At 36.5% G+C, this 144,179-nt stretch overlaps 1 protein-coding gene across 5 annotated transcripts; it reads right to left on the bottom strand.

Moving 5' to 3' along the window:
* Positions 1–32,874: 32,874 nt before the first annotated feature.
* GABRB2 (gamma-aminobutyric acid type A receptor subunit beta2) lies at positions 32,875–142,236 on the bottom strand. 5 transcript variants are annotated; one of them, XM_014061465.2, is made up of 12 exons: positions 142,096–142,236; positions 140,903–141,120; positions 140,639–140,730; positions 139,639–139,706; positions 100,230–100,450; positions 83,856–83,938; positions 61,239–61,376; positions 58,707–58,859; positions 55,673–55,917; positions 48,747–48,857; positions 40,966–41,016; positions 32,875–36,984 (listed from the first exon to the last, which is right to left on the bottom strand). In XM_014061465.2, the coding sequence occupies exons 2-12, from the start codon at positions 140,977–140,979 to the stop codon at positions 36,637–36,639; spliced, it is 1,587 nt and encodes a 528-aa protein (XP_013916940.1). In that variant the 5' UTR covers positions 140,980–141,120; positions 142,096–142,236; the 3' UTR covers positions 32,875–36,636. The 5 variants fall into 5 exon arrangements, with proteins under 5 accessions (XP_013916940.1, XP_013917083.1, XP_013917162.1 ...); XM_014061608.2 differs by having other exon boundaries at positions 140,903–141,140; positions 142,096–142,184; XM_014061687.2 differs by lacking the exon at positions 40,966–41,016.
* Positions 142,237–144,179: the final 1,943 nt, after the last annotated feature.

Below are 144,179 nucleotides of genomic sequence, written 5' to 3'. Positions count from 1 at the left end.
TAAAGTAATGCCATTGGCCAGCCAATAGTTCTGCTCATTAGATGAATAGAATGGCTTTCAAATTGTCATAAAAGCCTCTCTTAACCCACTTTTAATGAGGCTATTTCAGTTCTATGGGTCTCCTGCCAGATGCAAGATAGGAATGTAATATGTTCCATGAATCCACTTGCTGGTTTCTTATGGAAGAAACAAAACAGCGCAACTATCAACATTTCAGAATATAGAATGGACTCAAGCATCATATCCGTATCTATGCATGCAACATTATGATTAGTTTTCAATCCAGATTGTATAATTCTCTTACTGTGTTACCACATCGACTGAAAATAATGATAAACAAGTTGTTTTGGTATATCCAGATGAGGTTAATATTGTGCAGTCACCCCATCTGGTTGATGTAATTCAACAGGAATAGGAAAAACATCATATGTATTTTGCCAGAATTTTTTTCCTTTTTTAGAACAAAACTTTGACCACAAAGGAAAAAAAGAATAGTTGCCTAACATCTATTGACTTATCATGCTAGAATCCACCTTACCTAACTAAACATCTTAACTGGAGTTTAATTTTCTTTCTTTTTTTTCAGAAAGTTTCTAACTGTAAGAGATCCCTTTCTTTCTTGAAATAACCAACAAAACAACATCTGGATGGTCACAGTGATTCTCACCAATTATTCCAAAAAGGCTTCCAGGCTTCATTTGCCAACTGTTCACATTAGGAGGCTAAATTGGATTTAACAGATTCATCTAAGTCTTCTTTCTACTTCTTAGGTGATACTTGACATCACTGTAGGAGTCCTGAAAGTACCCCCTCCAACTTTCTATTTAGTGTCCTTAGTGCTGGAGATATTAAAAAAAATAACCTAACAGAGAGGGGTGAAGAGGGGTTATATTGGGACTGTTCCTATGGGATTGGAAGTGCATGGAATTGGAGATGGAGACTGGAAAGCAAAAAATTAAATTCTCTGTTTTGGAGCTTGTTAAGTGTGTGAGAAACAGGCACATCCCACTCAGTACTTTGGTTACTGAGTTAAAAAAAATCAGTTTCCTGAAGAAGGCAGCTTTGTTATTTTTTTAAAAAAATCAATTCCATTGTGAAAAAAATCCAGTTATCAAAATAATTAATGAGAAAAAATGGGATATATAGGCATTGATTAAATTGCTGGTTGTTTTAAATCCGCACTGCCTTGAGTGATAATAGTAATAACAGGGTGCAAATAATGAGCAGCATCAGATAAAACAATGATTTTTGAATATTTAATTATTTGAGTCTGTATTCTCACACACAGACATGCAATTTTCTATTATTAAGCAGATGAAAAAGATAACAGTATAAACTGTAAGCAAATGAACAAGCCGACAAGTACTAAAGCATTTATCCTGAGCTTTACTAGCTATGTCAAACTCTAAAATGTCCTCTCTTCTTGTGCAGTCTATGCATAGAACAGGAAGAACACATGATGCAACAGACTGGCTCCAGATCAGCAAAGAAGTGAGATGAAACTGTATAATCACCCCTTTGTTTATTCAACTAGATGCTGAATGAAATGAAGGACGCTGCAGTGGGAGAAGATAAGCATGGGTTTGCAATTGGATAACAACAGTACTATAGCACTTAGACTTACTGTATATGACACTTCGTAATGCTTTATAGCCCTCTGTAAGTGGTTTACAGAGATAGCATGTTGCCCCCAACAATGAGAGTCCTCATTTTACTGACCTTGGAAGGATGGACAGTTGAATCTACCTTGAGCTGTTTAGAATCGAACTCCTGGCAGTGAACAGTGAGTAAGCCTGCAATACTGTATTCTAACCCCTGCACCACCATGGCTCCTTGAAGGAGAAAATGTCAATAACTTGTACCATGCTGGTGATATTATTCTGATCTGGAAACTCTAGTAATGAAAGTCAAAGAGCACAGTGAAAAAAATGAGACTATAATTAAATACAGAAAGAAATAAAGAAAAACAAATTAATGACAACAGGTATAGCAACCAGCCTTAGAATTGACAATGAAAGATATTGAAATAATAGACAGCTTCTGCCTTTAGATGACTGACTGTATTAAAGGATCCAGCAGTTGGGGCATACCCCACAAATTAACCATATTAGGGTTAGCAATGAAGGCCTTGGAAAAGATAGTCAGATGTCATACTTACAAAGAGTAGAATCATATAGGTAATAGTTTTATTCATGACACTCACTAGATATGTTTGTTTTACTTTGAAGAAGCATGATAGAAAGAATACCAATGCTTTTGAACTCGGGGAAGATTTCTGAGAATAGAATGGATAGCAAAAAAAAAAGGATCATAGAACAATTCAGAGTTCTCATTCAAAGGACAAACAACTAGACTCAAATTATCATATTTTGGAGACATTATACAAAGACACAGCTCCCTTGAGAATCGCATAATGCTGGGAATGGTGGAAGGAAGGAGAAATGGTGACCAGAAGTCAGATGGGTGGGCCTGATTATGATAAGAATACTTTTTTTAAAATTGAGATATGCAGTATCTTCCTAGAGAAAATAAAAGGTGTGGTTGAGGACAGATTATTTTGAGGCAATTGTATCTATGAGACTGCTAAGAGTTGACAGCACCTTGACAGCATTTAATTGTTTGAATTGATATTCTAGTCTGATCCAGAGAACAAAACAATTTTATATGAGTTTGGAGATAGGCAATATTCAAAGATGTTTTTGCCCTGTGTAATAAAGTGTTAGTAAACACCTAATAATGTTGATATTTTTGGAAGAAAGCTACATTGCATTCTATTCTCTAATGGCAACCAGACTGTTGCCTTTTATCATTCTCATCCCTACCAACAAATCTACTCTCAGTTGAACAGTCTAAATTTCTTTTATTTATTTATTTTGGTATGTTTGATAATTTTTCTTTCTTCTCATGCATAGTTAAAATGCATAGACTAGATGTGCAACATTTTAAAAATCCTGCAAAGGATCTGCTCTTAATCTAAAGCTCATTTGAATGCAGGAGTGTCACTTTGGAATACAAATATATATTGGATACAAATATAATCATTCAATGGTGGTGGCGGCGATGCATGCGCATAATAAATCCTTACATTTATTGAGTCCTGCTGCGTTCAATGGGGCTTATTGCCTAGTAGGTGTGTTTAGGATTAGAGCCAGAGCAACCCTATGAATTTGTAATGCCAATGGTCCATTAGCATTGGTGTAACTAAGTCAAGATTGTGTTTTATTTTTTATTAGGAAGTGTATATTCCTCCTTCCTGTTTAGGTTCTACGTATTCCCCACTGTAAAGGTGAAAAGGCATGTAGCAATACAGACAGATACCTTCATCCCCCAAAGCATATTGCCCTGTTTCCCTAAAAATAAGCCTTCCCTGGATAATAAGCTCAGTCAGGCTTTTGAGCTCATGTGCTAAAATAAGCCCTCCCCCCAAAATAAGCCCCCCAAATATTGTAACACAGCAGCAGCCATTAGGTGACCACACTCGCCGCCTTCTGCACCTCAAAAATAACAAGACCTATCCAAAAATAAGACCAAACGCTTATTTCGGGGACGTCAATAAGATCCTGTCTTATTTTTGGGAAAACATGGTAGTGGCTTCTGGAATGTTCTAGCTGTAGAGTGACAAGCCAAATCTGCTCCCTCATTGCCTTGGCATGGAAAACAACAACAATCCATATTACTATGAGGGAATCTTTGTGCTCTCTGAACTTGATTGTTTACTTGCAGACATCACTCAAACTACGTAACTTCATCAGTGCTAGAAGGGAGTGAGGTTTGCTGTCATTTTATATTGGCTTTCCCTGTCAGTGTTGGTGGGTGTGGTCTTGGTAGTTCTTTCATTGGGCTGTCACTAGCTTGTTTGGCAGTTCCTTCATTGGTATTGTTTACTTCTTGATTGTTGGTCTGATAGTAACTTTGGCGTTAATCTATGCTCCTCTGGGTGTTGACTGTTAGTGGGGAAGTATTTTAGTCTTTTTGTTCCCTTTTGGCTTGTTGATTATCTCTTTTGTACAATATGTCAATATTTTTCATGTATATGTATCTATGGCCAATTTGTCAGAGTGCCAGGCTTTCAGGGATTCTCTACTACAGTTAGTTCCTAACTTACATCAGTTTGTTTAGTGACAAAGATACAATGGCATTGAAAAAAGTGACTTATAACTGTTTTTTCAAAATTATGGCCACTGTGCCGTCCCCAAGGTTACATGATCAAAATTCAGACACTGCAATTGACTCATCTTTATGATGGAAGTCAAATGGGGAAGCCAGGTTCACTTAATGACTGTGATTAACCTAACGATTGCAGTGATTCACTTAACAAATGTAGCAAGAAAGGTCATAAAATGAGGCAAAATTCACTTAAATGCCTCACTTAGCAACCAGACATTTTGGGTTCAATTGTGATCGTAAGTTGAGAATTACCTATATATTTGGATTTGGCTTGGTCTTGGATGGTCACAGTTTTCCATTTGAAACTATGGTTAAGTCTGTCCATGTATTGTGCAATTAAGGAGTTTTCATCCTGTTTGTGCTGACTGCTAGTTGGTGTTCATGGATGCACTCTGCTAGTGTTCTGCTGTTTGTTCTACATTGTGGCTGTTGCAATCTTTATACTATATGTTGTAGATCATTTCTGGGTTTTTTTCTGGGGATCCTGTGTCATGTTATTGTCTTTCACATACTTAGCTTTACCTTCTGGACACATAGATTTCAGATAATATTCTTCAACTATCTTGTTATCTTTAGAATGAGTTTCATATTTTACCTAGCCTACGGACCTCTGCAGATATAGAAGCTGGAATTTATGATATTTTCAAAGCCTGTAAATAGGACTTTGACAGGAAGTCACATAGAAAAAGAAGATTTTACTAGGATATCCTGGCTAGCTAGGGTAGTAGGTCAATTCCAGTGGAAAATTGGGGAGGCTTTCCCCTCTTCACAAAGTCCATATGAATGCTTTGGCACTTTCCACAATAGGTATCCCCACTCTTTCCATTTTTGCTTCCTTGGGCTATTGTTGTTATCACAACAACAATAACCAAAGTGATTTGAAACCATGATAGTAGGTCTCCTTATCTATGCCAGTCAACAGAGAAGAGACAGACTCAGAGACATAGTCATGGAGAATGGCAGAGAACACTGGCCAGTCTTTGCTCCAGAATGCAGAGCCTCATTCTTATGATGGTTGCAACAAGCAGAGGGTTGTCTGTGTAAGTGAAAGGCAATGGCTGTTGCATTCAGTCATTTTCTACTGAACAGTATGAGCAGCTTATATGAACAATATAGTCTCAGAAATAGGACTACCAGCCTTTGATACTAAACTGGATTTCTGTGCTTTTTAATGTCACAAGGTAGACAGAAGAGAAACAGAGAAAGCTTCCCCCCCCCACTCCTGCTGAGGATGAAGTTACTATTACACATCTGTCTAATGCTTTGTAGAGCTATAGATAGCAATAGCAATAGCAGTTAGACTTATATACCGCTTCATAGGGCTTTCAGCCCTCTCTAAGCGGTTTACAGAGTCAGCATATCGCCCCCACAGTCTGGGTCCTCATTTCACCCACCTCGAAAGGATGGAAGGCTGAGTCAACCTTGAGCCGGTGAGATTTGAACCGCTGAACTGCAGATAACAGTCAGCTGAAGTGGCCTGCAGTACTGCACCCTAACCACTGCGCCACCTCGGCTCTAGATATCCAGTTAAAAAAAAGAAATTTGATAGTTTCAATAGGAATGCATAGATAATTCCCAAATTGAATCATCAGTATAGAAGGGATATTTCTGTGGGTCAACCAAACTTAAACACCAAGAAGAGAACTTGTATGTGTATGTATATTCTATTAATTTCTGACACTGAAAGCCAGTGGAATGTCAATATTTACCTTTTTTCTACTTTTGACACACACTTTGTTTCTCCTTCCCTCTGCCTGCCATCATTCCGAGTAATTAAATCAGAAAGTCAGGAGTCTGACAACATTTGAAGCAGTGGTGGAATTCATTTTTTTAATTATTATTGGTTCTGTTGGCATAGCTTGGTGAGTGTGGTTTGGTGGGCATGGCAGGGGAAGGATACTATAAAATCTCCATTCCCTCCCAATCAGCGGGGACTCGGGAGGCAGAGAATAGATGTGGGTGGGGCCAGTCAGAGGTGGTATTTACTGGTTCTCTGAACTACTCAAAATGTCCCCTACAGGTTCTCCAAAACAGGTCAGAACCTGCTGAATACCACCTCTGGTTTGCAGGTTCAAGAGAACCTTTATTGAGTACATTATACTGGCACTTAGAAAGGTGAAGCTAGCTCTAAATTATTCTAAGGCTCACGGATAGTTAAAGAATAAGATTTCCCCACCCTCCTTTGTCCCTCAGGTAACATGGGACAATCAGTCCAGCTATAGGTTTCCACTCAACTTTGACAAAAGTTCATTGAAATTGCCTTGGTTCACATGTTAGCTGGGAGATGTTGTGACTAGCTGGCTGAGGCACCACATTCCTGAGTCCCCATCCCACCATGCTCTCTCCCGTCCCCCTTGAATGGCAACCAAGAAATAAAGCAGAAGTAAGCGTGACTTCAGCTGAAGTTGTTTTACAGGTTGACACTGCCCATACTAGACTGTTGGAAAAAGGACTAACTAATTGCTTGTGTTCAGCTAAGAGTCCTCCACTTCAATTTGCACCCAGCAGAACTCAGCCTCCTCCCCAATTTGGTTTCCTCCAGGTTCTTCCAGTTAGTCATCTTTTGCTTCAACGCCCCTTCCACAAGGAGCTGGACATTGCTTCCAGGTGAACTCCAGGCCATCTCTAGTTAGGAAGCTGTCATCCAGCCGGCCTTGCTTAATGTCAGCAGAATAGGGCATGAGATGATTTCAGATTTTTCTCTGGGTTGTATTACCTTACTGCTTATACAGAGGCATGCAACAAGAAAATTAAATGTTAATAAGATGTGCCTTGAGCGGTATAATTAAAACTTCAGAGCATTTTAAAGTCTGCAAACTGTCAAGCAGTTCTGTTGTAAGCGGCTCTGCTGGTAACATTTGGGCTTTAAAGAATGTATTCCAAGGGGAATCAAAGGTCCCTTGTGCTCTATAAGCATAATTCATGACAGGAATGAAATAAAGCAAGCCATGCACTGAGCTAAAATAAATATGCCACTTGTAAGTACAAGAGAATTACACTAAGTAAAATTTGGCGAGTAATTAATGCCCACTCTTTCTAAGTAAGACCTTTTTCAATATATAAATTGAGAAAGACTTATATAAAAATGCATGTGTTGCAGACGGTTGCTGGGCATATCCCTTGCTTGCTAATGAGGCTAAAGGTACCAGTGTGATCAGTGTTGTCAAGGAAAAGGTTGCTGGGTAAGAGATAGCAGTTCTGGATTGCTTCTGGAGAGGCAGCAGGAAAATGACTGTTCAGAGTAGCAAACTAGAATTCCACTGTCTAACTTGAAGCCAAAGTGATCACAGGGCTAATTTTAATAACAGAACACAGTCTTCCAGGACAGATCAAGAGCAGAGGCTGACAGGGACAGAACAGCACTTCAGCTGACTTGCTGATCTGAATGCTGCTGCCATACATTGACACAGAGACCCTAACTCAATTGCAATGATTTTTAGTTCCTGATAATAATTTAGAAAATCTGCCACAAATATGGGGGAACTGGCTGCTTGCCCAGTACATAAAACTTAGCAGTGATATGTTTTGCATTTAATTTATTTCATTTCTTCTCAGGAGAAAGCAATGTGATTTAAGAAGGGGAAAACCGAAATTCACAGACTAAGAACTGAGTCCGGCCTGGCCTGAATAGAATAAAATATAGGATTAATTTGGTTGCTAATTTAAATTTAATTTTTAAAATTTTATTGTAAATATCAATTGGAGGTTTTTTTGGATACTTTATTTAATATCCCTTTTAATTTTTGTAATATGTGTTTCCTTTTATGTTGTATGCCGCCCTGAGTCCTTGGGAGAAGGGTGGCATACAAATCCAATAAACCTCTAAACCTCTAATCATCATTTAGTACAGGGGTGTCAAACTGGCCGCCTGTGGGCTGGATGCATCATGCGTAGGCCATGCCCACGCCAGCTCTGCAAAGGGAAAAAATGTTGTCAAATGTCATGTGATGATGCGGCGAGTTTGACACCTGAGATTTAGTGACTGGTTTTTTTCTAGTAGATCCTTAACATTTGTCAGCAGCCAATTCACACATTACAATAGTACTGCTTGTGAACTAATCTTCCTTCCTTCCTTCCTTCCTTCCTTCCTCCCTCCCTCCCTCCCTCACTCCCTGCCTCCCTCCCTCCCTCCCCAAGCACGGCTTTAAACTGACAGATTGTTGGACACCTACCAGCCATTAAAATATGACCTCCCCTCTCGCAAAGGTGTCATTTTGCCAATGTAAGAAGTAGCATAATTTAAATCAGTGTTTTTCAAATTGAACTGTATGTGAACTTCAACTCCCAGAATTCCACAACCAGCATGATGGTTGGGGAATTCTGGGATTTTAGGTTTTACGGGTCTTAAAGTTGCCCAATCTGGAAAACAATGAGTTAAAGGTTTCAAATGACCTAAATACCAGGAAACCAGATGCCATCAAGCTGATCAAAGTGGCTCATTCCTGCTGTAGGGAGTGAGAACTGAAGCTTCAAAAATAACAAGCAGATTTATATAGATTAATGCACCTTAATTTAACAGCAGCTCTTAAACTGAATTTTCAAGCACTTGATTGCCCTGAATCAGTGTTGGTTTTGAGCATTTTCCATCTTTTAGAACTCCCTAGGTTTTCTTAGGAGAAAAAGGTAACCTTGATTAAAGCAAAAGAAAAAGCAGAAGAAACACGTAAGCAATAGAAGAACAGAGATTATATAGATAAAATAATCGTTCTGGAATACATAAATCCAAAAATAAGTCCATCAGTAAAACTACTGCATCTCTGCAAAAGTCCTTACATAACAGCTCCACACAAGGGAAATGATTGCTTTGTGTGCACAGAACAGTTCGTGCATTTCATAATCTACAAAAAGTGCTTTGGTTAAAGAAGTTGATGTCCCCATTTATACAACCGATCAAAAACAAAAAGAGGGGGGAAAAAACCAATCCTAATTAAATATTTTCCATATTCAAATAACTTAGTGAATTTCAAATCATATTGACATGTTTGAACTGCAAGCAAGTCAAATCATGGTTTTTATCATATTCCTGCTGGTTGGGTTCCTATGGCAACAACAACAACAACAACAACAACACAACCTGAGGATAAAAGGCTAGGGGAAATATTCTGGAAAAAAGGGACTAATAAATAGTTTCATGGACTGCCAAAACAATGGGCTTTAAACACAAGTAGAGCCATGGCAGTTCTACACAGTCTGAAACATATGTAGCTGAATCCAGCCCATCAGCCATACAAGAGGCTTGGAGAGACTGATGCACTGAAGTTATTGGAGCAGAGAAATAATATGTTGTGGGGAGGGGGGCATTCCTCCAGACTATTATAATGGCCTGATTCCTACTGAATATCAAATATTTTTGCCAGATTGCTGGAGGCTGTCATACTAGGACTTAATTTGAACCAGCTGGACAGGACAGCTGGGTGAGTTGAAACCACTCTTATTTATAAGTCCAGACTTCCTCATCAGTTAGAATTCCAAATGCACCCCATCTCTGCAGCAACTTTGTAAGAACTACACTTATTCATCTTGGAGACCTCCAAGTTGGATGCAGGATAACAGATTGCACAGGGGCTCCATAGGATTCAGCTTTTGAGACCATGGTCTTATGTAGACCTCCTTGAGAATACATCCCTGGAAGTCAATATGATTATTTCTAATAGACAGGTATAGATTGCCTTGTACATTACCTTCCCTTCTAAGATTTATCCTCTGTGTCTCCAGAAAATAGGACTGTGCAGGCTTTAAATGAGATTAAGAAGAAGTGCTCTGGACCTGTGGACAGGCATAAGCATTTCTCTCTATTATTTATTAAAGCACACAGACATCATCTTTCAGACTTCCATGTGAGTCTGAAAAAGAGCCTCTTTTTAAATTAATTGGATAATTAATCGGATCAAACCCTTAATGAGACTGTTGAAAGAATAGCAACTTTAGGTTTGTGCTGAAGAGCAATAGCAATAATAACAATGAGATGAGGCTGTTTGAATGGATCACAGAGTGATGGCAGTGCTGAGGGACCTCTTTCAAAAAACCTCTGAAATATACACAGTCCTATGAGAGGATACTTTTTCTTTGATGAAACAGCCTACTCCCCTCATTCCTTAAACAATAAAGGACTTCGCTTCTTTCAGAACACTATCTATAATACATATATTGTATTAGGTTCCATGATCTCAAATAGAATGAATGGTACTGTACACCATCTTCAGTCAGTACAGCAAAATAACAGAATAGCAGAGTTGGAAGCGACCTTGGAGGTCTTCTAATCCAACACCTCCCCCCTGCTCAAGGAAGAAACCCTATACCATTTCAGATAAGTGGTTGTCTAATCTCTTTTTAAAAACCTCCAGTGTTGGAACACCCACAACTTCTTGATGCAAATTGTTCCATTGATTATTTGTACCAACTGTCAGGAAATGTCTTGGTTGCTCCTCTCCTTCATTAGTTTCCATCCATTACTTCTTGTCCTGCCTTCAGGCACTTTGGAGAATATGCTGACCTTGTATTCTTTGTGGCAGCTCCTTATATATTTGAATACTGCTATCATCTCATCCCTAATCATCCCTAGACATACCCAATTTCTTCAACCATTGTTCATATGTTTTAACCTCTAACAATCACAGAAGTTTTAATTCAACACATTTGGAGGACCCAGGAAGGGAAACTGTAAATTTTCAAATGCCAGAACAATTCATTTCATGAGATAGATTAGAATAAGGCTGAAAAATAAGACTGAACTTTTGGGGAAACTCCTGCATGGATCATTCGTACCAAAAACTTTCCCCGTCTCTTCCCTTTGTATGATAAGCTAGTACAAATACATTTGTGATACACAGCACTGTAGAAAGGTGTTAGGCAATGTTGCAAAAATGCTGTAAATTAAGAATGCTTTCAGAAATAGAAGTGTTAATAGCGTATTTTTATCAATTAACACAATGGAAAGTAAATAAATGGAAGAGAAATCCAAATCAAATCAATATTTGCTTTGCCTTCAAAGCAGCACCAATTCTTCTAGGTACACTTGCACACAGTCCAATTCAAAATAGAGGACAAATTACCAGCTTAAATAATTTTAAAGAATATAAAACAAATGGCAAAAAATTAAATAAAAATTTAATTCAAGAAAGTTATAAATGAATTAAGGGACCCAACGAATTTGGAATATTAGAACTTTTGCTAAGACTTTTGAAATAATTAAGGAAACAAATTATGTTTGTGGGAACATAAATGATTTAATCTATCAGGAAAGAGATGACTAGTTGAAATTTGATAATAAAGAATAAAAGAAATTGAAGATCTTGTGATTAAAGAAATGGGACACTAGAATCCCAATTCGGTTGAGATGTGCAGCTACAGAAATTGATTACATAAATTTAAATGAGCTGAGGTGGCACAGTGGTTAGGGTGCAGTACTGCAGGCCACTTCAGCTGACTGTTATCTGCAGTTCAGTGGTTCTAATCTCACCGGCTCAAGGTTGACTCAGCCTTCCATCCTTCCGAGGTGGGTAAAATGAGGACCCGGATTGTTGTTGAGGGCAATATGCTGACTCTGTAAACCGCTTAGAGAGGGCTGAAAGCCCTATGAAGCAGTATATAAGTCTAACTGCTATTGCTATTGCTATTGCTAAATAAAATAAAATGAAGTTCCAGGCAGGGAGAAAAAAAAGGAAACATGCCCTTTATTCTTGAACTGAAAATGTAACAGTGAAATTTATAAAATGACAGACCAAGATATGACACTTGAAACACTTCAAAGGATTCTTGAAAAACTGAGAGAGAAACTTATATCTAAAGTGACAGCGTGCATTTTTGAAGTGAACTCTAAAGAAGAAATGAAAGATGAGAAAGAGAACAATGTAGAAGAATTTATAGGCCAACAAGATGAAGAGGTGAAACAAACTCCAGCTGATGTAGAAATATCAGAAAATAAAGAAAGTGTGGATTATAAGGCAGCAATGACAGGCAGAGTGGGAACAGAAATGGTAAGCTGAGAAAGAAAAGCTGGGCTTAGAGTAGAGGGTTTCTATGGCCTTGAAGAATTTTTTGAGACAGGAGAAAGAAAGTTTGAGTGGATTTTCAATTTTACAACACCAACAGGATGAAATAAAGATCAAGATTGTTAGAAGCACAAAAAAGTGGGGGGAGGGGAATATAAAGTCTGATTAGTATTAAAATAAGAAATATTTCTATAAAATAGACTTTTTGATGATTTTTTTGAGTTTGAATGGCTATAGGAAGAGGTGAGGTCTGTATGCAGTCATATAGGGCAGTGGTTCCCAAACTTGGCAACTTTAAGACTTGTGGACTTCAACTCCCAGAATTCTCCAACCAGCTCTGCTGGCTGGAGAATTCTGGGAGTTGAAGTCCACAAGTCTTAAAGTTGCCAAGTTTGGGAACCACTGCTATAGGGGATGGGAAAATATTACGTTTGCCTATACCTGTTTCAAGGAAGATTGAAAGTCACTTCTATAAATATTCTTTAGTCCATTCTATTTATTTTCTTCTATCTTTTTTGCAGTTATTTATTTATATCCTGCTTTATTATTTTAATAGGCAATTCAATGCAACAAACATTTGTAATACTCCTTCCTATTTTCCCTGAAACATGAACCCTTTGAGGTGGGAAGGGCTAAGAGAGAGTGACTGAGCCAAAGTCAGTCAGCTGGTTTTCAAGGCTAAGGTGGGACTAGAACTCACAGTGTCCTGCGTTCTAGTTTGAAGCCTTAACTTCTAGATCAATATTCTGTCCTTTTCTGATTTCATTTTGTACTAGCTGTCCCTGGCCATGCGTTGCTGTGGTTCAGTCTGGGCATAGTTGGGTGACAGGTGGGTGCCGCTGTTGGTCAGGACTCGGGGCTGCTGGGCTGGGTGAGGCTGGTTGGGGGAGATGGCGCCGGGGCTGTTGGCCTCGTGGAAGTTGTTGAGCATCTCCTCGGAGGAGCTGCACTTGGGCTCCCCCAAGTCAGTGGCCTGGGAGAGTGAGACATCCAGGATCTCAGAGGAGGAGAAGTCCTTGGTGTGCTGCCTCATGGGGCACCCAGGGGCTGCCCCAGCCGTGCTGCACCTCAGGCTGATACTGCTACCGCCGGAGCCACCTTGGCGAGGCCGTAGTTGGCTTGCTGTGAGGGGTGGGTGGGTGGAGAGTGCATGTGGCCGGCCAGGCTGAGGAGACACTCCCCCTCCGCCTCCTCTGGAGCTCTGCTGGGTTGCCCGGGGGTAGGCCGGCTTAAGGGCGGGTGGAGGCGGACGAGGGATGGCTCAGGTGGCACCCCGCTGCAGACAGCAAAGGCCTGGCAGGAGAGAAGAGAGGGGAGGGGGAGGCTGAAGGGCTTCAGCTCCTCTTGGTGTAAATGACCAAAGCTCATCAGAGGAGGGGTGGAAAGGGGAAAGGGTGCGGCCGCAGCCCAGCCACACATATAAAGGGACCGTCAGGACGAAGCTGGAGAGAGGCCAAACTGTTCTGAATATACTATGGAATTGGAATCATGAAATATTTAGTATAGCGTGTGTTGCTTTTATGTCCACCAGATGGCGCTGGAAACATTGAAATGGAATCTTGAAATATTTAGTATAGCTTGTGTTGCTTTTATGTCCACCAGATGATGCTGGTTTTAAAAAAAAGCATGTTTTTACAAAAAATCATGTTTTTACCTATCACAGGTATGACATCTATGTAATATACATATATAAAAACATTCACGTATTCGAATGCAACGCTGTGTCAAAATTTCAAAGCAATCGGTGAAGAACTTTAGGAGATTAGCGATTCTGAACAAACAACCATTACATTTTTATTTATATAGATTATCTTTTAGCATTATTAAACAATTCAATACTTTTTTAAAAAATAGAACCCATTACAATAGTCCAATCACGAGGTGACTAGGGCATGAGTCACCATGAGGAGAGCCTCCTTATGTGCCAGAGGTGGCACACAGAGCCTCTCTGTGGACATGTATGCCATCACCAGGTGTTCTACTGGTTTCTTGCATGCTGGTCTTCGTGGGCACCGGAGCACCAGCAAATGGCCTGTGAAGTAATCTATCCATCACATTTCCAAAATGATTAATACTATCTGCCTAGAAAGGCAATGCTCGGTTTAGTGACACCATTCCCAAACTATTATAAATATGTAACAATGGCATGTCAATAATATAAGGGTAACGTCTTACTCTATCATGTCTGAGAACACCAAGTTTTACAATGAGCAAAAGTGGGGAAAAAATGTCGCCTTCTGTCCCTCACCAAGAAGTTTAAAGTTCTGCAGCTGCTTCTGGAGCACATCTCCAGAAACGGGGAAGTTCTTGCAGATATCCTCAGCTGCATAATATCCAAAAACGTGAACACATTGATGTGAATCTAATTTGGAAAAATGCAAAGCATATTGACTACTCTGTAGATCTCCAGGAAATACTGAATTACAACTTCCCTATTGAGTTGCTCTATTGAGGTTGCCTAATGGAAAAGGTTACTGGTGGGAATTGTACATACCGGTAGTTCAAGCCACATCTGGTGGATCAGTGTTTCCCACCGATGCTCAAAGGACATTGCATTCTGCATTAGGTAGAACTTCTGGGATATCTCAAGGATAACTTCATACAGAACCTTGTTCTCTTTGTAATTCAGTATTCACTTAAAAGAGAGTTTTTAGCTGTTGTCAAGATGGTAGATATCTTCTAAAATGACAAACATCACCATGGTCACCATCATTTCCTTTATTGTTCTTTTGACATCCTCATATTACTAGAAGCCTATTCTGCTGGGCTTAATTGTCTCAGTACTTAGCTACATATTCTTTTTGGATGAAGAAAAGTGAACTGAAAAATGTATTTTCTTTAGATTAACCTTGTGGGAGGCAAACCAGTTTCTTTCTCCCTTCATCCAGCAAGGTAAAACATAGCTCTGGGTTTTCAAAATATGAGCAAGCAAAATATTTGGTAAATGTTATGCAATAGCTGTTGCTTAGGCAACCACCACCTTGATACACGCAATGCAGTCTCAGCATGTTTATTTTACATTTGTTTTATCTCGTGTGCTGAAAAGGGAAAATCCTACCTTTTAATAGAAAAAAGCGAAGAATAATTGAACATTTTTAAATTAAGTTCCCCCCCACATTAAATTCAATGTGGCTGTGGGCCCAAATTGTATTCTTTATCATAATCATCTGCAGAGCTCAGCCATATATGCCGAATGAAATTACATATAAAGGTACTAGCGGACCATAATGGACCCTGCCCATCAAGGTTATATCTTGTGACCGTTGTAAGGGCCGGTCACATGATTGAGCCAATTTTACACTTCCTTTTTATATTGTAGTTTTTAATCTGGAGCATGTTTCCTCTAAGAGAAGAAGAAATGCCAATCTCACTTCCCTCTGCAACTCCCTCTTGAATCATTAAGTACATTAAGTAAATCTCCTTTGTTTTAGAAAAGTTGGAGAAATATACCAGTAATTTGACTGCAGTGGGAATGTGGTAGTTGAGAACTGTGAATGCTAAAACAATGAGGTAGGTAAATTAAGAAAGAAAGAAAGAAAAGAAAAGAAAGAAAGAAAGAAAAAGAAAAAAGGCAGCTGAATGAATCCAAAGAGAGAAACTACTGCAAGAAAAATAGTAATTTAGATTAATCAAAAACAAAAAATGAATAAAGATAAACAATTGCAAAACTAACATATAAAGGAAGGGGGAATGGGTTTAGTGGAAGGGGAGGAAACCCTAAGGAATTTCTGTGGGAGGTGTAGTAATCTAAATATGATTTTGCAAAAGTGGAGCCTTAAACTGCAGCAAAGAAGAAAGGTACTAGTTAGTTGATTGATTTCTTGCAGTCTTTGTGGATAAGGAGACAATGGTAGATTACCCACATATGCTCTGGATGGCTGCTCTCTGTGAGGAGACTGCAAAACAACAGATTTGTGGGTAGAGCACTAGGAGATGATGGGATTAGCAATCTTGCTTGCAATCACAGAAGAGAATTTGTCTTGTCTTGGATTTCCAAAACATCTAACATGATGGGTAGATTTGGCATATACTGTACAATGACAATAACATTTACTTTTTGATTCACTCAGGTTGGAAAACGATTTTATACTTTGATTCAGGGAATACTTCTTCTTTCTTCCAGTAAGTAGTGAATAGCACACTGGAATTCATTTACCACCTGCTCCTCCCCAAATTATAAGACTTGGTCATGCAAATATCACAGGTTGTTTTTTTTTTGTTAGCAGCTTCAAAACAAGAAAAGCAAAAATCTAGATCTCAGAAAGGATAAAAGCCTGCCAGATAGCTCGTTGCCAGGGAAACAAGGTAGTGTCATATTTGCGATAGATAAATATATATCCATCTAACTCTTTAAGAGAATCACTGTTCCACAATTTCAAGACTATAAATGGTTGTAACTTGCCAATGTGCAAGTTACACATTGGGACAGGCTATAAATATTATAAAAACAAACAAACAATTTTATTATTTACTCTTATTCCTCCTGATGTACATTTCATTTATGGATCAAATCTCATACTAGTATGAGAAGTGTTTTCTGCAATGAAACAGCTACTTGCTCTGTCAGATGCAAGTAGTCATTGAGTTGCCTACTGATAAGGAAGAGAAAGTTAAAAGGACTTTAAGAAGAGAAAAGAAACAGGAGGTGAGTGGGGGAAGAGGAGGAAAAAGAGGCAGCTGACATTTGGGCAAAGCAAAGGGAGGGAAAACAAAGGAATGGAAGATGATCAATATAAAAGAATATAAAGTCCCAGTATCCCCTGTAACAAACTCAGCAAAAAGTTTGACTTTTGTTATGTATCTTTTTTTATTTAAAAAAGAGTGGATTCCAATTACTTCTGTTTACCGAATGTTACTATGAAATAAAGTTTTATTGTCCATATCAACCAAACCTCTGAATAAATGTGAAAAGTAATATAATGCTCTCTAAGATACTAAACTACCAAAAAAGGAACTGACAAAAAGTACAGGTAGTTATCAATTTACAACCATTCATTCAGAGACTCTTCAAATTTATGACCGTGCTGGAAAAAAAATGCATGAAAACTTATAAAGAGCCATCTCTTTTCATTAACATAGTTGATCTGCAGATCATATTCAGAAACTGTTCTCCAAATGTTCCTTCTTTTGAGGGAAGATATAAAGATATAAAGCTATATCATCATTAGATATGTGCAATTCCCTGTCAACTTCCAAATAACTAATATACTGTAACTCATCACAGGAGGAAGACCAGACTAATCTGTCCATCCCATGAAAGCATCCCCACCATTACCTCTTAAGCCAAAGTGCGTGGAATCTTGAAAGGAACAGAAACCATGGAACTAGTAGGGTGTTCCTCTTGAGTATCCCAGTTTCTTGTAATTGTAAATCAATAAACATAGAGATACTGTATAGAAATGACATGCAAAATCAGAGGAGTCAGCTTCCTGACTAAAAAGATTTTCCACTTCTGAATATACAATGTTCTTAAATTAGACTCTGGAAAAACTTCCATGTTGCTTAATATCATTGCAGCCATCTCCCTGGTTATAGCAACTGATAAAATCATCTAATCTTTTCATGTCCAACCATATCTTGTAGAATTCCAGATTTTCACCACATGTCAGTCTGAATGAAAGCCTGTCATTATTTAGAACATTTACTTCATATCCCCCTTGTTTTGATGTCCACTGGATTTTTGAAGAGATTTTATCACTTCAATTTTATCATGTTTTATCATGTTAAAATGTCTTTATTTTTTCTTAGCCTACTAGGAAGAAAGAAGGCTCAAAAATCTTAAAAGGCAATCGACACATTTTCTACAAACTCCTGAAATTTTCCTTAATGTAATTCACAGCCATGTAATTTGCATGGTATGTCTTGGAGCCACATTTGGTTATTCCTTCTCAGTCTGAATTCTTAGACAGGAATATGCTAATGTGCATTCACTGAAACGGGTAGAAATATCTTTCCAATAATGCATTTAATAGCTTGGTTTTGTGCTTGATTCATTTAATTAAATTGTGTCTAAAAATGCAGACAATCTAATGTTCTGGAATACAGTTAATTGTAAGATATAAAAGCAACATAAAGAAAGAAACGTCCCAAGTTCCTACAATTAGGAAACAAGAAGGTAGAGATACTTCAATTTGCTTTTAAGAAAAACTCCAAATTCCATTTTAAAGCAGTTCCACTAGTTCTATGAGTTCTAAAAAAATCCTTTATTCAGGAAATAGAGGAGAGGGAGGAAGAGGATGAAGTTCCATGTATAGCTACAGTCCAAGCAATGGAGTAGAACTTGCAGATTAGTTGTTGGAAGGACAGTAACCATAAAGCTGGTTTCATGGTTTTCAGCACCTAAAAATGATGGTTAGTTGGCCTTTCTCTTTTGTGCTATCCAATTGCCTTTACTGATCACCACAATTGAGTTTTTTGACTTTAGAATCAGCTAAGGATACTTCATGTTGCAGGTCAAAAAAAATCACACAATAAATCAAGAGCCACTAAACAAATTACAATTAAGAGTTGAATTCATTTATGCCAGTGAACTTATAAATGATTGATTTATGCTGTTGATTGTAGCATATGTGTATGGGTGGATGTTTGTAATACCAGGCAGCATTTGTAAATTTGTGGGTGGTGTTACCTGGATACATGTACTGTCTCTGCTTATAGCTGTTTTAGTTAGCTGGTCAGATTATAAAATCTTGTCTTCAATGTATAATATTTTCTGGCAAGTTGTATTTTAATTATATACTAAAATTCATTGTAAAGTGTATTTTGCTATAGAGGAAGCCAAATTTAATGAAAACCCAGATCTAAGTAATCTATATAAATAAAAATGTAAATGTTCGTTCAAAATCTTAAATCTCTGAAAGTTCTTCACCAATTGCTTTGAAATTTTGACACAATGTTGCATTCAAATATGTGCATGTTTTTATATACCTATATTGTATAGATGTCACACCTGTGACAGGTAAAACATGCTTTTTTTGAAATCAGGGCCATCTGTTGGACGTAAAAGCAACACACGCTATACTAAATATTTCATGATTCCATTTCAATGCTTCCGATTGCATTGTTATATTAAATTTTCATAGATATATTTTCATTTTGATTTAATTATTTCGTGTGACATTGCGTTGGAATTGAGTGTGTCATTTACCATAGCGTTCATTTCATGAGTATAGTATATTCGGAACAGTTCGGCCTCTCTCCAGACAGTGACTTTATTTATGTGGCTGGGCTGCAGTCACACCCTTTCCCCTTTCCACCCCTCTTCCGATGAGCTTCGGCCATTTCCATCAAGGGGAGCCTCCCCCTCCCCTCTCTCCCCTCCCCTCCTGCCGGGCCTTTGCTGTCTGCAGTGGGGCGGCACCGGCGCCATCCCTTGGCCCCCTCCCCCCACTCTTAAGCCAGCCTCCTCCCACCCAGCCTGGGGAGCTCCAGAGGAGGCGGAGGCGGAGCATCCCCTCAGCCCACCCGGCCACGCGCTCTCTCCACCCCTCTTCACAGTGAGCCAGCTACGGCCTTGCCAAGGCAGCTCCAATGAGGCACATGTGGGCTGGGTGTCCTGTGAAGTGGTGGCTACAATGGCGGCAGCATCTCTGGATGTGGACACAGCCAGCGGGGGCTGCCTTGCGTCACCAGGAGTGGCTCCTTCCTCCTCCTCCTGTTCCTCAGGGGACACCAGCTGCCTCCTCTCACTGCCGCTGCTGAGGGAAGCCTGGTCGGGGGCGGCGGCTGCCTCTTCCTCCTCTCCTCCTCAGTCCAGCCAGGCCAGTACCTGAGGGATGCATCGTCGTCATCAGTGGTGGCGGCAGCCCATCCTCCCCGCCGGCCACAATACAGCAGCAGCCACAGCAGCCGGAGCAGCAGCAGCAGAAGCAGCAGCCTGACTCAGCGGCAGAGGCGTGGGAGGGGAAGAAGATGGCGCAGCCCGCAATGCTGCCTTGGCAGGCTGGCAGCCGCAGCAGCAGCAACAGCACTGGCTTGGAGGACTTCCCGCATGGCCTGCTGGCCTACCTGCTGCCGCCTCCCCCAGCTGTCTTTGCCTCCATCTCAGTATCCTCCTGCCCTCCTGGGGTGCCTCCACCACAGAGCCTGGCACTGCTCTCGCAGGGAGGAGGATGCTGCCTTGGAGGGCTGGCAGCAGCAGCAGCAGTGGCGCTGGCTTGGAGGACCTCCTACCTGGTCTGCTGGCCCAGCCACCGCTGCCTCCCCTTGCCTCCTCTGCCACTTCCGTCTTGGTCTCCTCCTGGGGTGCCTCTGCTGCAGAGCCTGGCACTGCTCTCGCAGGGAGGAGGAGGCATTGGGGTCCGGTGGGACTACTCTCGCAGGGAGGAAGAGGCATTGGGGGTCTGGTAGGCGCCCAGTTGAAGAAGAAGAGCGGCTTGCAGATCACCAGCATGACCCTGGCACAGATCTCGGCCAGCCTCAGCTCCAACAGCAGCATCGCCAAAGAAACGGGGAGCTACGATGACCTGGACGAGTGTGCACACTGAGGACTTCTCCTCCTCTGAGATCCTGGACGTCTCATTCTCCTGGGCCACTGACTTGGGAGCCTGAACTTGGGACTTGGGAACCAGTGCAGCTGCTCCGAGGAGATGCTCAACAACTTCCAGGAGGCCAACAGCCCTGGTGCCGTCTCCCCCAACCAGCCTCGCCCGGCCCAGCAGCCCCGAGGCCTGACCAATGGCAGAACCCACCTGACGTCCCACTACGGCCATGGGGGACACCCCCAGCCGCCCTCCCACACTGGGGTCCCCCTGCCCATGTCCGGAGGGGCCCCAACCAGCCCATCGTTCTGGAGACTGCCCATCACGGGGAGCTTGGAGGGCCCCAGCAGGAGCCTGTGGGGGCGTCTTGCGTGGTGGCTCTTGCAGGGGCCACCGTGGCTCACTTCCATGTGGGGCCACCTCTGCCAGGGGAGCCGTGGCTGGTACAGCGAGTGACAGGGCCAGCCAGGTGGGCAAGACACTCACGAACCTTGCCGCAGCTGGCAACGGCATGACCCTGCCTGGAGGGAACCACCCTGGGAATGTTTCTTTCTTTGCATGCTATTGGTAAATGTCTTTCCAGCAATTGAAAATTGTTTCTCACATGGACAATTATATGTTGCATGTTCTAGAGTCGGCAAACCAGACAATCTCTATATCTGCACAGACAGTGGAAGAACAAAAAATATTGTATACCCACATGCATTGTGAAATTAAACATATTAGAAACTTGCACTTTCTCTTTCCTTTCTTTTCCATTTAACCAGATTGGGCCACAGCAACGTATGCCAATTCAGCTAGTCAGTATTCATAAAATACTGATAACCGTAACCAGCTAAAAAGTGGTTCACCGACAAAAGGGCAAACGACAAAACCACGCCTGACTAAACTGCGGTGACAAAACCGCGTGTTCTAAAGCGCTCCAACGAATGAGCGCTGAATTGCGCCGACAACAGCGCGGCAACAGAAGTGCCCTGTAAACTAACCCTAACCCTAACCCTAACCCTAACTCTAAATGTAACGCTAAACGTAATGCTAAACGTAACGCTAAACGTAACGCTAAACGTAACGCTAAACGTAACCCTAACCCTAACCCTAACCCTAACCCTAACCCTAACCCTAACCCTAACCCTAATCCTAACCCTAAACCCAACCCTAAACCCAACCCTAAACCTAACCCTAAACCTAACCCTTACCTTAAGTTAAATCGGCTTTTTGTTGTAAAGCACCCTTCTGTCTCCGCGCTGTTGTCGCTGCACTGATGACGTCGCGGTTTTAGCAACGCGGTTTAGTCGGGCGCGGTTTTGTCGTTTGGCCTTTTGTTGGGTCACGCTGAAAAGTGTTCTTAATTAGTAAGATAGACCAGTTTATAGATCATACAGATAATAGATAATACAGAATAATAATCTATAGATAATTGTGGAAGTCATAAAAACAGCATACCAAAAAAGTATCTGCATGCCACAAAAACCAAACATCAAAACCAGATGAAATCTATAATGACAACGGAATTATTCAGGGGCAAAAACCTAGGTCAGTCTAATGACATTTTCCTATAATAATGTTAGTGCTGAATTGGTCTCTCATATTAATATTTCTGCCTTCCATGTTTCACTTGTTTTTGAGCATCTAATCACTTGAAAGCACTCATAGTTCCAAAGCAAATTTCAGTTTTTAGAAATATGAATATAAACAGCACCCGTTTGTCTTCTGCACTTTACCCTATAAATGACAATGGGAAAATGGAGGTCTCTTTGATAGAAATCATAATGAACTCAGAGGCTAGTCTAAACCCTTTCTAATTTCCTTTGGAATAAACTCATATTGAAATAAGTTATGCCACCAATATCTACTATTAATTTATAAGTTCCCAAAGACAATCTGCTATCATCTAATTATATATTTCTAGAAACTTTTATAGCTGGCATAGAAAACTGCCCATTGACTTGTTTGTCTCAAGAAGTGCAAATAGAGGAGACTTGGTTCCATTTTTATAATGCAGTGACAATCCTAGCAATGGACTGAACAAAAAGTTTTAATTAACGCAACGTAGAAGAATCTATTTAAAACAAGAATATTTTTTAAATATTTTGAAAGATCCATTTATATACTAAAATTCAGCATAAAATGTATGTAAATGTAGCATTTTGATTTCATGTCAGTTTTTGTGGTTTTAACAATGGACCAATTGGAATAAATGGAATTTTGTCAGTGAGATATTTTACATAAGAGAGTATCTTTATCTCTTATAGACTACTTCTAGTGTGGATAAATGAAATTAATTGAATCTGAATTTGTCTCAAGACATTTTGGTGTATTCCCTCCATCTGCTTTCCTGCTTCAATCGTTTCTCCTCCTCCTCCTTTTGATTATATTGCTACCTTAGGGTTGAATAAATTCTTTTTGCATTTAGCTCATTTCTACATTTATTCTTGTGTTCCTTATTTCTATTTCTTCTTAATAATCCTACTATCAGGTTTGATCTGATAGGCAGCCGCATTTTATTTCTTAATTCAGTTTTGACGAACTCGGGTGAGGGATAAGAGCAAAAAGGAGAGCAGAAAACATAAAGAGAGAAATGTGAGATGCTCCAGTTCAATTACATTACTAGGTGAATACAGTATTTAAAATTAATTTTCATCCAGTGTTAGCTAATTCAGCCTTTGTAGTTTATAGACCATAGTTTGTAGCAAACAAATAGACTTGTGTGTAAATGTTGCTATACAAGCAGTCCTTGTCTTATGACCAATTGTTTAGCAACCATTCAAAATTACAATACACTTGAAAAATGGGATTTACAATCTGGATTCAAAGTTCTGATGGTTCGGCATTTGGCATTTTTTTTACAGTTTTGCTGGAAACAGCACTTTTGGCAAAACCTCAACCATAACAAACAATTGGTTCATCGAATGATCACATGTTCACTTAAATGGTTGCAGGAATTGGGTATGTCTAGTTTAATAGAAAGAAGGACTAGAGGAGACATGATAGCAGTGTTCCAATATCTCAGAGGTTGCCACAAAGAAGAGGGAGTCAAACTATTCTCCAAGGCACATGAGGGTAGAACAAGAAACAATGGGTGGAAACTAATCAAGGAGAGAAGCAATTTAGTTAGAACAATTAATCAGTGGAACAGCTTGCCTCCAGAAGTTTTGAATGCTCCAACACTGGAAGTCTTTAAGAAGATGTTGGATAGCCATTTGTCTGAAATGGTATAGGGTTTCCTGCCTAGACAGGGGGTTGGATTAGAAGACCTCCAAGGTACCTTCCAACTCTGCTATTGTATTGTAAGTAGGGTGAGTCACATTACTGACCCATTTTTTGACTGTTATGACATGATTGTATTGAGCAGGCTCCTATGATCGTATGTTGAGGACTTCCTGCATATTATTCTCTATATTGTTACTAATATGCATCAATGTTTGTTTCTTAGCTTGTCACAAGGAAGAGGGGGTCAACCTATTCTCCAAAGTGCCTGAAGGCAGGACAAGAAGGAATGGATGGAAACTAATCAAGGAGAGAAGCAACCTTGAACTAAAGAGAAAATTCCCGACAGTGAGAACAATTAATCAGTGGAACTCCTTGAGCCCAGAATTTGTGAATGCTGGAGGTTTTTAAGAAGAAATTGAACAACCATTGTCTGAAATGGTATAGAGTTTCCTGCTTGAACAGGGGTTGGAGTAGAAAACCTCCAAGATCCTTTCCAACTCTGTTATTCTGTCATTCTGTCTGTCTTAAGTCCCCCTCTCAGGGATTTCTCCTTTTTCTGTTAATGGCTGACATGTAGAGCCCTTGCACATTGTTTTTACATTATGCTCTGTTTTGCTGGGCCTCTATATTTCTTTTCCTCTCTTTTGGACAGTCTCCTGCTTATGAAGGAAAAATGCCTCCTTTCCTTTGGCTGCTCTACTCAGTTTGCTGGTGGCCTGCAGAGCTCCATAACGTACCTCGGCTTCTTTCTGCTTCTACACCTGTGTCAAGATCGCTGCTTCATTGACAATTCGGCCTGCTGAGGGAAAGGCTCAGATGGGAAAGAAAGAAGGCAGCCCAGGTGCCTGCAATTGTGCCAAGCACCTGCTCTTCCACATTTCCCCCTCCTTTTCCATGCTGCCTTCTCACTTTATTTTCTGTCTCCTCTTAATGTCTTCATTCATTTTCTTTTTCTGTTTGTTTTCTACCTATGATGCTTTGCTTCTTCTTTGGTATTGGAAAACATTTGGCCATGGGGAGGTTGAGCCCCTTCTTGTGGGGAGCTTAGAATGAATCGTGCTGTTCAAAACTCCTATCTAATCTGGGTGGCCTGGGTGCCTTTCTGCTTTGAAATACTTTGTAAATAGAGTGAAAGAGAGAGAGTGAGAGGGAATGAGCAGGATAACAGCTTTCCTGTGCCATTCTTGAAGAATACTGGCTGATGTTGTAAGGACAGAGTCTGCCTCTTAGAACTATCCATTAAATCTACCATCAGGGCTGCAAAATATGAAAGCTCAGTAGATGGCAGCAAAGAAATATAAAGAGTTCAAACTGTTTGCTGCCTTCTAGTGATCACATGGAGTGCTGTAACCTAGAGCTGGTACTTTCAATTTAACATTGTTCTAACGTTCTTTGGCTGGCTGTCTCATGGACATATCAGCTGCCATTTTCGGTCTGAAGGTATTGAATGTACATGTCCAAATATATCCTATATTCTATCTTTCCTATTAAGCAGGGGTTCCCTTGATTGGGCCACAGAGTTGGAGGTGAGGTGCACATGAGAGAGCAAAACTGAAATCATCCCTTACTTGGTCTGGGGAAAAATGTTCTTCCACAAAACTGGTCCCTAGTGCCAAAAAGATTGGGGACCCAGGCAAGTCTCAGCATGAATTTTCACATGTAAATCCAAAAGGGAAAAGTTAGATTGATATTTAATGTCCCACCATTTGCCTGGGAGTAAAATAGAGATTTTTAAAATTATATGCTGTTGTTTGTAATTTAATAGAATGTGGGTTTAATTATGAAATGTAATGCTGGTTGGCTTTATAGCCCACCAGATGGTTATGTCAGTTGTTTAAAGCATAAGATTCCCACCCACTGCTTTAAATGTTCTCATAGGTCTCTTAACCTGGTCTGGTGTTACTTAAGACTTTTTTTAATTCCCCAGATGTTCAGCAGTGTATGAAATATTTAAGACCAATTCTTGCTGTTGAGACAGCGGGTGGCAGAGCTGGGAATATGCAACCTGTGGTTTTTAAACATGGCTGTACTACAATTCCCAGCATCTTTTCCATTGATCATAATTAATGGCATTGCTGCAAAATGGTATATCAACAACTGCCTGGAGAGTCACACGTTTCTAATCCAAATCTTGCCCTACATTAGGAAGATATCCCGGGATTGTAACATCCAGTTCCTTTAATAAATTTAAGATTTATTTCATACTAGCTGTACCCAGCCACACGTTGTTGTAGCCCAGTCTGGTTAAATGGAAAAGAAAGAAAAGAGAAAGTGCAAGTTTCTAATATATTTAATTTCACAATGCATGTGGGTATACAATATTTTTTGTTGTTCCACTGTCTGTGCAGATATAGAGATTGTCTGGTTTGCCGACTCTAGAACATGGAACATATAATTGTCCATGTGAGAAACAATTTTCAATTGCTGGAAAGACGTTGGACCGGGGACATTTACCAACAGCATGTGAAGAAAGAAACATTCCCAGAGTGGTTCCCTCCGGGCAGGGTCATGCCATTGCCAGCAGCGGCAAGGTTCATGAGGGTCTTGCCCACCTGGTGGGCTCTGCCACTCGCTCCATTGCCCACGGCTCCCCCGGCAGAGGCAGCCGCCGCATGGAAGTGAGCCACGGTGGCCCCTGCAAGAGCCACTATGGAGGACGCTCCCACAGGCCCCGGCTGGTGCCCTCCAAGCTCCCCGCGATGGGCAACTTCTGGAACAACAGGCTGGATGAGGCCCCTCCGGACATGGGAGTGTGGGAGGGAGGCTGGGGGTGTCCCCCATGGCCATAGTGGGGCGGCAGGTGGGTTCTGCCATTGGTTAGGCCTCAGGGCTGCTGGGCCGGGTGAGACTGGTTGGGGGAGACGGCGCCGGGGCTGTTGGCCTCATGGAAGTTGTTGAGCATCTCCTCGGAGGAGCTGCGCTCAGGCTCCCCAAGTCAGTGGCCCGGGAGAGCGAGACGTCCAGGATCTTGGAGGAGGAGAAGTCCTCGGTGTGCGACTTGTCCAGGTCATCATAGCTCTCCGTGTCTTTGGCAATGTTTTGTTGGAGCTGAGGCTGGCCGAGATCTTCGCTGGAGTCACACTGGTGATCTGGAAGCCGCTCTTCTTCTTCAAGAGACTCTGCAGCGGAGGTGCCCCAGGAGGAGACCGAGACAATGGCAGCGGTGGAGGCTGGGCCTCCAAGCCTGAGCTACTGCTGCTGCTGCCAGCCCACCGAGGCAGCATTGCGGACTGCACCATCTTCTTCCTCTCCCATGCTTCTGTCGCTGAGTCAGGCTGCTGCTGCTGCTGCTGCTACTGTGGCTGCTGCTGCATTGGGGCTGGTGGGAGGAAGGCCCGATGCCACCACCAATGATGACGCCTCCCTCAGGTGCCCGCCTGGCTGGGCTGAGGAGGAGAGGAGGAGCAGGTGGCCACCGCCCCCAACCCGGCTTCCCTCAGCAGCAGCGGTGAGAGGAGGCGGCTGGTGTCCCCTGAGGAGGATAAGGAGGAGGAGGAGGAAGGAGCCGCCCCTGGCGATGCGAGGCAGCCCCGGCCGGCCGCGTCCCCATCCAGAGATGTTGCCGCCGCTGCAGCCGCTGCCTCACGGGGCACCCAATGGTGGCAGTATCTAAGTGCTTTGGCTGATCTCAGAAAAAGCTAGACACAGTCAGACTTGATTAGTTCCATGATGTGAGACTTCAAGGAACTCACAGTGCCATGGACTAGACTGGAAAGTCAAAGCATTCCAACAGAAGAAAGGGCACATCGCTTCCATATTATTGCCATAATCATTATGTGAAATGTCCATATAGTCATGAGGAATCATGCTTGACTTAAAAGGAAATTTTTCAAAGGAAGCTCTTCCCTGTCCTTTGCTGTTGGCATTACATAGTAGGTCAGGCCAAAAAATAGATAGCATGTCTGCCTAAAATGATTTTTATGGATTGCCCATAGTATTAGAATCTTACAAAGTCTTTTTATAGATCACATGCATTAGGAGGAATTCCTGTTTGTTTTAATAACCCTCCCTTATTATCTGGACTTCTGCCATGTTTGTTTACTCAATGCTTCTCCTCTTTCTGTCTCCATCAAGGTAATTTTCTTTATTCTCTATAGCAATCATGTCAAGAAAAACTCAGCAGAGTCATGCTGGGTTGGATTGGATTGATTAGTAATCTAGGCTAGTCTGGGAAAGTAAAAAAAAAAAAGTGCAAACATCCTAATATATAGGAATCCACTTCAGTGTTGTTGCAAGAAAATAGCAATAGCAATAGCAATAGCACTTAGACTTATATACCACTTCATAGGGTTTTTAGCCCTCTCTGAGCGGTTTACAGAGTCAGCATATTGCCCCCAACAACAATCCGGGTCCTCATTTTACCCACCTCGGAAGGATGGAAGGCTGAGTCAACCCTGAGCTGGTGAGATTTGAATAGCCCAACTTCAGAACTGCAGTCAGCTGAAGTAGCCTGCAGTGCTGCATTTAACCACTGCGCCACCTCGGCTCTGCCCATCTTCCTGTGAAGTCACTAGGAATTGAGTTCAATTTGAGAGAGTTTTAACTTTTTTGGTTTCCTTTTAAATATTATCATGGAAATAAGATAAACTTGTGGAACCTCCTGTCAAAAGCAAACGTAGAATTGATTATGTTATTTTTGTATAAGCATTATGGGTTATATTAATAATTGCTTCTTATTTTTCTGTGACTATAACCTATTAATCTCACATTTCTTTGACACGATTTCTTCTTTTCCTCTAGATTCAATATTTGTAATTTCTTTCTTTGATCTTCATTAGCACGAGAGTAAATTCAGTTAAGATGTGTGATTGGCTGTAATTTAATATTATGCTTAATCTTTCTTAATGTGATTATCCTTTTTTCTAAAAAAAAAGATAAGTAGATTCCTTTCGGTTTATCCTTAAGTTATGGTAGTTAGCAGACACACACTTACAGAATTTTCACATGGAGAGGAAAGAAATGAAAGCATGAATATGCACCAATTATTTATTTGTATTTTGTGACGGGACATTAGATTTGTAAATCTGATTTTACATGGAGCCCGGACACTTTTGCCAAACCTTATCCATGTTATTTCTTTTCTACCCTAATTTATTTTTCCATATGACTAAATTTCAAATGGTAAATAATTCTGGGCTTCTGTTCAAGGTGACGTTACTGTGTCACAGGATAGGACTCAATTTTGATTTAATTGTGAATCAAACTTATTTCAAAATGATCCAGTTTAAATTTTAAATCAGGCAAGAAAGTGATAGGCTAGAATTTGATTTTTTTTCTTATGTGGAAATCTGGTTTCCTTTACATTAGTCAGTCACCTTATGTACCTACAGTTCTGTGAAAAAATATTCATTCTTTTTGATTTTTCTGGATTTTTGCGTACCTGTGCTACCAAACTATCAATATGTCATGTAGTTCTTTCTGATGAATAAGGGAAATCCCACCAGAGTTTGATGCTTGTTTCATTTATTTCATAAATAAAGTTATCCAACATGTAATACGCCAATGTGAAAAAAGCTAATGGTTTTCCATAGAAGATTATTTCTGTGGTTATTCTAGGTTTACTCTATTTTTCCCCACTTCTTTCTGCTCCATATACATTCCCTTACCCCTGCCCCAAGATTGACTATTAAAAAAGTATGAGTCACATTCAAAAACTTTCATCACCTTTTTTTCTACACTGATTGTGTATATCTTCATATGGAACCTAATCAACCATACTTTTAAGATTTATATTCATTCCTTTAACATATAAAGTTATGAATAGACATGTTTGAGCTACATATTTGAAACAGATTTTTGTGTAAGCACATACCATCACCAGTGTCATTTACTACAAGGTTTGCAAATGCCACAGTTCTTATGTCTATATTCACTCATCTCATTCTTTCCCACCTATTTTTTTCCATGGGTCACATTCATTCAAAATGTGCATTTTTCCCCAAAAATAATTTCTATTCCCTCCCCCCCCTTATCATTGTGGCAGCAACCTCTGGAATTCTGCTTTCATACTCACCCACAATTTAGATGATACCGATTCATACTTTCTGATATATATGTGTGCCCTTTCATTCACAATTAAACCCATGTCTTCAGTTCTCTACAGGCATTCATCCAATCAAAGCATCATTCTACAGATTTATTATACCTTTCTTTCACACACCCCAACATATCCATTTTTCTTTTATGCCTCTCTTCCATTCCACATAACAATCTTCCTTCCATATGTCATGTTCATCATAATGAACATGACATATGGTCACAGAGACATTTATTTGCTGCTCCTTCTCATGGCTTTGGTCAGTTAAAGTTTTCACATAACACTTTTTATAATACAGCAAGTTACCAGTTTTAGTCGTGCCACATGCAGCAGTCCTTATTAATGATAAGGACTATCAATCAGTTTGGGCACAATGTTCCACTTTGCCGCAAGGTAAGCCAAAACCTTTTCAAGCACTATTCTACACAAATCAGACTCTCTCCTATCCCCTTACCAGCCACCATACTATTATCCTTAAAGGTATATGCATGGGTAAAATCTTCATGGAAGCTGCATTGAATGACATTGTGTACACTGAAGAGAGTGAACAAATGAACTATTTTGGCCTTTTACTCGTGTGGGAAAACATTAAATAAAAAAAGTAAGCTCCTCAGATCCAACAAACCATCTTGGATTTTGCAGCAATAGAGTGATAGTTTTTTTTTTCCTAGCCATCATGGAAAGATTATATCTTATAAATATAAATAATAATAAAAATAAATAGATTCTTTTATATTTCCTTTATTTATATTTTTTAGTTTAAGAGTTACACACTAGCCAACATTATTATATATTTACATGCTGAAACTGGCTGTAATAAGTTTAGTTTCAAGAAAATATCTCTTATGTGCTATTCAATTTACAATAATCATTTTACTACCTCTATTATTCCAGAGGTTAGCAGTCCTTCTGAGAAAAAACATGAAAATCTGATGCAATGTTATCCACTAATATTTTGCATTTTCTAGCCATTGGAAAATGTGCATTATGTGCATATTAGAAAGGCTACAAGGTCATTAGTAAGTCTCATGATTACTACATTATGGAGTAAATAGTATTAGGTTAAAAAAAGAGGAAGAGGAAGGATGCAAAGACAGTACTAACAGAATCATTTAAACACCCATGCAAATTAAAATTGTGAAATCTCAAAACATGGTCAACTATGAGTTCTTAGATGTCTTAAATGCTTGCATGAACTAAAACTATATGATGGATCTTAAATGTATTCCCTGGTGAATCCTTCAATGGCACTAACAATGCAAACATATATAATGCTGCTGAATTTGAATTAGAGAACGTTGGTGATGAGCAAAACATTTAGAAGAAATTGAATTTAACTGTAGGTATTTGGAGTTAAGACTTAAAATAATAACATTAATATAGATTCATTATCAAAATACTTAATTTGACACATAAAATGTGTTGCATATAACCTGCAAAGTTAATCTACTCCACTTTATCATGAATTAATTAACTTGGATTATAAATACCATTGGTATAAGCTATAACATGGTAATTACTTACTAACATTTTATTAATTCCTCAAAAATTCTCTTGAACATTTCCTAGTGCATTTTTGTTAAACTTTACCTTTGGTGTTAAGCAATATATTAATAGAGTTCCCTTTAAATATATTTTTTAAGTAAAGATTCTTTGGCATTGGATGGATTGGGTTGGGCTGGAAAGGAACAGAATGCTAAACAATGACAGACAAATCTCTTTGTACCAGACAGTTTCTAAAAAACAGTGGGAATCCTCATGGACACAAGGAATGTGCATGATGTCTTTCTGAGAATAATATTACAGTCATGAGAAAACTGTAGTTCCTTGAATCTATGTTATATCCATTTCATTTTTTGGAAGAGGAAATCAAAGTATTATTACTGTGTCTGGATAAAAGACTGCCATTGTGGCCCAAACAATAGGATTTTCTGTTTCTCAACCTGAGCAACTTTTTAAGATGTGAGGATTTCAGCCTCCAGAATTTCCCATCCAGCATGGGTGGCTGAGAAATTCTGAAAGCGAAAGCGCACATATCTTAAAAGTTGCTGAGACTAAGAAGTAATAAGATATTCTATTAAGGACTCATGGTACACTAGACAGACTACTCTCTAACTACAAGTATGATCTCTTTAAGTCACTTGATAGCCCCAACTTTTTGCAGGAGTTCCTTTAGGTCACACTCCTTAGTTAATGGCAATTCTGAAGTCCTTTCAGAATTTCAGACTTAGTATTAATGGAAATTAAATAGGCTCATGAAAAACAAAGGCCGCAATTCTCAAACTGCATGTAGCTCCAATTTTCTCAAGCTGCTCTGCAGAATTAGCAGTTGCCTTATTCATTTCAATATCAGACGCAACAAAAATTCTTAACTTGCAGCACTTCAGAGAGGCTAGTATAAACATCATACCAGCATAGCTATTTTGAAGTATCCACATACCCTTGAATTTCTATGTGCACCAGAGTCAATGGATAATGGTACTCATTAAGCAGATGAACTGGTTACATTGAGACTGATTTAATCATTTAATGCCAATCTTATTATTTGTAATTTTGAAATTGTCCTCTGAAATCCATGTCTTATGCAAAAGGGTGTTTAAATTGTTCTGCTAGAAAACTGCAATTACTGTACTTATTTAAAAAAAAACCACTGAACAAATACTCTTTCTATTGACATCTCATTTACAGCTTATTTAAATATTTACATGATTTTAGGACACTAACCTAAACCATAAGTAGAATCAACTTTTTGCCTTACATTAAAGTACAAATTAGAAGTTAAAAATGTTAAGAAATCTGATAATATTTACAGGTTTTTTTAATTACGATTGCTCACATTGTATGACTTATGTACAAGATAGCAAAATGTTATGATCACTATTTTTAAACTATTGTACCGGTACCTTCTTGTTCTTTTCTCTCCAGAGAAATATGTCATAGTTTTGCTTTTCCTATCTAGGTATTAGGACTTTTAAAAAAGTTAGTAGAGATGCTTTTGTTGAAAAAAAAATAAACAAAACAATGTGAGAGTTAGCCTCTGTTGAGATGGTAGAAGATACAGTACTATCGCAATATCCACTGTGAAATGCTTCATAAGATTTATATGCATTAATCTGCTGATATAGAAATGCCCAGTTACCCTGTATAGTAAGATTTTAAATACATTAGTAATTTATGTTCTCAAAAATATTCACATATTAGTTGACTATAGAAACACAACTGTTATTAGCTTATTCCTTTTGAAATACCAATGCAAGATTCTAGCTCAAATCCAGGCAATTATGAGCAGTGCAGAGGCTGTAGGCCTGCAATGCTAATTAAAAAGGAAGTTGGACTGGACTTGATGACAATGTCTCTAGCTCAGCCCTGATCCTTCTCTCTGGAGGATAAAATAGAGACCACGTCTCTTAACAACTCAATTTCCCCTTTCTTGAATCTGCTGGTGGCATCTCAAATTACCTCTCATCATTCAAGAATGATGGCATCCTATTAAGAATGGGCAGGGGGACCTGGATGGAATCTGGGATTGTTGCTTCTTTCAATCACATACTGCTTCTTTTAACATCCCTCTATAGCACCAAACAGATGTAACAGAAGATGTAAATATGGTCCTGCAATTTTATTGTGGCTGCAAATGCTTGCAGGAAATTGAATTTTGAACTGTCCCATCAACATAAGAGGGACACCAGTGTCAGAAGCTGTAAATATGGAGACAGCTTTCCCCACACATTATTCAGCAACCTGCCCACTTGGTTTACATATCAATGGGCACATATCCATTTCTATGCACAAACTGGTTTCACTAGATTAGGAGACTGTGTAAAAATGCATATGTATGTGTGTGCATGTCTATGTATATGTAGGCACGCACACACATAAGATATAAACACATATATGTGTACACATTCAAGAATATATATAAACATGTGGAAATATGTCTTTATTTGTTTTATATATGTAGATAATGGTCTGAGCTTGGCTTATTTAAATTAATTTCACTAAGTGGGAAATTGAAATCTAAGCTTATTTTAAAAAAGAAAAGAAAATATATATTTTACCCAGCAGGCTCGTTTTCCTAGATATATTTAGCTGGCTAGCAATATGTACTTGCTCTCATCTTATCTATGCATTGTGCTTTTGTCTGGCTGATTTTATATATTAGAATGTAAAAATTCCCAGGTATGTCTTTCAATGCTATTATTCAAACTTTGCTGAAAGTGTTCAGGATGACATTGATTCTCTCTTCCCAGTCATTTAAGCTACCATGTCTATAGAAACATAGCTTTCCTTAGACAAACATAAATATGGCACATGAGTTTTAGTTGGAAAATGCATATTAAACTTAGTAGCAGTCATATACAGAACATATTTACAGAGCTTTAATCTGAAAGTTATGGTTAAAACTGTGCCATATTATATCATTGTAATTTTATGATGAATTTAATATATGAAGAAAAAACACCTTAATTGCTGGCTAGTATGCATCCAAAACCTGAAAAAAGTAATAATTAAAGGAATAAATTATTAGGCAAAACATGGTTCTAAATAAAACCAAATCAAAGTATATTTCAGATAAATTCAACGGTAATAGCTTATTTCAGTGTCCTTTGTGAAGTAAACTGTGTAATGTTTTTGTCTCTACCACAGGCTGGTATTAGAGGAGGTAAACCTTTTTGTGTTATCCTCCGTTTGCCCACCTTACTTTAAGCCTCATTTTAATTTAAGTTCCTCATATCTCTTTGAATTAATTTATTCAGAAATGTGATTTCTCATTTACTCCTGGAAGCATCTTCCACTTAATAACATAAATGACCTCATGGAGGTGAATATGTACTTTCTTTGTTAGCCCCCAGGGTAAAATTCACCCTCTCCTTGGAAAGGTTAGAAAATATTATGGCTTGTACTATAAACTTCCAGCTATGGTAAAGTGCAGTTTTAGGAGCTGATTCTGTAGTTTTTCTAAGGCTGGCTTGTTGAACCAATCTGAGAAGAGAAAAAGGATAGAAAGGATTTTCTTTTCTAATGTCTAAAAATCCCAAGGTTGATAGTTTTCACATTTTTTTATAAAATTAATGGGCAATTTCAACAAAAGAAATAATAATAATAACATACACATGTATGTAGCAAAACCTTATTTGTCCCAAAAGATGCTTCAGAAGGGGTCTTCTAAAACACTGCCTATCTTGTGGAAGAAAACATGACAAAAGAAAGTGTGCTCAGTGCTGTTGTGCCTGAGTCACAAGACTAGGTTTCACAAAGTGTGAAGTTCATAATTCAACCAAGTATGCTTGCAGAGAGCCTAGAAAGCTCAATTTTAAAGTATATTACAGAGAAATAAAAGAGACCTTTGTGCTACTGAAACCATCAGCTGGAGGAAATATATACATAGATACATACAAAAAAAATGTAATTAAAAAAATGAAACATTTCTGGTTCCAAAAGATACTCATCCCCAACTATTATAATCCATTTATTTCCTGAAACAGGTTGATCTTCTGTTCCAGGAAGACACAGCTACATTATATGAATCCTATGTAAGTTTGAATCAATTAAAGGATAAAGCTGAACAAATGAAAGCCATATAATTGTGAAATAATTATATGAGGGGGAAAAAAAGAGGTGGAGAGGTATTTCTTGAACTGATGATGAAAATAATTCAGTCCCTTCAGCTGGAAAATACATGAGTAGCTCTCTCCAATTCATTGTCCTCTCTTTAAAAAGTTCTAAAACTGAATGCAAAAGTATTGAGCGAAGAAGATAATCAGTTCCTTACAATAAGCTTACTATTTTGAGGTTTCTATGTGCATATCTAAATAAATATATGAACTATAAAAGTTATGATCTACTCAATCTCTTTTAAACATGAAGGAAATGCAACCCAAACTATAATTTAGGAAATATTTTGATGATCAAGATTTGTAATTTGCATGATTCTTGTGGTTTACTTGATCCTTGTGTTTGACAACATTTGGCACAGCTTTCTCTGTTGCAGAAAAAAGTACAAAGCACTGAGAGAAAACTATCTATGAAGAAACTGCCGGCCCACTCTCATTTGGCACTTATACATAGAAGGCTCCTAGATATATTTAATGGTATACTGTTGGACATATTGGCCATCTCCAAAATACTGTATCTCTATGGTTCACATCATGGTAATCAATATGCTGATTTTACAATATCTCAGTTAAACACTTCCCAAATATGTGTAAGTTGCTTTCATATTTTCCAAAAAGAACTCTTAATTCAGTCAACAACTTGATGCATGTCTTCATAGTATGATGGCAGGCATTACCGTAGCTTCAAATTAACATTAAAAAGGTAAAATATGAATATGATGTTGATTTTGATATAATATGACTGTATTCTTTCCATTCAAATAATGCTGTTTAACCCAGATGAGCATAGAAGTAGAAATTGCTCTGAGAATGCAAACCTAACTTTTCAGCATTCCCTTTTCAATATTATCCAAAAACGAAATGACCAAGTTTCAGGTCTGTCTCCAAACATCAAATGCAATTATATATCTTTAAAAGCCAGATTGTATACATTTGTACTGTAACTTGATAGGCTTCACATTTGTGCAAAAGAAATCCAAACATTACTGAATAGGTTATAGAGTGGGCCAGCAAATAAGGTGTTTTAAAATAATTTGTCCTGAATAGATTTTGTTCTCCCTAAGTCCCACATTTGGCTGTACAATCAATTTTGAAGAGAAATCCAGTTCTTGATATTTGTGTGGCTTTCTTTGTTTTTAGTTCACATAGTAAAGCCAATAGACAATATTGAAGAAAGAAAAAACCACCGGGAAGAATATGCGTGACCATCGATCTATGGCATTTACATCAGTCAAGTCAGGGATATTAATTTTCAACTGAGAAGCACGTCTCCTTAACCGGCTTTTCTTTTGGGCCACGTGCCGTTCCAGAGCATTACGGCCAAAGCTGTGTCTTGGTAAACCAGCCTTCCGATACTGGATACTTGAGGTATCATAGGCCAGCATCGTGCTTCTAGGGTCCCCAAGCCCTATAACAGCTTCAGAGGCAGCCATCTCGTTTTTAATTTCAAGCGTGCTCAACAAAATGTTCTCGTGTGGGTCCATCTGGAAAACAGAAGAAATTGTCTTAATGTGTGAAATCAGCTACCAAACTCTACCAATTATTAAAAGACTGGATCTAAGCCATTAAACACTCAGTGCTGATCAAAAGAGAAGCATACACAGCAGGGATACACGGTGCTTCAGATTTGAAGTCCACTAATGCTTTGGTGCATTAAACATTCAGTTTCTATCTCCTTAAAATAGCTACATCCTTTCTTGAGACAGCAGAATTGCCATGCAATTCCAGCAGTTTTAGACAAGACAAAATGTGTGTCTCAGAATTTCCCAAATCCCCTTTTGCTTTCAAATCTGAAACACTGCATAGTCAGAAAACGGACACAGGCTGGTAATTTTTTTTATAGCTCAGGCAAATAAATTATATGACACATTTCAGTAACTTTATCTAGTTACTGAATCTTAGAAGTTTGTAGATTTGCCACTGTGAGCTAATATTTATTGGCCTAATCATTTAGTTCTGAACATCTTAACAATATTTTTAATGAGCTCAAGAATAATGTAGCATGAAATAGTGCAGATATTCACCTACTTTCCTCAAAACATTTGTTATATTTGTTCTGTTGTTTGTATGCAGGGCTAACTCCATTGAAAATAATTTCGAAACATGCAGTTGGGTGGGTGGGGGCTTACAATGCTCACTTTGGTATAAAGATAATTAATTTTATGTTTACACTGGCACCATCAAAGTTTATTACGGAGGATATCATTGAGAAGAAAATAAAAAAAAAATCAATCCTGGATCATATTAATGCAATTGCTAGGCATAGCATTTAGTTGTAATTCAAAAACCAAAATAACCAGGCATTCATTTTATAGCAAAATCATATTGAAAGTTAATACTATTTTAAAAGTATTTTTAATTAAGAGAAAAGCTAGTTTGATGTAATAGTTAAGGTTAGAAATCAGGAGATCATGAATTCTGATCCTGCCTTAGGCACAAAGGTCACTTGGGTGACCAGTCACTTCCCCTCAACCCTAGGAAGGAGGCATTGGCAAACCACTTCTAAAAAACCTTGCCAAGAAAACCGTAGAGACTTGTCCAAGCAGTTTCTGAGAATCATATACGAATAACGGGAAAAATAAGTGAGGCCAGGATTATCAATATTTCTAGTCTCATGTTTTAGCAAATGCTACTCTCTGCTATTCAGAAGTAAATATGGGTTATACTTACATTGTCTGTGAGTTATTGATTAAAAATAGCACCAATCTTTATCCATGTTAGGAAGAAGTTTATTCTCAGTATGTAATAATTTGATTTCGTTATCTGAGCTTTAAATGTATTTTTCAAGTTAAATTTATATTAACCTTAATGTTGATACACTGTGTATCAGTTTAGAAAATTATTTACGTTGTATTTGAAAACAAAAGAATTTAGAAAGATTTTACAATGTTTGCAAGCCATCTTAAGAGATATCAAAGTGACTCACATGATATGCTACAATTTGGTGAGAATGGAGCAGTTCAATCCATTTTCCTCAAAACTATAGAATGCATTGCCTCTTAATTGGCTTGCTTTTTTTAGTATCTCAAGATTAAGAAAGAAAATAGTCAAAATTTTTGAAGGACTGTCTTTCTCCAATGGCCTTTACCAGTCAAATCAAGCCTGGCAGAAGGGGTATGCTCCAAATCCCATCTTTCAGCTAACGTCATTTTGTGGGACCCAGGAGAAACATGCCTTTTCTGTCACAGAACTTGCCCTTTGGAGATGCACACCTCTGGGATAGTCAGACAACTCTTACTGCTGACCTTTCAGGAAGCCCTTAAGGTTGTTTTCCCAGTCATGCAGGTGGGGAGATCAGGAGATTTGGCAAACACGTGATGTGCTGATCGATTGGTTCCCTTGTTTGTCATTTTAAGTTTCTAATACTGTTTTGTTATCTTGTTATTATTTAGTATTATTTTAACTTGTAAAAAACTACAGGCCCGGAGTTATATTTGTGAGATGGGCAGTCATACAAATCAGATAAAACAAATAATCTAATCATTGTGGACAAAATACCACTACTCCAATAATTGGCTCTAGGAACCCTGGTGATCCAACCATGCTGAGTGGATCCACATATCTAAACAGTCACACACATCTCAATTAGATATGCATCACAATGACAATGCTGTGTATCACCAGTGCTTTGTTTTTAAAAGGGAGTACATTGGGAAGACACATGGATGAAGGGACGTATGTTTGAAAAAATATTCTCATCCATATTCCTGGCAACCTGAAAACTTGAGATCTGCAAGCAATTGGTTTGGTAATAGATGAGTATGTCAACCTGCCTACTGCCGTAGGAGACAGTGGCATAATTGCTTTATATCAGGGTCCACAAAACACATAAACGTTGCATTAGTCTCTCAGAAATATTCAAACAAACAGTACTACGAATTTTACAGACAATGTTTTTCATGCATTTGCAGAAATGTGTACATTATTATTATTATTGGGTTAAATATGACATTGTCATTTATTAAATTGAATTTGATAATTCTAGTCAGAATGTCTGGGACTGTTCCTTTATCATTTCATATGAAACAAACATATTGAGAACCAAGCATATCATGTCTGCATTCCCTTAAGAAATGTATATGCATAAGCATAGCCAAGTCATTTTTCAAGACATTACTGCTTCATCCTTGAAACCAAAAGTTAGCTAGCCACTCCCAAACAGGTAAATGGGTAGGGATGATAATATTTACACAGTACACACAAATGTGCCCAGTATTTCCATGTGAATTTCATGGAACTAAACACTGAAGAATTCACCATTTGCCAAATGGTAAATTATTTAAAGTTTAAGTCACTATATTGAAACTGTTTAAAAGGAAAAAAGTTAACTCTGGGGTACAGTTGTGAAACAAATAACATTTTCATTGATATCAGAAATCATAAAAGAGGAGCATTGGTTAATTTGGGGAAGAGTGGTTAGGTTGTATGGAGGGAATCATACAAGCAGGGTGGGCAAGCTTTCTGAAAGTTTATTTTTATTTTTTAATTTCCAGTCAATGTCCAAACTTTTAATCAATCTTCAGCCTTCTTTAGATCTCATAGTAAAATATGTATATTTAGACAAAAAGGAATCTGAAAATTTTCATATGACCAGCTCTGAAGATTTGTATAGCTGCTACAGAGATGCAATTTCAGTTAACACAGTATGAAGCTGACATATGTTTAAATAATTTAGAAGACATTTTTTTGAATATCTCATTTTGTATGATTCATATTTTATTCTTGTAATCAATTTTCTGCAATCAAACATTTGTCAGATGATACTACTATTTAAGAAGGCTGGAGGCATCTACTTCTCTTCTAAAAACACACTGGAAATCATTTACTAGCAGAAAATTAGTAATGGATGAACTTCCATAGGAAGGTAGAAGTTTTGTGTTTTTCTTTATAAACATTAAGCAGATATCAGTTTCCAAAATAGGAAGTAAATTCAATTGATGAAAAACAAATTGAACCAATTTTTGAAGTTGATCTGTGTTTTTGATTAGGAAAGTAATGCTGAGTTTCAGAACAACAGAACAGGTTCACCCATTTCTAATGGAAATGTATGCTTGTAACAAAAAAATAAGCTTACAATACAACAGTGAAAAACATTAATTCTGCAGGCGCTTTTCATCCAGAAGGATCCCAAAGCGTTTTACAGACTTTAGAAAGCAACATCACTTCACCAAGTGCAGTCATCTGAGGCAAAAATGTGGACGCTATCTAACATTGCCAAACAATACAGTGTAGTTCAATATAGGAAATGAAGAATGCATTATCAGTTAGAACTAGGTGGTGATTGGGTAAATGATGTGGAGATGATTCAAAAGAATGAACACCCTTTGCAATTCAACCAAAGTTGGATAAGATCTTGGCATGAAGATGCCAGGTCACAAATAATGTGCCTTTGGGTCTGCAATGAGTTCAAGCTCTCAGTTTTACATCCCTAAGGATAAAACCATTAAGAAAACAATAAAATATACCTTTGTTGAATACATTTCTGGACAATGATATGTGCCAATTATTCTTCTGTCCTGTAAGTTAATAAAATCAAAACCAGTTTCCTTAGAAAAAAATCAGCTGTTAGTTTTCATTAAAAATTAATGCACTATAGGCTATTATTGTAAACTATGCACACTAATTAAAAGCACAGGGCAGTGTGAGCCAACAAGCAGCAGAAGTACTGTAGGTCCTTGTTTTAGAAATGCTGTTGTTGTCTTAGCCCTGACACTGTGGACAACATGTATTTGTAATGGAAGCAAATATAAGTGAGCGTATATATGCATGTATACACATGCACACATAGATATATCCAAACTGGTAGGCTTTGAAACCAGCCCAACCCTCTCCCCTCAACATATGAATTGAAATGATGTGAAAATAACATTATGAAAGTGCTTAAGGATTATACAGCAATAAAACACAGACTTTAGATGTAGCTTAGGATAATTCCATTGGAAGAAAGCTGAAAAGATAAAAATGAATGAATGGGAAAAACAAAAATGATGAAAATATAAAATGAATACTGTATTAATACTCAAATTACTAGTCATGGAAGCATCTTATAATCACCTTAAATCATTACATGGTAAATAGAACAAGTTGAATTTACAGATAGACCAAAAATCAATCATACAGTACTCTGAGGTACTGCTGATTTTTTTCTTTATATACTTACTTGGAAAGGCAATTCCAACCAGTTCCTAGAAACTCCAAAATGATGGCTATCTAAAGGAGTTGCATGTAACATTTTAATATATTGATGAGATGAGATCTAATATCTGAAACTATGTTCATTTATAACAAAGGGAAGTAATTATTTTTCTCTGGGAGTAATTTTACATAGACTATTATTTTCTGACTGGCTGAAATTACTGCACTGTTCACTTTCTTCTTTAGTATCAAATATGCATTACATAACTAACATGTGAACTGTACTGTTTTGTTGCTTGCTAAACACAGACTGAAAAATCAAACCATTCACAAAATTTCATCCTGAGGAAGAGAACAATAAAACATGTGGGAGATGTATGCAATATTTAAATTGCCTATCCCCTAATTCAAAGTAATAGAGGCCTTAACTCCAAATTGTTATAGAGTATAATTGAAGGTGTTAGTTAGTTGTAAAGTACTATGTAGCTCAAAGTGTGGGTATCTTTAACATTATCTGTTATAGGGAATGCGAGCTAAGGGTCTCTAGTCACTGAAAAATATAGCCAAAGCACCCCTACAGTCTCTGTAGGAGTTATCCTTCTGTGTAATGTCTTGTCCTCTGAGACCTTCCGGCCTTGCAGAAGCTGGCAAAGATCTGTCTGTTCTAGAACACCCAGTGACCTGAATTATTATTACTAAATGTAGTTTTAGCATAATATTATATAATATCCTTTTAATTATTATATTTATATGTATTCTATAATTTGCATTATTTCTTGCCTTTTACACAGCACAATGAAGCAGCTTTCTAAATAAAATAAATACAGAAATCAACTGGCCTTTCCTAGCTTTAAAAAAAATCTTCCTAAATGCTATTTTTTAAAATTCTAAACTTATTTACAAATACTATTTTGTTTGTTTTACTTTGCTGAACAGTTCTAGAACTGAATGGCAACTAGAGACCATTAGAATCAAAACAGCTTTTGTATTCCTTTTTTGACATCAGCCCAGCTATTCCTATCAGACAATTTATTGCAATACCCTTTTATGCATTACTTTACAGATTTTTGGCATAATTAAAATACACTTTGAAATAAAACTTAAAAATTTAAAGTCCAATTGCATCCTGATTAATTGTTCTAACAGTCAGGAACTTTCTCCTTAGTTCTAAGTTGCTTCTCTCCTTGATTAGTTTCTCCTTCTTGTCCTGCCCTCAGGTGCTTTGGAGAATAGTTTGACTCCCTCTTCTTTATGGGAACCCCTGAGATATTGGAACACTGCTATCATGTCTCCCCTAGTCCTTCTTTTCTTTAAGCTTGATCTTCTCTTTCCTCTTCCTTTCCCTTTTTATAAAAAATATACCAAACTATTGATCAGAGAAGATAGAAGGATTATCATAAAGACCACAATAGGTGTTATCTATTACAAACAAAAATAAAGAAACAAAATATGTCACCATCATAATTCAAGCCCTGGTTGTTTCTGCTTATGTCCTCATTTCAGAAACAAGTATATAGGTCACAGGGTATGTCTTCAAATGTTTTGCCACCCTTTTCCCCCTATGTCTTGTGCACTACTTATTAACATCGTACATAACAATGCCACTTTCATGATGTCTTTTCTGCTTAAATAATACTCTGTTAAGGTAACTATTTCTTTAGTTGATTTATTAAAACTGCTCAACTCAAAAACTATTTGGACAATATGTCCAATATGTATATTAAAACTCTATTAAAAACACATGACTGTTGGAACTGAAACAGCACTCCCCAACATGCAAAAAAACCCAAAAACAAAAACCTTGACAAGGCTTTCACAGAATCCTAAGCCTCATTCTGGGAACAGAACCAAGTCTTAAGAGACTTCTAGAACCCCAGGAGAATGGGAGCCATGTATATCTTCAGACAGATGCAACCAAGCAACCCCAATGACGGTTCTAGTCTCCTAACATTTGAATTGCTGTTCATGTTTAATTGTATCTGACTTGGCTTTGCCCTAACTACTAAACTGACTACAGTTCCATAAGACAAGGAGTTACACAAACAAACACACAAACAAACACACACACACACACACACACACACACACTGGAAGGTCTGTGCAAAAAACATTCTTGAAGGCACTGGATAAATTGGGTCCTGTAGGCAATCTTTCAGAAAAACAATTGTACCATCTAAATCTCATCAGAGATTTTTCTTTATATCACTATGCACAATTCTATGAGAACAAGCGCTAGACTGCTTAAAAGCAAGGTGATCAAGTGTATTAAGAGTTAAAAAGGTACTTAGATATGGATCCTGAAATTTGACCATAGCTGAGAGATAGAAGACATTATCGACTTTACTTCCAAAGAGCCTGAAGCTCTAAACAGAACATTTCCTGAACCTTTGAATGAGGAATATTTTTAAAATCAAGTTATTTTGAATTTGAAACATCATGTTTTCAGCATGAACCCCACTCTTATTTTAAGCATTTGGGAAGTGTACAATTCTCAGAATAGCAACATTTTACACTTGAAGCAGCTGTTTCCCACTCAAAACAGGCTGCTTTGGACTCAACGTTTTGATCCAAAGCATTTGTTCACCAGTATTTTATATGTAAATGTAAACTAAAAAAATTCCTCAGAGATAAAATATGTTGCCTGAGAAAAGTACTGTTGTGGCAAGACGTATTTAATTTTTCAAATGTACTGATGATGTAAAAGGACTGTTCTACTTTAGTCACTCTATGTGAATGTCCTAGGAGAGTGTTTCTCAACTTTAGCAAACTTTAAGAGAAGTGGTCTTTAACTCCCACAATTTGCCTGCCAGCTATACTGACTGAAGAATTCTGGGAATTGAAGTCCATCCCTTTTAAAAGTTGCTGAGGGTGAGAAATTCTGTCCTAGGATGAAGTAAAAATGGAATTCTGGGATCATTCTGATGCATAAAGAGTCTTGCACAGCTGATTTGACTTTTTTGGTGATGTCACCAGGATTTCTGTTGCAGAAATATGGTGAAGCTACCATCTATATTTTCTGAAACAGTCTACAGTTTGCTACTGTCTTTGTCACCTCATATATGTGTCTTATCACATTCTTACATAAGGCTAAGGAAAATAGCAAACAATTGTATTCAGGAAACTGATGGTTCAGAGCAAATTCTTATGTAACAGTGAGACATAATGATTAATAATGTTTTAAGTTTTTTTTTGCAGCATTAAGATTGCAAATTCAGTGTGAGTAGCATGGAACAAGTAAAATTCATTTATTGAATAGTATCTTTAATTCTACAATCAATCTTAACTTCTATGTTATTTTTTTGAACTATGTAGACCAATTTTTATATGATGAAAAAATTCAATTTCATCTTGGCAATTTGTCTTTTTTTGGGGGGGAAGAATTTTAGAAATAGAAGGAATTCTGTTCTGGGTAAAAAAACAAATGCCAATTAAGAATTAATGTGTGCTATTCTGATGCTGTATGAGACAACCAATGAAATGCAGTTCAACACAATGCAAGTATTGAACTAGAAAGGCATAATATCATAGTTCATTTCCATCCTAAGCTGGATAAAGTACGGAGTTATTGGGAGGAAATTGATATCTTTTAGTCTAACCTTCCTCATATTTTTTATGCTATATACATTCTCTTTAGTTGCCACAGGTAAGATATACCAGAAACAATCTATGGTTTTATTAATTGAAACAATAGCTAAGTGACTACCAATGGGGGGAAATATTACCCTTTCTATTATTTTTAATCAACAGGAATTTTGAAAAAAAGAAAAGAAAAATAGTCTTGAGACTGTCAGTTTGTCTGAAAGCAGGATAAGTCTTCAAAACCAGAATAAGGTTTTGAGGCTAAATTTGGTGCAGCAGAAGCAAGCAAAAGAAAAACTGGAGTTGAAAAGTGGGCTGAATCCAGCTGCAGAGGAAAAAAATCCATATTTTTCATAATACAGTATGATATTATTTGAAAGACAATTTCACAGCAGCTCAGAATTCAGCTGAGTATTCCATTCTTAACCATTCTGTCCACCCTTCCTGGAAGTATTAACTTCTATTAAGGCTTTTTCTTCCTTAGTATCCTTTCCAAACTGATGAAATACTGAAAAGAAATTATGTAAAGTCATCTAAGATACTATTTGTCTGTATGTTGTCCCCCCCCCCCAGCATAATAATCCTCTAAAAATGAAAAGAACTGGACCAATATTGGTATATAGGGAAAGAAAGATCAAGCTTTAAAATGGTGCTACTCTGGTTGGGGACTATCAACCTTGTAAAGTAGTCCAGACAAGAAACGCATCCAGTAGAATTAGCTCTACTTTTGTTGTAAGATTACATTAAAATTTTTTGAAGCCTTCCAAGTCTGCAAAGGTAAGTTGAACAGCAAGGGGGGGGGATCCACTGTGCCATGTGATTTAGATTAGCTAGAAAGCAGGAAATCCGATGATTCTAGCTAATATAAATCCTGTGTCACAGCTGATTGTCACCTAGCCGATCGTCAAAAGTACCGGTTCACCCAAACCACTAGCATTTTTTTTACTACCGGTTCAGACGAACTGGTCCGAACCGGTCGCATTTCACCCCTGCATTTCTCCCTCATTTTCTTTACAGCTGAAGGAGGAAGAAAAGTCCCTTCTGTGATGTTTGAAATGTCTACAGTCCAGTTGTGGGCTAAGCTGTTGTTTAATCTGACCATTGCCCTAAAGGGGATTTTCCCCTTGTCTCCCAAAGGTGATTTCCACAAACTGTTACATAAACTGGGTGTGGATTTTTTTTTTAAAAAAAGAAATATATTCCCCATTGCATCCATAAGGCAGAGACTGTTAGGCAGTGACTCAGAATACTTCTAATTCCTCCATTTGAAGTCCCATGCCTTCTTTCTTGCTGGTTACCCAATCCTGACCTATTCTTAAAAAGTTGGAAAGAATTCCATGATTTTTTTCTATGAAAGATGCTCATTGTCTTTCCTCATTTTGTTTATTGATTTACACACATCTTTATATCCTCAGGATTCTCACAATAAAACACAGTCAACAATATAAAACATATAATTTGGCCTCCCATCTAAAAGGAATCCTTCCCTGGTGTTATGGTTTTTAATTATGTTGCATCCCTTATCCCAAAGGTTTGGAAAAGTCAGTCCTATTGCTTGCTAAAACGATTGAAGGAATATGGCTGTCCTAATCTTAGTTGAGAGAGCAGGCTATTTCAAGTAATTTTTATCTGTACCTCTATTCTGAGTGGTCATTTATCTTATTTTATAAAGGAGAATCCTCTAATTTGAAATCAAATTTAATGTAATATTTAAGCTCATGAATAAATAAGGAAAGAACAAAATACTTGAATTTGCTCATCTACATAATACCTAAACAGCACACTCAGCAGATCAAGAGTCTGTGGTCATACCAGAGGTGGGTTCCTACCGGTTCGGCCAAGTAAGTAGTAACTTGGCCTGCCATGTCCCCAAACCGATTCTCTCGGCAGCGCCATAGGGACCATCATCTTGGGTTTTTTTCCTTCTGCGCATGCACAGGAGCATTTTTAATACTGTGCATGTGCACGTAGTGTGCATCAAGCACGCACGCAGCATATCCCTGAGTGAACCAGCAGTAGCAGTAGCCGGAACCCACCCTTGGATCGTACTCTTTATGAGTTACATCCCATATTTATTTCACTCAGAGATTGTTTCTATGTCTGGACAAATGTTAGGGGAATCTTTGCATCCCCCCCCTTTTTTTTTTTGCTATTTCTTGTTACCCAAAATCACGTCTTCTTCTACCTTCTCTAAATCTTCTGGTGAATCTATTTATTTCCCAGTGCATTCAGAAAATCAAAATGGGCAGTTATATATTATATCTAAAATAATTGTAAAATGATTTAGATAAAATTCCTTTATCTCTAAACAATACAGGAGTTCATAGATAAAAGAGATGGAAGTTATAAGTGAGTCTGGCTTGCAATTGAATAGCTTTAAAATAGTTTCAGGTAACAAGTTAAACAATGATGAAATTTTGCTATGTATGTATGTATGTATGTATGTATGTATGTATGTATGTATGTATGTATGTATGTATAAAACCTAGTAGAAGAAATTAACACTATCTGCCACAGATTTCTATATTGTTTTCATCTATTATTGCTTAACAATTACTTTCATTAGCATATATGTATTGCTTTTTCCTACTCTAGTACATATTTGATAATTACAATTTTAAACATACTAGTAGCAAGATTATAATTTAGCAGGTTTACTAAATTATTTAGAGCAACAATAAGGGAAAAAATATTGGTGCTCCCCAAACAGAAAATAGGTCAAAGTTGTGTATTTCACAAGCCCCAAAGAAGCTATCTATTAAAAAAGACATTATTGTTATAGAATGATACACCCTATGTGGAGAATGAAGAGAAAAATGTTCACCAAAGAAAGCAGAGTTAAATGTGATCTGAAGCAAAGCAAATCCAAGATGGCAGTGTATAAGAATATGAATTAAGATTCCATGAACATGTTAAGTATAAATACATTAAAAATGTAAAAAAAAGCCCCTCACATAACAACAATAGGAATGGGTAAGCAAAGCTAAAATTCAATATGATGGGAAATAGCTTATATTAAACAATTACTTTAAAACACACATACATAAACACAAACAATATGGCTTAAATAAATTTAAGGCAAACATAAATACATCTCTAAAACGGACTTCAATCATCTGAACATTGATGACAAAAAAAGAGTTAAAATGAAGACATTTTTCCTACTGAAAGATGAAATAAGATCATTCTGATTCTATTCTACAACCTTAGTTAACTCTTTTGTAATCATTAAACAAAAGAAGGATATAATTGAACAGAAAAAATAGCACAAAAGGCTAAATCAACATGGCTTTAAAATGAAATCGGCTGAATCAATTAATAAACTTTGGCATAGAAATATATAATTTGTTAATTGTCCTTTGGCTGTAAAAGTTACAATATAATACATAATGAGAATGTAATGGATACTTTATCTGGGTTTTAATAAAGCATGCCATATACAGTATTATACAATATCTTATGGTTAGAAGGCCAACATAAGATGTCTTGGACAGGTAATACAATCAAATGGATCAAAAACTGGCTATCTAACCGTTTTAAGAGGGTAATCGTAAGTGGCAGTCCATCTAGTTGGGGAGAGATTTCCAGTGGGATCCAGGGATCGCAATTCGGTCCCATTTTGTTTTATATCTTTATAAAAGATCTGGAAGACAAAGTAGAGAATACGCTAAATAAATTTTTTAGATTTGACTACTTAGGGAATGGTGAGAAAAACTAGAACTAACATAGTAGTTTTAAATCAATTAACTCTAAATGTCTTTGAAATTGGATGATAGCTTTACATTCCATTATTTCTAAACATAGAGACAGAAGAAGGTAACAGAACATAAGAAACTCAACAGAAGGAAAAAGAAGGCGATTTTGCTACATAGATCTGTGTCCTCGATCAAATATCTTTATGCTAATAGTATAGATCACATGACAAAATAGAAGAGGCTACACAATCTCACATGAAGCCTGATAATAATTACTAAATATATAAATAACTTGGGAAAAATGAAAACAAAGAACGTAAAAGTCAAGTACAGGAGATTCAAAACCAAATGTGGAGGAATAAGTTCCATTAAAGCCAATAGTAAAACATGCTGAAATATTGAAGGGGCAGTTCTTAACATAAAAAAACCCTTCTGGCAAATACTCAGTATAATAATCTTCAAACTATGTTTCCAAGTTATTTCCGTGCAGGGTTAGTACAGAAAAATGGCACACTTAGAACAAAACAAAATGGAAATTCATTAAAAAAAACATGGAAGGAGATTTTCCACATGAAGACACTGGAAATTCAAAGTGTACATTATAATTTAATTCAGCAGATCTATGCATACATTTTTTTGGTAAATTTGTGTTTTCAGAACTGATTACGAATTTTAATTAAAACAACCACAAAAACTGCATATTATTACACAGAAATTGTACAACAAATAAGAGGAGAATATGAGGTAAAATAAACTTTGCCATTTTTAAATAATGCTATATAATGTTATATTACTGATTTTATAGTAATTTCTTTGTATGATTATTGTGAGACATCCAGAATTATTTTAATTTTATTTGGCGTTTTTGGACTGTTTTCCAGTATTTCCTTTTTCTTAATATAGTTCTTTTAATATAAACAGATTTGATATCACTAATTTTAAAACAGAATTTCTCATCAGAAATCCTTTCTGCTTGCAAGGCTCCAATTTTACTTTCCTATTCTTACATTTTAGGATTGAAAACAAAATTTGTTAAATTTGATTCTAGTCCTTATATGTCATGAATTAACAAATGTTCCCTTTGCTCAAGGCAATGCTTAATATGATGTTCTGTGTGCTACCTCATTGTGCTATATACTAAAAAAAGAAACCCCTATTATAACTGCAAAATTTTGGATTTTAAGAGAGTCTAGGAGTACTCATATAATATCTGTTGGGAACTCTTAAAGCAGTTATATCTTTTTCCAGGAAATAAGCTGCTTTTGGTAACCTTGGTCCTCCTAGTTTTAGGAGTTCCCAATAGATTCTAGATGTATGCCTATACATGCTGCAAAGCACTCCCTTGCCCCTGTGTAACTGAAGTACTGCATAGCTCATGTACTAATCTTCAACCCTAGGCTGCTTCAATTTATTAGATTAACTCATACATCTTAGAAGACACTTCAGTAACACTTATTTTTAATGGTTTTCCTTTCATTCAAATGATAGTATTTCCCCAACTGTCCAGTCCAAAGAAAATAAAAAAAAAACTGTATTCTCTACAAACACCACCATTTTGATGTTATGGGGATCAGCTCTCAAGATTAAGTTTGAAAACATCTTTCCTTTGGTAAAGTCTGCTGCAATCACCATATAGTACTGATGGTCTCAGAATTTACACATTCAGCGGAAAATTCTGGTTTAGATGTTTAAATTTATGCTCATGTAGATACCAGATTTGGCGAACATATGAATACCAAATCAATTAGGTTGCTTAGAGCACTTTTGTGGCTCTTGAGATGAGATATTCCTCCAAAATAATTTGAAAGAAACTTAAATTATTGAAAGAATTTATGAGAACTTCAGAACTATTCAGTAGTTTGGAAAACTTCTGAATGCTTTTCCTTTGTTGAAGTTTTGTTTCACCACTGCATACCTGGATGGGATGATGAGGTTGCGGGCAGTAATGGAATGACTAAAATTTAGGGCTGTGTATGATCTGGAAATGCATCAGATGCATCAAATGTGAGACCAAAACTCTTTTTCTGGTCTCTGTGTGACCCCCCCCCCCAACCCATGCTGTAGTTTAAGAGTTTCATGAATTTCTACAGAGAAAGATTTTGAGGATATTTACAAATCAAAATATTTACCATAATCACTATCTGTTAAACATCCGTAGAGGATATATTTACTTATCAAGCAGTACTTCTGAATTTACCTTTGTGAAATTTGACATGATTTCTTGCCACAGTGCAAATCTACAATGTAATTTTTATAGACATTGCCCCTCAAGAGAGAACATTAATTAATGTATTCTACAAAAACATTTAGAATTCAGTTTAGAGATATAAAGCTTATATCAATAGGTATTTTGGATTACATCAGAAATTAAATATTCATCTATACTATTTCTAGTTTTTTCACTTTTTCTAAACATTTATAAATAATAAATATAGAGTTTATCTCTATATAAAATCTCTATAATATAGATATTTTTGAATTAAATTCATACTTCTTCCTTTTTTAAATTTATATAGACCCCCATCTTACAAAAACAATTCTTGGTAGCGCATAGCAATGAAATAAAACAACAATGAAAAAAACCACATATATATAAAAATCCATATTAATAAATATCATAAAATATCAAATATAGAAACTCTAGGTGATGTGAGGGATAACAATGGCCACCTCAACAATAGGCATCTCTGCAAGTCTCCAGTGCCCTGGGAGTCCCAGGTCTGATAACCTAATTAGTCTTGAGGGGCTTTCGGACTATCAAAATGGATGTACATAATCTAATTTTGAGACAAAGAATGTTTCTTAAGGCAGGTGCCATTTAGAGAAGGCCTGTGTTCTTGGACCCACCAAATGTAGGTCCCGAGATGATGGGACCCTCTCTGCTAAATCTAATGGGAACAAGCTGATAAGAGTGGGGAGAAGTAGTTCCTCAGATATAGATATACTTTCTTTTGATATTTCTTTTATTAGACCAATTATAATTGTGATATTGAATAATTGTGTGACATCAGTAATTAACTTTTTATTCATCAATATCATTTTTTAAAAAGAAAAATATACCTTTGTTCTAAGTAAACTAAAAAGATTATAAGAAAACTTAATAATAACAATAATAAAATAAGCACAGACTACTGTTGATATATTTCTTAAAACAAGGAAATGAATATCTCTATATTTGTAGACCTCTATATGCTGTATGATTGTTAAACAAAACTATTTGTTTTGATTTGTAAAATCATATTTTAGCCAATTTATAAAATGTTCTACAGGTAGTCTTTGACTTATGATCAAACAAGGTGACAATGGTTTTGGAAAGGGGCTTTATGGACTGCAAAGCATTGAAAGTGCTGATGTAACTGATGTAAAATGTCACACTGCTAGTCTGTAGTCATGTCATTTCAAGTGCTTGACAGTTGACTTGCATTTATGACCAGTTGCAACATCCTATGGTTGCATGACAGCGATTTGCAATCTTTGGGAATGGATTCAGACTTAAAGCCACATGATCTGTTTAATGCCATGTGATTTGCTTAATGACTGCCATGAAAATGTTTAAAAAATAAGGTCTAATCACATGATGCCTCTGTACTGATGAACAACTTTTGGCTGAAATTTTGGTGCCCTTCATGATTTTAAATTGAGGATTGACTGTATTCCATAAAATCCCAAGCATCAACCTAATAGAAAGAAGATCTGATCCACACAAATCACTGTGGTTTTTTTTTTAAAGCTGCATTCATTTTTAAGTTTGTAAAGGAACCATGTTCCCAAATATCTACTGCTATTCTTTTAAAATTAGGCAGTTTTCATTCCATTCTTTTTATACTTCCCTCTTCCATTGTTTTATTTCAGAATTTACATATTATTTTTCTACCCTGAGATCATCACATTACTGCTTTGTTTATTGTTAATGTGGTATAGAAGGCATCTATAGGTAATTTCTCAACTTAGCGGATTCTAGCATTTTCAAACCTCATCCAGACATTGTTGTGCCAAAATAAAAATAATGAAAATAATCTACATTTTGGTAGGGAGTGATACAGAAATAGGGTTTTTATTTTCTTTCAGTTAGCCTTTTAAGCTATTTTGTTTGTATTTCATGTGGCTAAGTGACATTAATAAAGCATTCTAAGTCATTATTGGAAAAATGCTCTTGCCCTCTGCTTCCTGCTTGGTTGTCAATTAAGAATAAGTCTGGTGTTCTAAAGATCCTATGATACTTAGAAAATTATTGTAATTATTATAAGCAAGGATAAGGAAAAGTATTCCCAAAGGTGCTTTTTCAAGAGGCAACTGGACTTTTTTGTCGTTCCTTAAAGACATTTTGCTTCTCATCCAGTTGCGACAGTTAGAACGGAAGAAGCTTTTTGGATGAGAAGTGAAGCATCTTCAAGGAACAACAAAGAAAGTCCAGTTGCCTCTTGAAAAAGCACCTTTGGGGTAATCATGACCTGAATGACTGAGAATCTCCGTAGACATTGAGCAAAAGTATTCATTTTTTTTGAGGTCTGGAAAGTAGTGCCTCCAGGGGGCACCCTTTGCCAACTGAGACATTTGCTGTTTTGCCTTCTATTGCATATTGCAGAACACTGTTTTTGCCCCTCCTGCTGCATAACTCCTCTTTTCCAACTTCCACCTGACAAAAATAATGACCAAGCCAGCAATTTCAGAATGTTAATTAGGGCAGAAAACTATTCTCTCCAGCAATTGCCCCCTTGCTGTAAAATACTAGACAAACAAACAAACAAACTCTACAACTCATTTGCGAGGACATATGGCACTCTAAACTCACTGACATTTTCAACATCCATAGTAATAAAAAGGTAGATGTAAATCGTACTTAGGATTTTAATTTTTATATGTATTTTTGGGTGTCTGACTCACTGGAGGAAATAGAATTTTCCTCAGTTAGTATTTGTAGCATATGCCGAATATTGTGGAAAATATTTTTCAATAGGTCCAGTAGTTTTACTGAACTATGGTACATGAAATGGGCTAGACATACAGATATAGATACAGATCTAGCCATAAATTATTTAAAGTTCTTCCATTAAATTCAATTTAATTCAATGTAAGGGTACCTACCTACTTAAATCAGATCAACTGAATATAAATCCCTCCAAACTCCATGAAACTTAGCTTTTTAAGTAAACATGATTATGTTGTGTAGTACATTTTAATTAATGTAATTTATCAATGTTTTCTAGATTCTTTTCTTGTGAAAAGCCACTAATGAAAGCAGTATATCACTTATACTGAAAATTGATGAATGCTAGCATATTCTTCTTTTCCTTGCCTCTCTATACTGCATAATCTATTTTAATAAAACTAAATATAGAAGCTAGATTAGGCTAGCAAGAGAGGTATATGCTATTTAGTCGGTCATTGTGCAGTTTACCTCAGTCCACTTGTAACTTATAAGCAAATAAAATTATCACAGCACCACTATTATAATACTGGGGCTGGAAAAGAAGAATTAAAAAAAATCTAATCTGGAATTATACAATTTTCAATATATCTCTGATCTCCTTTCCTTAATTTTCATGCAAATACTGATAAAAGAGTTTAGATTAAAAACATTATTTATACATTCAAATTTATATACATATAATTTTACAAAAAATATATTATCTGGATTAATTCTGTACTTCAGTGGAACTAGATTTTCGCTGATACCTTTGCTGTAAAAATATATTGTTAACATGCTAGCCTGTAAAATAAATAAATGAAAACACACAAACACACACACACACACCCACACAATTTGTTTTTCTCATAAGACTTCATGCAGCTCTTTAGCACTTTTAGCCATCATTTTGGATTGTAAAAGTCTTCAAATATCACCCTGAAATATGATAAAAAATTGAATGTGCAATATATAGATCTTGGAAATCAACCTTGAGGAAAGAAAGTTCCATTAAAATGGCAATGTAGGCTCCTAATGCATTAAAAGATGATTTTTCGAGATGATTTATTGTAGATCAAATAAGTATTATTTATTTTGTAATCAGAATAAAGTCACTTTCTTACAACACTACTTTTTTTTTTGCCTAACATCATGTAACTCTTGACCATTTCTGATCCCAAGGACTAACTAGAATCATGTGAATTTGATGGTTTTATTAAGAAGCAAAACTGTCAGGAGCACTTCCAAGAAATAATTTAATTCTTATTATAAGTTGCTTATATGTGTGTGAATCTTATTTGCCTACTGCAAATGATTTTTTAAATGTTGCTTTTACCATTGGTTATTATCTATATTGTGTCTCTCTCTTTTAAACCACCCAAAGAACAATGTAACTAGATAGCTAAAAATGGTAAACAAATTTAAATAAAATACATATTCATATGAAGGAGTTGAGCACACACCAGAAGTGTGAAAAAAGGGGAAAAACAATTCTAACTAAGCAAATGTTTGCCTTACTTTAAAAAAAAAACAAAACTTCAGCATGTCTTATTCATTTGATTGCTTTGAAATGGGCTTATTTGACCTCTGTGTAATGAAAAGCTTTAGATCAGTTTTCATTTATATTTTCAGTAGACTGGATAAATCCTCCAGCTGTAAATAAAGGCACATTTTCATTGCATTGGAGCTTCTGATCACCTGGAAAACCCTATCTTAAAAGCCAAGATGTTACTCTCTTATTCCTATGTGACTTGTTTGGCAGAGGCTATCGCTTCTGAAAGGCCTGTTAGGAAGAAATGAATCATCTAATACTGCAACTGGGAGAGGACACTCTATAAACTTCCCATTTCAATTTACCTTGTTGACATCCATTCGTAATTTCTCATTGTTAGCACTGGCAGCTCTTTCTGCTGCTTTCTTCTGGCGCTGTGGTCCCCTCCCAAAAAAGATGTAGTTCACCAAGGCATACTCCAGAAGAGCCATGAACACAAAGACAAAGCAGCTCATCAGATACATGTCGATGGCTTTCACATAGGGGATTTTGGGTAGTGTTTCTCGCAGATGGGTATTAATGGTTGTCATTGTCAGCACCGTTGTAATCCCTGCAAAACATCACAAAGCTCCAATTTAGTATGCATTTATGTTTTCTCTGTTTTTCTGTGTGTATTGCATGTATTTGTGTGTTTTTCTTGTTAATGTGCAAAGGTCATTGTAGTATAGGGTGCATATCCAGAAAATGAAAGAGAAGCTTCATTCCTACATTTTACTTCTGCTTTCCTTGTTGTTTAATTCTCAGCGGTGCTGAGAAAATCTTAAGTATTATTAATTATGCAAACCAACATCAAGGAAATGCAGTAAAATTTTGGTTTAATGGTTCAGTTACAATGAATGAATTTACTGCTGTTTAATAGACCAATGCTTGGTAAAACTGAGGGTGTGTCAATTAAATTGAAGTTTTACTGCAAATGACAGCATTTATATCAATTATGCACACAAATGATGCAAATTTGGGTTTTATTGAGCTCTGTTAAAGCACAAGGAAAGTTCCTTCTCCTGATGATTTGTTAAATAGAGAAGTTACTACAGGCAGGATGGAGGCTGCTGTTTTTCCATTTCATGTTTTTTATAGTTAAGATTTTTTATATGTTGTTTTTTGGTTTGAAACGTTTGGTTTGGTTGTCAGAAAAAAAAACTTGTTCAGAGTTTAGGACCTTGAAATGGAGCTCATGGATTCTGACATTGAAGGAACAGTCAACAGTATGTTTAACACATATTGCTTTATAGTAATATTTCTTCTTATAAGCTAATAAGGCATACACAATTGGAGGATTTGGATCTTTGGATGTATTGGAAGACACAAAGCAAAAACCAATTCTAATAGAATTCAATGGTTCATTACAAAATAAACAGAGAAATTGACATATATTACTTTTAAACTACAAAACTGCAACATATATTAAAGCTGTGCAAGAAATCAGAACTTTCTTTAAAAAACAGTTTTGTTGGGAAGACCTCACTCTAATGTTTGATTTGTGTGCAGTGATATGATTGCCATGGTTAGATTAGGATCTGGGAAACCCAACTCAGGACAAAGTACAGTGATGATTTCAGGATGTTTGCTATCTCTTAAATTATTGTGAACTGAAATTGAAGGACGAGTACTGTGTGCACCATCACATGGTCTTGAAATAGAAATGGAATCAATAAATAACAAACAGTTTTGTTTATTTTTCAATTTATAAATGGTACCTTAATCCCAAAGAATCAGCAAGATTAAACATTAAGTGTAGTAAAATAATCTAAAATTGAAATGCAGACCAAGCCAAACAAAAATACCCAAATAACAGTAAACACAATTTGATTTAAAATATCTGGGCAAATAAATAGATGGAAAAAGTCAAAAAATCCCTACAAAACAAATGTCTGTCTATTCTGATCTGAGATATAATCTAGCTACATTTTTATCTCTCCATAAAATAGAAGATAGCATTAAATCTATGAATAGAGGACAAAGTCTAGTTCAGACAAATATTTATTTACTGGTATAAGATATAAAATTTCCTTCTCATCCCTATGGGTGGTATGTGTCTTCCTCAATCTCAGGTCCTCTACCAGAGATCAAACCAGCTATTAGTTTCAGATATTATGATATGGACAATGCGTCCTGTAGACTGTACTGAGTATAGTTCCTGTCAGCCTGACAGATTCAAAATTACAGGAAGCATCTGTGAGAATCGTTGCCTGCGTAACAAGGAGTTGTTATTCATAGGTAACAAACTTGAAATAGCACCAAGACAATAATATCTAAGTGTATACCTCCTGGCAATTATTCTTTATAGGATTATTTTTGGCAAATTTTGTAATTTGTAGAATTTGATACAGAAATTAGCAGAAAACAACATAATCCTATTAGTTAAGAGTATGGCTTTATGTTCGTGTGATAATGACTTTAAGAGAAGAGCAATTGAATTTTACAGTATTTTTGGGTAAGAAATTCTAGAAGCTACCTTCTATTGAATCAGCATATACGGTAGGTCTAATTCAATATTATTTATCCTGATGAGCAGCAGCACCTCATATTTTGGGTGGGAAAGGATATTTATTATATCTGCAACTCCCTTTTCAAATTATCTTTAATCCTCACACCATTCAGAGTGGTTTTAAGGTAGGGAGAGGTTACCTTCAGATATAAAACAAACAGACAAAACAGACAAGGGTTTAGGACTGGAAGGAAAAGGAAGGGCAGATAGGCCAGTTCTTTAAGGTGACATCATATGTCTAATTCAGATCTGCTGATTTTGCTTGCCTAATTGGTGGTTTTCTCTAACAATAATTCTTGTTCTTTTGTCTCATAGCTGGCAGTTGAATTTGAATAAGAGTCTTTTCCAGCCTTATTACTGACATTAGTCATATCTAGGGCTTTTTATCTGAAGTTGATGTTTCCTCCGTGAAATATGCAAGTTTCCTTTATAATTTAAGTGGTAAAATCACATGAGAAACAGAAATTTTCACATTATCAATAACATAAAACAATATTGTAAAAGCGATCAGGATTAGAACAAAATGCAGTTTGTGTATTTCTGTGAATTTAATTTATAAGATAATGTGTTTAATTTTTCAGCTGCAATATAATTAGTCAAACATGGAATCTTATAATGGAGTTGCAATGACACTATGTAATAATGCTTCAACATACCAGAGGACATTTCATGTAGTCCACATGAGTTCACATTTCAGTTAGGTTAACTATTTTAGATAACTTGGAACCAATTTGCTTAGGTATGTGCAAATGCTAGCCAACAGGAAATGTTCCACTCATACAATCAGACGATCTAAGTATATATGTTTGTATAGTTAACATATTCAATGTGAATAAATAAAAAATACCTACCTAAAGCCACCCTTGCAGCTGATGCATCATAGTTAATCCAGAATGATACCCAAGACAGAATTGTGATCAGAATGGAAGGCATATAAGTCTGCAGAATGAAATAGCCAATGTTTCTCTTAAGTTTAAAACTTAGGGACAATCTGGGATAGGAACCTAGAACAAAAACAAAAAGTTTTCAAATACTGTTTGAACAAGCAACATGTAAATAGATAATTCCAGACTATTATGGCTATTGAGATGAAATGCCATTAACTTAACAAAGGAACAAACAACCTAGGGATCTTAACTTATACCTAAAGAAAGTTTTCAAAAGGCAATGAACAGATACATCAGATTTGCATACTGAGTGTGTGGCAGTACACTGCCTGCTTATCCAAATGGGTGAGATATGACAAGAGTACATAGTCATAGCTTTCACAGAACTCTTTTTAATAATATAGAAAAAGTGGAGATTACAATCTGTAGTGCTACTTATTGTTGATTACATGTGTAATCATTACATGTGTAATCAACACCCAGAATGCTCCTATTCCTACTGGTTGGTTTTTCTTACAGGGAGGTTGAGAAGCAGGTGAAATCTACCTCCCTCCCTTCCAATGTATGTATACTTCTGTATATAGGTGATGCCATGTCATTGGTTGAAACCCCAATGATTTGCAGTAAATGTAATTTAGAGTGTATAAAGCAACAAGGAATGCAGATTTGAAAACTAAGTCAAGAATCTAAGCCTGCTGAATGAATATGGAGAGAAAACAAAAGAGAATAAAGAACAAATAAATACATTGAGATGGTTTGATCACTTAAGAGAGTGAATGACAATCTATTTGCAAAACAGATACAGTATATGAATGAAAAGTGAATGGTTAAGAGGAAAGGGAAGACAACGGAGGTTATGGCTGTATGAAGTTAGGGTGGGGGATCTTAAAAAGTGTTAAATTTGAAGAACAAAAGATAATAAATCAATTAGAATATAGAAGTGGTAGAAGTCAAGATATTTTGCCAGGGCGGAAAAATATTTAAAGATATAGTAAAAATATGGAAAGTTATTGTGAAAACTGTTTGCATAAATCAGATTTATTTACGTTCTTATTTTTAACTCATGGCTTTAATTTCTTTGATTTATTATTTTTCTATTTCTGCACTTCACTTAACAGTACTTACCTTGAAAGGGGGTAAATAGCATGATGCATTTATTTGTGTCATCCCACGCCCACACATGCATGCAAACACACAAGCACACATTACTAACACATGAATAACACGTGCAACAGTCATGGTTCAACACAACTGCAGGAAGGATATGACAGAAATATGTCATATTCATATCTCTATGTGAGTATTTTTCAGTATCAAATCTAAAGCACTGCACAGTTATAATGAATAGACTCTGTATAGTCATATGAAAAAGTAAAGAAATCTGTAGGAAAACATAACAAGCTGTGGCAAATAAAAACACAGAAATTGTATCTCACAAATTGTCTGGATCTAAACATTCCTCAAGAGTCCAACTCAGGTCTCAAATGGAATTTCTAATCCTGCTACTTCCAAAGCTTTGTGCTCTGTTCTAAGAACAAACCAAAGGCTGTATTCTACAGATTTGCAATATATAAAAATAATAATTATGATTTGGTTTGATTGGCAAATTGGAAAGTTATTTCTCAACCATGGATTACATAAAGTAATTTCTTCTTCTACCAAGGACTGCTTGCCAAAATAAAAAAATAACCCAACTCAACTAGATTTAGATGTCTGAATAATAGAATAGAAGGCAGCTAATGACTATTCTATAGGGAGGCATTAAAGATTGGAAAGGGATAGTATACTTTACAATAATGAAAATGCCTGGATAAAGTTTTTCTATTTAGCTTTGAGAGGAGAGTACCTCTAGAAGACAGAAAATAGTTTATTAGCTTGTATTGTTAACTGTCCTTTATAAACTGCTGAATAAGCCATATATAGTTATTTTCTGTGGGTGTGTAGCACTATGTATCCAAGAAACTCTTCAGAACTCTAAAATATGTGAACCAAGCATAATTCACAACATTTTAAAGTATCTGCATCTTTTGCCTCAACTGCATGGTTGCCTTCTATAGCTGTTGCATTGTTCTAGAAAAAGACAGTTTCTTTAAAGAGTTACCGATAAATCCTTTCCCTGGCACATCTTTATATAATTATTGAATAACTTTAGGATTTACTATTTATACAAGGCAATCCTATGCATGTTTACTCAGAAATAAATCTGTTGTATTCAGTAAAATTAATTCCTGGGTAAACTTGCAGAGAATTGCAACTTCAGTCTGCTTTTTACTATATAGCTATATTCAGAGAACAACTGCTATTGGATAGAAGCTATGGAAATTTCAATCCATAACAACTGGATGTAATGTAACAGTGCACTAATTAACATGTCCAAAGTTATTTGAAAGCCCAAATTATTTTGTAAAACATGCAGTTCACCATTGTGTAATATTAAAGCAGTTTAAACAAATTTTACATTAGAGAAGCTTTCCCTTTCTCAATGTCCTTACAAACCTGTTGAGAAAACAACTTTCTTGGTGATAAGTTTGTAATCCACTATAGAGAACTGTGGCAGTTCAATCTTTGTCACTCCTGTAACCGCATTATCACCCCCGCGCCAGTAAAATTCAATATCATCAGTTGTGTAGCCATCTGTTAAAAAAAACAAACAGAAGCAAAGATTTAGGATATAGTTCTCTCACACCACTATAACTATAAGAAGGTATTTTATTTGGAACCTTGTAAATATTTGCAAAACAAAAGCTCTCTAATGCACATATTCCACATATATTTCAGCCATGCTTAATTTAAGTATCAGGCAACTATAAGGTAGAATCCACTTAGAGATATAAATCAGAAGAAAGCTGGTAGAAACAAAGAAGTGTGCATCCTCTGTTGTGGCAGGAAAGATCCATAACTCCTTGCCTTGGGATATCTATCTACTCTCTTGACTGGTTTCTTGAGGAAGGAGAGCCAGGCATCCTATTTTGCAAAGCACAGTTCTACTTTTGAAAGGGTGCCAAAGGAGGCTCCCTGTATGAAGGCCTCCTGTATTGCAAGGATTTCTTAGTTCAAGTCAGTACAAATTAAAGATAAAGTTACTGATAAATCAGTAGACATAATTTTAACTTCCTTTTCTGGTAATGTTAAATTGTCCCCCATTCAACCTTAAAGTACATTCATATTTTGCATTATTCTTTTCACTGGGAATGCAGTTTTATACATCATCTTTTGCAGCTTTTATTGTCTTTTCAGTTGTTTTATTGTTCATTCATTAGAAGCACAGAGCTGGGAATATGTATATAAAAATGGGTTAAAATTCTGAACTAAATAAATACATAGACTCAAATATCAATTTACCATCTGTAATGATTATGTAGAAAGTGGGTCAATCTGCCTGGGAAAAAAAGATAAGATAAAAGGAAAGCTAATGTGATGAGGCACAATCTGGGAATGCTAAGTGGAGGGGTTGAAAGTAACTACCACCATCTGCATTTTGCTAAATAAATATTTTGTACTAGGCCATGTCCACCTTGGTAACTGTTTTATTAGGGTATCTGTACTTTGTGCCTTAATCTCCTTTTTTGCTTTGGCAAATGATCACAGATGGAAAAACTGAGCAGGCCATGTTGCCCTTTGTGTTGCCATAGCAACATGAGATAGTGCTTTAGGTCAACTGGCCATGAATAAGCTTGCATTCCTTCCCCAAGATGATATACTGCATTTCATAATTCCTAGTCAGAATGGATATTGGTAATGCTGTTTGAGGGATGAGTGGAAGGCACCACATTGGCCGGAAGACCCTACCTTTAAATTTAGAATTATGTTTTCAAACAGAACAAAAGTTTCCCTCAAAAGAGTTAGCAAGAATCTCACGAAAGAAGTTGAGAAATGTTTATGACAGGTGTGCAGGACTGGAAATGAGGTATTTCCTATAGCTTCTCTCTAAATGAGAACTGACATTTACCTCTTGAAGTCTTTTTTTTTCTTCCAAGAATGTGCCACATATCTCATTGTTGCTTTAGATATGATCACTACCAGGGATAATATGATACTTCACTCAATTAAACTGAGCTAGTCCTATGCTTCGCTGCATTTGATCCTTCTGGTGAGTGAAAAGACTTTAGCTTCTGAAAAGCAGCTTCTCAAACAGTTTGGTTGGTACACCATCAAAAATACTGTGAGAACACAGTAATGACATTCAAGATTTTATGAACATCTGATGCATTAGGGCAAGAGAATGTCATTCTCTAGTTAGGAAACACACAGGAGATAGATGAGTCATACATTCAGCAGCTGTCATCCCCAAAGGAAAGTGTTTAAATTGAAGTATTTATATTGTTACACAAACATATTATTTAATCTCCCATTCTAAAAAACAAGCTTAAAAAGTAATAATAAGCATACTGATTTTTTAGAAATACACGATTCTTCAGATCTGTGTTATGTAGGTAAACAAAGCAACAAAAATTATGTTCTGCATAAATAGCTGTTTAGCAGCAATTTTGTGAAATTTGACTAGCTTTAATTCTCTTATTAACTGTTATTGGCTTGATTCTATACTGATGATTTCTTAGTTCAGTCTTTTATATTTTATGTTTGTTTTCATTCTTGATTATATGTTAGTCTTTGGACATTTTTAAAAAAACATAACCTCCTTCCCACTAAGGATTCCTGCTCTCATGCTTTAGTAACTGCCACCTTGCTGTGCCAAACCAGCCCAATTAGAGTCCATTTTGTCTCTAGTGCTGTCCATTAAATGGGTGAAAACAGAACCATTGTTCTCTGCCCATTTTTCTAGCAAGCCACTGAAAGTGGGTCCTTGGTACTTCTCTGAACTTGTTTACTTTCTTGCAGACATTTCATTAGCACTGATGATGTGATTGGATAATGAAAAGTCTGCAAGCTCAGAAAGGACTAAAAACCCTTATTCACCCCTGAGCTACAAATGCTCTCCTTTATTAGAAGCCACTGAATTTTAGGTGCTGTTTGTCAGCTGAACTACAAGCAGCTGATGCTGGACTCTAACAACCCTTATTGCTCTCTGCTTCCAGAAGGAAAAAGCCTCAAAATGCCACCACTCTACCTGTTTGCCACCTGAGTAAATTCAAACAGGGCTCTGCTCTTCACCCCCATTTCTTCTGTCTCTCCCACTGGCTCAAATACTGCTGGCAGGCTGCCACCCTGGCAGTGACCATATCTAAACAACATTTACAAAATACTTGATCCTTCCAAAACAATGAATATAGCATATTCATTCCAGCATCACGACAAAAATAGAAATCAGGAGAGTAGCAACGGCAACAGCACTAAGACTTATATACCACCCCTTTAAAGCACTGTCTGAGCAGTTTACAATGTCAGCATATTGCCCCCCAACAACCCGTGTTCTCATTTTACCAACCTCGGGAGGATGGAAAGCTGAGTCAACTATGAGCCAGTCAGGATCAAACTCCTTCAGTGGGCAGAGTTAGCCTGTAATACTACTTTCTAACTATTGAGTCACCATGGCTCCTGTGAATTCTAGTACTGCTATAGGCATGAAAGCCAACTTTCTCTGAGCCCAAGCCACTTTTACAGGATTGTAGTTTTCCGGAAAATAAGAATGTGGAAGGAGTATTAGGTACATTGATCACCTTACTTACTTATTTACATATCAAACTTATACTCTACTTATAAAGTAATAAGTGAAGTTTTTAGTCAGGAAATAAAGACAGATGACTCTGTGATTTACTGTGACATTTTAGTAGATTTTATCATTTCATTTAGAAATAAATCACTGACAACTTTTTTTAATATTACAACTTGTCCTCTTTATGTATGCTAATTCTCCCTCACTTCTATCCTTATTCTATAATCACATCTTTAAATAAGAATAAGATAAAATCATTTTAAATGATCCTTCCTTCCTTCCTTCTTTCTTTCTTTCTTTCTTTCTTTCTTTCCTCCCTCCCTCCCTCCCTCCCTCCCTCCCTCTCTATCCATTATCAATAGTACAACTTCATGCTGATAATATTTCTTTATATTGATTATTTTTGGTTCCTAATAATTTAGAAAATGTGGGGAAAATGGCTGGCTGCCCACTATATAAAACTTATCAGAAACATCTTTTGTGTTTAATTGATTTCATTTCTTCTCAGTGAAAACAAGGTGATTTCAGAAAGGAAAAACCAAGATTCACAGACTAACTGAATCCCATCATTTAGTTACTATTTTCTTTTCTACTGGACCTTTAAGATTTATCAACAGCAAATTCAGAGACTACAATAATGCTCTTTGTGAACCAACCATCCTTCCTTCCTTCTTCCCTCCCTCCCTCTCTATTGGCAGTAAGATAATTTTATATTGATAATATTTCCTAGGAAGACAGCCAGATTGGCATAGTGCTTAAAATATCATACTAGAAATCAGGAGACTGACAGTTTTAGTCCTGTGTCAGCTGTGTGATGAGCCAGTCACTCTCAGCCCAAAGAAAAATGTAATGGCGAATCACTTCTTCAAATCTTGAAGAAAAAAAACTACCCTACAGGGAGTACTCCATGCAGTCACCAGAAATCAACAAAAACTTAAAGACACACACATATAAATTCCTAGGAACAGTCATTATGTTTGAACTAGAAGAATTTGATATATATGAATTACTAATTTAGATGACAATCTTCCCTTCCAAAGTTTGAATGCATATGAAGTTGCACACATAAAATTGGATTTCATATATCAAAGGAAGTCAAATATTTTTATAAAGTTAAATAAAGTTAATTATTCTTATATCCAGTCGATGTTTATTGCATTCAGGCAGAGTTAAAAAACAAAAGAAAACCAGCCTTCTATTGTAGCTACTTACTAAACAATAAAAAGGCTGCAATGTATTGCAGCCCCATGTTTTTCTGATTAGAGCATTCCATATGTTGTTTGCTGCCACTGTAATTGGGCATTATACTGGTAAATTGGGCTGACTAGATTTTTCTATTTTTTTTGTCCATCTGCACATCTGGCTGTTATACAGCAATTCATTCTTCTGCAAAATACGAACATTGTGCAAGGTAAAACATGTGACACAATACGGCCAAAGGAAAATATAAATAATTTTCATGACCTAGTTTGGACTACAGGAACAGGAGAAACTCAGAGATGTTTGTAGTTGCTTCTTAAGGAACCCATTGTAATTTTACCTTTACCATTCTCAACACATTCTCTCTTAGTATTGTTTTTTGTGATTAAAATGTAAGGTCCCTAATCCAGATATGTTGCAGAAATATGATTTTCAACAAGAAACATTTTTCTTTATGCATAAACTTCCCAAATTGGAATATGAAAATTGTAATGTTTTTTCCTTATAGATCTTGTAACAAGTTCAACACTCTTTATGTAACAACAAGGGCTCAATATAAAAATGTTAGGTATTATTATTCATGGCATTCTCCAAAAGGACTTCCTCATTTGACCTCACTATGGCAAATGTAGAGTAGTTTAGGACTGCAGCAATTTCTGAATATGTAATCAGTGTGAGAACTTGAATACTTGACTGCATCAAAATCAATCTGGGCAAACAGCATCCCTTCTTCCTTTAGCACATGTATATATAGCACACATAATAAATACAAAGAAACAGAGAATTATTTTACACCTATTTTACTCACTGGGCTATTTGCATAAACAATACTTTACTTTTGTGTGATAAAACACAATGGGTTTGGGATAAAAAGAAACTGATGTAGAAGGGTTCTAATATATATATATATATATATATATATATATATATATATATATATATATATATATATATATATATATATATATATATATATATATATATATATATATATATATATATATATATATATATATATATATATATATATATATATATATATATATATATATATATATATATATATATATATATATATATATATATATATATTTCCAAACAAAAAGACAAGGAAGAAGAAGGATTAATTTCCCCTTTCCCCTTACATGATAGTCTTATTCAACAGAGCTTTGAATGAGTCTTGACTCCTGCCAAAAGTCCCTGAATTTTTCTTGGCAAGTCTTTTTCCTAGGGATGTGAGTCAGGGAATGGCCCAAAGTCACCCTACTCAATTAATACCTAAGGCAGAACTTAGGTCCCCTAGTTTCAGTCTGATACCTTAAAACCACTATACCCTTCTGGTTCTTATTTTGTTCTTATGCCAGAATAAAGAAAACGTTAAAAAATATGCAGCTGTGTTATTAATTAATTTGAATGTGAAAGAACAACTGTTAAACTCTCTAAAAAGAATATTAAAGTAATCAGGTAGCCATGCCTCCAAAATTATCTGGTATTTTGGATCAGAAAATTAGGTAAAGAAATGACCAACATTAATTCCTATTCTTTTTTAAAGAAAAAACATGTTTTTTTTTCCAAACCAGGTAACAGCACATGCTGTAGCCTAATTCAGGCTCTCAACATTTGTAAGTGAGGAAGGCAATTTTTCCAGCCATACCATCTGGAAGACCTGAAGCAAAAATGTAATTATGTCCCACTGAGCATTCTTATAAAGCTCTGCGAACACAGGACCATAGGCTTGCCAGGATGCATAATTGTGCGCAGCTCTGTTAGCATCCAGCTGAAGAGCTGCATTTCTACTTCAAACATAGGGAATAAGGAAGGGATTCCAGATTGAGTTCTTCTTATGGTTCAGTTTTTAAAAGTCTGAAGATGGCTTGTGCATATATCAAAATTTCTGGCTGCCTAATTTTCCTTATGAACTTTTATCACACGCTATTATATTCTGCCTCATATAAGCTTATCCCATATGGAAAATTATTATAGTCTTGGCCACATGTTAAATACTATGACAACTGTGCTGAGAAAAACTGACATTAATTCCCCATCCCTCTGTGTACAAAATAAATTCCAAAGCAAAACTCTCTGGCTGAAAAAAATTGAATTGGAATAAAATAGCTGTAATTCATTGTGCCAATGAATTGCACTAAAAAAAATACAATGGAATGCACACAATTCCAAACTATTTTTTAAAAATTTTAGGGCAGCATATACAGTAATAGTATGTAATAATGTAATCAGTACTATTTTCTAGATCCAGTTTGGTGCAATGGTAATGAACCAATGGTAAAGCACCAGGCGAGAAAATGTGAGGTTGTGAGTTTCAATCCCACTTTAGGAATTTGGGCCAGACATATATTCTCAGTCCAGGAAGGAATCAGAATAGAGCTGGAAGGGACCTTTCAGGTTTTCTAGTCCAACCCCCTGCTCAAATAGTAAAGGTAAAGGTTTCCCCGCACATGCGTGCTAGTCGTTCCTGACTCTAGGGAACGGTGCTCATTTCTGTTTCAAAACCAAAGAGCCAGCACTGTCTGAAGACGTCTCCATGGTCATGTGGCCGGCATGACTAAATGCCGAAGGTGCATGGAGCGCTGTTACCTTCCCACCAAAGTGGTCCATATTTTTCTACTTGCATTTTTACGTGCTTTCAAACTGATGGTTGGCAAAAACCAATCATCACTCCGTTATGCAGCACTAGGGATTCGAACCTCCGAACTGCCGACCTTCTGATCGACAAGCTCAGCATCTCATTTCAGACAAGTGGCTGTCCACTCCAATCTTTTCTTAAAAACTTCCAATGATGACACAATGACAAACCACTTCTGAAAACCCTAGCCAAGCAAACTGCAGGATTTCATTCAGGGGGTTGCTAGGAGTCAAGACTCACTTGAAGACCCACACACAGAAAAAACAAAACCCCGATAACCCTTACTAACTCAAAATGTTTGTATAACTACCTTGATATCAACCCTCCCCATTTTTAGCTGCTCAAGCAGGCTAATGTCACAGTGAATTAAAACAATGAAAACAATTAAAAAAAAACTTCTTCTAACATCAGCAGTGGAAGTGAATTAGTACTATACTTAGCTTATTTATCAAAAATCCAAGATGCAAGAAAAAAAAATGCAAAATGGCTAAAACCTGAAATCAGTACTTGCAATAATGGGGACCACAAGAATAAATATTATAATAAAACACCTGAAGTGAGAAGAAAGCAGTAATGGGGTCAACTCTTGTTGCTAAAATAAAAGATAATACAAAAAGAATGTGCGGTTCCCAAATGGTCTCTCTGAATCAGTATAAGCAACTGTAAAGACATACAGATGGAAGTTGGGTGGAAATCAACTTCACAGCTGGCAATGACAGATTAAAAAAAAGGATTCTAGGATTTGGTGGGCAGCAGGATGTCATAAAAAAACTTTCTTCACTGAATGAAAAGAAACTGTGAGATGTGAATATTTAAAAGTTTGGGTATGTAATTCAATTTCTTGATCTTTTAGAGGGTTGCAGGACAGTATCTGGCAATGTCACCAGACTATTACCAAACTAGGGGTCTCCCCCCCAATTTCTTCCTCCCTCTTTGCTTTTATTCTTGGATTTTAAAATTGGAACTGGGAGCAGGTCTCTGGACCCATTTCCACATTTCATTCCCCAAATGCTCTAAATCATGTTATTAAAACTTTGAATATAGCTGAATTTGCTGTGCAAACTTCAGCAATATTTTTGGAACATTTGGATGGGGGAGATTTTAGGAGAGAAATGGGAAAAGTTTGTTTTGAAAATAAGTCTGGAATACTGAGGTGACAGTTACCTACTCCAAAACTGTCGGTATGAGGCATACATAAGCAAACACACCAAAATAATTTTCTCATAATCATTTCCTTGCCTCTGATGTTCTGCTCTGTCCAACCTTTCTCTGCATTATTACATGAGAGTATGTTGCTACGGTACACAGGTCCTTCCCTCTGTTGACCAAATATTTTGCCAGACACCTCTATTTGCCATTTGTAGCTCATCAAAGTCTCAGTGTGACAAAACAAGAGGCAAAGGTACCTCTCCATCCTGTGTGATGGGGCTGTATTTTGTAAGTGGCTTTTTAACTCTGTTAGATCAATATATTATCTAGATTTCTTTCAATTGTATGCAAACATGCATAACATAATATCACCTCTTAGTCTGGAAAAATAAATCTTTATCCAAACATTCATTTAAAAAAACCTATATAATACTTTCATATTCCTACATGCAGAAATAGAGCCTCAAACGAACAGCTCATTCTACATTAATGCAAATAACGCTATAAAAATTTATATAGAGATACCAGACCAAGCCTGCACAAATCTGACCCAGCATTCACAAAATTACTCAATCCTTCAAAAACAATGATCCCAGCCACTGAAAATTCATCTCAGCATTCATGACAAAAATAGAAACCAGGAACAATGTGTGACCATGACTTCTCTGAGTTCTAGTACTAGCATAGGCATGAGAGCCTGTTGGATGACTTTAGCCAGGCACTTTCTCCCAAATCTAAATGACCAATAGATAGAAGCAAGATGTTGTAGAAAACATTAAGCCTTCTTCTATGCTTTATATAGTACATCCCAGATTTTTGCAGCCCAGATCTAGTAGCCTTATTTTCTAAGATTTATTCACTCAAAAGATAGGAAAAATAACAACATTGAGGAATTGAAAATTAGGGGTTATTATATTTATTATGTTCTGATCTAAAAACTCTCGAGAGGGGAAACGTGTGGAGTATGTACTGCATTGGTTCACACTAAGAACACCTAGATGGCTGGCTATGTTCTGTAGATAATCAATAGAAAATTATGTTTTTCACCTTCATATCAAACTGTCTTGTGTAGCAGCTTAATGATTCAAATGCAGATTTTCTTGATCAGAGAGAAAACACTTTACCTGACCATGTTGCCGTCATGTGACGTTTTTGTCACTCGTGGAGCTGGGATAGGTGTGGCTCGGGAGCTGCCAGTTTGACACCCGTGGTTTAGATTTTCAACTAATGGGTATTTAAATCCTACATAGCCTTTTATTGTCAGATATAGCATTGGTGCTGGGGCTTCTTATAAAAGAAGATGACACGTTATAGAGATGCAGTTCCACACATTTACTTATGCTTAGAAGCGTTTTCCAAATATTGGGAATGTGTAAGGACATATGGTATCTTCCTCATCTTTGGCAGTCTGATTGGCCATCTATTTTTTTCTAGTTTCATTTCTTTATTACATACTATATGTTATTACATCATGTGATGTTTCCATGTCTTTATCCCCTCCTACCTCTTCCCTTCTGTTTGTCTTCTTTTTTGAACTCTAATTTAACTCAAATTGTTAGAGGACACCAGTTATGCCTACTACTTTCTTAACACATATTTTCCATTATATTTTGTCTTTTTAAATCCCAAGATTATTGGAGAATTTGGTCTTTTAGCAGCAGACCTGGTTTTATGCCCCAGTTTAGAAGAGTTAATCATTGTTAAAGAAGCATACTGATAGATACATATATAAAGACCTGAAGGCACATGAAAAAAGATGAGGATAGAAAAGTCAAATCAATAAATAATATTGTCACTGCTCTGACTTGCAAATGGCTTTCATCATCAGTCATCATTTTAAGCTTATCAATGCTCTTTCTCTAAGCTGTATTCTCAAAAAATGTGTCAGAACAGCAGTTTCAACTCATAAGAGAGCCTTTGGGGCATAATTTGTGCTTTAAAAATACCACATGTCTATGTGTTGAAGACAATTTCCTTCCAGCTGTTTGCACACCTAGAGCAATTGGACACTTTAGATGAACTCTCACTCAGCAAATTAAACTAATTACCTACTCCCCCCAAATCCCTGAACTCTTGAATAATAGAACAATAAAATTCTTTTCCTTGTCACGTCATCAGTAACTTACCTGTTTTGGTAAAAGCACTCATCTCATTGTTTAGAACATTAATTGTTTTCATGTTGTTAAATTGCTAAGAAGATTTAGTTAATTTTACTTTCCAGCACAGAGGCTAAAATTCTGTTTTGGAGTAATAATATTTGGAATATGTAAGAGTATTGGTTGTGCATTCAGTTGAAATATAGCTAAATCCTATAGCTATATTTAGCTATATATAGTCTCAAAATAGACTTGGCTAATTTTGAAAACCTATAGATTCCTGTTTCTTTTCATTATTCAGCAGCCCAGAGATGCTTTAGATAGTGAGATGGGCAGCATATAAATTTAATAAATAAATAATTTACCTTGAACATGTGGAAAGAGAATAGCAGCATACATGTAGCCCAATTCTCACCAGTTCCCAACCTCCAAATATTCAGGAAGCCTAAAGAGCTACTTTAATACAAGGAGAACTCTTTCTGTGTATTCATTTAATAATTTAATAAATGATTTATATGGCTACTGATCTCACAATATTGATTCTAGGCAAGACACAAGGATTAAAACAACAGCTACAAGCAGTGAACCATAACTCCTGAGGTAAATAATACATCCCAATAATAAAAACTATATCAGTACCACAGCTTGCTTATCTTCCTGGCCAAATGCTGGAGAAGCAGCTAGGTCTTCAAAACCTTCCAAAAGGTTAACTGTGTCATAGCTATCCAGATCTCTAAGGTGCTTCTATCCCACATGGCAGGTCCAGAACTTGGCTTTATTTACATTCTAGATCAGAAAAGTGCTGTACTTATATTCAACTCAGCCCCGGTACAGAGAGATAGAGCTGTGTCCATGGCCTCATTCTCTACCCTTCACAGATTCACAAATGACTGGGCAGGCATTGAGTCAAACCAGCCTTGAGTTCAACCATGTAATATTATTGAAACAAAATCCTCCAAAGCTTTGTAAATAATTTAGCTTTTTGGAGGGCTGCAAAGAGGCAGATAAGGTATCTGCAGAAATTAACAGGTTTGCTTCTGATTTTCCTTATATGGAAAATCGGAGAGAAAAGTGTAAGTGGCTGAAAAATTACAGAGAATGATTCACCAAGAGGTCTGAAGGATGCAGAGTCTTATATAACAGCTTGTTCATAAACATTTGAAAGTCTTGGATAGCTCAGTTGCATCTGAGAAGTATTTTTGAAGAATTTGGAATTAGAGAAATCTGATTATGTGCCAACACACACACACACACACACGCACACCCACCCACCTAATTTCTTATATCTCCAACGCTAGTGTCTATGGAGATTCTCAGTCAGCCAGGTCATGGTTGTCCCAAAGGGCCTTTTTTCAAGAGGGGAGGGGAAAGCATCTTTAGGATTCAAATGCTAGTCTTTTCCCTTCTTCTTTTCTATATGTTTGTTTACATTGTCCCCTGGGGTTTACAAAAAGGGCCAATATTGGCCCTGTCAAGTCCATGGGTATACCAGACACTGCAAAAAGTTACTGGAAATAGTATAGGTGCCATAGAACTACAAAAGTTAAGATTCATTTATTGCATCTACTGTTTAATATCCTTGTGTTATGGATGAATAGTTATTTTTATCGAATTCTAATAATTCTACAATTCCTTTTTAAGGGTCACTGGTAATTTATTTATTATATACAGGGAGTCCCAATTTATACCACTGCTATATTTTTAGATCTTTTGTGCAATTTGACTATTACACACTGTGCATACACGTGGATATCTGGTCACCATTTGTACAAAAAGCTGGCTGCCATGCTTCAAATAGTTCATTGTTCTGATTTGCTGTCTTCAGTTTCTGATGTGTAATTTTTTCAGTGTTCAGTTAATTTACAGTCAGTTTATCTCCAAATTTAGTTGTTGCTCAACTATCCTGAATAATTGAATGAATTCTAGGCCAAGCATTTGTTTTGTTAAAAAACATACTTTGCATATTATTTTTACAGTCAGTATGAAATCAATTAATGTAGAAAACAACATTTGCAATGGCCTGGGAATTGTGAAAGACAGAGAGGTGTTAATACCCTTGATCAGATAAGTTTCACTCTAAAGAGAGATCTCCTCTGTTCCTTCCACATTAATGGTTTTCATATGACTATAAAAATAATATATAAACTATGCTTTTTTAACAAAATAAATGCTTGACATAGGATTCATTTATTCATTCTGGATAGTTGAGTAACAATTTGATTTAGAGAGAAATTGGCTGTAAATTAAATGAACACTGAATACGTTACACAGCAGAAACTGAAGAAAGCAAATCAGAACAAATTTCACCTAGTTCAGAAGCCTATCCATTGCTTTTTGAAAGATGGCTTCTTGTAGAAGAGGCTGCAGATCCCCTCATGGGAATTGTAATTGGTTGTTACCAGTGTTTGAGAAGCAGGGGAGGAGGGCATTTTGCCAGGCACTGAAAATTCTGAGTAACTCAGAATACGAAAGGAAAGGAATTCACTAAAGTAGCTTTGCTGGAGAAAATGGCAGCAATCTTCCATGCAGAGCATTGGCAAGAAAACAGAGATTCACTATTGCCCAGAGAGGCTCCTTCTGACGCCCCTACTCTTATGGCAGTGATGGTGAACCTTTTTGGCACCGAGTGCCGAAAAGAGGATGCACTTGCTCATCTGGGACACAACCTCGAAGAGAAGCTGCCATGCCAGAAAATGAATTTCTGTTTTCCGGTGCATGCATGTGCAGTGTCCAGTTAGTCTTCCGGTCACTGGCGTGCATGCTTGTGTGATAATAAGCTGGCTGGCACGTATGCTCATGCCAGAAAATGGTAGACCAGCTCTTCCAATTTCTGGCACTGTCCCGCGCACAAAGGCCAACTGATAATTGTGCGCGCATGCGTGCCAGAAACCCAGAAGAGAAACGGGTGATGCCGCATGTGCCAGGCAACATGGCTCTGCATGCCACTTGGGGCACACGTGCCATAGGTTCGCCATCACAGTCCTATGATAATAGAATTGCTACTTTATACTTTAGACAGTGGCTCTGAGCATATTCTTCACTTGAATTAAGTAGGCTTACTTTATTGGAACTTCACGGTGTCCTGTTTTGACACTGTCTTCTTAGCCCTTTATAATTTCTGACCCCCACATCCTCTGCCAACCCAAAGCAACAATTCCAAACTGGCTTAAGAGTCATGCTGAATTCCATTTAGAGGATTGCCAGTCCTTGACCTAGAATACCAAAGACATTTTTCTTTCCATTTTTATGTCTATGCAGAGAAAGGAAGAAACAGGAAAGATACCTAGATGTACACTTTTTCAGTTTGTACTAAAAATAGGAACATCTATTATTCTAATAAATGAACAAGAATAGTAGTTTTGGGGGAAACATGTTACATAAACTTCTCCATGAAGATATAATAGAATCAGCTTATACTTTTAAGCTTCCATATGCCATCAGAGTACATGCTCAACTTGAATAAACGTTACGTCCCCATCCTCACAGAAGATTTCTATGGATTAAGCTGATTCATTCCTTTGCCCACCCCCTCCAAGCACTTTTTTCTGACATTTTATTAAAACATAACATTCTAAGGAATGACAGTTGACATCCTTTCCAAAGCTACTTCTAGCAAACCTCAGCATATGCTACTAAACAAGAGATGCCTTCTAATTTTAGGTTTTTAGTTAGAAACAAGTGGAAATGCTGTGAAAATGCTGTGAGACAATAACTGATGGATTCACCAATTGAATAATTATAGCCTATATTAAGAATGCATTATTCAGTCTCCTGATTTCCTTTGGAAGTCTCTTAAGATCATTTTGATCTCTTTGTATCATGTTGTTCTTAACCACCCACTGTATAAACTTCATATTATAGCTATTATTATTTACTAACCACCAGGCAGAATGAAGGCAAAGGCAACCTACTTTTGTACTGGTTTCAAGAAAATTATATGGATGCTCTGTATAATCATAACAAGATGAGTTTGTCCTGATGGCCTCAATTTTGTTTTTTTAAAAAGCAAGCACTTAAACAGATTTTACAGCTTTTAGTAATGTTCATAAAGTATGACGTTTAATATTTTACATAGTAAAATTATGATGAAAATAGCAGGTCCCAATGATTTTCTCATCTTACTCTGGTTTGTGTGCATATGTGTGTGTATGTATACATATTTGTGTTATGTGTATGTATATGTGTATATGTATGGTTGTATATCCTCTGTAGAGCTTTGAAAATACAGTACACACATTCTAAGCAGTAGTGATCCGTATTTTGCTCCTGAAAATGTTTAGAAAATTCTTTTCCAAGACAAATGACAGTTTCAAAGAAACAATTTTTGGCAGGACACTAGTAGGCTGCTTTTTCCTAAAAACAATGTTTTCATTCATACTTTTCCCTAATACACCTGTATTCAGTTCTATTGGACAGATGAAGAATGTGAAAAGTAGCAGTGGGGAGGAATACAATATAACCCAGCATATCAAAATCTTGTTGTTTAATTGTTTGATCTGGAAATAATGGTATTGAAAAATGATAGGCTTAGCTAGAATCTCTCTAATGAATTTGTTGTAACTTTTAGCTACAAAGCTTCCTGCAAATGAATTGGAAAAAAATGTAGGGATTTAAATGTGTACTATTGACTGTGTTCAGCCAAATAGGTCTTTAAGAATCTATTTACTGAAAAATAGAATCGGATTAACATTAGTTTTCAAGGAAGATACATGCTGGAATCTAAAGTAAAACAATACATTCATTCAACACAGTGTGGCCACTTTACTGTTCAAGCCAAACCTAGTTTCTGGTTACTTAATATCCCAACCAATGTACAGAGCCCCTGAAAATCAGACATCACAATCCAGATGCCCTCCTATGTGGATGGTGGATTCCTGGCTCTGGAAAGCTTTCCCCCATAATATATACCAGATCTACTTTTTTAAAATTCAAATGAAAACCTCTTACAGAGCCTAAAACAATAAGAATTTTAAAATCTATGTTGCAGCAGAGCTCTTAAATTACTTGTTTTTCTATTTTTTATTTACATGTATATAATTTGGCATCTTTTAGCTTAATGTTAACTTAAATTTTAAATTAAATTTTTGGACTGTCGTAAACCAGTACAGGATAGCCTTGTTTTCAAGAGGACCTTGACAAACCCCATAGTTTGAAAGCATAACTATTTTTACATAATATTCTAGATTAAAATTAAATATACTATGGGAGATGCTAGATGGGAGAGGGGCAACTCAGAATCTATGACCTGGATATGACACTTAGCATTTCATGCTTTAGGTATCCAGAGAGCAGTTAAGCAGGATTTGGCAGGAAAACCTATTCTTAAGATGGTCTGTTAAATGAATATGTTTATTTAAGGTCACTCAGGTTTGAGAAGCTGGTAGAAATATGGTTTCTGTGTTGGGGGAATGTTACATTTTGATTTTCCTGTTGCAGGCACAGTAAAACTTTGACCATCCTGCTAAAGAAAAATGTCATTTTTGTACATGCAAAGGTCAAAATGTTGTGTTTTTAAAAAAATTGAATGGATTATATACCATTTCAAAATAATAAGCTGAATTTGATATGGTCAAATGACTTAATCAATAAAGATTCTGCTCCTATTCTATTCTATTCTATTCTACATAATAAACAACAAATTTATGTGGAATTTTTTGTTTGCTTTATTTCAACTTTTTGTTAGTAATATTTGATTTCTAATACTTCATCTATGTAAAAGGGTTAGTTCCTCTTAATTCCAGAATAACCATGCTCCATGTTTAAGGCAAAACGATGGCAAAATGAATACATATTTAATATCATTATTAATTCAGATATTAAATTGAAGAACAATCATTTTCTTCCTTACTATGATTACTTGAAATTGTAAGCAGTTTGTGGTTAAAAAGGACATTTAGATTTAGTCACTCCAAACAACAGGTTTGCCTATTTACAACATAGGGAAATTGCAATTACAGCATTGACAACAATATTAAGTTTTCTCTTCATGGGACTGCCCCTTAGAAAGCTGAACCAGGGTGAGCCAGTTCAAACCAGTTGCTTTATGACCATTCAAAGTTACCATGGCCATGAAATGGGTGCTTCATGTCCTGTAAAGTGTTCTTGCTATAGTAAATGGTTGTAATATAGGTCATGTGACCTCATGTTTGACAAGTCAGCTTTATGATTATTATAGTGTGCCATAGTCATATCACTGCTATTTGTGATGTTTTCAAATGAATAGGTTCACTTAATGTCCGTAGTTCTTGCTTAACAGCTGCTGCAAAATAGGCTAGAAAATTACTTCTGGTTATGTGTATGTCCTTAATAACTTGGTAGGATTTCCAGTCCCAATTTTAGTTGTAAGTCAAGAACTACTTGTATTCTCCTCCTGAATATAAATCTTATTTGAATTTTTAAATAAGCCACAACTATCTCAATGCATTTTGCAAATGCTCCGTGGAGGCTAGATAACCTTAACAGAAGAACTTTGAATTGAAAAGCGTGTCCTCTCAACAAAATTTTCAGGGAAAAGGGGATGTGCCCTTTAAATCTATTATAGTGAACCAAACCTTACTTTCCAGGAAGAGGGGAGATATTTTAGCATGGTAGCATTCTGAAATTCCAGGGAGAAACACACTTCTGAGTACCTGGCAATGGGGCAGAATCATTTGTTACACTTTGGAAATAATGGGAACTGAAGCTCTGCTCTGACTGTGTATGAGATACTGTTCAATGGCTCTTTTTTATAATAACGAGTTTATTTCATCTTAGAGAGGTAATGGTTTGAAGCAGCATCAATTACACATTGTCAGTCTCTTACTGAATTCTGCAGCATAACCTGCTATTATAATGTTTAGGATCCAAAAGCAAATAGAGGTGTTTCCACGGTAACATAAAACATTACGAAAAATGAGTTTTGCAATACTGGGCAAGAAAGGTATAATTCCTAGGCATCCCAAAATTTCATCATTAGGCTTATCAATGCCAAATTTATGATGCTGCCTTTAACAATATTGACACAGGAGATAGAGCTACTGAGTCATATGAATTGGAATGAATGGTCTGAAAGCTGTATGTTCTTGAATGATTCAATTATTTGTTGAATCGGTAAGACTTCTGAACAAGCAATAATGAATAATTACTTGGAATAGCAGTTGCTATTTTCTAATTTCTAATTTCCAGGTTGATTACCAGGTTGATTGCCTATCTCTTTTTCTGAGAATAAGTTTGAAGAGTGTTCAGATTCAGGTGTCCATTTACTTTCGCAGTACCAGTACCCTGGTGTTGAAAGATTTGAAGGGCAGAGATTTGTGTACAAGAACTGAGCTGGGCTACGAATTTTGTTTTGCTATAATGGGAACCAGACAAGAGAAATGGGTTTGCCTTAGCATATAAAACAGCCATACAAATAGTAATAAATTGTCACGCTCTCAATTTAGAGAAAAAGAGGAAGGAAGAGGAAGGGGAAGGGAAAGGTTTCAGCTAAGTGGATTTATAAAATCTTGATAATAAAACTGTGCTGTGTCTCATGACATGCATAGATATATTGCCAAAAGTCGTAGCTATGATAGATTCCAGTAGGCCTGCACAGGTGCAAATTCCTAAGTATGACACATAAAGACTATGATGAAAAATAGATATGTTTATCGGAAGTTCAACTAACTCTGTTCATGAAGAAAGAAAATCCATGGTGGTTAGTACACAGGGTTGAGAAAAGCTTTTTGAGATATAAGAACTACAACTACTAAAAGATGATTGAAATAATTACATTTAACTTTTTAAAAAGCTTACATTCTTTCCTGGTGTAATTTATAGCTCTTGTACTATTTTTTACATGTAAATTATGTTATTTAGAAGCCAGAATATTGTAGCCCTGCATTAAAGTTTTCTGCTTGTTCCAGTTTCTATTTTTAATAAGAAGATTCAGTACGTTGTGAACTGCAAAGGGAAAGAAGCTTGATTTTCCAACATATATCTAATAGGTTAAACTGAAAATAGGGATAATGAGGAAATAATTGTTTCTTAATAAGCAAAATATGGGGTAATGCCATTGTTTGCACCAAAGTTATTCAGGCAATAATTTAAAGGATTTGAACTATATGCATTAACATAAAAGATGGGGAAGACATAGACAGAAATGTTGGGAAACATTTATAAACAAAACTGTAACAAGTGCTTCATCAGAAGTGGATCTGATTTTGCTAGTGATCCCCACTTCTGAACTGCATGTGAGCCACATGAAGCTCATCTACATTAAGTGGAAGTCTGAGAAGACATGCATCCAATTGCATTAAGCCACTAATATTAAGGACTTCAAAGCAAAACTATATACTGTAAATCAGTATTCATATAATCTTGTACTGTTCTTTTTAAAAATGCTTTCTAATGGTGTAAAATCTGTTTTTCTTTAATTGTACAATTTCTACTTCTTTGTTTCGCTAGATTTATAATATTACCCTCACTCTATTGGTCACTCAACTCACCACCCCTATTTTTCCCTGTAATTTTGAACATACATGAATGTCCCGATGTCATGCTAGGCATAAACAATAGTACTATTCTCTAAATATATATTTTCCCCAAATTCCCTGTTTCATTTTCATATATTTATTTTGTTGAAACTAAGAACAATTTTCATTTTTTTGCTTTGCCCTTTAAGTAGAGTTCTATTATTTAAATGTTCCTGAATTGCCTTACAGAAGGCAGTTTCAGAGCTTCTTTATGACCTAATTTTTTTGTTTGGGAAGGTATTGCATTTCCTTTGCTCAGAGATACTTAACACTGAGCTAAATGAAATCTAAGACATTCCATCCCGCTGATACTTTATAAAAAAAGCACACAGCTGGCCATATACTTTGTAGGTTGTGCTAATGCTTTCTCAGGCAAGTGTAAGTAAATTGAAAATGCTTTTTTCTTTAAAAGATCATGTTAGTCTTCTTAATTCTAGGTCATTATTCCTTGTTTGATGCACCTATAGAATTTAAAACAACCAAAAGCCCTCTTCTCTGAGGGAGATGGGCCCTTAAGAAATCTACACTAATGTTACTCCATAGATTATTTTATTACTGTTACTGCCTCCAGAAGTTGTGAATGCTCCAACACTGGAAGTCTTTAAGAAGATGTTGGATAGCCATTTGTCTGAGGTGGGGTAGGGTTTCCTGCCTAGACAGAGGGTTGGATTGGAAGACCTCCAAGGTGTCTTCCAACTCTGCTATTGTAATTGTAACATCTTTTTAAATACTTATGTCCCCCCCAAAATTAATTATATATAAAACACTGGATGAAATCCAGATTTATTGCTATGTACTCTAGATTCCTTAGGAGGCAAAATGACTTAGTGGTTAAAGATGCTGTGCTTGTCAGCTGAAAAGCTGACAGCCAGGGTTTGAGACCCATATGCCATGCTCCCATTCTTTTCCCCAACTCCTGGTCATCTAGCAGTTCAAAAGCATAAAAATGCAAATAGATTAATAGTTATAACTTCAGTGGGATTCAGTGGGAAGGTAACAGTATTCCATGCACCTTTGGCATATAGCCATGTTGGTCACATGACCACGGAAAATGCCTAGACAACGCATATTCCCTTGGCCAAGAAATGGAGATGAACACCATGCGCTAGAGTCAGACACGACTGGACAGGGGATAACTTTACCTTACTCTTGATTCAGTGACTTCACTGTCAATTCATAAAGAGAATACTGATGTACATGGAGTAGACTTCTGACTTGGTATTAGTAGTTTCCCAATTTTATAGAAATAAAATGATCTTGTTTCCTATGCATTTGTAATATGGAAGAACAACAGGGAAATGAAGTGTGTTACAGTGTGCACCTAATAACACTACTGATGATGCAGCAGAATCCATATTGGCTGCTTTGGAATTCATCTTTTTTTAAAAAAAATATTATTTATTACAGTGCCTCCAAATCTGGATAGCCTATCTAAAAGAACGCTAGGCACTTTTGAGAATTATTGCATGCTGCAGCACTTTTAGTGGATAGGTTCAATTTAAACAAGTATTTGTGTTGGAAGAGAGGGTGCGATTGGGGCCTTAGGTTTGATGGTCTTATTAAGCTTGTAGAAAATCAAAAGTTAATTTCTATCCCTGCTCTTGCATTCATTTTACCCCATTCCTTCTGGACTAAGATTAGTAAAGATGACATGACTTACCAATTGACAGCACATTACAAAATAGCTAATGACTAAAATACAGACCTGTCTCAGATAACACAAGTAGGATAGATAACTAGAAAACACACACTTTCTTCTGTGTCTCAAGCTGTAAGTTATATTTTTTGAAGTTTTTCACACTATTGTTTTAATTTCGAGAATATTTTCATAGAAATTTGCAACATTGCTTGGCTCTTATGATATTATGTTCGCATTCTCTCCTAAATAAAAAGGATCCAGCAATTCTATACCATGTCATGTCCCTCAAACACATGACATATTTACTAAACTTCATTCCGAAGGGGGCAAGATGAAATTACAGTGGGAATGGAAATCAAATTCTGATTTTGCAAAGGTTGAATAAGACATTCAAGTCTGTGGCCTTATTGGCACACTCTTTTCTTGCACAAATGCTTGCATAAATTGAGTCAATTAACTAAGATGCTATAGCATACAATAGTTGATAATATTTTACTACCTATTATAAAAATGCAGAATTAAATATACATGCAATAGAAAGGAATTACGTACAATGAATCTGTATAGTGAACCAGGAAAGAATTATTTAAAAAGCACAGAAAAATACACATTTTGCTATGATGCAAATTAGTTACCAGATGACAAAAATCACTGAATTCAAGAATAAATATAAAGTGTTTATTTAAAAAATAAAGCAAATATCAACTCAAGATTAGTAGATATAAATGAATTGATATGACTCCTAATACTCCTGTCATTAATGCCAAAAAACATTTGAATGACACTTTTAAAACTAAAAATTGTTCATCAAGTAAACCAAACAAAAACTCTTAATCCTTATGCCAGAAACATTAGTCCATTAGTCCAAAATATATTCTAAATATAGACATCGGAGCAACTAAGTTAATAGCATGCGTGAGAGAAAAGTGTTAACCAGTTGAATTCAGCAAACAATTGTAATGCAAATCAAGGTGATGGTTATCTCCCATATAAAGTTCTTCATGGCATAAGATCTAATTATTTGAGGAATCACCTACTGTATATCTCCTGTAGTATCTACATATCCCATACAGTCTCACAGAATTGTCATGCTTTGAACTCCTTTAATTGCTCCAACTCTCCCCACCCAAAGTTCCCACAGTTCACTGTAAGTCCAGGAGCAATGCTCCAAATACTCACACACACAAACACACACACAGAGAGAGAGAGAGAGAGAGAGAGAGAGAGAGAGGGAGGGAGGGAGGGAGGGAGGGAGGGAGGGAGAGAGAGAAAGAGAAAGACAGAGACAGAGACAGAGACAGAGACAGAGACAGAGACAGAGACAGAGAGAGAGAGAGAGTGAGAGAGAGAGAGATCGATCTCCACTAGTTCCTGGCTGTTGTGAGTCCAGAGTAGTAGCCAGTTCTGAGAGCAAACACAGTTCAGGAAACTTGTTTCCAGGGAGTCCTTGTTGAACAGACTCCCAGAGCTGTGTCACTGAGTACTTCCCCACGGTCAAGCCAGGCATGCGAGGAAAGTCGAACCCAGGCAAAGCAAGGCTAAGCACAGTAAGACAAGGTGGCAACAAGTCAACAACTGCAGGCGTGGCTGGAAAAAGGTAACTCTTGTTCAAACAAGTGCAGCGTGCTCCCATGGTGTGTCTTTAAATCTTATTCCCCAAGTGAGCCTTGTGATGAGGAGTGCTCTCTCCTACGAGCCGTTGGTTTGCCCTGTGCTGATCCTGCTACCTCTCTACCCTCTGTGCTCGAGGATCGGGCAGATGAGGAACGATTTCCTCATCCGCCCGAATCGTTCCTCCATCACTCCTCTGCTCCACTATCTACTCTTTCCTCCTCCTCCTCCTTCGCTTGGTCATCCTGTACCCTCTCTCCATCACCGGTCATCCCTCTAAGGCCCAAGGGACCCAGGAATGTCTCGTCCTGCTCCCCCAGTCACTTCTCTGGGGTCAGAGAGGCTGTGCTATCCTCCTCCTTGGACCCAGGCTTTATCAATTGAATAATGTGATCTGGTTGGAAGCTGTTATGGAGCCTGCCCTCTGAAACACCATTCCACTTAAGATTCATATTCCTGGGACAGGGGAGGAGCCCTGGGTGGTAGATTCCTTGTGGATATTTTGGTTGTTTAATTGACTATTGTTTTTCTCCAAACTTTCTTTTGGATTATAGTATTTATTCTGCATTACTATTAATTTTAATGGTTCTATCCTGTAGGTCACATGAGTGATATGGATTGTTACAGATAATGAAACAAACAAAAAATAGCATTTACAAAATACTTACAGCTTTCTATCTCTAATGTGCAGTTTTGTTCATCTAAGGGATATCTTCGTAGATCCATCATGCATGCAGCTGTTGTTGTAATTCTAGAAAAGACAGAGATGAAAACATTTTAAAAATTTGTTCAACCTGGTTAAACTCTAGATAAAAGACTGGAAATTTGATGCATCTATTCCATGTCACTCAAGGTTAGAGAACGATATGTATACTTTCAAGAAAGCCATGTATTAGTTTTGCTTAACTTTAGTTGAACATTAGTTTTGCACTTTATATTTCATATTAACTTCATATTTTGTTTACAGACAGACTAATAACAACGGGAAAACATGTAAAAAGTCCAAACCACAGGATTCAGCCTATCAGAGTCTATAGAAAACATAGTGATAAGATCGAATTGGTTTAACTGATTCCAGTGAACACATTCCTGAAGGTAATTTTGTACCAAGCCATAAACTATTACTACAGGGTATTCAGCTGTCTTCAGTTGCATTTCCGGTTTATTTACATCATTGTGTCTATTTGTTCATTTCATTTTCTACACCTCCTTAGTAAACTATTGGGATATGTGAGAGAAAGGAAAGGTGCTTTGGGGCAATCTCTATTTCCTTCACCATCTCATAGTTCTAGAGATTGACAAAAAGACGTGGTGAATAGCTCACAAACCTCTCTCACACAAAGAGATGTTAATTTGTTAGGTTCCTGTGTTTCAGGTTGGCATAATGGAGTTAAGACAGAGTAATAATTGTTTAAGTAAATGTTTGCCAAGTTTGTAGAATCATTTCTCAATTCTAACAATGTCAGTGATTAATTTGTGCTATTTTGTATAGCATCTCTCAGGAGCATAATATCTCTACCCCCAATAATTGGAAAATACTGTATTTTCATTTATTTATAATAATTGTTTTAGTATTCCCTCTCAGAGTATAGAAAATCAGTGAAAGCAAGTAATTATTCTGCAAAAACCAATATGTGGTTTTGGAATTCTTAGAGCAGTATTTTTCAAACTTGGAAACTTTAAGATGTGTAGACTTCAACTCCCAGAATTCTCCAGTGAGCATCCAGTATGAAAACATCTTAATCAAATAACATAATATAGGCATTAGCAGGGCATTGTTTCTTTGCTTAACTTGTGCAGCTGGCCAGCAGTTTAATTTAAAAAGAACATTATTATGATTGTTTTTTTCTTCAAAAACATTGCAGTTCATTTACCAAATCTCAGAAGATCCAAAAATATTGGAAACACAGTAAAATAATATCCCCTTAAGGTGAAGTTCAGTTATCTATGGTTTCATAGACATGTCTATGTAGTTATTTTAGCAGCAATAGGGAGATTTCACAATGCCTTCTTTCAGTTGAGTAGAATACCATAATGCCCTGGAGATTTCTACTAATGCCCTACAACTGTTCCATTCTTTCTCCCAGGCTCAAGTTTTCTTTAACAAGATTTATTAACAGGGAAAGAGATCAGGTTACAGATATTAAATGATTTACTTTCATTTTTGAATCTAACTTATTTTTCAGCTCATTAGGACAGACATTCCTTCAATTTCTTTCTAACAATTCTTTATTGAACTGGTTGACTGGCTGGCTGGCTGCTTGTTTCCTAGACAACTGAGGGATGTGCAGGGATTTGTTAATATGTTCTTAACTGTCTCTGGAATTCTTATTGGGCAGTAAAAAACATACAGAATCATTAGATCCCTTAAGTATTCTCCAGAATCAAAAGTTTAAAATACTTTTTTATTTTTTTAATATAGCCACATATTCTAAAACTCCCATTCATTATTTTAAAATAGCTCATACATACATCAACCTCAAACTGCTAATCAGCAATCTTCCTACTGATCTATCAGTATATACGTTTGTGTGTGTGTGTGTGTGTTTGTGTTTGTAACATATATTTACACCTGACTGCACTTGACTCTGAAGACTTTTATTAGAATCATTATCAGGAATTATCAATGCATAAAGACTGAATAAAGTAATTTTTCTATGTAAAACAATTAAGAAAACCGCACTTGTAGCTCTTACCAGAATTCTGCTTCTTGAAAACAACTGTCTTTTAAATAGTTGGATGGATTGGCAGCAGTCCCAATTATAAAATATGGAAATTTGAGGACAAAATTGTCTTGTGATTATTTTCTCTTGTGCATAAGCTTTGAAGAAAAATGTTTTGGCTTTTTTTTAATTGTCTTTAATTTACTGAATGTTGGTAAAAAATAGGATAATTCTATCTCAAAGTCCCTTGTGAAAAATCTAAGAGATTTTTTTTCACCATTTGCAATAATCACATAAGTAGCATTTTATAAAATCCCAGAATTTTATTATTTCAATTTATATCATTTTGGGGTCATCTCACAGCAACTGCCTTTCATCTCATTCTCTGCCTTAGACAAAAAACATGTTTTATGTCAGGCTTTTCACTTTTAATTAATTTTACAATTTATTTGTGATTTTTACCTTTTCATTTTGTGTTCTGCATTTTTAAAGGTTGTTAGTCTCCTATGGACTCTTTAAGGATACAACATCCACATTTGAAGTGAACAAATAAATCAAAATATTTAAAGCAACAAAGACAATTAACATTGTTTGTTGAAGTTACTTGAGTGATTGGACACACAGGCCTTTGAAATTATGCAAACGTTTTAAGGGGACATTTCTTGCTAAACAGTGACAGCCTAGGGTTTGGGGATTTTTAGGTTCTGCCAAAATAAAATAGATGTTTTCACATCGCTTTTTGTGGGGATGGCGTATTAATAATGTGTTAGCAAGCATATCTTTTACCTAGTTGTTAACTAACCAGTCCATTCATTTGTAGCTTATTCACTGTTATTGTGAAACTTGTATCTAGAATTATTTTGTCACTTAAACCAGAGGAATCAAACATAATGTCACACAATAGGCTTCATGTTAAAACTATAATTTCATCCTCATCTCTCCATTTTAATTGTCCTTTACTTAACACTTGATAGCTATTCTCCAATTCCGGGACAGCAGGGAATCTAAAATCAAACATTTCTTCAATTATTAATGTGGTATGAAGGAAGTCTGATTTTAGCAGAATATATTTATGCCTGGCAAAACGCATAAGTACACAGATCTATTGCTGGATAATCAGTAAGAGTTGGCCTCACAGGTCTTGGACCATCTGGTTTAAGTGACAAAATATCTTATTGGCTCAGCTATACCTCATTGGACGTGATAAGCCAAGAGGTGAAGACAGAAGGAGGTTGCTGTATAACCTAGATAATACCCCTGGGCAATAGATCACATGGAATAAAACTAAACAAATGAATAAATTAAAGACCTTGTTCGAATTGATTATGTCAAGCTGTAGAATGCACTTAGAAAAGTGGGAATCCCAGAACATCTTTACTTCCTCATGGGGAAACTATATATAGATCAGGAAGCCACAGTATGCAAAGAACATGGTGAATCATAAGAGCTTCAAGCGAGACAAAGCTGTATGCTCTCCCCTCATTTATTCAATCTACATGCTGAATATGTAGTAAGGGAAGTTGAATTGGAAGATGAGTGTGGTTTTAAAACTGGAAGAATACATATCAGTAACCGCACCATCCTGATGATACTACTATAATAACCAAAATTGCAAAAGATTTGCAATAAAAGACAAAGAGCATAATAAAAACATGGGATTAAAATTAAATATAAAGAAAACCAAACTATTGATATCAAGCACAATACATAGCCAGCTTTAGAATTGAGAATAAAGATATCAAAGTGATAATAACTTCTGCCTTTTAGGATCAGCCATCGGTAATAAAGGAATACTGGTAAGTAGTCAACACATACGCCATTGATTAGCACTTGGTGGAACTGCAATTAAGGCCTTGAAAATATATTTAAATGCTATGATTTGTTTTTAACCTACAAAAATCAGAAACGTACAAGCATGTTGCCTGTGACATACTATGAAAGCACAGGTTGGATTTTGAAGAAGCAGGATAGGAAGAGTATTGCTGCTTTACAACTTTGGTGTTGGCAAAGACTCCTAATAGACAACCAAGAAAACAAAAATGTATTCATTCAAGAAATCAAGTCACCCAAAGGTACACATGACCAGGCTCAAATTATTCTACTTCAGTCGCATTATGTGAAGATCTAGCTCTCTAGTGAAGGCTGTAATCCTAGGAAAGGTGGAGAGAAAGAGTGGAAGAGGATGTCCAGTGGCAAAGTGGATGGACCCAATTACAAGGGGGTGACTGCATCATTCAAAGATGAAATAACAGGTTTGTTATTGTCATGGAGAAAAAATTGAAAAGAAAGAAAGAAGAGAGAGAGAGAGAGAAAGGAAGGGAGAGAGAGAAAGAAAGAGAAAAGAAAATTGTATAAAATGCAGTTCTAATTTTTGAATTTGCTAAATGAATCCTATTTAAATTTCAGATTATTTGAATGAAACAAGAGTAAAATATGGAATTCAAACTTAGAAACATTCAATTTAATTATATAAATTAGCATTTTTGGTAATATCCTAGTTCATTTATTCTTGGTCCAACTCTTCTTTAAATAGTTTCTATAACAAACTTCTTTAATATTCCTCTACTATCAAAAATATGCTGTGCAAAATGTTTAGGACATGTTTTTCTTGCTAACGTTCTATCTTTATTAGTCTAATAATCTTCTAATTTCACTTTACATTCCTTTTCTTCTTTGCTCAATTTAATTCATCAGCATCGCCATGCCAATGAAAGCCAGTGAAAACTATGGCTAACAGCTTGCCCCTACTGTGAGTACAGAATATTTCAGGTTTTTAAACAACTGTGAAGTCCTTCCAAATATTATACATGTTATGGTTCTCCTCTTTTTAACAGTCATTGCAGCACAGCTTGTACTTTTTCATTTCATTTCCAACTGAGCTTACTGAAACTTCCTCTCCAATTAGAAATATGCATCTAAAGCTTAGGATCTTAATTCATACATCTAATAAATATTGCAGTTCAGAATAAAATGAATGTTGAAAGGAATGTGTTAATCTTTAAAGTGCTACAAGTGTGATTGAGGAAACAAAAAATTAACTGTTTCAAACAAATTCTTGATGAAAAGGGTTATATAATTCAGGGTTATCAGTCTAAAACACCTCAAAATTAATCAAAAATTACAGCTAAGAAAGATAAAAGTTTGTGATTTCATTCATTATTTCTAGATATGGATATTTCCAAAAATCAGTGGGGAGATCTAAAAATTGTTACACATAGAAGACTGGAGAATATTTTCAACTAAACATATTCTACAACAAAGGTGGGGTGGGGGGGGGGTGGGGGGTTTAAAGAAAAAAAGATTTTTTTTAGCCAGCTATAAGAAATGTTTGGAAGCTATAATGTTTCCACTAAATGAGGTTTTACAAATTAACTGACTAACTATTGACAAGGTGTCCAAGCTTCTATAATTGCCATATTCTCTATTTTGTTATTTGAGTTTGTAAACAACTGCACATAAATAGTAAATATATGCTCAAATTTGAAGAAAGATGTGTCATGTAAATATTTTATTGGTCTCACTGAAGCATATTGCAGAAATCACTTAGGGATTTATCCAAACATATTGTATAATTGGAGTTGGAGTGCTTCAAAATTTGAATGTAACTTGATATGTAAACATCATTGATACGTAGATAATAGAATATGTAAGAAGTATAAATAATTAGGGCACCATCCCCGAGCAGCTTTCCCCCCACACCTTAATTATTTTTCTATACCTTTTTATTCTCTCATGTTTTGTCCTAGCTGATTAGTATGCTGAAAAAAATAGCATGGGGTTTAACATAAAAGGATGTTACATACAGAATTTCACTTGACACACTGAATTGCCAAATATTTTCCAAAGTCTGTTACATTTAATTTAATAGCATCTTTGCAGACAGGTAGATTCATATTCTCAAGAATTAATTGGATTTTTCAGCATCATCATCATCAACACATATAGCTGCAATCTATAGACAGAGAAATGCTAGGAAATTTTTAAGTATTTACATCCTCAAAATAATCTCTGTTGAATATTTTGTCTGAATAGCCTACTGATATTGCATTCATAAATAAACATTGATGACCCAAGCTATCATCCATTTATGAACAAATGTTTTCATAGATCATCCTTAGGCAACTGTAGGTTCCATGGAAAGAAGAAGAGACAGACGTTTTAGAAAAGAATTCATTTCTGAGTTGGAATACTTCAAAGCAATACTTCAGTTTTACTGACTTCATTTTATTTTGCCTTTCTTTGAGGAACTTTAAAATAAGGTTATTTAAATATCCAAAAATATGGTCATTAGAAGAAGTAAGACTGAGCAATCTTTGAATGATTATCCTACTTTACATTTTTGAACTTTTGTACTTTAAACATAAAAATCTAAGACAGCAAATATTACTAGATACAGGGCCTGAAATTACAACCCCTATCTCCTGTCTTTGATTTTCATACATTTGCATCTATAAAACCACTCTGAAATCCATACACATAACAATATAGATGGATTATTTGAAACCCTATAGAGATAATGATGAGATGGTGAATGAGATGAAAAGCTTATCAAAAAGAGTTCTGTAATCCTGCAGACTATAGTATTAAATCTTTTTTTTCTTCCTGAACCGGCTTTGTGAGGCTGTCTAGTGTCATTGCTTCATTGCTTCTTAAGTTTTAGCAAAACAAAACCTAATGCTCAATGCATTTTTAAAATCTAATTCATATTTTATTTACAAAAAGGAAAAACAATTTACCAGAAAAACATATACCAATAGAACATTTTCTTGTAATAAAAGTATTGTAGCATCTTTTTTCACATAAGCACATGTACATCTTTTTTCACATAAGCATTCACACTTTTTGTGAAAGTAGAATAAACCAATGTAAAATTAATTTCCAGGTAGCACTTGCTTTTTTGTTGATTAATTTTGTATTTTATGTTAGACTTTTATCTTTTCATAGTTAGAAGCTTTAGAGCAATATTCACTACCACAGTGAAAAGAAACATTCAACAGTACTTCCAGAACTATCAATTAAAATATATTTGCAGTTGGCTTGCTGTTCCTTTCTGGCAGATTTTCTGACTAAGAAAAAAAAATATAGTAGTAGTAGCAGGAAACTATGTATCAATTACAAATAGAATCCCAGTGAGAATTCATGGAGAACTAGTCATTCCTGAAGGAGCAAGGACAGCGTAATGGCAGAGTTCCAAATTAGGGATGTCAAACTCGTGGCCCACAGCCCAGATGTGTCATGCGCTGGCCATACCCACCCCTGCTTTAGCAGGGAAGCGGGGGAGATACGATCTATCACATAATGAAAATGTGTCATGAGTTTGACACCCCTGTTCTAGATTCTGGCAGTGCAGTCTCTGCAGAAAAAGAAGAGATCATGAGATTGCCCACAGGTAATCCAAACAGCTGCTCCTCATGAATAGGCTGCAGGAACTGAAGTTTTTGTGCTTAGCTTGTGAGTTGAGCGGCTGAGAGTTTAGAGATTTCAATCAAGCTTGTAGCCATAATGCAGCCTATATGGATGTAAGGCTCACCTGAGCCCATTTCTTAAACAGTTTTAACTAACTAATTCATAGCTGAAGAGACAGTAGCAGGATAAAAAAAATTCCACTTGGTGAATCAATGTTCTTTCGGGATTACAAAGGGAAAAAACATTTGAAAAAAAAAACTTAACTAGAAGAAGGTGTAAAATAGTTGAAAATGGATACAGGATACAGTTATTTTTAAATATTACTTTGTGGTGAAAGTTCTTTTGAACAGATTTGAATTAAAATAGAAAAATAAACTGGACTTTGTGGATTTCTTTTTGTTTGTTTACCATTAAGGAATGCAGAAAACTGATGGGTGTTACAAAACAAAAACATAAAGGTACTATCAGCCAGAATGTGAATATAGAGATGCTGACTGTGAGCCTGACTGTAACTTTAACTAATGCTATTTGATTAAAAAAAATTAAGGACACAGGAAGACAAAATAGGGGAAAAAGTAAGCTTATTTGAGAAACATTCATTTTGAGATAATAATAGTATAATGGCAACCACCAGAAAAGTTGTAAAATTAGTAGGGTGTAGGGATATATAGAACAACTTGCAGTGAGAGGAATTACACCACATTTGATTCAGAAAATATTTGAGCAACTGAACAATAAGTTATCTGAATCACTTGATACTAAACTGACAGCTTTTGAAAGAAAATGGATGAAGGATGAAAGAGAGACGAAATAAGAACTTAAGAAGATGAACTTTCTGGAGATGTAAAACAAATTGGTGGAAATTTTAGAGAGTAAGGCAGAAGTTACAGACAGAGTTGGAAAGAGAACTAAATAATTTAGCTCTATTAGAAAAAAGTTTACTAAATCTTTTGGCAAATTTTTTGCATTTGAATGAGAAGGCCATAGAAAAAGGTGATAAATTCTATACAATGAGTACAAGATTTGTGAGGATAGGAAAAGTTCCAAAGGATTTTTGTTACACTTTGTGAAGTAGAACAAGAGATCAAATTTTGCAGCTGACTGCAAAACTATCAAGAGTCAGTCTGATAATACAAATGTAATTATTCTTAAATACATTTATTAGAACAAGAGAAAAATGTATTCTTTTTTTAACTGACAGATTAATGCAGAAGATTCAATTTTAATAGGACAAATTGGAAGGTGTAATTTTTACTTTTAAATAGGAGAAATTTTTAACTGTTTTTGATTCTGTCCAAAAGGCAAGGAAAGCTCTTGAGATGTCAGATGAGATTACAAAAAATATTCAACAAGTGCAACAGAAAACTGAAAGGGGTAATACTGATCTAAGCAATATAGGAATAGATGTTTCCGGGTTTTTTTTTGGCTTGATTATGGATTACAAATGCTGGGTCCTCATTTTACTGATTTTGAAAGGATGGAAGGATGAGTCAAACTTGAACCACTCAGAATCGAACTCCTGGATGAGCAGTAAGTTAACCTGCAGTATTGCGTTCTAACTACTGCACCACCACAGCTCTTTTGAGGGATCTCTTAAGTAGAATAGAACAATCTCTTCACAGTGGGTTAGAGCCAGAGGTGGGATTCACTTACCTTCCCTATCAGTTCGCAAATGTGAACGCGCTTGCGCATGCGCACTGCCTTCTACACATGCACAGTGCTTGTGCATTACATCTGGGCAGGTGGGTGGAGCCTCCCCCAACCACCACTACTGGTTCACCCGAACCAGAGAGAACTGGCTGAATACCACCTCTGGCTAGAGCTTCTGATATTAAAATCACTCAAGGCAAATTGCCAAGAGTTTTCTTAGATTTGAAGGACAATTTAGGGCTGGTTGATATATGGAGACAGAATAATGGCTATTTGAGAAAGCACAACTATTTTTTCTGGAAGTCATGGATCCTTTTCAAGTACAGACATAAGTTTCATTTCAAAGAACATGGCTACTAAATATATCTAGTTGTAAAAAAGTAGAGATATTTCAAAATACTTCTTTGAATCATAATTCTGTTATTTTGTTTAATCAGATTGTTGGGGGCAATATGTTCTTTAAACTGCTTAGAAACGGTTGTAAAAGCATATGAAGTGGTATATAAGTCTAAGTGCTATTGCTATAAAATCAAATTTAGTTGTTTTGGGTGGAGACAAAGCAAAATGTTGCCACAGAAAGAATCAATAGTGTAGGCGCTATTTTGGATGATATGAAGAGGAAAAAAAAGAAGAAATTTCCAGGAAAGAAAATATTTTTGAACAAATTAAGCTCTTACAATAACATTTATCTATGTTTGGAGTACGAATAATAGAAATCAAAAATGAATTCTGCAAAGCAAAGAAATAATAACAAAGTTTGCAAATAAATTAGGGGACTGCCTGTTATGAAAAGAAAAAGGAAAGAAAATGTTATTGAAATTGCAAGAGAGATATACTGTATTAATGGATAACACAGCGATACAAAAAGCATTCTGTCAATATTATTTAAACCTGTTTAAAGGAAGTGATAATTCTGTAGAGATAATGGATTAATATTTAAAGAAACAAAATTCACCGAGGACTAGAGAGGAACAGAGACTCATTATGAATGGACTTATAACAACAAGGAGAGTTTTTGAAGTTGTAAAAAAAGATTAAACAAGAAAGGTATCTGGACCAGATGGATTAATAGGTTATTACTATAAATATTTTGATGATGAACTTTTGCAACCTTTGTAAAACACAATGAAATCAATCTTGCAAGGAATAAAGATGCCAAAGAATTGGAAAGAGACCAATATACCACTAAAACCAAAGAGGAACAAAATTAGACTTTAACAATGATTTTAGTGATTTTAAAAATGTTGGAGGATTCATGTTGAGAATATAGAATAGATATAAACTCACTGTCCCCAAAAATACCTCTGTGGCTCTCAGCTCAAAAAGCAATTTATATATGAGAAATAATAGACAAAAACAAATGGCTAATTTATGGTAAGTACAGGAATTTGTAAAGAGGAATATAAACTTAAATCAAAAGAACAAGTAGTAGGGGGACATAGTTGCCAACAATTTTCTTATTTATAGTTATCCGAAAGATTTAAAATAGACAAAAGACATATGGATTTGAACATTGTGAGACTGAGTCTGAAACAGAATTGTGTACAAATGATAACATGCAATTATATAAAATGTATTGAAATTTGAAGAACAAGTGAAAGAATGTATGACATACATTTTGGTTATAATACACAGACTGAACAATGGATAAATATGTGGTTGAAAGAATTGAAATGTACACTATGTTATAATCTTAAAGATATTTTTTATAAAATGATGTGCTGTTGGTATTATGTTGCCAGAGAAATTGTCTAGAATGTATAAAGGCACTTCAATTTTATACTGCAAATGTGAACTACAAAAAATATTTTATCATATTTGATAGACTTAAAAAAATGTTAGAAAATTTTGGATTCAAATACCCACATGATTCAGAGGATTTTAAAGATTATTAAGCTCTATCCACAATGGAGGAATAGTTGGTAAAGATGAACTTGCTGAGATGGCTAAATTGACTTCTTTAGATCACAGAAAAGATAATGTCTACATTTATTGCTGACTGGAATCCTTCTTCTGAACTGGCCATAAAACTGTCAATAATCCAAAGGAACTAGTCATGAACGTTAAAATGTTAATAATAAAGACAAGTAAAAAACTCTAAAGTCCATTTCTGCAATGTTTCATTACCTCTTATGTAAAAAAGACTAACCCCTCACCAAAATCATCAACTAAACACACAAGTCTTTGCTTGCCTATTATCAACATGACTTGCCCATTTTACTTTTTCCTTGTTTTCAATTATTCTAAAAGAAACAATGCTTCAGTGGACTAAGAAGCTTCATCCAGTTAAAGCTTCCAGAGTTGACACATACAACTGCAGCGGAAACTTTTTTGGGGTGATGGTGGGAGTATCAGCACTTCATATTTATGCTTTTAATCGTCTTTAAAGGTCGGGGAAGAGGAACCATGATATTCCATGTCCAAAAATAGTTTTGTGAAACATGCCTATTATAAATTGGCAATACCCCAAAAAACCAGGTTTTCATCCACCTTTCTTAACAACTAAACAATCTAGCCAGGTTGCTTTTCCTGCTTATGTTGACCCGAAATACTCATCTTTGGTAATTATATGCTCTTTCAATCAATTCTTTCTATCAATTGGCTCTATTTCTGCATCATTTGTCAATAGCACAATATTTTATTCTCTAGTCAAACAATTCCCATTATAAAATACTGGAACACTTGTGATTACTACAAGTAATCATGTTCCTTTACAGTGGAAAACATTATTGAATTAGTTCCATCTTAAAACGAAGCAGATCCATAGAATATAGTAAACTTGAGTTTCACGACTGCACTCTAAATTTTGTTTTCTTCATTTGTAGATGAATCTCACTTGATATACACCTTTAAAATATGGCAATGAAAATTATGATATGGAAGTTTTTTTTCAGTATTGTTCTATGACACATTGCAATATACAGTAATTTCTTTTAGCATTGGCATACATTGTTATTAGAATTATAGAGCAGACTGTTGATGATATTTGGAGATCTCCCTAGTCATATCATTTGCTCTGAAATATATACTTAAAAATGAGAAGAAAATTTTAGGATAGGTGCAAGAAGAAAACCCCAAGTTAACTTTTAATTGTTCAAGTTGTTTTCAATATATCAAAGCTGTGTTGTTAAAAATACTTTTCCTTTTTTGGAAACTGTTCAATGTAATTTTCAATACGTCTGTAGTACAAGATTCTGATTGTAGTAGTTCTCAGTTCAATGGAAGCAGAAATGATGACTTACTGGCTTAACATGGCATTCTTCTCCAAAAATCTTGGCCCATTGCTGCCACTACATGTTTACTCAACTTGGAAGAACATGATGGATAAATTATTACACATACTGGCCTACCTTATAACATACCTGTATTCTTCGTTACTTCCCAAAGCTAAACATTTGCTAGATAGGAAATAATAGATTTTCATTAACGGAGAGATAATGCTAGGAATTTTCTCCTTTTTAGGTAAGGGAACATAATCTTTGGTCCTGGCTAAATATCTATAGAATCTTACTACTAGAAAGATATTATAGGGCTTTTATCCTAGAATATTTTAACATACTGTCTTTAACTGCACTGGAACAAAAGTACCAATATATTCGTTTTCCAGACAGTCCTGTCCCTGATGCTCAGGAGCAGATAACTCTCTTGACCCCATGCTGCTGTAATGACTTAATGATGAAATTTTATGATGAAATTATATTAAACCCTACTTTTGGTAGACTATAATTACTATGAACAGTTGCCAGATTATGTTTCAAGAACTTGTATTACTAGGAAACAGATAGTGAAACATGACAATTCTGATGAGAAACAAATAATGTAAGTTGACAATTATATTTGAAGTGTTATGTTATTTTTAATAGGTTTATTAAAATTACTCTTCTAAGGCTGAGCATTTTCTTTTATGTATATTGCAAAGTAATTTTATAATTTAGTTTTTTAGTTTTGAGTATTTAGTCTTTCAACCCTATTTCTTGTATTTCATTGCTAATTTAATTTTTCCCTGACTTAATGAGTAATTTTATGTATTTCCATTTGAACTCTGTAAATTCTACTACAAATTGTATAACTATGTTTAGTGATCACCATAATAAAAATGAATACTAACTTTAGAGTAACTTCCAAAGAACTAAATGCAAATGATGTCTAAATGCAAATGTGTGAAAGTATAGTTATATTTTTAAAAAATACATATTTGGAAAGAGAAAGCAATTAGTAAATATATACCATAAGTTAATTTTTTTCTTAGGTAAAACATTAATTTAGTCATAAATAAGGTCATGCAGCTGTTTACAAATGTTAAGAAAAAATATAACATCTGCATTCTTACAGTTTATAGTATTAATATATATGGAGGTTGTTGACTCAAATCTTAACTATTTGAGTAGTATCAGGCAGGCTACTTAATCTCAGTTTAAGTTACTGAGAGAAGTAAAAAAAATGAGGTATCTTAAATTGTTTTGAATCAATTAAGAAAACTTCCAGAAATGAATGAATGAATGAATGAATGTATGTATGTATGTATGTATGTATGTATGTATTTATTTTATTACTTACTTATTTGTTTGTACATCAAATTTAAATTGCTTTCCCTCTCAAGATAAAATAACTCTGAATGGCATATAAAAAGATTAAGAACAATTAATACATAATAACAATTATTAAATAAAAATAAAAACTGAGCTAAGAGAGAACTGAATATATTAATAACAGAATATAAATATCTCGCTGGTTCCTTTGATTTATTCATCTCAAAAATGAATCAGATTTCGGACTCTTTCTAACAAAAATCAGATTTTGTTTCTGGGAAAAAAGTTGTATTCAACCATTTATTCCCAGAAAGCGAAGAAAAGCTGAAAGAACATGCTATTTTCATTGCATATCCCAAGGCACTTTGCTTTAAAAACAAATAGTAATCTAGTAATCAGTGCTATCTTTCAAAATCTACAGTATATTTTTATATATTGGTAAAAGAAAAAGAAAAGTCTGCATGTTGTTCCTTTCCCTGTGGTTTGGATTTTGACATCTCCCTCTGGTCCTGTAACATATTTTCCATCTGTTCATACAGCTGGCAGGTTAAAAGGAAGTAGTGTCCTGACATTCTTATACATTATATGAGATTTGCACAGATATGGGGCAGTATACAGGGCAACTGGAAGTCACTCATACATTTAGATGGAAAGTAAAGAAGACACATATATGCTTAAATTTAATTACAGTATATTGTCATATAATTGTATTCCCACTCTTTTCCTCCTAATTGTATACATGACCAACACCAAAGCATGATTGCAAAAATATTTTATTGCAAATTTTTAAATTGCTTATTCTTAAAGCAAAGTGAAAATGCCCCTTGTCTTGGATAGCATTTATATTTCATATCAAAGCTCTAGCTGAATTCTGAAAAGGATTGTTAAAAACAGGTTAGGGGGGGAAAAAGGTATCTAAATACTACATGAAAAAACCTGATTTGAAACTTGTATAAATTTCAACATGATATAAATCATGTTGTTTTCAACAGTACTTACCTTTGCAATAATATTGGAATCTTGAATGTTATTGTTTTTAAAAATAAAAATGATATTACAAGGAAGTGCTTTGATATTAGACTTAGTTTGTATTGTGTGTGTCTTCGAGTCAGTATTGAGACCTATGACTAGTCCCTGCAATTTTATTGGCAAGGCTTTTCCTACCTAAGACTGACAGAAAGTGATTGGCCCAAGATCACCCAGTTGGTTTCATCTAATCCTAAGGCAGGACGAAAATTTTCAGTCTCCTGATTTCTAGTCTGATGCCTGAACTACGACAACAAAACTGGTTCTCTAACTTAGCTTAGAGAGACCATATTAGTCACTATTAATTAGCAGTCACTTCTTTGATGGCGCTGCTTCTAGAGAGTTAAATCAACCTTCCACAATCTGTTGTCCTTCAGATGTGTCAGACTTCCATAATTCCTAGAGGAAATGCATATGTGCTGCTGAAATGTAACACATCTGGACAGCAATCTGATGGGAGAAGGCTTAGAGAAGACTAAGTTTTTAATCTGCCTTGTTAATACAATATATATTTTTATTAGATAGATTAGAAAATAGGGTTTTTTTTCATTTTTTCCCCCTTTTGGCCAGCTTTCGTAAACCCATTAAAGTTCCTGTATATGTCAAATGCTAAGTCACTGCATGAAGAAATCACTACACAAAAAAAACCAATAATAAGTTTTCTCTTTTCTGATGGTTCTTCCTATATAAACATTTACTTTCCTGTTTTTACAAATCAATGCATATAAGTGGATTTGTGTAAGGATTTTATGTTAAGTTATTTTGTGACTCACTTAAGCGTTATGTGACAACACAGGTCTGATAATCCACACAATTCTTGGCTGTAAAATATGTTTGTGTGTATTAAAATTTAGCGACAAGACGGGTCAAGAAATGCTAATATTTTCTTGGCTTTTGTATAATCTTCAATTTCAAATTATTCACCGGTACATTTTTCATACCATATTGGGAAGTACATGTGCAGGGGACATTTGACGACAAATGAAAAGGCAGAGGAATGAGTTAAGAAAATATTTTCTTGACACTTTATTAAAAAAAAAATCTTCCCATCCCAAGGATGAATATATCTATTACTGCTTTATAACAAGAAAGCATCTTTGCTGCAGAACTCTTTTCTTGAAATTCACAGACATCAAACCATTCTCAATATTCTGCCACAGTATAATTCTGATACCTATTTTCAGCTGTTACATATAAATTTTGATTTGCTGCTGCTGTTTTGCAATTTTTTATTGTGTGACAAGAACCATTTAAAATAAAAAAGAGGTATCATCGTCCAATCCATTTTTATTCCCTTTTAAACATATATACTAGCCCAGAGAAACTAATATTTTGGAAGCAAGTGGAAATAATATAGTGGAGGGGAAAAGATGAGAAGTACTGTTCTTTTCCCATCAATAGTTAAGCAAAGGTCTTTATATGGAGTTATGTATGTCTGTAAGATGTTTCTTCACTAAAGTCACTTGTATTGTTTGTGATTAAGGCATTTAGTTTTGTTACAAGATCTACTGTCTTTCTCAATCTAGTGCCCGCCTGAAGATTTGGATAGAAAATGCCATAATGACCTTCAGATTATGGGGCTTTAGTGCCAACCATTTTGAAGAGCATAAAGTTGAGGGAAGCTGGCAAAATTCTACACAACCTACATAAAAAAGAGAAAAACTAGAGAAAGAAAAGGAAGAAGGGAAACTAGAGATAGAAAAGGAACAGAGAATTAGCCTGTTAGTTTATATATAGAATGTGGCCATTCAAAATGTTTAATGCTCACCTGAGACCATAGAGAACTGTCCCATCTGGATGTAAACGAATCATTCTGTTCTTCACGGTGACACCATGTACAAATGACTTCTTATCATTCAGGAAGTAGGTATCAGGAACCCAAAGCTGATCTGCTACTCTATTGTCCAGTGTAAGGTTTAAAGGTATTACATTATATGAAAGCCTCTTATCCCTCCATGCTTGTTGAAAGTACATGGTCAAAGTATAGTCCTGAAATGATAGAAGAGAGAGGGAAAAATAGGTTGAAAATTTTACTATTTTTTATTTTGCTATTTGAAATAACCAAACCAAACCAAACCAAACCAAATCAATGTACTTCTTCAACTGACCACCATTGCCTATAAAATTAATGTTTTAAAAAATAAATACTGTTATCCTCAAAAAACAGAAAATATAAAAATATTTGGCACTAGACTCTATATGATATTATCTTATTATTTTTTAAAAAATGTTCATTTAATTAAAAGAAAAAGCATAGGAATAATGGCTGTAGAGAACAATGTAAGCAATTATCCATAAGTATTGCTTTCTCTTTAAGAATCAGCAGTATTTGATTAAAGTTTGGGGATTTAATTGTCTAGATATTAATAACAGCATTTTATTTTATCTATCTATTCACATGTATCTATTACAAAATTGAACTTAGTTCAATCAAGTAAATAAATTATGATTATAAAGATTGTCTCTATAAATAATGTTTTCAGGCTTCTGACAGAAACAAAGATTTCTTGTCAAAGTATTCAAAAAGATACATTGCATAATTAGAGATTATGTGAATTACAGTTCAACACATCTAAAAAGCACCACATTAGGAAAGGCTTAATTAAAAGTGCAGCTCTTTCTGACATTCCTTGAAATCTGGAGATGTAGTTATCTTTGAAAAATAATTCTCTTGTTCTGGAAACATCCATTCAGCCCACAAAGGATGCTGGGAAGAGTAAGACACAGTATCTTATGATTAGTCCTCTAGACATCAGTATCTCCAGATGAGGCCTGTACCACAATAGCACAACACTGATATATATTGCTTTATCTGTCAGTGTTTTATGATTCTCAGTTGAATATACTCACCTGAACCAGTGAAAATGCTATGTCTTAATACAGATGAAAGTTTTAATCAACCAACTGATTTAAATCATTTGCCTAGGTAGTTTGAAATCCACAGGATAGGGATCCCCAAATAATCTGAGGGATATTTCAGGCAACATAGATGGCAATTTTGTTGAGGCCTTGTTTTAGTGTAGCATTGAAAAGGGCCACTGGCACTATTGCTCCTGACTTGTCTCCATAGCTATGGGAAATTGCCCGGTAGCACCAGACAATAAAAAGAAGTGCCAACTGTCTAGAGTGAACCCAAATAAACTTGCAGAAAAATACCCAAGCACAAAAGACTACATAATTATCTCTGTCTAATAGTAAGGATGGGGTCAAAGAGGGTTTATTTCTCTACCACTACTGCATTTTACCCCAATAGACCTTTCACAGATGTTGGGCAGACAGCTCAAAGCTATCCAGAAAAAAACTCAGCTGACTACTCAGCAAACTGCTATAATAACTTTGCAAAGAACACTGAGAGTGTGCTGCTTGCATCCACTTCAAATTAGACATCACAGTTATGCTGAGTTTATGGAAGTGCCTTGATCATATGTATTGGAAACAATTTGCAGAGGCTGAGGAACAGGCAACATTTTTAAAATTTGTCATCCGGTTCAGATCTTCAGTAACGGTAATCAAGGTTGTTTCATAAAAGAGGTATGGCAGATTTATATGCATTGGCCTTTCTCAAAGAGGTCCTTAATGAACAGTGTGATTTAAGATAATTAGTACAATTTGCAAATTTGCCTTTATTAGGAACACTAGTAGAGAAGATACTACCATCCAATTCCAAATGTATGTGGGAAAAGTAGATTATCTAGACAAATTTGGGTCTGCTTCAAGTTTGCATATGGTACTAAAATAATCTTGGTTACTCTGACTGAGAGAGCCAATTTGACACAGTGGCTTAAAACATCAGGATACAAACTGGGAAATCACAAATTCTAGTCCTCCCTTTGGCATGAAGCTATTTTGAATTCAGTCACTTTTTCTTAGAACTAGGAAGAAGGTAAGGCAAACCTCTGCTGAAAATACTGCCACTAAAATTTCAGGGATTTGTCCAGGTAGTCACTAGGAATTAATACTGACTTGACGGCACAAATCAAATAAAGCAAACTTGACTGAGACCCTTTAATAGATGACAAAGATAGAGAATATCACTGGGTTGATCCTATTAATATTCTTAACAAATGTAGCTAAAACAACTCAGTTGGGAATTGGCTACAGGTGTTCTATAATTATTATATTTCTCTTTTCAAGTTTATTATTCAAGACTGATAATGGCATATTTCCATTTAGTCCATGACATCTGAATTGTGAATCCAATAGGTTTTTATTCTTTCTGTACAACTTTTTAATATTTGCATAAAATGTAGACACTAAACTAGATTATTCAATCTCATGCTGGCATGTTAAACAGAAGGCTTAGAAATTGTATATATCCCAGAAACGTATTGTGTAATGTTGTGAATGTTTTAATTGCCTCCAAATATAGTATTTATATATGATTTTATGTTTTAATTGTACACTACCCAGAATCAATCTCTAAGTGATATAAGCAGTTTCTAAATTTGATAAATACATAAATAAATATAGCAATTACCACATTTAAAAAAACCTGCAATCTCTTGTTTTCTAAGGAACTTTTAATTAATTTGTCCATCTTTCAAAAACATGTTCTGCCTTATATTTTTTAAAAATATAATAATGCAGTAACTATTTCCTTACAAATATTATCAAAATTTCAGAGAGGCATACTATGTATTACACCAACTGACAGAAAAGAGTTCATGCATACAGTGTACTCCTAGAAACATTATTTGTCTAAAAAGGAATGTCTGCCACATTAGGTTTCACATGTTGCTGATTATATAGACACTATTATTCTAAAATCTTATCTATCAATCTATGACCAAAGTGTAATTTCAATTCTAATTTTTTATCTATCAAAATTCTATCCTAATTTAATTCTAGAATTCAGGAAAAATATCATGAATTATCTCCATCTATTTGCCCTTTGCTCATTGTTCAGAGAATGTTAGCTAACAAGGGAGTAAAATACTAGAAGAATGTATGTAAACAGTATCAAACAAAATAAATTTTTTGAAATCTAAATTTATTTTCTGAATACATAATATATGCTGAGTAAAATTTGAGGACAGAATGAATGATGTAAATATGTACATTAATCTGAAATACATTATACATTCACTTTCAGATAATCCTTTTGGTGAAAAAACTAATGCAATTCTAATAAATCTAAACTAAAAAAAGGAAGGTCTCACTGTCTGTTGCTGATCCAAAGAATAATGAAGCTACTCCTTCTCTTTCTTTTCTTAAATCTAGAGAACTATTAAACTATTACACTGAGCCCGGGGCGTGGTGGTGGTGGAGATACTTAATTCAATGTTTTATTGCATGATTTTTGCTCTACAGAAATCCTCCTTTCCTAACGTATTACTTATAGTCATTCTTTTCTTTATTTCAGGCATCTTCTTCCAGGAAGCTTCCATCTTCAAAACTTTATTTGAAAGCACAAACAGTACCTAAACAGTTATTAGATATTCAATCTGTAAACAAACAGCCATGCATCTGCAATGATTTTAAAGCTAATATGCTGTAACTTTTCTATATGGTGCACAGTGCTGCAGTTATACATGCATAGGAGGAATCTTTTCCATCTAAATCTCTGAAATTCCTAATTTGAATCCCCTGCTTTGTTAATGCTGGTTTTCTGCAATGCACTTTGTTGTTGCATTTCAGCCAAGGCTTAGTTACAAATCTGCCAGTTGAAGTTTTGCTTAAATAAATTTGACAGGGTGATGGTGGTGGTGGTGGTGAATACAAATCTTTAGTCCTATTAGTTTGGGCAGACAGATACCAGTTTCCTTGCAAGAAAGAAATAATGAATGACTGGATTACTGGTGACTTACCCCCGAATCTATACCTACGTTAGACTTGAATGAAACTTGAAGAGAGCTTAAGTAGAAAATTTTAGATCTTGATTAACAAAGAGATAGAACCAAAGTTTCAAATCTCTGCAACAATATTTTCATACAACCTATTTTTAACATTCCCAAATATTTGCATCATTTAATGGTCCCTGTTCATAGGATAGCCTTCATATTGGCACATCTGGATTCTGTGCTCAGTAGTATCTTCCCCTCAGTGGTAAGCACAAGTGTGTTCAGAATCTGAAATTGAAATACTAGTTTGTGTACTTGTCCAATCTATTATCCTTAGAGGTAGATTTAATCTTCCGTCTTCAAAAGTCCTGTCATATGGCAAATCACTACTATCTACTAAACAATCAGGATCAGGAAATCTTTAGTACTATGGCCAAATTTTGTAGCCCAGCTATAACAAGTAGAAGTTCTTGGACCTCATAGTTTCTTTTGATATGTTTAGTTCGCACACTAATAGGCTTTTTTGAACATCCGAGCTATGTTTTTATCACTGTGTCTTTGATCTATGACTGTTTATTTTAATAAACTTTAAGATTTCTTTGCACCAGCTTCCACTTTTTGAGTGTGTGACAAGAAGGTTTCTATTTTTAATAACTATTGAATTGTGTGACTATTGGTATTACAAGCAGAATATGTTTTTAAATATCTTTTATATATTTGATTTATATCCCCCCTTTTCATTTTATATTTACAACAACAACCCAGGAAGATGAGTTGGGCTGAGAAAAAATGATTGGTCCAAACCACTGAATATCTTTTATTTTTAAAACAGCATTTAATTGCTCCTATTGTTTTTACTGATTTTGCTTTCATTTTCTTCTGCTTTTTTATTAAAAGAAATTCCAAAGCAGGATTTTACATTAGCCCTCTCCAACCAACATACATTTTGTCAGGTATGTTAGATAATTCAAGCACGCTGGATGACTATCTTGAAAAATGGTTTATGGAAATTGAGACAATTTAGCTGGAGGGTCCCAAAAGAGTACATTTTTTTTGTGAAATTTTAATTAAATGTTAACTTGAACCCCTTTTTCTGAATATGCCTTAAGCAGGTTTCGTTCCAAATGGATCTATACAAATAACAATCTTGAGCATATACTTTTAGGCAGTTTCATATACATATGGTATGACCATGTACAGATATTAATTTTGTAGAGGAAAACTGCACTCACAGTGCAATATATTCATATTTCTACTATTCTGAACCAACATGTAGGTTTCCTAGGCAAGATTCTTAATAGTAGATAAAATAAAATAGGATTGAATGGGGTATAACATCAACATATAGTGGATGTTGTCTGATGCTTGGTTTACAAGTAAGTTTACAACTTTCTTTGACAGGGGTGACTGAAGTCCCCTTTGTTTTCTTTTTCTTTGTTCACATCTAGTTTTGTCATTTTGCTCATCTTTTTTTTTGTTATTGATGTTATTTCCTTGCTTTTCAATGCCTTTAACAATTTACCAACTACCCAGATTTGTGTAAAGATAGTTTATGTTCTTCTTATAAACTGGGAATTACTACTTAATACATAGTAGCTTGTAGCCCATTCTTACCTCTTTTCACTAGACCAATACAAATGACTGAGGTAGTTTTTGCAATATCTTACAACACCAAATTTTAAATTTATAAAGTGTAAATCGTTACAATTACAAAGAAAACATGAATTTCTGAGCAAATGTATGTGCACATGACATACTGAAAATCCAACATTGTTCTCTGAGAGAGAGAAATACCGCATAAGGGAGAAAAGAAAAAGAAAAGTGTGTAGCCTCAATTAACTCCTAATAAACTGCATGGCTAAATCAACTTCAGTCTCCTTAATATTTCCCTTAGGAAATCATCATTCTGAATTACAACTCACTAGATTATTTTGCAAGGTTTTTATGTAGCTCCTTTCTCTCTTTGGACACCATGTACTCTGAGATAATACACACAATATTAAACTATCTTCCTGTATTATAAATACAACTTTTAAAAGTTGCCGATATTTCAAAGGAACATATAAGTTGGAAATAGTAACCATTCCTATCACATATTTTGCAATTTTTCTTAATGAGACAATAAAACCTCTGTATGAATAACTTAAATTATAGAACTTTAAAAAATATTAAAGTATTTCTGATTATTAGAAGATTATTATTATTTAATTCATTTAGATTGTCTATCAGTCAGTTACCTGTGCGACAGAATGCCTTCTAAGTCTTAATAATTCACTGACAATTATTTTTCATCAGAAACATATATGGAGACAAGCTAAATTAAAAAAAATAGCTACAACTTCATCAATAGACTAAGAACAAAGGGCAAGAAACTGGTATTTCAGTTGATGCTCACATCCACCTCATCATAGGATGCAAAATGAAAGAATTCTGAAAGTAAATGACTGTTATGCAAATGATGTCAACATGTGAGATTTAATTTCTAGGGCTATTGTCTGAATTATGTGGAAAATTTATTGCTAGAACAGAATGGATCACATCTTACAAAAACTGGTAAAAATCTATGTGGCCAAAACATGGTGAACATGATGATAAGAACTTTAAACTGACTCACTGAAAGAGAGTAACAAAAACTTTAGCTTTGTAGATGGAAGTTGAAATATACAGTATTTCTAATGTGGTCTATGCAACCATTTGGTGAAAAATCAGAAAGTGTGCTGCATAACATTATTTAGTAATGCTTCCCCCCCCCCCCCCCCGCTTCAGTTGTATCTGATTCTTTGATGTTGCTTGGACAAGATCCTGAAGTTTTCTTGGAAAGGTTTTTAATAAGTGGCTTGTCACTGCCTCCTTCCTGGGGCTGAAAGAAAGTAACTGGTCCAAGGTCACCCAGTTGGCTTTGTGCCTATGGCAGGAATAGAATTCATGGTGTACGACAGTGGTGGGTTCCTACTGATTCGGACCAGTTTGGCTGAACTGGTAGTGGTTTGGCAGCCTGGGTCACTGGAACCGGCATTGGAACTGGTTCTCTGGGTGGCACTGTATGTGCCACCATCTTGTTTTTCATTTCTGCACATGTGCAGAACAATTTAAATTGCACTGCGCCTGTGTGCACAGGGGATGCATGCAGGGGGCGCACCCATGAGTGAACCATCAGAAGTGCCTGCCAGAACCCACCCCTGTTCTATGAGTTTCTAAGCTGATCCCTTAACCACTATATCAATTGGCTCTCTATTAATGCTTATAATAAGGGAAATAAACAATATGAACTTAAATTCCAAACAAGGACAATTTGGTGAGAAGTCTCTGATGATTTATAGAAACTGAGTGATACTATTTATTTAAAATGAACACAAACAATAAAAAAGAGGTAATTATATTATATATAATAGAATAACATATAAAGCATATGAAAGGAAGCAGACCATCAAGGAAGAATACAAAGAGCCAGCCTGGAATTGCAGAGAAGGTGCCAAAATGCCTAAAGAGAGTTTCTTCAGATACCTTTGAAATAAAAAGAAAATAATTGGTATACCATCTGTTCAGTGAAATGGTATAATGCTAAACAAGAAAAGACAGAACAACTCAAATCCTGTTTTGATAAATCTTCAAAGATAAATATGTCTAGTTTAATGAAAAGAAGGACTAGGGGTGATATGATAGCAGTTTCCTAATATCTAAGGATATATATATAGTTGCAACAAAGAAGACGGAATCAACCTATTCTCCAAAGCACCTGAAGGTAGGACAAGAAGCAATGGAATGGAAACTAAACAAAGAGAGAAGCAACCTAGAATTAAAGGGGAAATTTCCTGACAGAACAATTAATCAGTGGAACAGCTTGTCTCCAGAAATTATGGGTGATCCAACATTGGAGCTTTTTAAGAAGAGATTGGACAATCATTTGTCTGAAATGGTATAAAATCTCCCACTTGAAAAGGGAGTTGGACTAGAAGACTTCCAAGGTCCCTTCCAACTGTTATTCTATTATTCTCCAACAGGAACATGTGCATCTAACCAAATAATTGTGAACAGCATGATTGAAGCTTTGGATTGATAACAATATAGTCAAAGAATATTTGTTTGTTTGTTTGTTTGTTCATTTATTTTTTCTCAGTCCAAATCTGTAGGATAAGGACAATTACATCTGACATGAATGGAATTTCCATCTGGCTGTACTTCTATCTGTTGCCTGGAGAGAAGGTCAAGTGTCAGACATCTGTAGGTGGACAACTATTATATTCTATTGTCAAAAAAATAAAAATTGCACAAAGGCACAGACCATTTAAGCAGACATCAATATTTGGGGAGTTTCTAGAGCAGACACAAGCATTTTGAAACTATGCAGAAATGGACAGAAATCATGCCAACCCTTTATTTTTAAAAAAATATTACATAAATAACTTCATAACTTGTAGATATGATAAATTATGATTTTAACAAGCCTCTGACAAAGTACCCTGTCACATTCTGATTAGCAAACTACTTAATAGTGAGCTGGCTGGCATGAAAATTAAGTGGATATGTTACCAGCTGAAAACTCATACATGAACAATCCTCATTTCTTGAAGGATTTGAGTGGAATACCTGGGGCCTTAGGTCTTGGGCCCTATACTATTTAGCATTATTTTATCAACTGATGATATGCAGGAAACACTTTATCAGATCTGCAGATGACACAAAACTGGGCTAGGAGAGTTGATGCCCTAGTACATGAACATATATACACTTTTGCCCTGTTAGAGATCATAAATGTAATAATTGAAAAGCTTTGGACTATTTTTCTATTTCTTCAATGAAACAATTCAAAGTTATTAATCAAACACACTTATGCCTCAGTGTAAGTCACTACTTATTGCAAAACAAGCATCATATCATCCTATTTAATTGAATCTAACTTAAGAGATATCTGTTGTCTCCAGAAACTAAAATATGCTACACTTGCAAAGAAAAGTGGCATAAGGGGGAATATTTTGAAACCATAAATGCAAATTTTAGACATAAGAACTAATTGTTGTTATATTCTAATTTATCCAAAAGGACACTAAATCCTGAAACCTATCATACAGTACTCAAGATGCAATGCATTACCATTTTCTTTTATCTTTATTCTGAATTTTAACTGCAGGAAAGATAAAAGGATATAAGGGGTGGGGCAAATAAGGAGAATACTTCGATTTATTACTGAAGAGAACTGAAAATCCAGAAAACAACATGCTTCTCAAAGATTTAGAAGAAAGAAGTGTAAACACTCAGTTGTACTTAAAAAAAAAGATAAACATGATTATGTGTTTTTAAAAAGTAATAGTTCCTGTTAGCTTTTAAATAAATAAGGTTCTACTTTTAAATTGATTTTTTAAAACCCACATTGTAAATGTACATTATTAGGTTAATGAATATTTTTTTTAGAAAAAATAAATCCAGTTGAATTGAGAGTTTTGCTTGACATTGGTAGAAATGAAATTATCTCAAGGTTGATATAAACTGAATATGAGTCAGTATGAAAATAACAATGTAAAAAAGAACAAATGTATTCAATCTATTATGTGGTGGTAAGACCTTACCTTAAATTCATTATCCCATTTAGGGAATGATTTTCTTATTTCAATTAACTGAAGTGCCCCTTTCAGAGAAAACAGGCAAAAAATATTATAAAGAAACTGAAGTTTATGGGGGAAAACTATATGGATATATTTCAGTTTAAGAAGATCCAAGCTAAATTAGGGTTCCTCCCTGCAGACAGTAGATTGTATGATGCTTGCAAAAAGTCAATGTCATCTAAATGATCTTATAAAAGACACAACTTAATCAGACGATGAACATTCTGAATAAGATTTAAATGTATACAGCAAGACTTGAACGTGCATAAACTGCAGTTTTCAGGCATCCCAATAGTTATCCCACAAAAGATAAAATATCATCTTCACTATGTTCCACAATGCCAGACATACTGGTATTAAGTTACAGCAAAACATTCTGGTTGAATGTCTAGAAAAAGCTGGAAAAAAAGAGTGGTTCAAAAACAACATCCAGATAGAAAATACATTCCCCATCTCTCAAGCTGTTCAAGAAAATGCTGAATGGCATCTGTAGCAAAATCCTTTAATTCAGATTACTGGCATAAACAGGGGACTGGATTGTGTAGCCTTTATGATTGCCTGGCAGAATGAATTTCCTTTACCAATTCATGGACAGCAGTCTTTTCTCCACAAAATAACATTCCAATTTATTAGTCTCCTATGAAATAAGAGGGATATTAATTAGTTGGTTCAATCTGATTTACATGAACCAACCATTCTTTTTTAACTTGATAGTGCTGGATCATGACCAGAAGCCACCTGAAGTATTTTTTTTTAGGGTTTTTACCCCACCTTCATTGTTTTTATGTATAACTCAAAACAGTGAACATAACTTATTCTTTCTCCTATTTTCCCCACAAGAACATCCCTGTGATGTGGGTTGGGCTGAGAGAGTGACTGGTCCAAGATCACCTAGCTGATTTTTATGCCTAAACAAGGATTAAAACTGTTTCTGGTTTCCAGACTGGTGCCTTAGCCACTAGGCCAAATTGGCTCTTTGATCAAATGATAGTGATGCAATGGACTGCATGATTTACAGCCACTTCAGCCCTCAGATACCTTAAGCCCTCATTCCTAAAGAGGAGTAACAGAATCATAGTGATCCCATTTCCACCACCTCCAATTCTGGTTATGGGAAGCCATTGATTGCATGGATGACCTTAGTTCAGTTGAGGGAAGGAAAGGATATAAGTTATCAGTTATAAAAAAAAATAGATTTTCACATGGATTCTGTTGCTAGGCAGATGAGATGACTGTTTTGTTGAGGAAAAAGAGGGTTAATTTCATGCTAAACAACGTATTGAAATTCCTTCCAGGGATTTTTACTCAGCTACCAGCCAGGAGGGGAAATTTAGCATGCCACGGGAACCAAGTTACTGCCTGCACTTGTACAACACATTAAACTTAGCTTTAGCTGGATTGACCTAATTTCTCAGTACACACAATACACTAATAATCAAACCCACACTGTCTGGCTTTTTGCAACACATTAAGCAACATAAAAACTAATCCAAGTAAAAACTAATTTGATTACTAATGGAGTCAGTTTGGCAAATTAAAGCCAAAATGCTTCCTATCCTCCCTTTCTGGACACAGTGGTGCATATCAAATCTCAAGCTAATATCCTCTTACAATAAAAAATAAAAATGGAAAAGGCCCATTTTCTCCATAAAGAAGGGTTTAAAAAAAATAACAACCCACTTTAAACTATGCTTGAATTGTAACAGAATTATTGAACATCAGCAGTACAGAGAGGCAAGTTTTTTTTACACTTTTTAAAGAGCACAGACATGTCCATGTTTACACTGGGTAGACAGTGATGCATTGACTACCTTAGCGTAAAGAGTAGGAAGGTATGCATGAGAGAAAACAGGAACTAAAATTACTTTCAACAGCTTACATGAGTCCTTCCCTTGAACTTGCAGATTTGTATTTATTTTTATTATTACAATTCAAAAGCATTTCAGTACCCATAAAACTACTCTAGAAGAATATTGCTTTTTTAAAAGGTCATGATGAACTAGAAGCTATGATTTTTCTCTGCATTAAGACTAAGTGTGGTCAAAAAGCAGAGAATTTAAGTGCTTTACCACTTCAGAGTGTTTCAATCTGAAGATCAGTGCAGAACAGATCATCATACTGATCTGAGTATCCTCTAGCTGCATTGTAACCTATATGATATATAAATCCAAGGGTCAAACAGTGCATTTTACTTTAAATATCAATATTGCACTGTAAATAATGCCACACTTAATGATATACTTCCTTTCAAGCCTTTTGGAAGGAATTAAATCTTCATTTTAATGTAGTTGATTAACTTACAGTGGTGCTGATTAGGAGTATGTGTGTCCTAGAATTAAAACCATCCACTCTTAGCAATCATAAAAACCCTCCAAATTAAGTCTCTGCTTGTAGATAAGCCTTTTCAGCTGTTTCCAATAGCATATGAGGGAGAAAACCAGAAGAGTAGGACAGACTTTCAAGGGGCCTGGGGTGGTTGGGAACCATCATGAGGGAGAGACAGAAAATATCAAGATTCTTCCTGCAGTCAGTTTTTCTCTCCTTTTTGAAGACTAGGTTGGAGAGAGAGATAATTATAGACTATGGACAGGAAAGTTTTCAGAGTGTTAATACTTTTTCAAACTTGCTGAAAACCTTAAGATGCAATGAACTGTATTGAGGGAGTTCATCTCTAATTTAATGGTGTCTATTGCACTCCAAAAAGGAGGAAAAAATGGGTTCACATTCATGTTTCAGAATGAAGCATTTATTTTTTCATGGGATTGTATTGGCCATACAATATCAAACGTCCCTGAAATTTATGGGAAAAACAAAGACCAAACAAAACAATGACCAAACAAAATCATCAAACCATTTCATAATAAGATGGATTTAATTTAAATCATTAGTCAAAGACCTTCAGTGTAGAAATTAAATCTCAATTTAAATTTGTGGAACATCTCATAATAGTTTTTTTAATTTTTTTTTTGCTGTTTAACATAACAGCATTCTTCAGTCCTTAAAGAGAAATACAGAATTCTGAATTAGAAAGCATATATCATATACAGCAATTAATTAATCAGATCTTGTTCAGATTAATTTTCTTCAAAATGAAATGGTCTTCATTACAAGCAATCAGAGACATACTGATGACATCATTAAAAACTGAGAGCATTCCAGTTAAATGAATTATTGAGAGATTGGAAGATGTTTTTGCCATGGTACCATAGAAGAATCATTATCTTGTAAAAAAGAAAAACCTGGTTAGCATTTTCCAACAAAGAATAGAGTTTAACAAAGTAAAAAAAATAAGCAAAATTATTTTGAATGAATTTATTCAAAAATCATTTTAAAAAATAATTTCAGTGAAATCATAAAAACTTCAAATATTGGCAGAATAGTTCAGTTTTATTTTCTTTATTCAAAATCCGGGGGGGGGGGGAATCAAGCTTTTTTAAGGCCCCAATTATTTTAAAATAATTACTCTAAAGTATGAACACTCTTTTTAAAAAAAATAATCAGAAAGTACTGCTATTAGTACTTCAGCAATGTTTAAGAGGCTTCCATCACCTCATCACTATACTGTAATTTTCTTGAAAATATCATCAACAAATGTTTACCCTGAAATTTATCATAATTGGTTTTGTAGAAAGATGATTGTTCACATCATTAACAATTCCTCCTGTCAGCAGTTATGATCAACCTTGTTACAACGACTGAGAATAATGTAAAAAAACCTTGGAAGCTTTTCTTTTTTTGTTTATTATTTTCATTCCCATAATTTACCATTTTTTTTCCAAATTACACCCAATTTTTTCCAAACCGAAATAAAAATTGCTTCCCGCTATTGAAGATTTCAGAGTAGCCTTTAGGTCAGTTATCAAATAGTTGATTTTTCTTTTTAGCTCCATACTGAGGTCATGATAATTCCTGTCTGTTTTCTTATCTTCTTGTTTAACAATCACCAGTAGTAAAATTCTTGATACAGCATTTCAAACCATCATGTTTTATTAAGTATCTTGTGGGAAATTTATTAGTTCTTCGTGCTTCATTTGGAGCAGCTACTACAAAATGAAATAACCAATGAAGAAAGCTGTTCTGTCTTAGGTTCCAGATAAATACAAAGAGATACCATTGCTAAGATGTTATTTACTACAGCTAAGCAGATAATGGAGGGCAAGATAAAAAAAATCAAGGTCTTTGCAAAGACTGCTCGCCTGAATAAATAATTCTGTTTGAAGTTCAAAGGGCAAAGGGTTCCAATTCATTCCAGGAATCAAGAGCTGAGTCAGGTAGTCAGCTGGTACAATAGTCAAAGGTTTAGGAACACACAGCAGCAAGAATCACAAGACGGAATACCAAATAGTTAATTCCAACAAAGACTGAAGGCAAAACAGTTATATAAAATTATCTGCAGGGAGCTGGCTGAAGTTTTTCTTTGATCTTTGCCTTGTAAGGAGCCTCATTGAGTGGAGCTGTTCTGCTGGCCATTGCAAACCTGAAGCTTGGGGGTTGTGCCTCTTCATTCAGTTGCTCCAAGATGCCTATGATTGATTGGCCTCCTCAGATCATTATGATTTGAAGATTCCCGAGTCTGACAATCCATAGACTTGACTGGAACAATGTTATAGGGGTAGAATAGGAGTCAGAGTCTGACTTGTAGCCCGAGACAAAAGCACTGGATTGGCAGAAGCTGGGAAACCATGCTTCAGTTTCCTAGGACATGCAGACTATTTATGTTTCCTTCTTAATATTTCCAATGTTGCATTCCAATATCCAATCTTGGTAGCACATCTTGGTTTCATGTTCTGCCACTTTCAGCTAAAACTTGATTGTAATATCATAATACTCATCAATTTCATCAATGATTGGACCATTAACTTGGATAATTTTAATATTAAAGGATTGTCCATGAAAGTCTAACTAATTCTATATTTTTCATTGGTTGCATCTACCAAAATACAATTCTTGCTGTGAAAGTAACACTGTTTCTTTTTTCTTTTTTGTTTTGTATCCTGAGTAGCATACAGCATGATTTTCTGATTGAAATGTCCAACTCCACTTCATTTCAATTTGCGGATGATCTTAGAGGTCAACATGTAATTGATTCATTTAATCTTTTACTGTGTTAAGATTTCCCATATTCATGCTTCTTTGCAGCTTCAGTTTTTTTCCCAAGCAGGTCAACATCAGTAACTAAACATCTCCAAGGCTTTAATCTAGCCGAATCATAAACACTATTAGTCAAAGACCCTCAACTCTCAGTCCTTCTTCAGTAGCATGTTGAACACTATTCAACCTGAGCAGTCATCATCCAGCATTATATCATTCATTTATATTGTCTATCCATGTGGTTTTCTGATTAAATACTGATTTCTCATTCTCTTCTCCCAGGCAGTATGGAATCATTGTAACCAAATGGGTTCACTCAGGCCAAACATCTTCTTATATCATTGGTAAAAAACCCACCCGCAGATGCCTGTTTTCTTTAACTGAGCAGTGGGATGCCCTTCACATGCTCAGTGACTCCGGTGGGAATATATGTTCTTGACATATATTCTCAACGTCCTTTACTTATTTGCTAACACAAGTCAAATTAAATATGAAATTCATTTTTATAACATGAAAGAAATCTTGGAAGCAAATATGAGTCTTGTTCAAAAATATACAAAAGCCCATCAATTTTGATGAAAGAAAAGCATTTAAAATTACAATATGCCAATTTCAAATTATCCTAAAGGTGCTCATGTGATCCGGGATAACTGAGCACATTTGAATATAATTTCAACTGAGAAAATCCTATTTACAGAAAGATACAGACAAGCAAATGGAGCATATGTATAGGTATATTCTATCAGGGCCCTAGCAAGTTATTATGTACCATTTCTAAACTATATATAATATAGTTTATATATTACAATGATGACATACTATTACCAGTATAATATATTATCATCAAAAGTTGGCTTTTTCTGACCTATTGAGACAAAACATGAATATTTTAGAAAACACATTTTGTTTCCAATCCTCCCACATGTTTTTTTAAGTGTAACACATTTAATATTTTCTACATGAATATTATAGATTAAATCCAACTGAACAATTGGCTGAATTTAGTTTCTCCTAGGAATGACTACATATTTTTTTAAAAACAAAACAAGCAAGATAGAATCCACTTTTTCCTTTTTATCTGTTATTACCATAATATTTTCAATGAAAATAAAATGAGGCTGATGAAAATGGAAATCACAGTCCAAATTGTCCACTATAAGTGATACAGATGTTATGTAAGATATCATTCTGGTATCCTCTGAAAAAATTACCAATTACTTCTTGCCAAAATGTCAAGTGTGGATACATTGTTCTGTTCTCAAAAAACCAATCTTATTAACAGGTTCATCAACATGAAATGTTCCACTTCAGGCCTTTTGTGTGTGTGCGTCACGTGGAAAAGGCTTTATTGAAATTTTTTATTTTTAATTTGCTTATTGCGTACTTCATACATGCTAAGAGATTTAAATGACATATTAAGTGCTGAATCTCACAGCCAAGCCTTCATCCATATGTCTTGAAGAACATATTTCAGAATAACGACATTGAAATATGACAAGTATCTCATTGCAAAACAAATCTGTGAAGCCGTCTACAAATAGCAGGGGGCAGGGGAAGAGGAGCCATCTTGAGGTAACTGAATACAGTGTTTATTCCCTCATTTTGAAATGTTTTTACATTCAAAAGTTTGCCTTAAAAACAATATAGGATTGTGTTTTGAATAAGCAAATGTACTATAGAGATATCAGCATTTTGCTTCTCTCTCTAGTATTGTGACTTGGGTTGTCACTTTGGCTGGCTCAGATTTGGCAGAATTGATCCAACTGCTCAAACCGAGACAGTTAGTAACCATACCATGCATGAGAGTGAGGTCACAAGTCATTTGGTTTTCCTCTGCAGTAATTAGGATGAAGTCACATCTTTTACCCTCCAAAGTTTAAATCCGGTGCTTCTTGTTCCCACCTTTTCCACATTTAAGTGGAAACTTCCTCTGTGTATCTCATGTCTACTGCTATGTAGCAGTTAGTTAATTGCATAGCTTTGGAAAGTTTAGCCCTCAATACATTTCTCACACAGTGGGGAAGATACTCTTGCCTACCCTACATACAAAGACATCCTACACACTCAATTTTTCTTTATTTTGGTTTTAACATCCTACCAAATTCCTTCTCACTTCTCAGGTCGATGAACAGGAAGAGGAAGTATCTGACTCTTTAAGTTAGATACTTAAACCTCTCTGCAGGTGAAGGCTGTACCAATCTAAACACTGTTTCACCTTTTGTGTTCACACAATACCATCAGGGAAACCAGGCAGCTTGGGAAGGCAAACTCCTTAAAAGTGTGACACTTTTGTGGCAACCGGCAAGAACCCTGATGCTGTCCCCAGAATAATCAGATTTCTCCTGCCAGGAGAAAGGCAGAATTTGGCATAAAATCCTCCCATAGTTCCATTTAAAAAAAGCCAGCTTTGCTGCAAGTTTGCACTGTGCCGGTTATTGTTTATAAAATATGTTTTGTTCCTTGACCTAAAAGGAAGCTGCAAGAAGAAAAAGTAGGCTAAAACTAAAGTATGGGGCAGGGTATTGACTAATTGTTGTTTTAGCTTCTTTGCCGTTGGTGACTTCAAAGAAAGGCAAGGTGAAGATAACAGCATGGAGATGTTGCTTACAATTGCCAGCAAATGTGTGTATATATATATATATATATATATATATATATATATATATATATATATATATATATATATATATATATATATATATATATATATATATATATATATATATATATATATATATATATATATATATATATATATATATATATATATATATATAAATTTCTCACTTAGCAACAACATTCAATTTTCTTCATAAACCGAGTACCTGTGTTTTACAAACTGCAGAGCCAGTGCTATATGTATTGTATATAACTGCATGTCAGGGACCTCTTCCTCACATTTGCTGGCAATTGTAAGCAACATCTCCATGCTGTTATCTTCACCTTGCCTTTCTTATATATATATATATACACCATTTCTCTCACAAATAATAGAATAGAAAAGAACAGAATAGAATAGAATTCTTTATTGAGCACGTGTGATTGGACCCACAAGGAATTTGTCTTTGGTGCATATGCTCTCAGTGTACATAAAAAGATAAGATATGTTCATCAAGAATCATAAAGTTCATATGATTCATAATTATTAGCAATTGAAAAAGTCCTATACTCTTTCCTCACTAACCTTTTCTTTCATTAATTGGTTTCCATGTTTTTGCTTATAGTACGAATATCTCAATTCATCAGGGACCTATCCTTCCTCTTCGCTGTTAAGCAATATGTACACAGATACACTAATACAAACAATCAAAACAATAAGCAAAAAATCCTCTAATGCAACAAAGCTTTTAATTGAGTTCCTGCGTCCGTTTTAAAAAAAAACCCTGGCATTGCTTTTGGTAGATTTTTTTCCTCCAGTCACATGCTAAACTTCTAATCTACAGTATATTAAAGTAGTTTAATGCATAGCAGCAATGAAATACATAAACCAAAACAACTCGCATGAGAAGATTATTTAATATACTATGTTCTCTTTACTGCCTGTCATAGATCAGATGTCAAAAGGAAAGTGAAAAGTTATCTAGGTTACTTTCATGCTCCTTTTAAAATGCGAAATGATTGACAGGTAATAAAAAACCTTGTTATTCCAGTTGAAATAACTTTCAAATATTTCATACTGAAGCAGGGGTGTCAAACTTGCGTTGACACAGTGGCATCACATGACATATCACAACTTTTTCCCCCTTTGCTAAACTGGGCATGGGTGTGGCTATCAGGTGACGCATCCCAAGGGCCACGAGTTTGAAGTACATATGTATATATGTACGTAAATAGTATGTATCTATTTCAGTTTTAAAAAATCCTAGAGAAAGAAAAAAAGAAGCATTGGAAAAATAATACATTGGCCAGCTGGAAGCATTTGGAGAGGTTTTCATATTTGATGATTCATTGCAAAAATAGTAAGATATATTTCTCACTTTTTTTTTCAAGTGATAAAATAGAAGTCGTGGGAAAATTTAAACTCTTGTGGGTTTCAAGGATAGATGTAGTGAAGGCTCAGTACATAGAAGACAGAAAAGATTCTTATGATTAACCATTGGGAGTAAGATTTCATCTGCAGAAACTCAATAATGTTTTAAATGTGATTGCTGTAGCAGAAGTACTTTTTCTAACTTTGACAGCTGGACTAACGGTAGTACTAGTTGAAAAGGCATCCCTAGCCTCAATGATTCATGTTTTAGTCTTTCCTCTTTAAGTATCTGAAATCTGCTTTTCCTCATGCTGTCCTTGAAAGGGATTTTCAAGCCATGTCTGTACAAATACTGCATCAAAATTGCTTTTAAGTATGATTTTCCAGAAACTGTTTTAGCTTTCATTCTGCATTCTATTGCAGCAGAAGTGCCTAATCGATAATACTCTACCAATTTGGAAGTCAGGGTATCTAAAAGTGATTTTTAACCATGCAAATTGTCCTATAATTTATAGTTTAATTGTTCAGCTTTTATTTTAAAAAAAAATCAAAGCAGTTTTGACTTAGTGTGTTTAGCAGATAAGATCTTCCTTTGTAGTGAGACCCCAACTATGAAATTACCTCTATTGCAAAATGAGACATTTTTCTTCCTTTCAGCTTTCTATGGTAATTAATTTCTACCTTTGTTAATTATTCTGCTGTCAAGTTGACTTATTGAATTTGTTTTATTTTTTTCTTCATCACCACATGGTCTAGCTTGTGCCAAATGGTAAGGTAAATAGTCTACTTAAAAAAATAGCAATGAGCTTTCACTAACCAGAAAAAAATTAATTATCTAAAATCTAATTATATATTACTAATTGGGAAAGGATGTTAATATATCACTCTGAAAATCTACTTGGCTAAACCAGAATATCAAGAAGAAGATGACACTTCCTCTGGGAACATCTCATACTTTTTCTAAAATTACCCCATTGTCCACTTACCCTGCAGAGACTTTAGAAGACTTTATTAATGCTCAAAATTTCACAATATCCATTCAGTTTTCAAAGTTAATACAAGACACAAGGTTATTTAATGCAGGCCTCCTGGGAAATGGACTATAGGAACAAGTGTTGAATACAGGTGTGAGAATTCTCACCCCATATAAAAAATCTGAACCTCACAACAATAATCTACCTATTTTTGTCTCTCCCACTTCTTTTCAGAAGATGTTCCAAGAACATCTAATTATAAACAAGGCAGCACGAACCTGCTCTCATAATCCAAAAGCAATGGTTTTCTTGCCAGAATTGTTTAGCACACCATAATCCTTAGTTAAAATGTTCTCTTATTAAATTCAAGGATATTTTAAAAGCGGTCTTGCTGGCTAAGTTAAACCATTGACAGAAACCAAAAATCTAAAAGAGCCTGCAGAATGTTATTTTCAGTAGGGTTTCATCCCTAAAACTGCAAACTACCATAACATTAATTTATGTTTAAACCTAATATGTTGTAAAGGAGTGTGAGTAGAAGCTTTCCCAACTTGTTCTTGTCAAAAATATTAAACCAACTCTTAAAATTCCCAATGAGCATAGACATTAGAATTTCAAAAACTGAAGTCCAATAGGGAAAGACGTTATGGAAGACTTTAATATAAGAACCTGAAATCAAGTGTCCTACCTAAAAGATTAGCCAGAACAATCTGATGGCCATATTAAGTGCTGTAAATATCATCTACTCCTGATTGTCATAGAGCATTTTTGGATTATGCCAATGGGATTATATTGTATCTGGCAGAGTGTAGCTTTCATATGCAACACATTTCCCAAAAATGATTTATATGCTGCTCGCCGTCCATGAACTGAAATGAGGAGTTCTGAACAAAAGGGGTAGTGAATATTACTATATTCAACATTAATTACAGCTAATTTCATTGACTAAATGATTTGCTTTTATTTAGTTGATAGGAGCACTTCACTATAAAGTATAGGGAGACTATCTTTAAACACTTATTGGGAAACAAACAGGAATGTCTGTTCCCTTTATATCATGGTAACGATAGTGTAAAACCCATGGAACCAACATGATAATTGGTTACAAATGATGAGAGCAAAGGAAATTATTGCTGGCAAAGCTTGAATTGCAGAATAGATTTGTACTACTTCTCTCTCTCTTTCTCTCTTTTAAAAACAAACAGACATTTATTCTAGTGTTATAACAGCACTGGCAAATATTTTGGATTGCCACCAGAAACACTGTAAAAGAGGTAAGAAGTTCCATTACAGGCCCACAAGAAAAACAAGTATTCATCCTATAGAAAATGATGCTACTATTATGAAACCATCAAGCCTCTGAAATTCCATAATCATAATCATATACAATACAGGGCTAAAATCTACAGCATCATGCCTAACACAGCTAAAATAAAGCACATTTATAAGTTTGAAATGAAATCCTTTGGAGGTGAATGGCTAAACAAATAAGTAGCTAGCATATGCAATGCAAAAATAAATCTTTAAACATTTAAGCAAACCTTTTCACGATGATCACATGGTCCTGGGCTGCTAGTTTTCTTAAGAACTATATGGAAGTTATGTGCCATTGCCTTCCTTGGAAAATGTTTTTCTAAACTTCCCAACTGGAACTTCCAAGTCTCCTATCTAAGCAGTCATCAGACTTAATCTCACTTAGTTTTTTCCCAAGGACATCCAAAATCAGTTAAATGCTTCTCATAGAGGCAATCAGAAAATGAAACTTTTAAAAATAAAGTTTGCATTTCTTTCCTTTATTATGATGCATGCAAAATCAACCTTAAAATTTAATTCAAACCACTTGCTGTAACCTGGCTAAGACATTGAGCTTGTCAATCAGAAAGGTCAGCAGTTCGGCAGTTCGAATCCCTAGTACAGGTCTCCTGTGCGAGCAGGGGGTTGGACTAGATAACCTCCAAAATCCCTTCCAACTCTGTTACTGTTAAACCTTCAAAGCACAGAAATGCATTGGTTGAAGAAAACGGGCATTGTTTATTACTATAGTTTCCTATTTTGTCTCACCACAATCTTAGAAATACATGGAAAGACTACAGAATGTCTTGGAGAACATATTTTTCAGGTCATTACTATACATGCTGAGATCTTTTCTTTCCCAGAAAGATACAGCACAAACTGATGTAAGTTAAACAGCAGGAAGGTATATCTGTACATATACAATACTGATGCCTGCATCACAACTTTCATTTCATTTTCCTACCTCAATAGCTTATCACAACTAAAGTGTGAGAATTAGAGAACAGAAAAGCAGAATTTACAATAAAGTTTGTATATAAATTCCTAAATTAACGTATAAAATAAAAAAATTACTTATTCATAGATTTTATTTATATATGCTACAGTCTACAGTAGCTCTTTACACTTCATGCTAAAAAGTCTTAGACGTGGATCACAACATGTATCCTTGCTCTTGATCGTAATTAAATATAAATGATACCCTTATTTTTGTATTTACTGTGCTTTTACTATGTTTTCAGAATTAGGACTATTCACCAGCAATATCTGGTTTTGAAACTGAACTAAAGTTAATTGTGGCACCTCCAGCATGAACTTTAAGATTCTGAATTATTTATCCAGTGGTTCTCAACTTGTGGTCCGTGGATGCCTGGGGGGCAGTGATGTCATTATGGGAAGCCATCCCACCCCGGAAGAATGAAATATTTTGGGAAATATTAAAAAAAGGCAGGATAGACTATTTCCCCTCAAGGAGAAATGGGGGAAAAAAATATCAAGGGAGGCAGAAACCAGCCCCAGTCTCCCTGACCTAATCAGAAACTGAGGGAGGCCAGCTTTTAGAAATGCAGATTTGGCCATCCATTCAAGACAGGATATTTCAAAACTCTTTGCAGCGAGTTTGACAGTTAGCAAAGGCAGAATGGTAGGATTAGAAAGCAGCCCCTCACCCAAGATCTAACACAGGACGAAAGCCATTAACCACAATAGGAATTGCCCAACATCCATTCAGAACACAAACCCTTTCATTGCACCATCCTCAGAGAAGTTCAAACTTCAAAGTCACAGAAACATATAAAGATCTACCTACTCATTCAACCATTTAGTCAGCTGCCCCAAAATCTTGGTGGTTCTGCTTCATTAATAAACCTTTCTTTCCAATCAGCCTCCATGTTGTTTCCAGCTTCTTTCTCCCAGCTTGGAACTGAACCAGATTTTCCTTTCAACATCTTCCCAGAGGGTGTGAGAAGGCTTGAAGAAATGTTATGGTTTAAATATTGAGTTATGTCTTGGTGGTCCGGGGCCATGCTTTCTGGCCACAAAAGATATTTAAAAAGAGTCCATGGTGAAGAAAAGGTTGAGAATCACTGATCTATCTGATTCTTTTTTTCTTTTTCTTTTTAAAAGAAGATTCAGCTGTAACTATGAAACCCTGTCTTCTCTTTAAAAAGAGGAAGTAAAATAAACAGAAGATTTATATCAGTTAGAAGGTTCATACTGGTAATAATACAAGGATGGCCATTAAAAAATAATATCCATTAACAGCAGGAAACAGGCTAGAAAAATCATTGGATTAATGTTGTGGCACAGCAGGATCCGTTTGAGCTGCTGATGGACTCGGATAGCAAGGAACCCTATAAGTCTGCTATGGAAGATAAGGAGGACCCTAGGCAGGGTTCAGACTCAGAACAGGGACCAGAGAGGCTGGTTGGCCACCAAGAGGCGCCTGAGGCATGGAGCAGTGTGGAGGACTCAAGGCAGTTTATTCCTGACGCCAGGCAAAGGAGGGCAGAGAAACAGAAGCAGCAGCTGCGGAGGCAGATTCATAAGAGATAATCAAGCCCAGGTGGTAGTGGCTTGGCCCCTCCCAAGAGAGTATATATGTGAGAAATTGGGAGGGGTCCTTTTGCAAGATACAACCGTTCGTAACAGTCTTGAGGGACTCTTGTCTGGTCTGTTTTGTATTTCTGTTTGGTTTGGGTTGCTGGCAACCCTTCTTGCATGAGAGTGTTGTCTGAGCTTTCAGCCAATGGAGTTGTAATTCTTGGATTAAAGAGTGGCAAATAGCCAAGCCTGTGTCTGCATTACTCAAAGGTCGGAGGGGTGGGTGGGTGTCAGAACAGTTTGTGTCCTGTCCCAAACAAACAAAGCTAAGCTACTATGGAGCAACTCCGTGCTGAGAACACCCAATTGGCACAACTGGTGGCTTTGCTGGCTGGCCAGATAGCTGAGCTGCAGAGGCCTGTTATCCCCCCCCCCCAGCCTTGGAGGAAATGTTGTTGTGCCTGAGAAGTTTGATGGCACCCAAGCCATGTTTCCAGCTTTTTGGGGATAATGCCAGCTTTTTATCAGTCTGAGAGTGGAGGACTTTCCCACTGACCGGGCTAATTATCTGACTGGGATTTATTATCAGCTTGCTCTCAGGCACCGCACCCCTTGGGCTACTCCTTTGTTATCCCAGGCTAGCCCTTTGCTGGACGATTTCAGAAGGTTTTGTGATCATCTCAGAGTCATGTACGAGGACCCCATTAAGGAGGAAACAGCCACCAGACTGCTCAAGATGCTGCAGCAGGGCCGGGGCTCCTTGCAGGATTATGTCAGTGAATTCTGGCTCCTTAGTCAAGATTTGGCCTGGAATGAGGCAACTCTCAAGGACACCTTTCAAGATGGGCTATCGGACAACCTGCAGGATGAGCCCTTGCGCCTGGTCCTTAGGGAGCACGAGGAGGCCATCCAGTTTTACATTGTTTCGGGCCTGCATTTCCCTATGGTCCTGGGCTTGGCTTGGCTGTGGGAGCAAGACCCTCAGATTTATTGGTCCCAGAACCTGGTCATGTTCCCGCCCCTGCAATGTGTTGACCACACCCATCACATCTGTGCAAGTCAGGTGCTCAGCTCGCCAGGGTGTCCGTGCTGCCCGACTTAGCGGAGTTCGCGGATGTCTTCAGCAAGCAGGAGGTGGACCAAATGCCGCCGCACTGGCCTTCTGACTGCCCCATTGACTTAGTACCAGATGCGAAGCTCCCTGTGGGTCGCCTGTACTCCATGTCCGAGCCGGAGTTGGCCTCCTTGCGGGACTTTCTGAACAAAAGCCTCACCCAGGGTTTTATCCAGCCCTCGTCTTCGTCACTGTCTGCCCCAGTCTTGTTTGTTAAAAGGAAGACCGGGGATCTGAGACTCTGTTTCGATTATAGTCACTTGAATGCCATCACAGTGCGCAACCGTTACCTGCTGCCCCTGATTCCTGAGTTGTTGGAGCAGCTCCGGGAGGCGACAGTGTTCACGAAACTGGACTTGCGTGGCGCTTATAACCTGGTCTGAGTGCGGGCAGGGGATGAATGGAAGACGGCCTTTGGCACCCGGTACGGACATTTTGAGTACACAGTCATGCCGTTTGGATTAACCAATGCCCCGGCAGTTTCCAGCACTTTATGAACAATATCTTCTGGAACCTCTTGGATCAGTTTGTGGTCATTTACCTGCACAACATTTTGATTTACTCAACTTCTCGGAAGGATCAGCAGCAGCACCTATGCCTGGCCCTGAAACAACTCCGGGAGCATCATTTATTCACAAAGCTGGAGAAGTGTCAGTTCTGGCAGACTACCATCGAGTTCCTGGGGCACCGGATCTCCCCTGAAGGAATTGGGATGGAGCCAGGCAAGATAGAGGCTTTGCACAGTTGCCAACCTCCTCAGTGAGTGAAGGATGTCCAGTGACTTCTTGGGTTTGCCAACTACCTTCATCCCCAGCTTTGCTTTCCTGACCGCACCCCTCACTCAGCTCCTGCAGAAGAAAGTATCGTTCTGCTGGTGGCCCACGGAGCAACATGCATTCAAAGCCCTGAAGCATGCCTTCATGAAGGAGCCGATCATGAAGTACCTTGATTCCCATTTGTGGTGGAGGCGGATGCAACTGATATTGCGGTGGGCATGGTGTTACTGCAGGCTCATGCCCCTGGTGGTACCCTTTTCCCTTGTGCTTTCTTTTCGTGGAAACTCAATCCGTCCAAGCACAATTACACCCTCAGGGAGAAGGAGTTGCTGGCCATTAAGGTGGTGTTTGAGGCCTGGAGGCATCACCTGGAGGGGGCCAGGCATCAAGTCGAGGTCCAGATGGACCATAGGAAGCTAGAGTTCCTGACAAAGGTGTGCAAGTTGAACCAGCGCCAGATCCGGTGGTCTATGTTCTTTACCCGGTTCAACTTCCGAGTGACCTACATCCCAAGTGCGTGCAACCAAAGGGCGGATGCCCTGTCCCGGAAACTGGAGTACTCTGACACTGCAGACCGCTTCCACCCCGGACAGTTTTGCCTGTCGAATCCTTCGCTGCAGTTCATGAGCCCGTGGACTTACAGTCTCGGATACAGGATGCGCAGCGGTGTGATGAGTGGGTGGAGCAACGAAAGGTAGAGGTAGGGCCCGCCTCCCCATGGACCTTCAACGATGATGTCTTGAGGTATCGGGACCGGTTCCCAGTGTCACGACAATTTGGCGGTGGGACATTTTGGCCTTTTCAAGACGTTGAACCTGGTCTCCCATACTTTCTGGTGGCCCCGCTTATGACATGATGTGCAGATATACACCATCTTGTGTGTACAGTGTCGGCAGGCCAAGTCAGCGATGGGAGCTCCTCCAGGGCTGTTTCAGCCATTGCCGACCCCGGACAGACCCTGGGGTGCCGTGTCCATGGACTTTTTGACAGAACTGCCTCCGTCTTCGGGGTTTACCACGGTTCTCGTGGTGGTGGACATGCTCACAAAAATGGCACATTTTATCCCTGTCGGAGATTGGTGACAGCCCGCACCACTGCCCACATATTCATCCAGCACGTCTTCCAGCTGCACGGCCTACCCAATCGGGTCGTGTCGGACCATGGGACGCAATTCACGGCCCAGTTCTGGAAAGGGCTGATGGACCAGGTTTGTTTGTCCTCAGCGCACCATCCTGAAACCGACAGGGGGATGGAGAAGGTGATTGGTATCTTGGAACAGTACCTGCACTGCTTCATGAATCAGCAGCAGAACAACTGGGCGGAGTACCTGGCCGTGGTGGAGTTTGTGTTTAACAACTCACAGCATACCTCCACATGGATGATGCCCTTCATGGCAAACGTCGGGTATCACTCTCGCTTCTTCCCTCTTACCCCAGTCGATTCCCTAGTCCCTGCAGTGCATGACTTCCTCTCAGACTTCCTCCAGGCGGTCCACCAAATGGTGCGCCACTATCTGAATCAAGTGAAGGAGGACTACAAGAGAGTGACGGATAGGTCTTGGCATGCGGCACCGGAGCTGGCTGTGGGAGATCGTATGTGGCTGTCCACATGGCATCTTCCATCCCATCGGCCGGCTAAGATGTTGGACCACCGGTATCTTGGGCCGTTCCCCGTGGAGGCTGTCATCAACCCAGTGGCCTATTGCCTGATCCTGCCACGCTCAAGGCGAGTGCACCCACTCCTGATCCCTGAGCGGTCGGCTTGTCCTCTCCGCCAACTGTCTCCATCCCAGCCATCACCACATGAGGTGGCAGCTCCTGCATGGTGGCCTGGATTAGAGACTTGAGATGGCTAAAGGGAAGTTTCCAATACTTGGTGGACGAAGGACGACGGGTCAGATGGAGGGACATGGGTAGATGCAATGGACGTACATGCCCCCGCTTTGGTGCAGGACTACCATGCACAATATCCCTTGAGGCCGCACCCTGAGTGTCAGACCTGGGGGAAGAGCCCTGTTGTGAGTGATAGTGTTGTGGCCTAGCAGGATCCGTTTGAGCTACTGATGGACTTGGATAGCAAGGATCCCTATGAGCCTGCTATGGAAGATGTGGAGGACCCTGGGCAGGGTTCAGACAGTGCAGGGACCAGAGAGGCTGGTTGGCCACCAGGAGGTGCCTGAGGCATGGAGTAGTGGAGAGGACTCAAGGCAGTTTGTTCCTGACGCCAGACAAAGGAGGGCGGAGAAACAGAAGCAGCAGCTGCGGAGGCAGATTCATAAGAGATAATCAAGCCCAGGTGGTTGTGGCTTGGCCCCTCCCAAGAGAGTATATAAGTGAGAATTTGGGAGGGTTCCTTTTGCAGGACACAAATGTTCGTAACAGTCTTGAGTAACTTGTCTGGTCTGTTTTATATTTCCGTTCAGTTTGGTTTGGGTTGCTGGCAACCCTTCTTGCATGAGAGTGTTGTCTGGGCTTTCAGCTAATGGAGTTGTAATTCCTGTGATTAAAGAGTGACAAATAGCCAAGCCTGTGTCTGCGTTACTCACAGGCTGGAGTGGGGGTCAGAACAGATTACTAGATGGCAAAAGAGAGGCGATATGATTAATGCAAAGCTAAATGGATTCTCCATGCCTATTTTTACTGCAAAAGATGTAGCACAAATTTCTGTGCTTGAAGTGATATTTTCAGAAAATTTGAGCAATGAGGACAAATGATGGCAAAAGAAGGCAAATTCTTTTTATTGTAATGACAGGAAAGCTTCACTGAAGATTAAAGAGCATAAATTATAAACAGTTACCCCAGCGCAGAAATGTAATCATTGGAATCCCTCAATGATCTATGTGGTGTATGGCATTTTTTAATTTGTTGCTAATTTAATGCAGCACGATGCAATAGCCAGATTTACTGATAATATCAAGTTGTCAAGTGCTTACAAGTAATTACAAAGAACTGCAAAATAATTCAAACAGCTGAAATGAACATTAAAATATGACCCAATGGGGGGAAAAAGAAGACTGTGAGACAATGCATATTAGATTTTGTATTTTTTGCACTGATAGTTCTAAACTGGAAATGACAGTTCAAAAAAAGAGAAACAGATTATATTGAACAGCTCAGTGAAATCAATGACCCAATATGGGACTGCTCTGGGAAAAAAATATGATCAAGATTCCTGGTGCCACTATATTTTGGGAAAGGGGAATACAAGCAATAAGATTTGAGCAATGTCTCCAGCTGGAAGGTTTTGGATTTTTTAAAGTAACCAGGTTGAAAATTTGATGGAATCATATAAAACTATATTATGGATAGGAAAAGAGAGCCCTGTCAAATATTGTAGCCATTTATAAAAGTGAAAGCTGCAAAATTCAGGAAGGAAAATATTTTACCCAGTTTGATGGCACATTGACGGTCATAATATGAGCTGGTGTCCAGTCACCGAGATGGTTTTGAAAGGAAACCAAATAAAGGTATGAACGATCAGAGTACCAATAGCTAATAGCCATGATGGATATTTTGTCTAGTACAAGAGATAATTTATCTCTGTGTATCAGTTCCATTTATCATGACCTGTCAGGGCTTTTTCTATCATAAATATGTTTTCTTTTTGCATCTTCCTTCTTCCACTCTTTGGACAGTATTGGATACAAATAGTCCTTGACTTACAACCTTTCATTTAATGACTATTCAAAGTTACAACAGCACTGAAAAAATGTGACTTAGAACCAGTCCTTGGACTTATGGCCATTGTAGTTTCCTCCACAGTCAGGTGGCTACTGGCATGTATTTATGATGGTTGTGGCGTCCCTGGATCCTGTGATGGTCATTTGCGACCTTTCCAGGGAGCTTCCACAAGCAAAATCAATGGGGGAAGCTGGATTCAATTAATGACCATGGTGAGTTGCTTAACGACTGCAACAAACAGGTTGTAAAATTGGATACAACTGACCTAATGACCACATTGCTTGGCAAGAGAAGATCTAGGCCCAGTTGTGGATATAAGTCAAGGACTACCTATAATGGTATGCCACTGTACAAAGATAGGAAGACTTTAAGCCTTAGGCAGAACTTGGACCCTTTGGATGGCTATGCCTAAAGGAGGAGAAGAGGGAAATGCTGTTGTTGTTTATGTTGTTTTTAAGAATGTTCCTCTTCTTTTCTTTTGCCTCTGCTGAGAGAAAGAAAGTGTGCAGAGAACTAGAGGATGTTGGGGAAGTTAAGATACAATTAAACAGGAGGAAATCACCTCCAAATCAGATTTATCCTAAATTAAATTCTCAGAGTCAGTTCTGATCTGACCTGGACAAAAATAAAAAGTTTCTGGGGTGAAGAGGCACAATCAAAAAGTAGCTTCATATTTAATGCTATCACAGACAGAAGAATTTAACTAGCTATAGTTAAATATAGTTAGTTACCTATAGTTCCCAAGATTTAATTGTAATTGTCCTGCCAAGATCCTGAGAGCAAAGGCCACTAATAAATCAAGGTTTCCTCCCAGAGATGTCTACATATGGATATGCATCTTTGGTCAGATCTTCAATAACTTGTGGGAGCACATTTTTCAGAGAGGTCCTTGACATATAGAATGTTCATATTCGATTTTTGTTTCCTGATCTTTCTCAAGATGTTTTTGAAGACAGTTTTGAGAAAAGTCTGCATTGTCATGTTGTACTGTGCATCCAGATGAAGCCTATAGGGTATGGATTGCATTTTTAAAATAGAAATAAAATGAAACAACACATAGTTTTTCAAAGCAAGTTAGAATAGATTCACCAAATGCCACAGTTATTGGACTCAGTCAGTGGTGAAATTCAATTTTTTTTACTACCGGTTCTGTGGGCGTGACTTGGTGGGCATGGCAGGGGAAGGTTACTGCAAAATCCCTATTCCCACCACACTCTGGGACCAGCCAGAGGTGGTATTTGCTGGTTCTCTGAACCACTCAAATTTTCTGCTACCGGTTCTCCAGAACCCGCTGAATCTCACTCCTGGACTCAGTGGAAAATTAGTCTATTTCTCTAAAATTAAGTATATATATTTTCTAAAGCATATCATATTCTAATTCCTAAAGTGGAAAAGGTCTGGTAAAGAAAAAGAAGTGAGAACATAAGCAATGTCCTGCTAAACTAGACCTCTGGTTCATCTAATCCAGCAGTCTCTTTTGTCAGTGTTCAAAAAATTAGACAAGAAAGCCCACTAATCTCCCAGGAAGTGATCTTCAAAGGCAGTTGTGCTGTCATCAAGGCTATATAGCATTAACCCTCATGATTTTCATAAATTGGCCCAACACTTTTTTAAAGCCAGTCTACTACAATTCCTGCTAAAGAAAAAAAACACCCACCATTTTCATTCATGGTCAAGTGTTATCCAGGCCTTCTTATACATATTCTGAGTCTTGAAAGGTTTCTTAAGTTATTTACTTTTTAAGTTACTTACTTCCCCAAAAAAGCATTTTAAGAATGTGGAATCTCTACCTAATTCTTTCTCCTAGTTCTCCAACTGCTTCCTATATTTTTTCCTCTGACTTCCTTCCTTAGTTTCATTAGTTTCAATGTTAAACTATAGATTTAAGTAATTGTATTTTAATTTAATAAATTGAAATATGATCTACTGCTTTGTCCACATAAGCAACTACCTCACTTCTGTTTCTTTATGTGTAAACATTTTTAAAAAAACAAAAACAGAAATCATGAGTACTAACAATACTTATATTTTAAGATTAGAGAGCCAGTTTGATGTAGCAGTGATGGCAATCAGGTTAGAAATTCAGAGTGTGAGTTCTAGTCCCACCTAAGATAGAAAGCCAGTTGGGTGACCTTGGGTCAGTAACTTTCTCTCAGCCCTAGCAAGGAGGCAATGGCAAACATCTGAAAAATCATGTCAAAGAAACTGCAGGAATGTGTCCAGACAATCTTGGAGAATCGGACATGATTGAATTGGATAAAAATAACTTGTTAAGGTTAAAAGAATCTTGCAATTCTGAAAGCAGTTCTCCCCTTCCTTGCTTTTACTTTCTAGAGAATTATAGAGGTCCCCTTTGAGACAATTTCTCAATCTTTTGTTGGACTGGGGTATCTCTGGCCAACCATTGCCCTTACTGTGGCTCATTTTCCTCTCTCCCAAGGTTATTCTCATAGTCCACTATAGCTATAGTAAGAATTTTCAAATTCAACACAGCTCTTCATTTCACCTAGACTGGAAAAATTTGCAACCAGAAAAAATGTTATCTAGTTATATACCTAAAATCATGAATACATTAACTGAAATGGTTTATATGGCCACCTGCCTCACACATGTGACTGGGCAGTGATCAACATCTGAGGAAGAGAAAAGAAATTACATGTGTTGGAAAAGTCATTTATATTTGAGCATATGAAATCAAGATCCAGCTGTGGGAAGAAAAAGAAGAGAATTGAAATGCTATATGAAAATGAAATATATTGTGATGTTCTATGTATTTGAGAACAATTTTTTTTCCTGTGGCTCTTAAATTGGTCCCCCATAAAAAAAGACCAAAGTATAGTCCTTTTAAACTGCTTAAAGCTTACTAAATATTAGCATGAAAGAGCCTCTGCTGTATTGTGTATCAACTGATTGACAGAAGCCTAATTGTCATTTTTTTTCCTGGCTGACATTTCCCTGTGACACTCACCAATTACAGTGAGTGTTCCAATCTCCCCTGGCATCACAGGAATTTGAAGAGGAGCTGGGACAGAACAATTTGTGGGATACAGCCAATGAGTTTCACAGAACCCAGATTAAGCCCCCTACAAGAATATTTCATAATCTATTCTGGCATTATTCAATGTTGGGGGTTCCTTCACTGAATAGGTCTAATTTATGTTTCATAATAAACCTGCCCACAAATAATGGTGGATAATCATGTTATCAAAGTAACAATGTAAAAACATAGCTTCTACTTTTCAAGTAATAATACACTTCCAGAAAGACAACCAAGTTAAATTAATAGGAAGTAAGTTGCTGCCTACAGATTTGTTTAAAATAAGCCCATTAGTTTCCATATTGACACAGGAGAATTTGTAATCCTAGTAACTACTCATCTGTTTTATAATATATGATAGTGTATAAAATGATATAGTTCTAACCACATGCCACACCATCCTAGCATTAAACATTCTGATGCAATTACTTTTCGGAAACAACCTTGAAACAAAATATGCAGTGATTCCCATTCCATCGATAGTAACATCTCTTTCTACATTTAGACTTTACCCTCTCTCTTTTCTTGGAAAAAAAAAACAGACTGCCTGATGACACTCTGGTGTACATCAGTCTTATATATATAACACCTTTGAGATAAACAGATTTATCACTATATCAGCTTTGGTAGACCCCACCTGATTTTTGAAGTGTTATCCTACATAATACTAAAAAATGGATTTGCCAATATTTATCGTTTATAAAATCATGATGATTGCTTTCAAATCAGTTTTTTTTATTCCTGGTGACTGCCTGGATTAGTCTCTGTGTTTTTCTTGTTACAATTTCACAAGCAGTATAGAATAGAATAGAATAGAATAGAATAGAATAGAATAGAATAACAAGAGTTGGAAGGGGCCTTGGAGGTTTTCTAGTCCAACTCCCTGCCTAGGAAACCCTACACCACTTCAGACAAATGGTTATCCAACATCTTAAAGACTTCTAATGTTGGAGCATTCACAACTTCTGTAGGCAAGTTATTCCACTGATTAATTGTTCTAACTGTCAGAAAATTTCTCTTTAGTTCTAAGCTGCTTCTCTCCTTGATTAGTTTCTACCCATTGCTTCTTGTTCTCCCTCAGATGCTTTGGAGAATAGCTTGACTCCCTCTTCTTTGTGACAGCCCCTGAGATATCGGAAAACTGCTATCATGTCTCCCCTAGGCCTTCTTTTCATTGAACTAGACATACCAAGTTCCTGCAACTGCTCTTCATATGTTTTAACCTTCAGTCCCCTCATCATCTTTGTTGCTCTTCTCTGCACTCTTTCTAGCGTCGCCACTCTAGAAAGTGTGCCATTGCTTTCTTCTGAGGGCTGACAGAAAGAAATTGGTCCAAGGTCACTCAGCTGGCTTAGTCCCTAAGGACTAGAACACATAGCGCCTTAACCATTACATGAAATTGACTCTGGGAGATAATTATTAGTGTGTATATTTCAATTCTAACTCCATTGTTTATGTTCTATTCACACGCGCACACACAGACACACACACACAGATTTCTGTTGCAAGATTGCCTTGCCTTCATGCACTATGTATTATAAAATATGTGCAATTTTTCTAAGGCGCTATTAGGATCCTTTGTTGATTTGTCTTTGAAGACAAGTATCTCCAAATATAGATATTAGTAATATTGTTACAGATAACATTTAGTCCTGATAATGATGATGGGATTTGTGACTGTTATTAATGACAATGGATAACTGCGAGTCCTTATGGTAATTTTCCTTCCGTGATGAGTCTGGGCCTGGGCCCACAATAGATATGTTTTACCTTGTTTCTTTCAAAATATACTCCATAAGGGTGGATAAATCTGAAATCACCTGAAAGCTATATTATGCTAAGTGGGATACAAGCAAAATTGACCTTGAATACTACTATTGTTATTTAATGATTAGAAAAAACCTAAATTTCAAAGTTTTTTCCTCTTCCAGTTGTTTGAAAACAAGAAGGCAGGTTTTTCTTTGATGGAAAAAAGCTGGAGGGAGGGGGGTTTAAAAATAGAGGAAAAAGTATCAGGAGACATGGAAGGGGCTTTTTATTGTCTGTCTGCTGATGCTAAGAACTACTAGAACAATAGTGATTTCCTCCCCCAGAAGCTTATTATTTAAAACAACACCTAGAAGGCTTTGTATGACCAAATCTCAAGGGCTCATACAAAAGGGATCAGGTGAGAAAGTCAACTCATTCTCAATATATAGGGTTAGCTGGAAATCTGTATCTCACAAAAATAAAGGAGATAGATAAAATGAGATAATTTGCACCACGTGTTTAATTATTATAAAAGAGATGAATTTCTAGGAGCTGAACTGGAATAAAAAATACATTTATTAAGATGGATATATTTCTATAAATCTGTCAAAATACCATCTCATTGGCTTTTTATGAATAAGTAACAGAGTAGAAACTGAATTTAAAGTTAAAACTTTTCATTTTAAAAACGAGGTGAAAGGTAAATAAAATGTAACAATTGCATTTAATAATTAACGGAATATATTTTATATTGGTCATCATGTGATGTGCCTAGATACCATAAAACAAAAAAATATTCAGTGGAATGGAACTGTAACCTTAAAAGAAAATGTATAATAATTAGAAATAAAACAAGTCTGGCAGGAAACCTAGCAAGACTATCTTGGCATATTATTGTCATTTGAAATAAAAGCTGAAAATAGTTGAAACAATCTGTTGGGCCAGCAATTCCTCATTTTAAGTATATGAAAGCTATTCTAGACAATAAGAACCATATTTTTGTGCAGTGAAATGCCACCTCCACATAATTAATAGAGAAGGCATTGTTTTGCATGCAATGCAACTTAACCCAATGCTTTCCTTAAACTTCAAAGATGGATTTGCATACATAATAGAGAAGGACATGTAGCCTCAAATATATATATATATGGATTTAAAACAGAGAGAAAAGACAATAAAAAATTCTTGAATGGCAAAAGGCATTATTTGTAATATGTTTTTTTCTTCTTTTTCTAAATCTCAACATTTTATTGTACAGTAATATTATTTTAAAATCCATACCAATAAATGAAAATATAGCCCAGCAAAAGGTCAGGAATGGCTCAAAGTAGGGAGAATAGCTACTTATATATGTCTATATCTACTTCAGCCTCTCTTGTATTGAGATAAGTTCATTTGGCCACAGTTCTACATAATTCTCTCTTCCCCCCTTCCTTTTCCTAAACTACCATAGTCATGAAAGTGTGCTTTTCTAGTATAACTTCTCTGATTATATGAACTTGCTAAGAAATTTCTGAAATAAGAAATATTTCTGAAATAAGAAATATTTCTGAAATAAGAAATATTTTCAAGAATATTTTGATTAAATGATGAGCTTTATTCTGGTTTCATGATCACACTATCTTGTTCAAAAGAAGTAAAATGTAAAATGTAAATGTAAAAATGTCTCCAATTATCTCTTGCAAAATGTACAACCTTAATCTAAAATACAAATATTAAAACAGGTCCCCTATAGGGAGAAGGAAAGAACAGATTTGATTATTGTCCCAAGTTTTTGGATTGTTAGCTCTGACAGCATAAAAAATAAAAACCTTAAATTAATGTAGTTAATTTACACGTGTTGATATTGAAGAACATGATATTAAAATATTGCAACTGCTAATGCTATTACATTTGCTTTTGACAATTGTATGTAGGAGAAATGGGCATTTGTTATGCTAAATTACTTATATGCTATTTCAAATGTATCTTCAACAAATTCTGTATATAATCACTGAATGTCCTTAACAGTATAACTTGAGATAGAAAGTATATTTATGTTTCTGCATGAACACACATGCTCAAATATATACGAGAAGCATCTTCTTAACTTTTCTGGCCAAGACTATGTAAACATTAATCATAATACACTAAAATTAATGCCAACATTAATTTATAATAAACAACCTTTATAGCTGTGGTTGACAATTGATGTGGACAGAAAGGTGCTTCTAGGATACTACCGTGATGCTTGTCAAACAAGATGCTTATTTCTGTTTTTTACGTCATCACCAGTGCCATCATCACACCACCTAGACATTTTTTTAAACTTTGTACAAGTATCAAGAAGCAAAATTCCAATTACTTTGCTCCTTTCCCTTCCCACAATTCCTCCAGTGCCCACATGTTTTTGAGCTTTCTTCAGAAATGGGAAAAAGTGTGGTGAGATGAAGGCTAGAGGTCTGCTGCTTTACAACTTCAAAAGAAAGGAAGAGTAGAAAGGAAAAACTGTTTTAAATAAATGGAAATGACAGTAGAAAGTTCTGGTGGAGTAAGGGGTAGCCCAGAGGGAGATGAAAGAGAGAAAAGAGGCCTGATACAAAAGCAAATGATCCTAAGTCGTGATGGAAATGTATAGGTGTGTGTAAATAGAAGATAAAAAGGTTTTAGAAGTGACCCAGAAGGAATCAGGCTTTAAGAATGTGTGAGTTTGGATCAATAGGTTTGGATTATAATGTATTTATGATTTTATATATTAACCGGGTAAGTATGTAGTGATTTTTTTCCCATATGTTTCAAGGGAAAATGATTTGGGATGTAATCTTCCTATTAGAAGAAAATTTGATTGAAATTGAATTGAGAACTTGGAGAGCTGATGAAATTAACTTTTTACCCACACTGATCCTTTATCTAGAGTAGAATACTGAGACATAATTTGTGCTAGTTTGTTTTTTTACTGCATCCTTTTTTAGGAAAAAATATTTAACATAAATATGTAATTGCTCATATGTGGCAACCATGTTTTTTTTAAAAAATAAACCACAATCCTGAAATGTGCCCATAACCCCCAAGGTTGAAGGTTATTGTGTTATATAACAGATTTGGGCTGATGGTGGAAGAGTTTAATCATGATTATAAACTTATAAACAATGCTTTTTCCCTGAGAAAGTGGGATCAGGTAAACATGTTAATCACTTGATATTGGTGTTGTCAGAAAACAACCATAGATTTATAGTGACTCCTCAACTTTTTATTCAAAACAAAATAAGAATGTGCTCATTTACTGGTGAGTAAGTATATTGGACAAAGTGATGCTGACGTCTAAGTAAATATTCCTATAGATAACTTCCAAAATTTCAAAACATCTATTTTTTCATATAGGCTAAGGATCACTCATATCAACAAATAAGTAGGCAATTATATTTCCTTATAAACATTCTACTATAATACTGCCAAGGTTTAAGAATAATATATCATCATTGCCATGGAAATATACTGTAAGTGAAATTTGAATCAAGTAAATCACCAACTTTTATTCTTGTTCCTGAAAAAAAAGTTTGATGCAAGAACAACACCATTCTTATGCAAAGTAACCCTCTATATGACCTCTTAGATTCACATAAATTAACTGTAGCCTATACCTAGTACATTCTCACTGAATTTTGCCCTTAATCATGGTGAAAGATTAGGGTAATTAATATAAAAATATGATTTTGTCTTCAATCCTTTCCCCACACAAGCACAGGTTCTTTAGATTGAATTTATATCACACTTTAGAATTCATTAGCATTCGTGTTTAAGCTTACCTAGAAGCTGAAAGCAGCTTTGAAACCAAATTAACGCCAAATTCAATTTAACTATGATATACATGTGACTGTAACCATGATCTTCAACTATGGATTAAGTCAGTAGGGAAAAGAGTTGCTTGTGAAGAAAGGATTTAATAATCTATAGATTGTCCAAATCTGAAATTAATGTAAAGAATCTTTTTTTTTTTTTGCACATAGACATAGTTAAAAATTTAAATTTAGGAAAGAATTGTATCTAGTAATGATGAAATAATTTGGAACAATGAAGACCTTGTATGAATAAAATTTAACATTAGCACAAGTATATAGAGATCCATTTGATAATGTATCTTTTATTCAATCTGTATTACAAAGATGTATTGATATGTGGCTGTATATTATTTTTGTAAAAAAATGTTCTTCCACTCGAGAATACAGCATAGCAGTACTGAGAGTATTCATTAATGTCAGGTCAATATTCTAAAAAAATGTTACAAACAGAAACACTTTGAAAATACAAACTGAGCATTTTGTGTTAACTCTAATTTAGCTTTCACAAAAGTTCGTGTTATTTTAATTTGTTTTGGATTAGACTTTGCCTTCTTGCCAGTATGTAGGCTTGTATGTTTTACTGCCAAATGTAAGAACTTGTTTTTTGAAAAATCTGACTATAGAAAAGCTTTCTTTTGAATGCTATCTTCTCTATATCAGGAAGAATATTAGCTACTCAATAATTTTGGTTTCAGAAAACTGACATCCTTGCTGGTAACCAAAATTATGTTCAAATGGCTTGTGTAAAAACTAAGTACTCTGGCCCTGCTGTAATAAGTTACAAAAATCACTCTTATATATTTACAGTCTTTACAAAAAAAAATCCCACCATAAAAATTGGAATTTTCAATAAAAGTCAAAGTATGTCTCTGCGAGCAAACTGAATTTTATTCCAAAATGCACAAACACCCATTCTTCCACTTCTAATAGAAGTCCCGTATATTTCAAAACTAGCAACGCACATATAAAATATTGAAACAGTCAACACTAATCTCATTTTCCACTGATCAACATTCTAAAATAATCCCAAACGTGATCCCAAACAGTGAACAAAAATGTTACAGAAATACAAGATGCAGTGCAAAATCGTGTCAACAGGGGGCAATCCAGCATGAGCAAAAAGAGGCCAGAATTGTTCCCTTAGGATTCTCTTAACTGTATGTCTGAAATGGTATCTGCTAAATAGCACAACTGTCAATAAATCTGACCAGCTTTTTACACTCTACAAATGATACCAGTTAAACAATACCAATGTATTAAAATGGCAAACATTCATTTGAAAAAAAAAAAGATAATTTCTTTCAGATGCCCTTGTGAAGCCTCACAAATCCATTTCCTCTGTGTTTGTGTGTGCATGTGTGTGTGTGTGTGTGTGTGTGTGTGTGTGTGTGTGTGTGTGTAGCAATTCAATATCATTTCAAATGAAAAATGCAACCAAAGATATTGTTATTCCTTAAAATCCACTGGTCAGAGTTTTCATATTCAGGAATCACAGGTAGTCCTAAATCAATGCACGAGGGAAGAGAGAGAGAGAAAGAGAAAAAGAAAGAGAAAGAGAGAAAAAACCAGGCACCAGTTTTTGGGGAGGGGGTAGAAAAGGGATGGCCTAAAACATTGCTGCCAATGTAAATAAAACGTGAAAAAAAGCCCAGAACTTTCATTGGTTCCCTTTCCCTGTAACAGGATGTAATATATTCCAGACCTTAATGCAATGTAGGTGGTGGAGATGGGTGGGAGTGAGCTGAAGTACTCACCATATTGACTTCTGACACCATGTCTATGCTGGCTATGTCTATGTTCATGCCAACCGCCACAGGAGGACCTGGAACATAAGACAGTCTGCACTGTGATCTTTAACCATTTAACTCATTACAGGGAAGATTAGCTCAGACTCAAGAAGGGGTGGGGCACAAGGACTTATCAGTCTTAGTTAGCCTCTTCCAGGGTCTCTCCCTCTCCCTCTCCCTCTCTCTCTCTCTCTCTCTCTCAGGAACGTTTATATAACTAACACACATGCTTATTCCTCCTTGTAGGTTTGCTACATTAATAACAGGGCGCAGGGTCTTTTTAGTTGGTCAGACAGAAGGAGACCCCCAACCAACTAGAGGAAATGAGCAGGACTTTAAAGCAAGTAGGGCTTTGATTCCCGCTTGCCGCGTGGACTCATCCTGGTGAACGGAGTCTAGCAAAGTGCAAAGTCAACCCATCCTAAATTCCAAACTATTAGCTTCCTTGAATGTTCTCTCGTTGTGTATTCCAAAGGACTCTTAATTTAAATTTAGGTTTCAAACATTGCAGACACATGCACATGGAAAGATTTCACTAGGAGCAAATCCCCTGGGTGGTTTGAATGACATGACCATTCAATTTGCAGGATATTTTCAATTTAAAATACTCATAAAATACCACAGGAATAGATACGGTAGCTTGATGAATAAGTACTGGATAAACTTAGGATATTAGCATCTCAATTAAAGTTTAAATTACAGAAAGCAATGTACACCGGCTACCAACACATATTCCTACAATGAGGCCAATCACACTCACACACACAGACACACACACACACACACAATAGTCATTGCACGTTAAAGAAAATTGGAGACTTAACTTGGAGAAAGCTTCAGAAATGACAATTCCCGTGCATTAGAGAGAGAGGCAGCTCCCTGACAATGTTTGAAACAGGCACTCACAACCCAGAGCATGGCAGCTTAGGCGTGCAGCAAGATTCTTCCACAAAAGCAATCGAATTACCTCCAAAATCTGGCCTCAGTCGAATGTCGTAGCCTTTCAGCAATCTATCCACAGTTTCTTTTACTAGGGACATATTGCTAGGATCATTAGCACTAAAGAGAGACAGAGAAAAAACATATAAGCTCAGAGACATTTTCTGTCTTCTCTCTCTCTCCTCCTCCTCAAAATTCATTTTGCACCTTCAGTTTAACGGAAGCATACAATACATTTCAAAGTGAAAGACTTGGGGGGGGGTAACATAGAAGAGAACCTTTAATCACTTACCTCTGTGCACAAACCACTGTTATTATAAAGGGCAACGACCAAATCCCAAAGCAACCTTTTTTCCGGACTCTCAGCATCCCTTTAGCTTTTGATTGGATTTTAGGGTTTCAGTAGAAGAGAAGAAGAGATCCAACTTATTCTAGCCAGTGCAGTAATTCTAATGTGGAACGCATGCGCACGGCGGCGTACCACAACATCAAAAGGAGCAGTGGTTGATGCTGGAGATGGAGCAAATTTTCTTGCCAAAAGAGAAAGAGAAAAGGAAGGAAGGAAGGAAGGAAGGAAGGAAGGAAGGAAGGAAGGAAGGAAGGAAGGAAGGAAGGAAGGAAGGAAGGGGAAACAAAGGAATAAAAAAAATTAAAGGGGAAGAAAGAAATGCATCATTTAAAAGAGAGTAAGGCACAAGAGGCTTAGCAGCATTTTGTTCTTCTGAGTTTTACAATGTATGGGCTGCACTATAGCAACCGGAGAAGTTTCAAGAGTTGCAGTACTTTTGCAAGCTAATTTAAAAGAGAGAAGCGCAACATCGGATTAGGAATTAAGAGAGAAAGAGTTTAAAAAGGAATCTAAGGCGTACACGTGTGGTGGGGGTGGTGATTGGGGTTGGGGGTGGGGGTGGGAGCTAGACTTTTTGTTCCTTGAGAATAGCAAATGGTGTGTGAAACCAGGGAGGGAGGGGGTCCGAGTTTGCAGTCGGTGGCTAGAAAGGACTCAGCCTATAGCATTTGGGGGAGGGGGCAATGCCAGATGATGACGAGTTTCTTGGAAGGGGCTACATGGCTGTTTGCTCTTCGAGGGAGGGAGGTTAAAAAAGAAAGGCGCGGGGGGGGGCACAAAAATGAAAGACTGGGGATCGTGAGTGGCGTTAGGCATACTGCGATCTTAAAGGTTCTTTACATCAGAGTAAAAAAAAAGTACAAAAGTCAGATCCTGCCCAGCTTTTACATCAAGCAAAGGGTCTGGTTTCAAAGGCCATCTCCCGCTCTCGCTTTCATAGTGCTTCCTCACTACAGATCAAGGATGGGCAAGCGGGGAGGGAGATCGTCCCTAAATACACCACCCTACCTGGGGGCGATAAAAGGGGATGGGAAGAGAAGATGGGGTGGTGTGGGGCAGGGCAAGGAGGGGAAGTTATCCTCCCGGTGATCATGCCGCCGCCGCCGCCGCACATTTTCTGCTTACAGTCTCCTTACCTTCTCGGACAGTAAAGCCGCAGAAATGCAATATTCGGGGCTCTGAAATCAGCGCTTCGGAAGAAAACGGAGAGGAGCCGTAAACTGATCTGGGGATGCTTTGAATGACATTTAAATCCCCAGTAGCAGAGCGAGACCCGAAACGCTTCCTTGCAAATATGCCTGCTGCCGTTGCTGATGCTGCCAGCTCCTTCCCTCCACCGCCACTTCCTCCTCCTCCTCCTCTTCCTCCTCCACCTCCTCCTTCTTCTCCTCGTCCTGCAAAATCCCACTTGGAACGGCCGGGAATCTGTGCTGCTTCACTGAACGGGTACGGGGCCGGAGTGCTCTCGCCTTGCCTGGGATGGGCACGGGAAAAGGGGGAGTGGGGGGGGAGAGAATTAAACGGAAAACACTCGGATTCTTCAATTACGTCTCGAAACACTTAATTTGCTGCAGGAGAGAGTAAGAAACGGGCGGGGGAGCGTGGCACGCCGCGCGAGGCGGAGGGGCATCGGCGCGCGCAAGGAAGATGTGCGCGGAGAGGAGACGCCGAAAGCCTCCACGGCTCCTCAATCAACGTTTAGTCATTCCTCGCACATAGACCGTGACAGCTACCCAGCCCCCACCGCCCGCTTGTCGGTCGCCTCGGCTCGCCTTCGAGAGGGCTGGAAGCAGCTCCCCGCAGTCGGCCAATCCCACCCTTCTCCCACTTGCGTCGCTCTCGCCCTCGCCGTAACCCACAGGCGCGCCATCAAAAGCCGGCGCAAAAGAAAGAGGCCCTTCCTTCCCACAGAAACCGCATCTCGGCTCCCCGCGCAACACCGAGAACTGGGCGCCTAGATTAACCCTCCGCCCCCGCCGCCTCAGTTTGGCGGCAGCCGGGTTCTTTGACAGGATATATGTTCCGCAGAGGCCACCGGAACAGAAGCTCCGAGATCTAGCCTGGGGGTTCGGGGGGGGGGGGCGGGCGGCGGCGGCCTGCACAGCTCGGCGTTTTATTTGACGCGGAGCCGCCAACCGTTATCAGGAGCCACAAGCCAAGAAGCCTCCTCAGGGCGCGCCCCTCCTTCCTTCTCATCCTTAGCGGGTCTTTAGCGAAGAGCGAGCCTCGAGCCCCGAAGTGCGGGTGTGAGAGAAAGGGGAGGGGGTAGAAATATAAAATGTCGGGGACAATAATTTTTTCCTGGTCGTGAGAGACGAAAGGTGCTGTGTTACTGGCCAGGCTTCCCACACGTGTACATAACATGGGACAATTATGTCTCTGCCACCTTTTGTTGTTCTGTGCCATCTTTATCTGTCCCAGTTTTCAAGGAGTGTTTTCCTTTCTGATTAAAGAAATGTTACCATGGATACAAACTGACATGCTTTGTCAACTCTTCTATCGTGGATGTGGATAGGTGACTCCCAGGGATTGGGCTCGGCTCAGCTCTTATAGGGCATTTTGAGAGGATGAGGGCATACCCTGTTTTCTCCAGCCTGCATTGCCCTGCAGGAACATCGGAGGTTGGGCAGTGAGAGAAGCTGGTTCTTTCACACTAGGCTCTCCCTCCTACCTCTCAGATCTGAGCCAATTCCTATTTTCGAGACCTGGGTCGCACAAGACACTAGCTCACCGGCAATTGCTATATAAGGCTACATAAGGAAATGGGAGAGCAACCTTGTAGTTTCATGGCTCAGCCCCCTTACATCTGTTCTTAAGTTACCTTTGAACACAGGTTTAATAATGTTCTTTGTGAGCACTAAAACAATCTGTAAAAGGAGACTCATGGTAGCTGATACCAGCTATTAGTTGGGCTCCCCTTGTTGTATGAACACTTGCACAAATGAAAATGAATTTTAATAGATGGTGAAACTCACTGCTTTAGCCTTCTGTCAAAACGCACCTCATCTTTATCTCACATTAAGAGTAACGGTGGATGTTTTACCACCATGTAGTGTGGTTTCATGGGAGGAGATGGAGGCAAAACAGTCCCTATCTCTTAAGATGTCTTGTTCATAATACATCAGGAGAACACTAGGGTGGGAATCACCTATGGAAGCAGCACATTTTATGCTGCTATAGTTTCCAGGCTGATAGCTCATTCTCTCAGCTTTGAGGAAGA

Source organism: Thamnophis sirtalis, unplaced genomic scaffold (genome assembly GCF_051295495.1).
Source record: "Thamnophis sirtalis isolate CommonGarterSnake01/CBP01778 unplaced genomic scaffold, rThaSir2_p1.2 scaffold_3, whole genome shotgun sequence".
Lineage (NCBI taxonomy): Eukaryota > Metazoa > Chordata > Lepidosauria > Squamata > Natricidae > Thamnophis > Thamnophis sirtalis.
Note: the sequence above shows the minus strand (reverse complement) of the source record. Positions and strands in the feature narration are given on the sequence as shown.

What these genes read in the sequence shown, in the direction of transcription:
- GABRB2 (XM_014061465.2), bottom strand. Translation starts at nt 140,979, where the DNA reads ATGCTGAGAGTCCGGAAAAAAGGTTGCTTTGGGATTTGGTCGTTGCCC. An exon ending in ACAGTTCTCTATGGTCTCAG is followed by an intron (nt 83,939 to 100,229) that starts GTGAGCATTAAA and finishes TGTCTTTTCTAG; the next exon opens with AATTACAACAACAGCTGCAT. An exon ending in AGCTGCAAGGGTGGCTTTAG is followed by an intron (nt 55,918 to 58,706) that starts GTAGGTATTTTT and finishes GATGTTTTGCAG; the next exon opens with GGATTACAACGGTGCTGACA.